Source organism: Diadema antillarum, unplaced genomic scaffold, assembly GCF_040938485.1.
Source record: "Diadema antillarum isolate AM-2024a unplaced genomic scaffold, OU_Dant_1.0 seq00001128_RagTag, whole genome shotgun sequence".
Classification (NCBI taxonomy): domain Eukaryota; kingdom Metazoa; phylum Echinodermata; class Echinoidea; order Diadematoida; family Diadematidae; genus Diadema; species Diadema antillarum.
The window spans coordinates 378,848-523,026 of NW_027271941.1; the positions used below are offsets into that span (position 1 = coordinate 378,848).

General features: G+C 37.9%; 3 protein-coding genes across 3 annotated transcripts in view; 1 reads left to right on the forward strand and 2 right to left on the reverse strand.

The window, feature by feature from the left end:
- Positions 1 to 34,035: 34,035 nt before the first annotated feature.
- LOC139744003 (uncharacterized) lies at positions 34,036 to 52,981 on the reverse strand. The gene is made up of 10 exons (XM_071654470.1): positions 52,820 to 52,981; positions 48,365 to 48,434; positions 45,987 to 46,089; positions 44,864 to 44,942; positions 43,098 to 43,150; positions 41,433 to 41,486; positions 40,431 to 40,533; positions 37,957 to 38,040; positions 36,297 to 36,400; positions 34,036 to 35,262 (listed from the first exon to the last, which is right to left on the reverse strand). The coding sequence occupies exons 1-10, from the start codon at positions 52,938 to 52,940 to the stop codon at positions 34,036 to 34,038; spliced, it is 1,998 nt and encodes a 665-aa protein (XP_071510571.1). The 5' UTR covers positions 52,941 to 52,981.
- A 9,824-nt stretch (positions 52,982 to 62,805) lies between these two features.
- On the forward strand, positions 62,806 to 117,009 carry LOC139744009 (N-acetylated-alpha-linked acidic dipeptidase 2-like). Its single transcript, XM_071654475.1, has 18 exons — positions 62,806 to 63,232; positions 86,737 to 87,128; positions 88,024 to 88,164; positions 89,017 to 89,152; positions 95,898 to 96,023; positions 99,269 to 99,455; positions 103,408 to 103,470; positions 105,425 to 105,506; positions 106,351 to 106,526; positions 109,027 to 109,146; positions 109,744 to 109,826; positions 110,356 to 110,487; positions 111,212 to 111,294; positions 112,420 to 112,510; positions 113,325 to 113,580; positions 114,209 to 114,293; positions 116,172 to 116,264; positions 116,650 to 117,009. The coding sequence occupies exons 2-18, from the start codon at positions 86,764 to 86,766 to the stop codon at positions 116,846 to 116,848; spliced, it is 2,418 nt and encodes an 805-aa protein (XP_071510576.1). The 5' UTR covers positions 62,806 to 63,232; positions 86,737 to 86,763; the 3' UTR covers positions 116,849 to 117,009.
- A 12,109-nt stretch (positions 117,010 to 129,118) lies between these two features.
- The window catches only part of LOC139744004 (uncharacterized oxidoreductase YrbE-like), a 17,885-nt gene continuing 2,824 nt past the window's right edge, over positions 129,119 to 144,179 (reverse strand). Inside the window, exons 3-7 of the mRNA XM_071654471.1 lie at positions 137,261 to 137,369; positions 132,783 to 132,910; positions 131,515 to 131,738; positions 129,867 to 130,032; positions 129,119 to 129,231 (exon numbers count right to left, since the gene is read on the reverse strand). Coding sequence (XP_071510572.1) covers positions 129,119 to 129,231; positions 129,867 to 130,032; positions 131,515 to 131,738; positions 132,783 to 132,910; positions 137,261 to 137,369 — 740 coding nt within the window. The remainder of the gene's footprint in view (positions 129,232 to 129,866; positions 130,033 to 131,514; positions 131,739 to 132,782; positions 132,911 to 137,260; positions 137,370 to 144,179) is intronic.

Sequence of the window (144,179 nt, forward strand, 5' to 3'; positions counted from 1 at the left end):
TTTACCACGATGTTTGTTTTTTATGTTTCTTTCTCTCTACAAATGTCTTCACTTTCTCCCCATTCACCTATATGAGCTTATTAGATATAAAGTATAGGTTTCTCCCACTGAAATAGATACCATTTCTTGCTATTTGCATTGGATAGACACTTAAATCTTTGTTCTCTTCCTCATTATCTGTCATGCCATAATGAGTGTCATGAATCTTTATGGTTACACGTTTACTTATTCTAAACTGGCAATCTATACTAATTACTAATTGCCTCGTTTACACATTTTGTCATTATTGAACAGACACATTTAAGACTTCACTGTGTGCAACACGTTTATATTCATACGCGAAAGGATTTGATCAACATGTATTTTTGCAATAGGTGGACTTCTTTGTATAGTTACAAAGGTGTCACGATAACTATAAGGACTCATTCTCCTGAGGAAAAAAAACCCTAAAAATGTCTTTCTTTGTTAAATGAGTAATAAATAATACGCAAAATATAGATCTCTCGTTTCAATCCAGTAATACATTCAAGAGGGACACATGAAAGGGAAAATACAGCATGAGGGTCATTGAGATCATCTCGAGGGTGGTGGAGAAAAAAACAAACCGGTAATACAATTTTTACATTGCCCTGGATACAGTTTGGTTACTGTTCGTTGTTCCGAAGGTTTTGCTACACCGGAGGTATTTTAATCTTAAGGTTCTTTCTTATTATCTTTTTTTTTTTCGATGGTTTGTTAATCCGAAAATGCGAAAGGGTTTGTTCATCGGAAAATGAATAAAGTTCGTTATTCCGAAGGGCCCCTACTCTGAGAATGAAAAGAAGAAGAAAGAAAGGTTTATCATTCCGAAGGTTAGTTAATGAAAAAAAAAGGTGCGAAAAGGGACTGGTTATACTGACATACTACGGTATTGTAAAAAAAAATGTAAAAATGGTAGATTATGCCCTTTAAAAAATATGTTATTATATGATATCATCTGAGGCAATTGTGAGGAGAGGATGACACAAGTATATATTCCCGTGCAAGGTACGTATTGCGTCAAAAACATGGCGAGATCAAGAATTTTGATTATGAATATTCATACGAGCCGTGTTGCCGCCTGAAAGAGTGGATTTAATATAGTAGGCCTATTTGAGACTGTTTGTAGGTTATTGTGAACTCCCTTCAAGCAAGAGGGCCTAGAGAGTTTGTGTGTTTGTTTGTTTGTTTGTTTGCTTGCTTTTTGTTTGTTTGGTTTGTTGGTTAGTTGGTCGGTTGGTGTTTTTTTTTTCCGAGGGGGCATTATTTCTCTACAAAAGCTGCTGCTGATAAGAATAACGGCATTATTAGCAACAATTCAATATTCATTTCAATTTAACTCAATTAAATTCAGTTTGATTCAATTCAATTGTTATTTCCATCCAACAAAGAGTAAAACAGAATATAAAGCATGCGTTAAGGAAATCAAAGAAAAAGAAAATATAGTATAATGTGAATCGCAAGGCATAATGTATTGTGATAACCAAGAACACCTATGCAAAAATGCAACAACAAAAAAGGCTTGCAATACATGGATCACTCAAAAACACAATAAATAAGTATGATATACATTGTCATTATAAACCATAATCATTTTAAAGTAAAGAAGAAACAAATTCAGGCAAATCTAACAATGTTCAACTTGCAGGCACTATTAAATGAGCCCTGTGTACCCAACAGAAGAATGATGAAAAAACTCATAATAGGCAGATAGGAGATACGTAGGCCTACACGCACTTCAAATAAAAAAGAAAAGAAAAAGCAGATTAATACATTCTTAAAAGACGCCACATGGTATAGGGAAGAGAAAACATTGACGTTACAAACAACGAAGTACAAGAAGAGAGAGGACAGAAAAGAAAGGGGAGTAGAAAAAATATAAAGAAGTCTGCATATTTTACAACAGGGCACTGCGTCGTCAGGGTAGGTATTAAAAAACACGTATTTTTTTTTATAAACATAGAAATTCTCTATTATCAGTCAGTATGTCGATATCAAATACTTTCCTATCAAGTTGATATCTTAATGTAAGTTTACAAGATTCTTTAAAACTGCGGCCAAGGTTGTCCCAAAGTTTTGGTCCTGTATATTTGAATGTGTTTTTGGTATTGTCGCATGGGAAATTTATGGACATGACTATTTCGATGAAATGAATCGTGATTTTTTTTTTTTTTTTTTTTTGGGGGGGGGGGGGGTAGATGACTTTCATTAAACCTAAGCTGACCAAGCTTTATTTTTAAGTGTCAATCATTTCTTTTCAACATTTTCATTAACGAAAACAAAGCATCAGTGTGGGTGTGTGGGTGAATGTTAAAAGCAATTCTGAGGAACTTCTTTTGTAATAATAAAAGTTCATCTAGTAATGTCTGGTAAGTATTACCCCAAGTTGATATTCCAGAAGTCAGATACGATACTATCGACCTGGAATACATATATAGTAGGTCTATAACATAATTTATGAAAGATAAAGATGAAACTAGTCGGCATTTTAACCAGTTCATTTCACCCGTAATATCACTTGAAATAGCTTTAAAAATAGTGAAATTTCTGTGAACATTTGCCGTCAACACAAACACCTAAAAAATGATGGAAGAAACTAATTCTAAGGGAGTACTATACCAAATGTCATAATGAGGGTTACCTGATGAGTTCTATACTAAAAGACATAAATTTTGCCTTTGGTACTATGTTCAATGATAATTTATTCACGAAATCCATTGCATAACCTTTATTCATTCATTATTTATTTGTTCTTATCAAAATATCAGGGTCTGGGTGAGAAGAAACAAACCAAAAGTCATCTGCAGGTACAAGAAATGAAAATTTCTCCAATCCGGACAATGTAACTTTTAGATAAAAATGGACCATTAACAAGCTTCTTTTTGGGACACATTGTTTTCATAAATTATGGGATTCAAAGCCACTTACGCGTAAACCCCATTTGAGATTTGCAGTGTGAGTAATTTGTGAACCACTGAAATGCTTTTCTGTAATAAGTTAATTCGGCCAGAAGCATTTCATGGTTAATCTTATCAAACGCTCTTGAAAAATTAGAAAAAAAAACTATTAAAAAGAAATATGTGTGAATAATCGGTATAGCTCTATATCGGTTGCATGTGTGACTTTCTCAACTAAGGGAGTATAGTGCATGCGTAGTTCAGTAATTTTTTTTTCTGAATTACGAATTGAAAATTAAACATCACTGATTTAAGAGAAAATGCAGTTCAAATGTAAATTATTATTTTAAAAATCTTTGAAATTGAAGCTAACAAGGATATCGGTCTGTACTGACATCATCTTTTTTCTCTTTTCTAGTGAATTGGAGTAACTTTTGCGATCTTCATATTATTATTTGGTATTATTTTGTTTTCTACATAAAGCAAGGTGGGGGCGTAGGGGTGCTGTGGCGAAGTGGATAAGGCTCCCGACTCCTAATCGGAGGACCCGAGTTCGATTCCCGCCTAGTGCTTACGTCCTTGGACAAGATGTTTTTACCCACTATGTCCCTCTTGACCCAGGTGTATAAATGGGTACCTGGCAACGCTGCTGGGGTAATAATAATAGCAGGGCCCTCTGGTAGAGCAGTGGCAACCCTGAAGAGGCTACCCTGGATAAATAAGACCTTATTATTATTATTATTATCATTATCATTATTATTATTATTATTATTATTATTATTATTATTATTATTATTATTATCAAGGTGTGATAAAATAATAAAGTACTATATAAAATCAAGTCCACTTGCAGTAAAACGTCATCAAATGGAATGGCTTCGCCTCCACCTCGTTGAATGAGTCAATTTGAAAGATGTTGAGCATAACTTAGGAATGGAGGACGTTATTAGAGCAATGGCTACGGCACCAAGGGACCTATTTAGGATAGTATACAATAATTCACTCGGCATAATCAGAAATAATGATTTTAAATCATTCACGCAATAGTTATTTTTTCCCTGTATAAACTGGTGTACTTCCAAATATGAACAGGTAAAGAAAATAGTTGCCCTAAACTTTGACAGTCCGAAACGAAGTGGCACAGGCAGTAGTTACCTGATGGGGAAGCATACGTCGTGTCATAAAAGGAATGAAATGAACAAAGTAATCTGCAGTGCATCAGCCAATAACAAGAAAGGATTTATGTAGTATACAGCGCCCCCTTGTGATTAAGGTGTGGACATGTAACGTACTTGCGATTCCTACATTGTCTGTCCCGCTGACGTATTCTTAGTATTATGCTCTTTCTTATATGCCCTTAAGGAGGAAATCCAGTCCAAATATAAGTTAGTCTTATTAAAAAAAAAAGGAGTAAAATCTTACGAGTTGTTCAAAGGTAAACATTTAACTGCAATCGGATGAAAACTAAGGAAGTTATGATATTTTGAAGTTTTTTTTGTGCTAATGTCTGCAAAACAGTTCTTGTACAGTGTATATGAATATGCAAATGAGAGAGCTAACTACGACATACCCTCACAATTTTCTTTTGATCGTGTACAAAAAAATGAATATTCATGATGACTGTTCAAGAACTGTTTCCCCCAAAGTAGCGAAATTTAAAAATGTCGTAACTTCCTTATTTTTCATCCGATATCGATCAAAATTATACCGTTGAACTCGTAGTATTTTATTCTTTCTTATCAGACTAACTTATATTTGGACTGGATTTGCCCTTGAAGCCCACTGGCTATGGATAGACAAATTGCCCCTCCTCATACGAGAAGTATGTTAAAAATTAGGAAAAGAATAAAACATGAAAACAAGAGATTTAATCTAAAATTGACATTCAACTTTCTAGATTTCTATAAAACAATTTTTGAAGAAAGCGAGGAAAGGCAGTGAATTGCCCTAGCAATTCATTTAATTAATTCAATGGACTTTGTCAATGTAAAATAGAAACCATCCGACAAAGCAAAAAAAAAAAAAAAATCGAAGCCATTTGACAAAGGGCAGGGCGCCCGAAAATTTGTGCTTTGAAAATTATCTGTTGGTGTTTACACCATGGTTAATTTCTGGAATCCGTATCTCCTACTATTGGTAGTCGTTATAAACACACACACACACACACACACACACACACACACATATATATATATATATATATATATATATATATATATATATATCAGTGAGAGTACAAGTGTGGATGCCTGATTATTAAACATTAATTAGTGTTGAATTAAAGAAAGAATGATTTTTTTGTACCTAATTATTGATTGAAACAAACTCATACAATGGTAATATATGAATAAATTTCATACAGAAATTTGCTCTGAATGTAGTATCGGTTCATTTTGTTCTGATATTTTGTACTTTAAGTATATTTTTAGAATATGATTTGGAAGGTTTCATTCTTTTTCAATTTTTTATTATTTTTGGTTAAGTATATTGATGAAGGATGTGTGTAATATTCATACTTCTGTATTTTGGGTAAAAATGTGGTAATGTTTTTGTGCAATATATTCATATCTAATTTTGATTTTTTATGTGAATGTTATTATATATGACAACTAAATGCATTCCATTTAATTTGGAGATGCAAGTATTCATATGTCATTGCAGTGTATTTTAGCCTTCGGGCTACAATTTTGCAAGTTTTTACGAAATAAACCATCCTAAAAATAATAAAGAATATATAATATTATATATATATACCTTACATATTATGTTTATCAATAATAATAATAAACACATAGATATAACTATATATATTTATATTATGTACATGTCTGTGTACAAACATATATAAATATATGTATGTAGGCATGTATGTATGTAGATATCCATACATGTATATATATATATATATATATATATATAGCAATATGAATACATACAGAGAATAGAAAAACAGAATTTATTATCTAAACTCACGCTCCTCTTTCTATCAGCTTGCTATTCAACAAACACCACTACTGCATCAACAGCAAATCCAGGTAAGCAAGAAAAAATATTCATTATTTTATGATACTGTTATTTAAATATAATGTGACGCTTTATTACAAGAAAACATAGGTGGAAATATTTAAGATAAGATTAAGGGCGGTGAAATGATATTGTACCGTATCTATCATATTTTGTTTCTCTCATTAGTTATTTCACACATTTGAATTTAATATGTGGAGAGGAGGAATAACAATCTATGTTGCCAACAGATATCTATCATTTTTTTCTGAAGTATGAATCAAAATATGACACGCTGTTCACGATCACAAGCATGAACAGCAGATCAAACATCCTGAACTACATATCGTTTTTATTGTACTTCCATATTCCTAACATTTGTTTCCTGAGTGTAAACCAAAGTGTTCTGCTAGATTCCTTTCGAGATGCATTTCGTAGCATGATGTTTTTGAGAGCGTTTGTCCTTTTCAGAACTTGTGCTTTCGTTGTTTGAACCTGGTCATGGAAGCTCTCTCTTTTCTGTAGCTTGCTTAAGATCTTCCATATAAGTTTGTAATGAATGTAAGTAGATTTCACTGTCACTTACTTTGATATGAAGTAAGACGCCTGAAATTGGAAGAACGAATGTCATTGGCTGCATTGCATGAGCCATTATAGTTTCATAAAATCACCATACGACTATGCTAAGGGTAATTTAGATCAAGGTTTTTGATGATGATTTTAATCCCCAGTATCACAAAATCACCATAATGCTAAGGGTAATTTAGATCAAGATTCTAATGGTTATTCGTTATTCCCTTCACCTTTAAGTCTGTACTACTCGTTTCATGACAAAGTATATGTTTTTTTTTTTGTTTTTTTTTTGTAAGTCAAACTTAATTCTGTTGTCATTATTCATTCTTTACTTCTTAAAACAACAAAACTTATCACCAACTATTGTCATGTCAGAGTACACATGCATGATAATGATTATATCCATCTATAGTTTATGCGTCTGCATGATTTTAACAGCTCTCGGTCCAGATGACAGGCCGGAAGTCGTCATTAATATCGTTGGCTGTCACTCAGGGGTCTTAGTTGTCATGGTTACGTGCCCCTTCGTAGGCTTCCAGCATGGTGTTTACAGCTTTCGCTTCAAATTCCTCGTCCTCATCTGCAATATAGAGTGTATATATCATAACATTCACTGGGTCTAATTTGGAGGAACGGTCTTTGGACACTGATTATTGGCTACATTGGAATAACGTGATAATCTTGGAAGTACTATACCGATAAGTCGAATGTAAGGCCAGGGAAACAAAAAGTTATATCTACGTAAAGCAACCGACTTAAAAAATATTTTTTTTTTACCCTTGGGATTAAAAAAATAAAAAAATAAATAAAAAATAAATATATATACCGGGTGTCCCAAAAAAGCGGAACGGTAGATTTTCAGTACCTTGCGTTCTAAAAGTGATATATTTTTTACATCATTAGTAAGAGCATCTTCCGCAGAAGACTATGATACCAAAATCATTAAATTTGGTTCAGTACTTTTTATTCTACGCCAATTTCTGTAAATGCAGTCATTTTCAATTTTTTGCGACTAATGAGATAATAATTTGGGTGCGACACGCGTTCCATACGGTGAATTGTGTACGCTCGTTGATCCATGTCAACAAAAGATAACGCTTTCATATTGGGCGCGTACACACACACACACACACACACACACAGAGACACAGACACACACACTGGTTTTTTTTTTTTCTGGCCCGTGCCCAATGTGAAAGCTGTATCTTTTGTTGACATGGATCACTGAGCTTACACAATATTCACCGTATAGATCGCCTGTCGCACTCAAATTATTATCTCATAAATCGCAAAAATCCGGCGAAATTTGAAAAAGACTGCATTTTCAGGAATTGGCGTAGAATAAAAAGTACTGAACCAAATTTTATGATTTTGGTATCATTGTCTTTTGCGGAAGATACTCTTTCTAATGATGTCAACAAATATATCACTTTTAGAACGCAAGGTACTGAAAATCCACCGTTACGCTTTTTTTGGGACACCCGGTGTATATATATATATATATCCGCTATCGCGTTCGCGATAGCACAATATTTTGATATCGATAGTGCAATTGATATCGCTTCGACGCAGTCGCCATCTTTTCCAATTTGAGTTTTACAACTTTCATTCCTTTTTCATTTGCGATTCACTCACTTATTTTTATCAAATCCGCGTGTATAGTAGTATATTTTTTCTTAGAACATTCTGTTGTTCTCAGTTTTACTTTGTGTGTGGGTTTTTTTTTTTTTTTTTTGCACTTCGCCATATTATGGAGACGTAGAGTGTCCGCTTCAATGCAAAGTGCTGAGGTAGAAAGTGGATGAATAAATAAATAAATAAATAAATAAATAAATAAATAAATAAATGAATAAATACATAAATACGTAAGGATAAAAAAAATCGAACAACCAACCCTATTTTCACATGGCCCGTTACGCCAAAACAACATTTCCCCCCCCCCCCCGGGGGGGGGGGGGTCTAAGGAATAGGCTCCATTTAACACGTTTTGTTGAATAATGTATGTATACTCACCACGTGGGCGAAAATTTCTCCTTAGGCTACGGCGGCGTGTGGTACTCGCACCTGTGGAGAGACATCAAAATATTGTTTGAGTTTATGCATTGTGTTCTTCCTTGTGTGTGTGTGTGTGTGTGTGTGTGTGTGTGTGTTTGTGTGTATACAGTAGGTGTTATTTTGTTTTTTATTTTTTCCAAAATAAATTGATGCGTGTTGCCCCACAGTAAAATTCCGCAGTTCAAATACGGTAAAATAAAACTGGAGTAGAGCATAGCTAATGTGGAAGTTCGTAAAAAAGAATACGTCAGGCTATTATCCTATTACACCTATTTTTCGTGAGTATTTGTATTGTTTTTGTTCATGTTAACCCAGAATGTGTTCATTCACAAAAGATTTGAATGAAATCAATAAATACCAAGGAAAAACCAAAAAAAAAAGTTATTGATTCGTTGTTACATAGCTTCTAGTACAATCACGTATTACTCATTTTATGCTCTCCGTTAAGCCTATATTGATGACATATTTGTTAGATAGTGTTCAAGAGAGTGCTGCTGATATTATGGAATTACTACACGTGATGCTATAATGACAAAGAAGTTTAATAGCCCCGATTTTCTCGAATAATAAGGAACAATGGAGTAATGCATCTGTCACCATCTTGTGTGTATGCTATGTTCTTGTGTTTGTATGTTTCTGTATTTTACTTTTCGTGTTTTCTTTTGTCTATCACTATTTCCCTCCCTGCCTATTGGCGTATAAATGCTTATTAGCTTTTCAGTGCAGGTTAAATTTACTTAAGTGAAGATCTAGACAATTTTATATAGACATTCAAATTTGTGTTCTCTTCCTCATTACTATGTCAAAGTGAGCGACATGAACTCATGATTGCATGTATATGCACTAAACGTCTTACTCTAAACAGGTTATCTGCGTCTTTTTACACATTGCTATTATCTAATTATATCATTTGTTATTCCTTCACAGACATATTATTTAAAACATCATTGTGTTCAATGCGTTTTTATGTAAATACATGTTAGGATTTTATCAAAGTGTATTTCACCATTGGTGGATGTTACATAGTTGCAAAAGTGTCATGAGAACTAAAGATTTACAGATGAAACTAGCTTGCCTGAAAACATCAGGAGATATAAATCTGTTCTAAGTGCTCTTTCGTGGGTGCTATCCATGTAAGTCGCTTTGTTAAGGTGTGATTTCACGGAGCACGCGAACGATTTGCGAAGGACGCGAATGGCAAAATCCAGCATTCGTATTTTAGTCTGCAAAAGATCGCCAAACGAACATGGGGGTTCGGAAGCGTCGTCAATTGTTCGCGAATGTCGTTTTTACTTCGGCGAGAATTTCAAAAAAGTTTGACATTTTTTGCGAACCTTTTCCGCACACTTGGTCGTGATTTGCTCTTGAATTGTTCTCGAAAGTGTCTTTAAAGCCTCGTCTATGCGCAAGACCTGCGCAAGACCTTCGCAAGACACGCGCGATGTTCGCAAAATGTTCGTGAAACCCCAAACAGACTCCGAATCTTTGGAGAATGTCTCGCGTATGTTACGCGAAATCTGCGAAGTTTTTCCGATCATTTTACGACGTAATCGAAAACTGTTTAGCGCACCTTTTGAGACACTCTCGCGAAAGTTTAGCGCACGTTTGGGGGATGTATGACCTATACGTTTTCTACAAATAAAAATCGTAGCATACATCTAATTACATGCGTTTAGCGCACCTTTTGAGACACTCTCGCGAACGTTTAGCGCACGTTTGGGGGATGTATGACCTATACGTTTTCTACAAATAAAAATCGTAGCATACATCTAAACATCAAACAAATATTAACAAATATTAAAGACTAGCAAAGAGAAAGAAGTGTTTGAAATAAAAAAATCGCAGAATACACTTAGAATTAATCTAAAGTATGTAAAATTTCATTTGATCTATCATTGAGATTATGTGCAAAAAAATTAAGAGCTTTACTAGTGGAGATAGGTCCTAGGAAAAAAAGATATAGGAAAGCACACGATAGAGAAATGAGAGAAAAAGAGAGGAGAAATAGAGGAAAGAAAAAAACAATTTAACTCAAGACAGCTTCCATCTCTCCTTGGGTACATTTTCTCTCATGATTATTGATTCGATGGGTATTCTTCCTCTGAAAGCTGCTGCTGATAAGAAACACGATTATACCAGTAACAATAATACAGTAACAACAAAAAGGTGTTTTATACCCTCGCTCCAGCAGCTCAGACTCATATGAAAAAGCATTACCAGGGTCTGATAAAAGGTTCTGTGTGTGTGTGTGTGTGTGTGTGTGTGTGTGTGTGTGTGTGCGTGTGTGTGTGCGTGCGTGTGTAGTACCGTGTGAGTACAAATACCTTGTGAGTTTGATCAAGGAGGTACTAGGCGAGCCCAAGTACCTTCTTGGTTTGATCAGGTTTGCCGTGCTCTTTCTTGTACATTCCAAGTTTATGGAGACATCCCTAAAGTCACAAGGTTTTGGTAAAGTTGTGGCTACAATGGCAACGCTTTGTCTGGCAAGCACAAAAATCAGGTCTGCCACGTCTATGCCTCAATGGTTTCATGATGTCCACCAAATTTGGTTTCAATTGCTTCAATGATATGGAAGTAGTTCACTTCATAAGATTTTCAAGAAAATATGCAGTTATTATGGAAACGCCTACAGTCGGTTATAGACACAAAGAGTGTCTTGCATAACTACACCAATAGATCATTATTCACACAAAATTTAAAATAAATTGCTTAAATACCGTGGAACCAGTTCGCTCCACAAGGCTTTGGGGAAATTGTGGTTACCATGGCAACGCTTTCTCCGACAAATACAAAAGCAGGTCCTGCACATCTACACCTCAATGTCATCGTGTACCCTAGATTTTATCTAAATTGCTTCGAAACAGTAGAAGGAGTTCGCAAGCAGGCGCGCCGGAAGCAGTTTTGGATTGGGGGGGGGGGGGGGCAAACATTGGAGGGGGCTCAAGATTAGACCATGCATATGTTACACAATATACACATACACACACACACACACACACACACGAACACACATCTATTATATATATATATATATAAATATATATATATATATATATATATGTAAAGTGGCGTACGGTGGGTCGAAACATGGGGGAACCATAAAGTAATTTTGACGGTCTGTATATGCTTGTGCGTGTGTGCGTAAGCAATAATGGGACTACAATACATTACTGAATGTGATACATTCAACAACGCAGTCATTGAGGAACATTGTAAGTTTTCCTTACATGGATTATGGAATGACGGTGTGAAACGATCGACAAATTATATACTGTCAGCAACATAAGGTGAATGGCATAACAATAAAATGCGAGCGAGCGAAGCGAGCGAGCTTGAAAATTTTGATATTCTACAGTTCCAAAACTGGAGTTTTAATTGTAGCTATAATATATTTCGCTTTGGAAATAAATGGGGGCCCATCGGGCGCAACTGCTGGCAATTATTGGCAGCAACATTAGGAGAATTGCATAACGATTCAATGAGAGCGAGCGAAGCGAGCAAGCTTGAAAATTTTGACATTCTACAGTCCCAAAACTGCGGTTTGTAGCTACATCTTTCACTTTGGAAATTAATGGGGCGGCGCATCGGGCGCAACTGCTGGCAATTACTGGCAGCAACATTAGGAGAATGGCATAACGATTCAATGCGAGTGAGCAAAGCGAGCGAGCTTGAGAATTTTGACATTTTACAGTCCCAAAACTCCCGTTTGTAGCTATATCTTTCGCTTTGGAAATTAAGGGGGGGGGGGCATCGGGCGCAACTGCTAGCAATTACTGGCAGCAACGTTAGGAGAGTGGCATAACGATTCAATGCGAGCGAGCGAAGCGAGCGAGCTTGAAAATTTTGACATGTTACAGTCCAAAAACTCCCGTTTGTAGCTATATCTTTCGCTTTGGAAATTAAGGGAGGCATCGGGCGCAACTGCTGGCAATTACTGGCAGCAACATTAGGAGAGTGGCATAAGGATTCAATGCGAGCGAGCGAAGCGAGTGAGCTTGAAAATTTTGACATTTTACAGTCCCCAAACTCCCGTTTGTAGCTATATTTATCTTTCGCTTTGGAAATTAAGGGGTGGGGGCATCGGGCGCAACTACTGGCAATTACTTTCAGCAACATTAGGAGAATGGCATAACGATTCAATGCGAGCGAGCGAAGCGAGCGAGCTTGAAAATTTTGACATTCTAGAGTCCAACAACTGCCGTCGTAGCTATATTTTTCGCTTTAGAAATTAAGGGGTAATCGCACCGGGCTCAACTGCTGGATGCGAGCGAGCGAAGCGAGCGAGCTTGGAAATTTTGACATTTTACAGTCCAAAAGCTGCCGTTTGTAGCCATATTATTCCCCTTTTATTCATATATATACATATTTATTTTATTTTCTTTGTTTATTCATTTATTTTTATTATTATCATTTTTTTTTTTTTTTGGGGGGGGGGGCTTTTTGGGGGGGCAAAAATGCGTTTTGCCCCCCACTTTTTGGATTGGGGGGGCGGCCGCCCCCCCCCCCCCCCCCCCCCCCCCACTTCCGGCGCCTATGTTCGCAAGGCAATTAAGATTTGCAACGGACCGCCCGACCGACCACACGCTGATTCCCCGTTAAAGACTTCGCTTATGCGGGGGTATGATATAATAATTATGATGTCACAACGGCAATAAATATATGGATATCAATAATTGAAGTTACCTTGACAACAGTATTACTGGATTCATAGTGCTTATTATCATTATCATTATTTCATTATCATGATAACCATTGGGATGTGGAAAGGTAGGCCTACTGCATTTCAATACATTATCGTGAAAGAGGATCCAGTTTTAACTTTCTGTGAGTACAATGCTTAATCATAGGACAGTATTATGATATTGATATGACATATACCTTTTTACCTAATTACGAAGAAAAAAAATACTACCGATTTGCATGATTAGTATTATTGTTAGGAATACAAATCATTAAATAAAGCATGCCTACCTGGTCTAGTCCGAATGTTTTTACGATTCGTTCTACTATAGCCGGGAGATCCAATCCGCGGGCGGCGGCGCCGGCGGCGACGACTGGTGGCATAAGCCTCTGTTTGGGAGACACACAAAATTAAATGCAGAAATATTTGAGTTTTGAGTTTCGAGTTTTTCTTTTCCCTTCCTGTGTGTGTCACTGATGACGGTTGCCACATAACTTCGAGCATGACTCTCAGGTGTCTTTGTTTGTTTGTTTGTTTGTTTGTTTGTTTGTTTGTTTGTTTTTGTTTGCTTGTTCGTTTGTTTTATTTGAATACGGTCAAACACAAACCCTATCAGCATTAGCCTCAGGGCTATTTTTCATAGTGAGTCCGTAAAATCAGTTACAGCACAATAAAAACAATCAATAATTTATGATACAGAACAAAGATATAATTCACAACACGAGAAAGAACGTAATGATATTGCCCTCTCCCCCCTCAAAAAAATCAACAACAACAACAAAGTTTGACTAAAGTAATGAAACAAAGTCGTCTTGGTAGGGGAACAAAAAAGGGTAACAGCTCGTTATCCCGAAGGTTCGTTATTTCGAAGGCTCTTTAGTCCGAAGATTCGTTATTCCGAAGGTTCATTGTTCCGAATGTCATTTTCGGATTAACGAATCTTCGGAATAACGAACCTTCGGATTAACGAACCCTTTTTCATTTTCGGATCAACGAACCTCTAGGTATAGGGAATTCGTGTGTTTCTGATTGACGACCCTTCGGAATAACGAAACTTCGGAATAGCGAACCTTCGGAAAAACGAACAGCACCCGAAAAATAGAGGATAAAAGAAGGAACATGATTGCAATCATTGGTAGTATCATAAATTATCATAAATTATTATAAGTTATCATAAATTAAGGGACAGAGCGGAACGAAATAAAAATGAATCTGGACTATTTGAATAAGGGAAAAAATATCATTTATTAATCGGCATTGATTGGATTTGAAATAATCTGACTAAAAAGGAGTTTGGAAGATGATTATGTTCTTGGGTGTTTCCCTACATAGGTCCCCCTCCAGGCCCCTTCCCCTCCATATTATTTATAATTATAAAAAAACACACACACACACACAAACCAAAAACACACACACAAACCAAAAAAACACAATCGCACAAACAAACAATTATATATAACATTCAACATCACAATTAAAATATTTATTCACTTGTATAGCGCAGCAAGATTTCTTTTTTTTTTTGTCCCAAGATATTTTCAAATTCTGAAATTCAGACCGGCAATAATCATGTACTGTATATCAATCAATAATTATTCTAACCATGGACCTAAGGTCCATGTTCTAACATTTTCGAGTTTAACACATACAGGGGTAACAATGAAGATAATGGCTATAATTATCGCGTTAAAATGATTTGTTTTTTGTTATGAAGTTTACAATTGCATTATATTATATATACACAATTATTTTCTGCGACTCGCTCACTTTACTTTCAAGAGAACAATCAAATGGCGCATTCAGATATACCAAAAGAGATGAAATGGAAACTATTTCTGCTGTCACAAAGTAAGCTAGGAAAAAAAAAAATCCGGAATCAACAAGGAGCAATTAATGTTTGAATGGAAGGGAATATTTACCGCCGTCATCAATAAAGAGGGAACAAATGACCAGAATGACCAAGCACAGAATCAGAAGTTTCTTCATATTCAGGTCAGTCAGTCACCAGATATACGTGAAAAAGCAACGCTTCCGACTATAATGATGATAAGTCAGCGTCCGGCACTGTCCGGTGGATTTATGAGTTGCTATTCAGCTAATACACTGTACTCTTTAAGGCCAACTTTCTACCGATCGGGAAAGGGCCACTGTGCCCAGTAGATTTAACGCTCTACTGCATTACGTTGGTTTCATGAAATGATTCATGACATCACTGAAGAAGGTATTATGCAAATACGTGGGTAAAATCGAAATGTGTCAATGAAAAATTACTTGAAATGAAATGAAATTAAATGAAATGAAATTTATTTACCAAACAAACATCGTCAACATAGTCACAACAGTCAATAGTTGAAGTGCAGTTTTGGCAAAAAAAGAAAAGAAAGAAAAAGAACCGACAATACCGTGCAGGCTAGTCGAGGCCAGTCCTTTCAATGCTATAGATTGTAATATAAAGCATTTTCGATATTCACAGAAGCAAAGTTATAATTATGTACATATTTAGTTTTCATAGGTGATCATATTTTATATATTATTTGATGAAAAATATACTTTCGTAAGGATTTTCGAAAAGCGTTACAGACGTTTATCTTTTTACATCCTATGGAAATCCTCTCCAAATTATACTGCCCGCATAATTATGACATGGAGTGTTTACCAGTTTCAGATCTAATTTTTATGGCTTATAATTCATATTATTTTTTAACATTGTATCATAGTCATGTTCAATTTTAAGACCATAATCGGAGACATCGCGCGGCAAAGTATGATGGATTAGGTCAAACATTACAGTTCCACTCACAAATTGGTATAGTCTATCTATACATCTATAGCATTTGTAAACTATATGAAATAAAGGGCCAGTATGCTCCCTAGGTCCTTTGAAACAGATTGCACGCACTAATTTCTTTTATAACAAAATTACAGATTGAAGATATGAGTGGTATGTACATCCCCAAACTTCTAGTCCATAAGACATACGCGGAAGGATGAGGGTGTTATATAATAATTGCAAGATTTGTCTGGGCACAAGTTATCTAATTGTAAATATGATTCCAATGTTTTCCTCCTTTCTGTGTATGTGTGTGCGCATTTATGTGTGTAGTACAAATTTCGAGAAAAAAATATCAAACTACTCATTTCACGTTAATTCATTAATTCCTTTTGTAAGTTTCCCGACATTTCAATATTTGAGACTTTCTCAGAGTGTTACCAAGGAGGTTCGAGAAATGGAGTCACAACAGTCTTATTCGCTTTGATCCCATGCTCGAAGCCGCCACTCTAAAATATTTGAAGTATGTTTCAAACTGGATCTGCCGCTCAGATGCGAAGACAATTGACTTGTGTCTCATTGTATAATCACCATTCACTTTCCAAGGAAGATATGTCTTTGTGACGGTAATTACTTTTCGCTATCCCTACTTACAAACGATGGGCGGTATATAGACAATGGTAAAGGCACGGGGGTGCGCGAATAGAAATCGCTCAAATATTGCTGAAATAGATATCAAAATTACTCGACTGTGTGTCTATACGCTAATCTGACATAACAATTTATAAAGAACTACATTTGAAGATGAAACCATATTAGTTTCATTTGGCGGAAATAAGGAGAAAAGTGTTAAAACCGGCTTTCCATGAGGGTAAAATTGCAAATACTTTCACAAAATACAGCTCACATTTACACTTTTGCACATATTTTCGAACGGAATTGACTTTGGTTTTATATGCTTTATCATTAGGTGAAACTTCATTGCATTTGATATATGAACGAGCAGCATATACCCAATATTATGTTAACGTTAAAAATGAATCTTCAGATTATTCAGAAAGATGGTGGCTTCAAGCATCGAACATCAAAGGCACACATGGACCTGTGGAATTCTTTTGTCCATCCATAGAAAACTGACAGCTGATTGAATAATTATAGTCAGTTGTAACTCCATCTCTCGAACCTCCTTGGTATTACGAGGACGGCCCGGGGTCCTACGCACACACGTGCACGGCACAGCGCGCGAGCACACCGAACACAAACACACACACACACACACACACACACACACACACACACACACCTGTTTTTGCTGTATTTTCTTGCGCAGACTGTGACAGAAGTTCCAACAATCTATGACGGTTTTAATGCAACAGTAATTGTATAACAATCAAATTTCTATTACTATATATAATGTGTGACTCTGCACCTCAAAACAAACAAAAGGTCGCCAGACATGAATTTTTAGTTAAGACCATATTCTGAAAGAGCAGACTTTAAGCTTTAAAATGATGTATAACTCAAATCAAATGGACTCTCCTAACCTATCTAAACATTGGAAAGCCAAGCACAAACTCAGGAAAAGTGTGAACTGAGAAAAGAGGCTCTGAAGTACAGTGTCTATTCAAGCGCTTAATCTTTACCAAACCGTGCTGGCTGTGCGATGAATGGGACAAAAAAAAGGAAGTAAACCACCTGAGTAACAAGGGAAGGGATTATTAGATTAAACTGAAATTAAGCATGCCTCATTAACACATTCTGTCCATAACTAATGCCAACTTTCAAAGCAGTAGCACTCTCCTTTCAAAAGTTTTTAGAGTTGAAAGTGAAGAGTGTGGACTAGGTTTTTCAGAAATGAAAAATGGATTCTAAAGACACACCTAATCACACTATTCTACCAGAAATGTTCGAGATAAACTGCTAAGAAAACACACTTTTCTGCCCGTTTTATGATACCAAATTTTAGCATAATGTAAAAGAAGACCTGCTGTTTCAGAAAATATGAAAACGTCAAGTTCGGCTAGGTTGACCCATTTCACTTATTTTTAGTCCTCACGCAAAATCAGTGTGTGCGACTTTATGTTCGTTTTAAGGTGCACGGTCACGAGGAAACGTAAGACATGAAAGTTCGTCAGTTAAAAAAAAAAAAACTTTAAAGGGGAAATCCAGTCCAAATATAAGTTAGTCTGAAAAGAAAGAGTACAATATTACGACTTCAGCGGTATAATTTTGATCGAAAACGGATGAAAAATAAGGACGTTATGACATTTTGAAGTTTTCATATTTTTTTTGGGGGGGGGGGGGGGAAACAGTTCTTGAACAGTCAATATGAATATGCAAATGGCAAAGTGAGCATGTCAATCCCTCACAACTTACCATATAGTTTGTACATAAAATTTTGAAATTTCCAGTTTTTCATTCAAACGCAATTATGCCCAAGGCTCAAATCCTCATATATTCAGACTTCAGTGACAGAAACTTTGAATTTCCATCATTTTTTTTTGTACACGATCAATGGAAAATTGTGAGGGTATCATGACATGGTTAGCTCACTCATTTGCATATTCATATCCACTGTACAAGAACTGTTTTGCAGAAATTAGCAAAACTTCAAAATGTCATAACTTCTTTATTTTTCATCCGATTTCAGTCAAATTTTTACCTTTGAACTCGTAAGATTTTACTCTTTTTTATCAGACTAACTTATGTTTGGACTGGATTTCCTCTTTAAGAGAGAAAAATAATCACTTGTTTCGGAAGTATCATGAAAGCCAGAACTAAAATGGAGGACAAAGTGATATTCCTCTTCGAATGGGTTCGACGGAAAGCGTTGTAACTGTCAGAATAACCAGCGAAAGACCATCTTGTCGATACCGAAGATAATCTGAGACTATCAATGACAACAACTGAGAACAAAGTCTACTGCATTGCTTTCATTGGTATTTTATGCAGAAGTAACGTTTCCTCCTGTACCTAAAGCTTATAACATTGTACGTACGTATAAGTGGGTTCTAAAACATTCTTTACACTTCCCCTGAATAATCATCTTAGGTTTTCCACTATACTTTCTACCCAAACAGCGCATGGAAATGTGTTCACCTGTCCTGCTTAAAGTTAACGTATCGCGTCATATTGTATATACACTTCAATTATTATTATAATCAAGAATAGAATGTGCTCAAGGATGGCGCCGAATTGTAGGGTCAGAAAGCAATTCCCTTTTTAGCTTTTTATCATTATTTTGGTCCCGCAAGTAATAATAAGAAGGCCTTCAAGATACGCAGGCAAACACTTTTCTCAGATATACATTTTTGTGGTGGAAGGTTTTGTTTTTCATTTCGGCTGAGGAACATTCCATCATGATGAATTATTTAGCAACCAAAGGCTGAAAAACTCTTCTAACAATAAATATTTTTTGTTATTGATTAAAAACTGTGAATTCCGTCTTGTGCGGCGACCTATTCAAGGTCTGTTGCTCTTTATCTTCTGTTTAGATAAGGTTATTATGTTACCCTCCAAGATTAGAAAAATAATCGTGAGTCAAAGGATCTCGATTAAGCATTATGATTTTGAAGGTGAATCATTTAAAAGGTTATTATAAAGTAATGCCCCTTTTCTTCAAGCAATAGCAATTGAATCTCAAAATAGGATTTTCTCCCATTTCTGACGTCGTATTCACCTTGTTATTTTTCCTTAAAAAATAATTGAAGGGGTCGGTGCATTATAGTGCTAACCCACACAATGTTCATTTTGAGATAATCGCTTTTGAAAGTTTGAAAAAATCCATAAATCAGGTTAATGACCCGAGAAGGCCAATTTTTTCGTATATGAACCTTTACATACTCAAAATTGAATAGTGTCTTGGGGAAATTTACTACACTGATATTTTGGTGGATTGAAGAGGATTTTTCAAGTCACATTTTGAATTTGTGGCTTAGCACTTTATTGCAGCCAAATCCGTCGTGTATACAAATACTCTTTATTTTTTGAAAACTCACAAAATATCAATATCTCTTCGCTACAAATGGAAAATTAATGTAATATTTGAGTTTCCCTCCTTTGTGACGTGAAATTAAAATAAGATATACTTGTTTTTAACTGTCTGTATTGTATAATCTGTGTGAATTATGAAGACAAACTTTGCATATATTTCAGACGCACACACGCGCACAGAATCAATCATATACGCATAAAGACATCTTGAAATGTGGATATTAAACAATTTCAACAATTCAAGTTTGAAAAGACAAAGCATTCAGTGTCATACAAAATAATAATATGATTTGTTGGGGGGGGGGGGGAAGGGGTTATATCTCATTGAGGATTTTACATTTTCCGTGTACCTAAAAGCAGGGAAAGAGTCCCTTCTTCAGCATTATGCATATAACGCATTTTAAATTTAGAGTATCTAAATCAGAGAAAATAAAGTAAAATGGTACATATCAACATTATTCCAGAGATTATCATGTCTTTTGTTAAGGGGAATAAAATACCATAGAGTAGACATTAAGGCCTTGTTTAGCTATATTGGTTTTCTTGTTTAGGGTATCAAAATCACCAATAGTACTCTAAAATCCTTCTTTGTATGACAACGAATTTACCCCCCCCCCCCCAAAAAAAAAAATAGTGTTGCATGAGAATTATGACTGTACATGCCTCAATTAATCCTCCTCATGTTCGCTGGTAAATGCAGGCTGTGTGAAATTATGCAGGAAAGTTCTTATCACAAAATGAATGACTAACTCTTAATGGCCAAAAATCTATGAAAAGAACATTTTTAAAAATTGGGGAAAAATCTCTTTGGAAGCCTGAACACTTATAGATTTCGCATATTCGGACAGACCATACATGCTGAAATACAATGTGCCGAATAAGACCAAAATAGTCTACGTATTATACCAAGTTGGTGTGTTTATACACATACATTTTACCCCATATGCAGACTACATTTGGATCATGAAGATCATTTAGGAACAAGAAAAAAAATGTTCTCATGTCAAAGCTGTTACGGTGACAAAAACATACACGAAAAAGTGAAAAATCTATATCCTTTCAATAATTTTATCAATCACAAATCTCCAAATTAACTTGAAGGAAACTTTCATTTTTGTAAATTAATCTTGAAAACAACCCTGTAAAAAAAAAATAATTCTGACATTTGTAACAGAATACAGCAAATACATTTTCTTTCCAACATGGAGACTTCTTCATAAAAGTGCATGATGAATACCGAGTTTAAAGGGTAAATTCAGTAGTGGAAAAAAGGGAGCTATTGACTCACAATTAAATTACGTTAAAAAAACACTATACTATCAGCATTGATGCTTTAAATTCCGCTTTGATTGCTTTCAACGTTTATTGATTTAATTTGAGAAACCGTATAGAGGTATCAACTGTGAATTTTATACGACAGCGTTAGATTTGAAAAATAATGTTTGCAGTTATATCATAAATGTAACATCCTTTCAAAGGATGTTAAACATGTAAGTATCTTGTCTCGGTTATGTAAGAAACTACAGGGAAGCACAGCTGTATTGACAGCGGCAGGAATTTTTTTTTGAAAATTTGAGGTAATTTAATCGATATTAAAGATGCATTTTGTTTTCATCCATTTTCTACTGTCTATAGCTAATCCCCCTAAATATGGCTGTGAAAGCATAGCAAAATTGCACTTTATTCAAAAGAAGTTACAAATTAATCAATGACAATTTCAAATGTTGTTTCACTAGTGATCTAACTCTGTAAGAATTACTAACAGATAGGGCACATGTCCAAACATCCAGCTACACAATCGTGTATCCGTACATTTTTTTTTACCCATATGAACGTTTTCAGATCACACTTGCATCGGGAAAGAAATCATAAATTTAGAGACAATACACTTATTACAATAAGCCATTTCGATGAAAAAAACACACATAACAAATGAAGACTTATATTTTGAATATATTTCATCAGTTATCTAACTACTGATTAATTTTGAGGAAGCTTTCCTTTTGAAGTGAAATGTCAGCATGAATAAAGTGCTAACCCACTAATGAAACTTTGAGGTGCTGGGACAGACCATGAATGTTGATTAATTTTCTTATAGGTCATAATGCACAATGCTAAAATACTCCTAAAACCAGTGATTGTGGTATTTTCCTGATAAGTTCAAAAGATAAAAAAAAAACTGGGGAAAAATGTCATGATCAGTAGAATTAGCATGAAAATAGTGCTAACCCCAACAGTACAACAAGAGACCCGCGGGTCTAGCGCTCACCTGAGTATCGCAAGTTTACCTTTCACGCAGTCACTAATCTAAATTATTCACAGCTCTACTAAAATTTGACCAGGCATTTTCAAGTAGAAGATGAAAATGTACAATAAGGGCCCAAATCTTAAAGATTCCTTAATTTGGGGGGATTGGGGGCCCCTGGGGCCCTCTGGGTGGGGCATGGTGCCCATTTTGATAAATTGAGATCCTGACCAGCTAGGGATGCTACCTGCCAAGTTTGACGAAAATCCATCAAGAGGTTTTCAGGAAGAAGATGAAAATGAACAATTCAGGCCCCTATTTGGACCTTCCCAATCTCCCCCCCCCCCCACCGCCCCCAAGAGGGGCACCCCTGGATCTGCTATGAACAAACTTGAAACTACAGTCATTAATGTACTCACTCATAGTATTATCTTAGCTCTATAACTTTTGATTCTAGAGAAGATTTAAAAAGATTCCTTCATTTTGGGGGTTTAGGCCCCCTGGGGGCCCCCTGGGTGGGGCATGGTGCCCATTTTAACAAATTGAGTTCCTAACCCCCTAAGGATGCTACCTGCCAAGTTTGGTGAAAATGGGTCATGGGGTTCTCAAGAAGAAGATGAAAATGTACAATTTAAGCCTCATTAGGACCCCTCCCCACCCCCCTCCCCTGGGTCCCAAGGGGGGCACCCCTGATTCTGCCATGAACAAACTTGAAACTACAGTCATCAATGTACCAACTTATAGTATTAACTTAGCTCTATCACTTCTGGTTCTAGAGAAGAAGATTTTTAAAGATTCCTTAATTTTGGGGGTTTAGGCCCCCTGGGGGCCCCCTGGGTGGGGCATGGTGCCCATTTTAACAAATTGAGTTCCTAACCCCCTAGGGATGCTACCTGCCAAGTTTGATGAAAATCGGTCCTGGGGTTTTCAAGAAGATGAAAATGTAAAAAGTTTACGCACGACGCACGACGCACGACGGACGCCGGACGAAGGGCGATCGCAATAGCTCACTTGAGCCTTTGGCTCAGGTGAGCTAAAAATTAACCAAAAATACTCATTAAATGCTTAAAATTTCATTAATATTTATCTCATCTCCATTTTCATAACTGGCAGAAGAGTACAAGTTATGTTATGAATCAGAATCACTCATTTTTGTAGATGAAAAAGTTTCCTCACTGTTCAGCTTTAGATATTTTTATGACACCCTTCTGTCTGCTACCATGGAGGTCGCCATCTTGAAAAGTGTGGCTTAGCATTATATTCCTGCCTATAAGATGTGATTAATTTTCGGGGCAAAAAGACGCCTGCATTAAAAACCCATTTATTGCTTAAATTTCAAGATGACATTTTTAGGGATTATAGAGCAGTGATTCAGGATGGTGTAAATGCATGTAACTCATTTTTCACCAAAGTGTGGGTTAACACTATAATGCACCGACCCCTTCAATTCATGGCTCAACAATTCCCCGATTAAAAAAGAAAAAACGAGTGTTAAATAGGAATGGCGGGAACTGATCACCAGTATTAGTGGTAGATAAAAGAAGGGAGTAAGTTTTACACTGCAATGTACACGGACGTCGACGAAACGAGCTATACTTCATCTGATAAGGCGTATTGTATGACCATGGACCTACTACACATGGACTAGAAACGAAGGTCTTTCTTTGATCCCATCATCACCGCCGCCACCCGATTCTATACCATAATATTATGTGCATCTTAATGAGTACATCCAGGTGCTTTGGATAATGACGATTGTGCAATCGTGCATCGTCACTGACAAAAGAACCATTGGTCTTATTTTGCTGAGGTGCATGCCTTTTCAGACTCAACTGCCTTTGAATTAACACCGATGAAAGGGAGCAGCAAACCCGAAAACATGACAGTTTACCACGAAATTAAAAATTACTGTGAAGTGGACACTTGTGGACAAGCATGTAACATGGCTTAAAGATAGGACATACATGCCATCTACGGTTACTGTCCCACGTTTACTCTGGAACAATGTGCGAAAATGGGGAAAATTAGATTACAAATCACAGCCAACCTGTCAAAATAATTGCTTTCTCTTGTAAAGTACGCGCATTTTGCACATGAAATTACTTGAGCGATAATTTCCCATTGTACACTACAACTGCACATGCATTTTTCTAATTCAAGAGAATTACTATCTTCTGCGCATGTAAGCTCTTAGATTTCTCAAAGCGTCGTCTCGTTTTTATCCAGGCTGGTTGTCGGCGGTTATGGCGGTGATGATAAGATCAAAGCAGGAAAGCACGCTTAAAATGCTTTTGTGATGCTTTTGACAGAAACGGGTGCATGAATTAATTGACGAACGATGATTGTCCATGTGTAGTCGGTCCATGGTATAAGGAAGTCAAACAATGACAAGACTGGAAGTTGAAGTTGCGCTTTAATAGTGGAGATGGGAGAAAATGGAACAGAGAGAGTGGGGAGAATAATATAGTGTAAAAATAAAGTCAAATTTTCGAACATCGCTGGGAGGAGCGTATCCGGGCAATTACCCCCACAGGACAATTATCCCCCCCCCCCCCCCCCCCCGTCTAAATACTGGTTAGTGCACATGGTAAGGTTAGAGTAAAGATTAAGGTAAGGATTAGGTTTACGGTTAGGATTAGGATTAGGATTAGGGACAGGGGAAAGGTGCGGGGTAATTGCCCAGGGGGTAATTGCCCTAGACCCGTGAGGAGAGGGATGAAGTGGAAGGGAGGGGGAAGAGGCAGAAGTTGAAGTTTGAAAAATCATGGAGATCGGAGAGAGAAGTGGAGACTCAGGAAACCAATCGGGATCGAGAAACAAAGTCCGTGAAAGATGTGGACTACGGAACGCGAAATCAAAAAAAAAAAAAAAAAACGATGAATGGAGAAATAAAGCAGGTAGGAAAGGAAGGAATGAAGGCTAGGTCTAAGTATTAAGTGAAGGGCAGGTGGTTGAGTGGATCCTGGAACTGGAATGCGGTGGAACGAGTTAGTTAGAGCAGGGAGGTGAGAGGAAAACCCACCTCCCTGGTTAGAGTTATGTCCTGAAATGTTTCTGTTGAAGAAAGGAAAAGGGAGAGAATAGTTACGGTGTAGTACTGAGGGAGAGGAACAACCAGGGGCGGATCCAGGGATTCCGTAAAGAGGGGGCGCGTTTACAAAATTAAAGGGGGGTGCACGCACCCCCCCCCCATTTTTTCTTTTTATTTCTATTGTTTCAACAACAAATAAGGGGGGGGCGTGCGCCGGTTGCAGTCCTCCCTGGATTCGCCACTGACAACGAGGTATTAAGTGTCTGTGAAGAAACTGTAAAATAGTCAGGTGGTTCTGAAAAGGACCGTTGGGTTGTAAGGAAGCAAGAAATAAAGAAGAAGGAAAAAGATAGGTGAGTGAGGAGAACGAACTATAGTGAAAGAGAGAGAAGAAAGTGCAGTGAAATTAATTGAGTACAAGAGCTAGATGGATCCTTAATTCATTAGCTCGCCTCCTCACAGGTTACGCCTCACTTTCAGACGAAGGACCGTCAATCTGCCCAAAACGTCAAGTTATCCGAGGATCACAGTTAAATTCTTATATCTAGATCTCTCTCCCCATCTTAACTTTAGCTCTCGCGCTCAGTTACTTTCACTCCACTTTCTTCTCTTTCACGATAGTCTGTTCTCCTCGCCCACTTATTTTTTCCTTACTTTATTCATTTCTTGTTTCCTTACAACCTAACGGTCCTTTTCAGGACCATCTGGAATGACTATATATCACAGGTTAATACCTCGTTCTTCTTCTCCTATAGGATTACATCTTAACTTGATATTCTCCTCCTTTTCCTGTCTCCGACGGAAACATTTTCAGGACATAATCTCTTACTATTAATTTCTAATTTTCTTCCACAGCATCCCAGTTCCAGGATCCACTCTACCACCTGCCCTTCACTAACTTAGCTTTCATTCCTCCCTCCCCCTCTCTTTATTTTTTTTTCTTTTACCCTAAGTCTTATCCCCCTTGACTTACACATTCTCTCCTTCCCTATTCATTTCTCCATTCGTTGTGTTTGATTTCACCTTCCAGAGTCCATATCGCTTACAGGGCTCACATGGGTAAATAATTCCCCACAGAGACGTGTGCTAAAATTCAAAATTCAAAGCATTCTCATGTAAAACACTAGCTGGGAGAAATGAGGTATTTCATCTTCACTAACCTGCATAAGTGACATTATACCCTTTCATCCATCAAATTTCCAATGCGGGTTCAACAGCTCAGATTCTGTCCAAGGGTCCGCAAAGCCAGACTACAAGCTCTTTTCACTCAAAAAGTCACCTATTTTCTGTACATGCACCCCATGGAATATAGTCCCTTCAAATTCCATGAGAAAAGCTTTCATCTTCTAACTAAAATGCAGTTTGTAGAGGAATTCATACTCAATATCTGCAGCTATTCAGTTTCTTGCCAAACTGCATTGTTGATTCTTAATTAATTTTTCCTTTCATCTATTTAGGTATCTTTGGCACGATTTAAGTGAAGGGGTCTGGGACATTTAACTTTGGGACATAGACTTTGTTTCTCTTGCTTGTTCTTTTCATGAATCTCCACTTCTCTTTCCTATCTCCATGATTTTCCAACTTTCAACTTCTCTCTCTCCCCCCCTCCCTTCCATTTCATCTCTCCAAGCCAAGTCCGAATCTTTTATTTAATTTTTACTATATTCTCCCTTACCACTCTCTCTGTCCCCCCTTTCTTCCGTCTCCACAACTAAATACATTTGTAGTGCGACTTCAACTTCAAGCTCTCTGCTGCCTTTAACTTGTCACTATTTGCCTTCCTTATACATTCTCCCTATGTCGCTATGTCGCTTCCCTCCTCAACTCCTCAATTGGCACCATTTACAACATCAAAATGCAAAAAGTTCTCATGGTGGGAGGGGGAACATCCCCTTCCACATCCTCCCCCTCCCCCTCGCTCGTTTCCTCGCATAATAACCGCCCCCACCCCCCACCCCACCCCCTCCCCTCATCCCCCTACATGAAATCCTGGCTACGCAGGTGAATTCGTATGTACGTATGTATAATTGGGTTCTTAACATTCTCTACCCTACTCCTAAATAATCACCCTAGGTTTCCCACTACATGTACATGTACTTTCAACCCAATCAGTGCATGGCAATGTGTTTACCTGTCCTGCTTATAAATTAAACCATCATACTGTCCTATTTTACATACATTTCAATAATGATAGACATGGATAGAATGTGCTCAAGGATGGCGCCGAATTGCAGGGTCAGAAAACAATTTCCTTTTTAGCTTTTTATCATTATTTTGGTCTTACAAGTAAAAAGAAAAAGACCTTCAAACACGTTGCAAATCGCCGAAAACACCTTTACTCAGATCTATGTGGTTGGAAGTTTTATCTTTTTATTTCAGCTTGGGAGCATTCAATTATGATGAATTATTTAGCGACCAAAGGCTGAAAAACTCTTCTTACAATTAAAAGAAAAAATGGATTAAAAACTGTGAATTCTGTCTTGTGTGACGAAATTTCCAAGGTCTGTTTTCTCTATGTCTTCTGTTTAGATAAGTTATTCTACCAACGTTAGAAAAAAAAAATCGTGACATCAAGGATCTTGAATCAGCATCACCTTATTATGAAGGTGAGCTATACAATTTGCTGTTACACTAAAAAAACGGGGGTAAGTAACTTAGCTTCTGTTCAAACTGTATAGCAATTGAATCTCAAAATAGGATTTTCTCCCCTTTCTCACGTCGTATTTACCTTGTTATTTTTTCTTTTCTCTTCAAAACTAACTCATGGCTGAACAATCCTGCAACTAAAAACAAACAAACAAACGAGTGTTGAATAGGAATAGCGGGTACTGGTCGCCAGTATTAGTGGTAGATAAAACAAGTGAGTTAAAGTTTTATACTGCAATGTACACGGACGTTGACAAAATGATATTATTATAGTTCACCTGATTATATATAGTTCATCTAATTATAGTTCATCTGCACATGATAAGGCACATTGTTGGACACTGTGTTCACACTGCTAAAATTTCACAATTTGACACCATGTTCACACTGTGATCTTTCAAGCAGGGGTTACCTTTCTCTGTGGTCATCTGTTAGTTTGGAATTAAGCTGCCATATTTCAGGGGGAATATTGTTAATGTTGTCCCTACAACACCATTACACGTTTATCCATAAACGCAGGAGAATGAGAATGCAGATAAGAAAGTTAATATTTCTTTTTATTCATAGCTATAGGCAAAAAGAGTGATGATTCTATAACAAGACTGCTTTATATGCTGCTTGAAGGTTTTCATGGTGAAGGTTCCAGGATCCTCTCTACCACCTGCCCTTCAGCTTTCTTCCCCCCCCCCCCCGCCTCCCATTGTTTTTTTTTTTACCCATAGTCTCATACCCCCCCCCCCCCCGACTTACCATTTCTTTCCCTTCCCTATTCTCCATTCGTCGTCTTTTATTTCGCGTTCCATTATAGTCCATATCGCTTACAGACTTCGCTTCTCCTGATTGGTTTCATGAATCTCCACTTCTCTCTCCGATCTCCATGATTTTCCAACCTTAAACTTCTCCCTCTCCCCCTCCCTTCCATGTCATCTCTCTCCTCCAAGCCATGTCCGAATATTTTACTTAAATTTTCACTATATTCTCCCTTACCACTCTCTCTGTCCCCCTTTTCTTCCGTCTCCATAGTGCGACTTCAACTTCAAGCTCTCTGCAGCCTTTAACATGTCACTATTTGCCTTCCTTACATTTTCCCTATGTCGCTATGTCGCTTCCCTCCTCAACTCCTCAAATGGCACCATTTACAACATCAAAATGCAGAAAAGTTATCATGGTGGGAGGGGACCACGTACCCCCTCCTAGTCTCGTTCATTTTTTATCGACTATACGCGTTAGGCCGAGTGAGGGCGCGATCCCAAGAACTGCGCAAACGAGTCCTCGGTTGCCCTGCACGGGGAGAAGCTTGGTGCCCCCCGCACACACACACACACTTTAGAGGGATCGAATGTTTGTATCCCCCACTCTTTTGCATGAAATAATAAAAGTGGGACGGAAGTGGCATGCAAAAATATGAAGACTGTTTGTTCTTGTTTTTGTTTGTTTTTTGCTTGTCAGCCGACTTTCGGCGGAAAATCAGACTCTACAAGTATTAAGACTTTTCTGTTCTTGTCTTTTGAAACAGTCCCACTTTTTATGGTAGCAGTATATCTTGATGTAGATTACATTGAACAATTTTGCTCTAAAATGGTATTATTTAAATAAACTTCTTGTAGGCTCTATTAATTCTTACACTGACTATCATGAACGCGACCGAACCCGACCGAGCGGAGCGAGTGGGTGATGGGGGAGGGTGTGGGAGGGGGTGTCCCCCTCCCACGATGAGAACTTTTTGCATTTTGATGTTGTACATGGTGCAATTTGAAGCATGTTTTTGCGTGTTTATCTACTTGACAGAGTCCCACTTGTTAAAGTTAGCAATACATTTTGATGTCGATTATCATTAAACAATTTGCCTATAAAATTGTATCACTTAAATAAACTTCTTGTATTTATTCTTACACTGAATATCATGAAGGCAACCAAACCCAAGTGAGAGGAAAGAGTGGGGGGGGGGGGGGAGGGGATATCCCCCTTGTACACGAAGGAATTTTCGAGTTTTCAGAATTTAAGTGATAAGTCTTGTGCACTCAGAAGAATTCAGAATTTTGTGTAAATCTGAAAAGTGTACTAAGGCTAGGGAAAGGGGCACGGAGGGGGAGGGCTTCCCATTTAGCACTAGGGAGGACAGCATTGCAGTGGCGGATCCAGACAAGGGCACAACTGGCACAAGCCCCCCCCCCCCCCCTTTATTTTAACAAAAGAAATAAAAAGAAAAAAAAATGAAATGGAACCCAGAAGTGGCACCAAAAATATACGCTGCGCCCCCCTTTACAGAATTCCTGGATCCTCCCCTGCATCGTGATGAACAATCGTATCCTAGCAATCCTATTTACCAACTTACTGCATAATGCTTGATGCTGCCTTGAATCCAGGGATACTGCTGTGCCCCAGTTCGTTGATATTAAATCAAAAAAAAAAAAAAAAAAAAAAAAAACTAATGCAGCAGCCATGACCAGACATGCTCTGACATTGTAGTATTTCTGACAATTGCTTTGGCTAATATTTCACATTTTCATCATTACCTGAATAAAATTAAATCATTACAAGCTTTATTTCACACATTTTTCATGCATATGTGTACATTTCAGACGAAAAAAAAAACAACCTTCACATTTCTGCAGGTATAATATGAGAATTGTTTCACCATGAAGGTGGTTGACTTTCTACCTTTACCCTTCACATCATCCAGCATTGTATTTGTGTAAGTGTCTCTAAGATAAAAGATGAAATGTCCCAATTTGCTCTCACAAGAAGGGATTGCAAGAGTGCCCTCTTGTGGCTGAATGTGGATGTAGCAGTATCAGTCTGCACCAATGATTTCTATAGGAAACATCTGGATATCTCATAGGTCAATATTGTTTTGAAGCCACTGCGTGTCCATCTTACCATGCACATTACCCACACGTTTGTACAGAGCTCATAAAATCATGCAGTCTTTATGACAGCCTCTGTTCAAAAATGCGTGCAAATCCAAGTAGAGTGCACTCCCGTTAAAATGAACAGGCATATAATGACATTCCGCTAACTACGAAGTAAAAACTCAGGCCACAACATTATCCACTCTATGTATTTTTATTGTTTATTTGTTCGTTTATAATAAAATTTCGATATAATGAAAGAAAACTGCCAATCCCCAAGGACCTTATTTTAATGGGAGTCAACTGCAGAGGGAGTGTGGTAAGATGGCAGGGTGGCGGATTCACTCGTTTGTAAGGCATGAATGGGCCAATGAGATATTTGGAAATAGAGATCACTGGTCTGCACACTCCAATGGTGTCTGCCCTGGAGCCCATTGCTGGACAGCTTCCCCCCCCCCCCCCCCACACACACACACACTGAAAAAAAAAGGGGTGGGACGGGGAAGAATTTAAATTATTGTAGTTCCACCTGCATAATCTCTTCATGATGAAGTGGTGATCTATCACTTGGTCTACTCACGCTTTGTCCAATAGCCATTTAGTCTCAACCCACATGATCTAATCCTATTTTGTCTACGACCAACTTGTTTAATGACCATTTAGTCCAATTGCCACTTAGCCTTATTACCAGTTGGTCTACCTTGAGAAGGGCTATGCCCATTTCATCTAATACCCACAGTTTATAAAACAAAATGGGAAAAATCCAAGGAGACAAAATTGCAATCAGACCATCTGGTCATTAAACAAAACAATATAATAGCCAAACTGGGCATTAGACCAAGGATTAGACCAAACGGGCAATAGACGAAATTGATAGTACACAAGTGGGTCTAGCCGTAGTGGCGTTTGACGAACTGGGAAGTAGACCATCTGATAGTAGACCAAGTGGCAATAAACCAACAAAGCTGTACGGAGCAAGATAAAGGAGACATTGGTTTCACGGCACAAGAGTAAGCGTTTGTTGTTTCGTTGGCACCTCTGTCATTTCCATGACTGAAAATGGCATTTTATTATCTCCAACAGTAAATCGTAAATTGTAGCATATTTGCATGTAAGCAAACCAACAAGGTCATGACATTGCCCAGATATCAGATGACTCGTGACAGTGAGCAGGGAGATTATATAGCAATCGGATCAAATTCCAGATGAATTCTTAACAGGAATGGTAACTGTGGTAGCAACATAACATACTGGATTAGAGTACTGTAAAAGGGAAAATCTTTCATGGTGCAGAGATTTTTCATATTTTGCCCAACAAGAAGCTAGTGCAAAGCAAAAAATACAAGCACAAAAACTTCCATTATTACATGAAACACAGTTTGATGTTTAAATTCCACAGAATTGAAAACATGAAAAATTCATCTGACTTGGCCGAGCATGAAAAATCACTTGTGCAATAACTTCCACTTTTACAGTAATTTTATCATTACTCATTCAGACAACTATAGACCCATATCTGTTCCCACTGGGCTATTACGATTAGGATCACATCAATTCTTCAAATGCAATTTTCTCGCACTCTACAAGTGGGATAATCATGAACAGAGAAAAAAAGAATAAAAATCTGCATGTAAAGCGTATCCCGTAACCCTCTATTTGTAAAAAACTGAGATTTCATTCATCTCCAGCACTTCATTTAATGACAGCTATTTGTTAAATTATGAACAAAAGGTTGGATAAACTTGAAGAGTTTGTTCGCAAAAACCGATAAGTCCATTTTTGAAGATTTTGAAGTATGGTCTCTGTCATAAAGTACAAAATAATACCTTTTAAATGATATATTGGTCACTACACATAAAGGTACATTTTTGGAAGTTATGGTCAAAAGAAGCAAAAAATTTCTTATTACTCTCTTTATTTTTCTTGACCTTTAATCGCAAATATCTCCATTTGGCAAATATGGACATCGGTTTTTGCAAACAAACTCTTCACTTTCTTCTCTGTGCACAAAAAGACTAAATGAGAATAGCTGGCCTGTATGGAAAATGAGTGTCCCTTCTATGTGCTGAAAAGTAATGCCTAGCATGACCCTTGGTGCCTATTAAAGCCTTACAATCATGGCGAGTGGTTTGTGCTGCACGGAGACGAACGCAACACGCTGCCTCCCCCATTCTGTATCAAATGTCATGACACTGAATGAGAATAGCGCTGGCTCAATATTGGTCAGCGAACACACTGCAGCTCAAAATCATGTGACCCAAAATGGCTGTCCGAGCCATGCGAGCTTCCAAATGGAAGCACACTCACAGTGCGCATGCGCATGAAGAGAGGCCAAAAGAGCCACGCGTCTTCTGGCCTCTCTCCTCCAATCATCGCAGGTCGCAGTCACAATGTTTGTGTATGATGCGTACACACACACACACACGTCTCAGTGACAGCATTGTCCCGCACGTTTATGGATATAGCACTGCAGTGTGGTATTGCATGTATACACAAATTTCGTTCGGAGGAGGAGTTTACAAAACAACGTACCATTAGGGGTTAGGATTGTCCGACTTTAAGAGTACTTGTAGCATCAGGCCCTGAATCACTGGCAAATCATTCACTTTGACATGTGAACATACATATTCTTATTTGCTATAATCTGTATCTATTTGACATGATCAATGAAATAAAATAAAACAATAAAAGCAAAAATCTAGGCAACTTTAATACAGATGCTTGTATACCACCATGATAGAGGGTGACTGGAAAATTGATCACACTTTAACACTGTCAGGCTAAGTCTAATGTCCATGGATTGCACAAGTTCCAGAAATTTTCACAACTTTTAACAAAAAAGCTGAAAACATCAAAATTAGCATGGTTCCTTGCAATAGATATAAAGGAAAGCAAAACATCTGAAATAAGTTGTGATTTGAACAATATCCCACTGAGGCACAGGGGTCATGAACACTTTCATCTTTTTATTCTATTTCTTCTCCTTTTTTTTTTTCACAATGCCAACATCTTCACCAGAGTTGAGGAAGATGTAATGATTGTGTGTGGTACGTAAAGATGGATGAGAGTTAAGACCTAAGTCAGCTTTTTACATACCAGTGAATATCCCTGAACTATACATGATGTTTTTACGATACATACATTACGTATTGGGAATCTAACAAATTGTATGCATGTGACAATGGAGCACTACATAATTATTGAAACTATCCATAGGTAGTTTTCTGAAATGCAAAAAAGGAACATGAATGTACCATGGAATACCACATCACTACACCCAATCCTCTCCTGTGTCCTCTTCCTCTTCTTGTACATGCAAACTATCGAGTCTTCCAACAATGCCTGATTCGATACCAGCCACATCAGGAGGGGGCGCCCTTCGACTAGCTCCTGCGAGTGTCCTTGTGTTGGAAAAGGGAGCTTCGTCTGAGGGGACACCCTGTGCACTCCCGGTTCCGTGATTCACAGGGCTGGTGGGCGAATTCGAGCCAACTCCCCCAGCAAACTCAACGACGTCGAGCCCCATTTGCTGGGCCCCTTGCTGTCCAACATCCCCCGCTGGCCGACACTGCGGATCAGTCCCTCTGGGAACCAAGACGTCTGCATTGCTGAGGCCGCCTATGCCACCCAGTACATCAAGTGGGTACGCATCACCTCGAGCAGTCGGCTGGACAACATCCACTGGTACTCCGGTGTCAACACCACCCATGGCACCTTCCACAGCTTCAATCTGCACCCGTCCAATATTAGCCCCATCCATCATCACCTGTCCTCCTGCACCCACGAGTCTCCTACCGGTTTCACCATCATCACCTCTTGCTGCCGGTTGCATCACAACCTCTTCCACCTCTCCCTCTCCCCTGTCCTCCTGCTCCATGCCAATGCCCCCTACTGCTCCTACCAATCCTCCCACAGCCCCTTCCAAACCATTCTCCTCCTCCTCCTCCTCCTCCAGCACCTCAACGTCTCGTTGACTCCCTTGCTCTCCTCCACCATCGATGTTGCCCTCCTGCGCTGCCCCGCCTATTAAATCGGGAGGAAACATTCCTCGGACCTCAAGCACTGTATGTTGGCCCTCTTCCTCCCCACTCTCAACGTTCCTTGTGGGCACGCCCCTCCTTATGTCCAGCACGTCTGGGGCCCGCTCCCCGTGCGCCATCTCCCCTCCAGACAGCGATCCTGGAAGCATGCCACCCCTTGAGCCACAGGCACCCAGAAGATCCAATCGCTGCTGCTTTGCACCTGCTCGGAGCACATCATCAAACTCACTTGAAGGCCTTCCACCAGACGCTCCGGGACCCCCAGTGGCCCCGGCATCCGCTGCCCTACTTGCCTCTTCTCCCATCCTGCTCACCCACGAAGGCTCTCGTATCCTGGCACTGGAAGACACTGGCTTGGCAAGCTGATCTCTCTTTTTCATGGCGCAAGCAACCTGGTAGGGAGGGTTGATGGGTCCCTGAGTTGGTGGGTGGTACGTGTATCCTTCTCCAGGCTTGAGCTGTGGTGAGAAGAAGAAAAAAGCAAACAAACAGGGATGAGCAATATGGAGGCTACCAAAAAAAAAAAAAAAATTAGGAAAATGGGAGAAGACAAAGGTTTTCAGATGGAAGAAAAATGATTTCACTGCAAATGTCAATGCGCCTAGGCATTTCTACTGTCCCTTATATCACTTTCAGAATCTGTGTTGCTTACTCAATTTAATCACTTTCTTTGGTGCTGTACTCTACCATACTGTTCCTCATCTGCAAAGGTGACAGTAACATATGGCATCAACAGATCAGGTCTGAAGTATCCTTTAACTCGGCACATTGGACATCACAGCAACAATGATTATCAGATCATTAGTCCTTCATCCCTTGCTCTAGAGTGTATGATTTACCTCATCTCCCTCAAAAAAAAACTTAATTTCTCTTTTACTAGCTGCAAGCTAATGGTGAAAAGCATGTCACTTACTTCGCTTCCTATGTTTTTCTTTGAACTTGAGCTTTACATCGACAATTCATAAGAAACCAGTCTGTGGTATATTCCACTGTCATTGCATGTCCTTTATCAGGGATTGATTGAATTTCATCCATGTATCTGGCATCTTGTCATAGAAGTTGTAATGTCAGATTAATTCCAATTGTCAATACATGAAACACTGGCATATACAGGATTATGAGGGGACAGAAGGAAAATCATCCTGGCATCATATCACTGTAACTGATTGGCAAATTTCTCTTCATCAGCCTAATATACACACCAATTAGGAGGAGCCATGATAAAAAATCATTAGCACACACTGGCTATCAGGCAGAAGATTGTTACTCTAGTGAATATGACACTTTTCCAGCAATGAGGAGGTTGCTGGTTCAAGTCCGACCCGAGTATGTATGCCCACAATTTCTATCTTGGCTATTACGAAAACGCTGAATAACAGGTGCTGATTTACGTCGATGAAGGGCAATGCGGTGGTAATGGAGGTAATCAATTTCAATCACATAACTCTTTTGTCGCTTGCGACGTGGCGACATCGCAAGTTGGCATCCTCACCTCCAAGGGGTAGGTCCTGTCCGAGTCATACGCACTGAGGTCACCGCAGGCCAAGAAAGGAACGATGACTCGGTTGGGCCCTTCCAGGCTGTTGAAATCGGTATCTGAAGCACGGGCAACAATTCAATTCAAAAGACAAAATGTTCAAAACAATCACCACGGTACAATGCTTGATGTGTACTGTAATTTTAAAGGCATTGTTTACCATTTGCAGATGAAACAAAATGCTTCAAAATAGTTCTAGAATGTGAGTTATGGATAGATACAACCAATGTAAAGAGGTCAATCAGTATAATCAATTTTAAAGGTGCATAGTCCCGGTAGTGCAGAGGGCCCTGTTGATGAAACTGCCGATCACTGTTGGCATTGATACGAACATTGCCGACGTTGAGCTGTCATCAAGAGTAAAGCGAGTAGGTGTTGCTAAGTAACGTTGCCTCCGTTGTATTCTCTACGCATCATGCAGTCTGTAGTAATGCCAGGGTGCGAGCATATGTGCTTCTTATTATGACATCACAAAAGACATTTGCTAAAGCTGTCATCCCCACTCAGCCGAATCATGAGCCAAACTCTGATCGGACCACTGACTACAGTGGATCGGACTTCTTCGGACTCAGGGAAGTGGGCCACAGCGTAAGCACTAAAGAGGAGTCGATAGCATACACATACACGCACTTGTGCCGTGCGCCCGCATACACATTTGACTAAATCTCTGGGACCACATGCGTTTAAAGGGATAGAATACTGTTGGTGGAGATGAGGATTGGGCTTTTAACTTTTTGCAAGATACCAAGACACCACTTATGAAATAGTCTGTATAGAGCACACCATTCAAAGAGGAATTCAAAGTTTATTTGATGACAATCGGCTTTGGAATAGCTGAGACATTAAAAAACAGAGTAAAACAAAGAGATCATAATAAAATCTCTTTTGGATATCTCAGCCATTTCAAAACAAATTTTCATCAAATAAACATTTAATTCCTCTTGGAATTACATGTTCTTTCATATTTCACAAGACTTTTTTCACATTATATCACCAAAATATGTAAGAAAATAGAAGTTAAGTCTCAACCAAAACTATACAATCCCTTTAAGTATTGTTAAATATACAATATGTGAACAGTAGTTATAATAAAAAAATTTCTAGACTTAACTGTCTACAGTTATGGTGTAGTGAGAGAAAAATAGTGATATGACCTCATATTTTAGGCTTTACTGCAAAATTTTGTGTATGGTAGAATGTTTTGTGATACAACTGGCCTACACATACGCATCAAATTTGATAACTCCCAACAGTTTGAAATCACTGCTACCAATGGTAAACAGTACCTTTAACATAATATGATCCCATAAATCAGCAATATAAAAAGGTAGTCAAAAACAATATTGACCAGACCCATCCACAATTTCTACAACTTGCTTGACATAAATATCTGAAAACCTGCATCTCTTTTTTTTTTTCATTCGCAAAATCTGAATTTCGGAACAACATTCATGAACTAGTTTTGATTTCCAGGAAGGATATTTTGACAATGTTTGATCCTGAGTACTTTGACAATGGTAAAATGTTCATGCTGATCATTTTGGAAACAGCCTTCTTTCAAGACACAGTCATAAAAGCTTGAAGAAAAATTTCCATGATATATTTCCACACTTACCATATTTCTGATCCAGGAGAGGGTTTGACATGTTGGGTATGTAGCCAACAGGTGGTGCGTAGTTCTGGCACACGACAAAGGCCTCTGCATTTCACACAAGAGATGCTCAGTGTAACTCCTTTTCAAATTTCTGGGTAAATTTTCCTCTTATTACAAGACTAATAATATGGATTATGATACATTATTCTAAATCAATGGTTTTTGTAATGAGCACTCATTTATGATTCTACTCATTAGAGTATCTGTATGATAAAGATCAATTACAATATAGTGTGTTCATCAACACAGCTGCAAAAGATTGAAGGTACATGAACGGTTTGGTTTGGTTTGGTTTAGTTTGGTTTGGCTGCTTTTGAACGCTCAAACACAGCTGGAGAGGGAGAAAGAGATGGAAATATATATAATGTAAACACATGCTCACATACAGTCATACACACCAAAATACAAACATCATGCACACAGACGCACACCTAACTTAACAACAATAATAATAATAATAATAATAATAATAATAATAATAATAATAATAATAATAATAATAATAAAAACAATAATATTGATAATAATAACCATCATCATAATCAGTTCTTAGAAATGCATAATACCATCAAATATTAACTTTGCGTGTATAATTATAAACCAAATATTACACTAGAAATGTCGCTATGGCGACTGGTATGCCTCCGCCATAATGCATAATTCTCCTAATAGGTATAGATAGTACATGTGGACAACGTGTGATTACATTTTCACAAAATTGGCAATATATTAAAATGACAAGTTGGGCACAAATGTGTTGAATGTTCACCTTCCTTGACCTATAGAGTTGTAGGTTTAATTGGATGAATAGGAGAGCATGTATTTGGGATTTAAAGGACAAGTTCACCTTCATAAACATAAGGATTGAGAGAATGTAGCAATATTAGTAGAACACATCATTGAAAGTTTGAGGAAAATCAGACAATCCGTTCAAAAGTTATGAATTTTTGAAGTTTTTGTGCAGTACCCGCTGGATGAGAAGACTACTGCAGTGTATGAATAACTTAGATGTCACATGCGTACAACAATATAAGGAAAATATAAAGAGAATTTCACAAAATTCCATCTTTTGAAAAAAGTACACATTCCCCTGAATCGTTACCGACAAATGTTATGGGTAATATTATTCCCCCTGCCTTTAGAAAGAGGCAAGTCAAGTGCACTTTTATTATGCCAAAAAAGTGAAAATATGTTTGAATTTTCTTTTACATTTTCTTTATACTGTTGTACGCATATGACTCACAAGCTGTAGTAGTCTCCTCATCCAGCGGTTCCAACACAAAAATTTAAAAAATTCATAACTTTTGCATCGACTGTGCAATTTTCCTCAAACTTTCACTGATGTGTTCTACTAATATTGTTGCATTTTCTCAATCCTTATGTTTATGAAGGTGAACTTGTCCTTTAAGGATTTTAACTTGACTTTGACCCATTCACACGTTTATGCATTGAGTAATTTTCAAGGTATGGAGAAAAATTGCAATTTCTGTATCAAATAGTAAATTGTTACGATTTTCATCTGGCCTTTGACCCTAAAATTCATAAGAATTCATAAGAACATGCATAAATATGTAGCACGTTTCAAGATAACTTGAGCCACTTCCGAGATATGGAGGAAAAAATTAGTTCAGCACTTTCACTTGAGATTTGACCTTTTGACCTTTGAGGCAAAACAAAAGAAAAAAAAAACTTTCCAGAGAATCTCTGTTCGGTTATACATGCATACATCAAGTGTAAAAAAAAAAAAATCCTGCTGGCATTGCATAAACATGAGGGAAATAGTAAAATTTTGAAGCATTGCCCTTGACCTTTGACCCCTGACCTTTGACCCCATGAACCCTAGATTCTCTAGATAATCACTGCCAGGCAGTACTGTATATATGCTTTGTTCCGTGAAGATACCATGAACAATTTCCAAGGTACAGAGAAAAAAAAGGTGAAGTTTTGATATTTTTACTTGACCTTTTGACCTTTGACCTCATAACCCAAACTTTCACCAGAGAATCTTAATTGGGTAATACATATATACACTAAGTTTCAAGAAAATATCTTCAGGCATTGCATAGATATGGTGGAAATAGTGAAATTTTATGTATTTGACCTTGACCTTTTGACCTTTGACCTTGAGCATGTGCACCCTAAAGTTGATAGGCACAACTTCACCCCTTGATACACATACATGCCAAGTTTCATTAGGATACCTCAAAAGGTTTTGATAGTTACCCTGTCCACAAAATTCATTACGGACGGAAGGACGGACGGACGGACGGACAACCCGAAAACATAATGCCTCCGGCACCACTTCGTGGCGGAGGCATAAAAACTCAATGTTCATGTAACAGTAATGTAATCAACATTACCAAACAGACATAGATGTACACAGACATGAGGACAGAGAGAGAGCGACAGACTAAATCGAGGTGCTGGCCACTTACCTATGCTAGAATTTCGACTGCTGCGAGGCTTTGAGATGGTGACTTGGGGGAAGAAAATCTTGAGTTGAGCATACAGTAAGGTCACATCTTTTCCTCGAAATATCTGCACAAAAGATACATGAGCAGAGTCAGAATCACTGCTAAACAACCGTTACTTTTGGACAACATTTTGTTTGTCAACGGCAAGATATGATACAGGCGACTCCCATTAGAACAAAACTCTCTGGACCAGCAGTTTTCTTTCACTATCAATACAACATATTTTATTATAGTCCAACAAAAAGTATACATGTGTATACAGACATGTACATTGTAGATAATAATTTGGGGATCTGAATTTCCACTTTTTTGTAATAAGAGTTTCGGTCTAACTGCTTTCATTGTAATGGGAGTAGACTATACATCTGAGAAATATACTCTTTCACACTAGAGTCAAATTTCTGCTGATGACATGCAAGGTTTACCGTACATTTAAAAAAAAAAAGCACCAGGTACTTTCAGTAAGAAACATATAAAACAGATTTATGCAGATGCATCATGCTTACAGAAGATGTTGCTTGTTGTAAATGATATACTGAGTTTCCAATGGATGATACAGTAGTCTGAGCTCATTTTCGTATTAGGAGCAAAGCCAAATCTGCTTGATACATAAAATCTTTCATCTCATTGTTCACACTGTTTATAGAAGCATCTACCAATGTCAGGATGTAACTAATCATATGCAAGCACTTTGCAGAAAGCAATGAAAGTGACCCTTGCAAATATTGATATTATGCTGCATTATGCCCCTGCCATGTTTTGTTGCATTATGAATACAGAGAATGATATGGGCTTTGGACAAATTAGATTGCGTTGAACTGCATTACCGGTATACTATGCTTCACTAGATTGGTAAGCCTGAAGACATGCTTACTCCTCCTAAACAGCAATTCTTCAACATTAATTGATTTTGTGAAGTCAGGGCATTGCTTTGGTTATAGTTCATGAAATGATGGACATTACCTTGGCAACAAATGTCCCACCGGGCTTCAATACATGTGTGGTGATGTTTAGCGCCTGAAAATATCGAAAGACACAGGAGACAAAAATGGTACTTGGATAAATACGATGTTTGTGTTCAACCGCATCTGTCCCACAAATCTTTGCTCACTACACTACATTTCCATTCACATCATGTAAAAAAAACAACAACACACACAGAAATGCAAAAAGAAAAGAAAAGAAAACAAAACATGCAATGCAACAGGCTGCCTGATATCTGGGACTCAAGACAAATCTAACCTTTACGGGGAATAAAAGCCAAATGTACATGTGGACTGAGTGAAAGCAGCAATATTGGTAGAACACATCAGCAAAGTTTGAGGAAAATTGAATAATTCATTCAGAAGTTACGAATTCTATTTGGTATAACCATCACTGGAGAAGGAGATGACAATAGTTTGTAATGTCAAAGGAGGAAAATGATACACACCAAACAACAAAACAAAAAAACCACAAAATTTATGTTTTTTTGGAAAGTACATATTTCCTGGACTTGTTAAATACTAACATATGTTTAGAGGCAATGCTATGAGTATTCCTCCTGTTTTCTGAACAAAGGTATCTATGAGTGAAGTTCTCTCTCATTATGCTAGAAAAACAAAAATATGCTGACTTTTTTCATATTTTCTTTATATCATTGTAGTAATTTTGCAGTCTTCTCATCCAGCGATGGTGGCAACAATAACTTTTGAACAAACGATTCTCTTTTCATCAAAACTTTGCTGATGTATTCTATGAAAAATGCTGCATGTGTGAACAATATACTAGTAAGGAAAATATAAAGGGAATTCTACAAGGGTAGCAATTATTCCCCCTGCTTTCTGAAAGCCGGTAGTCAAGTGCTCTTTCATTATGCTAGAAAAGTGAATTTTTGTGGAATTCCCAAAGTTACATTTTCTTTATATTGTTCTCCACACATGACATCATAACCTCTAGTAGTCTCCTCATCCAGCAGGTTCAAACACCAAAACTTTAAAAATTCATAACTTTTGCATTGATTGCCTGATTTTCCTCAAACTTTCACTGATGCGTTCTACTAATGTTGCTGCTCTCACTCAATCCACATTTCTGTTTGGGTTTTGGTTTCCTTTAATTGATGACATGGTAGCACAATTCATGGTACCATTCCTGACTGGAGGTCAGTCTCAGAGTTGAATGATGGGGCTGTGACTACCCTTACACAACTATGCACACAACATGAACTGAGAGGTTGCAAGCTTGCTCTCACTTGTCAATACAGTGGACTCCTGATCTAACAAAGTCCTTGGGCCCCAGCAGTTTTCTTTCCTTATATCAAAATTTTGTTATAACCAAACAAAGCAAACAACTAAAAAACATGGAGCGGATAATGTTGTGGTCTTAATTTCACCTCGTTATAACCAGAAATTTGTTATAACTGTGTTTGTTATAATGGTGCACTGCATCTTCGGAATATTTTGTTACGATTTTAATAGCACACACTAACAGCTTTGTTGATACTTTGTAAATCCTACATGGCATAAAATATACAAAAACACGCTCTAATAAAGATGGAAATACTTCTACTGAAAGAAGCATTGGATCCACATTATGATGGGGGGGGGGGGGGAGGGGGGGGGGTATTCAGTATCTACTAGGAAGACTTACAGCAAGGAGAAGCTGAGCTTGGATGTACTCATCAATGTCATGCAGACCAGTCACTAGGATGAAGAAAAGATATACAGGTGAATTCCATTTTATAATCCTGTCACTATCATCAGCCACAATATTTCTTTATAATTTTGCTTTATAACAGAATATAACCTTATTGATTTCAAGTGTACAGTAAACCTCAAGGTGAGTGACAAGGTATATCTATTGTACATACAGTACTTACTCCAAGATGTTAATACAACAAATGATGGTTTACCAAGAAATGATTTGATTGTACATAAGAGTTATAACATCACCATATGCGATCTGGATGAATGAAATGATTATCAAATCCTCAAAGGTTCTTTTATATGAAAGCCATAAAGGATCACTTGATACTAGTTACACAAACGTTTGGCAACTAACAGACAATTCTCGCTATAGCCAATGACGTGAAAAACTGCACACGCTAAAGAACTCTGTGGGATTCCTCGGTCCATTGTTCGCTTCCGGTTGTCAAACGTGAGTCGCAGTTCCCATATGATTCAATGGAGTTCTTTCTCTGCTGTTCCGTTGTTAGCCCTTTTTTTCTTGGCTATAATTCAGCTTAAAGGAGTTGAAAGTGTCTATCAAGCTTTACTGATTTGCAGTCACTAGAGTCATGGTTCACTACTACAAGGCTTCAATGTGCTGGTCACATGATGGAAAGCGAAGAAATATTCAACAAAAAATACCTCTTTATAAAGACACAGCGTGTTGTAAGTGCATGTGCAGCCAAAACCGGGGCTAGTTTGCCACCCGAGCTACTCCATAATGCATCTAAATGCTGCTCTGCGCACGGCACCTACGTATGGGCGATACCCTCAATTACAAGCTCTTGCTCATTTTTGCCAACTTTTGATCACCTTTGCATTGTATGCACTGTGTACTTCTTTGGAAAAAATAAAAAACAAACATGATTTCCATTCATGGCTTACAGCACTCTAAATCCTTATCAATACTGTACAGTTGTGTAATCATGCCATCTCAAAGAGAGAAATTGAAAAGTAATCCAATCAATGGTCTAAACACACTGTAGAAAGACTGTTTGGTTGTCATTGTTTCCAATCAATGGTTAATCTTTTATGAGGATATATGTACATTTTGTATATCTATATTTTTTTCTTGAAGTTTCTGGACAGCCACCTCTTCATATTCTTAAAGGGATGGTACAGTATTGGTGGGGATGAGAATTGGGCTTTAAACTTTTTGCGAGATACCAAAAAAAACACTTATGAAATAGTACAGAGCACACCATTTTATGAGGAATTCAAAGTCTATTAGACGAAAATCGGGTTTGGAATGACTGAAACATCCAAAAACAAAGTAAAACAAAGCAATTGTGATAAAAGGTGGGTCCCACACTTTATTAGAATCACTCGGTTTTGGATATCTCAGCCATTTCAAAACCAATTTTCATTAAATAAATGTTAAATTCCTAATGGAATTACTTGCTCTTTTATATTTCATAAGAGGTTTTTCATTATCTCACCAAAAACTATTAGAAATCTGAAATTAGGTCTCAATCAAAACTATACAATCCCTTTGATCAATGAAATTTCAATACAATTATATGGGATGACTTTCCATCATTTTTCTCTTGATTGTGTTTTCACAACTGATCATGCTCCCCTTATCTGACAAGAGGCATTCATCTAGTTCTGCTAATTTCTTTGTTGTGTATTTTTGCTAATCTGTCAGCCAACCATATTAATCCCCTGCTAATCCCTTGTTAATCTCACCATCTGGAGCTCCATCACAGACTACCAAGTCTGCCTTTTCTCCTTCAAAGTGGGTGATGATCTCACGTGCAGTGGATTCCTGAAATCAGGAGAAAAGGAAATGTTCTCATTGAAAAATCTACTTTTTAAACTCACAAAACACAGGACAGTGAAAAAAAAGGCCCCTGACACATATGACACAGCTGCTGCAACCATTATAGTGAACTCCAATGCACAACAGTTGAAATTGGAAGAATTATTTTGACAGTGATGGCTGGTGGTCACCTACATTGTGAGTACGGTCAGGCGGGGACAGAGTACAGGCAACTCCCACTATACCAAAATCCTCTAGATTGGCAAATTTCTTTTGTTACATCAAAATTTCATTATAGCACAAAAAATAAAGTATGCAAATATATATATATATATATATATACATATATATATATATATATATATATATATATATATATATATATATATATAATAGATAATTCTTGAACCAGAATTTGTACTTTGTTGTAACAAAATTTCACTGTAACAGGAGTGCACTGTATTGCACAATCTTTGAGGTCTTGAACAAATAGCCCATTAACCTGATTTCTCATTTCAAACGTACACGACAGTGTGGTGTTTTTTATTTCCTTTCTTTTTTGACATTTTACAAAAAGATAGATTACTGAGAACACCTCGTTTAACATGGGACAAACACAGAAAAGAAAAAGAAAAATACTTTAGAGTATACTGAAGCTAACATACTTACAGCAAATACAACCATGCTCTTTTAGGCTTTTTGGTCATCAAAGAATGAGGAAAGAAGGCACCCCAATGATTATTTCTTTTTTTTTTTTCAAAACACTTACACAAAATATGACGTAGAAATGTTATTACCTTCACAATTTTCTTACAGGCCAAACTCCTTTCTTTCCTATCTTTCAAATTTTAACTCTTGTGGTGCTCAATCATATTACATTCCCCAATATGAATTTCATTTGCACAAGTTGGTTTGAAGCATCTTGCTACATCTAGCATCAGAAATGACACTGCAGCTTTGCGATCAAAGAAAACCCCATTGAGGTCCAAAAATGGAACACACTGAAGAAGCAGATCTAGAGAAGGCTAGCTTGTCGGTTGCCATAGATACCTTTGTGATATCTCCTTGAATCTGGATAACTCCAGGAAGTGGGGCCATTGCTTGCAGGTCAACTGCTACTATCTTGGTTCCATCGAATGACCCATCTTTTCCTCTGCAGAAATATGAAGAAAAAAAAAATAAAACAAACTAGAATTATCACTGAAGGAGATTAATACCCCCGCCCCTAGTGTTGCTTAATAATATGTGATGTCATGAGGGCAATGACGTTAATACCAAGTTTGTGCACTTGTCGAATTGAAAACAGAATAATTTTAGTTTACTGTACAATTACAGAGTTGACACTGAGTATAAAACTTACAGCAAATGGAAACTTGCTTTCCACCAGCATCACTACACTTGTACTGTAAAGACCATCATACACACCAAATTTGACCTTCACAGCTTGAATGGTTTATTTTGATACAAAAATGAGTCATTACCATGGCAACACATTTTCCTTCAACTAACACATTGGTGTCTTGCAAAACTACACTTCTAGATCATGATACATACTAAATTTGACTTTAATTGCTTGAATGATGGAAAAGTTATTCGATCTGCAAGGTTTTGGCAAAATTGTGGTTACCATGGCAATGGTTTGTGTGACAAACACAAAAATTATGTGTTCCACATCTATACCTCAGGGCCATAATGCCTACCAAATTTGGTTTCAATTGCTTGAAAACTGAGGATTTAAAAAAAGCAAACATGCGGTTACCATGGCAACGCATTGTCCGATACAAATACAAAGGACATTTTGGAAAACTACACTTAAAGAGCATCATACACACCAAATTTCAATTTCATAGATTAAGTGGTTCAATTTGATACAAAAATGAGTGGGTACCATGGCAACACATTTTTCTTATATTAACACATTGGTGTCTTGCATAACTACACCTCCCGATCATCATACATACTAAATTTGACCTTAAAGGACAAGTTCACCTTCATTGACTTGCCTCTTTCTAAAGGCAGGGGGAATAATATTACCCATAACATTTGTCGGTAACGAGTCAGGGGAATGTGTACTTTTTTCAAAAGATGGAATTTTGTGAAATTCTCTTTATATTTTCCTTATATTGTTGTACGCATGTGACATCTAAGTTATTCATACACTGCAGTAGTCTTCTCATCCAGCGGGTACTGCACAAAAACTTCAAAAATTCATAACTTTTGAACGGATCGTCTGATTTTCCTCAAACTTTCAATGATGTGTTCTACTAATATTGCTACATTCTCTCAATCCTTATGTTTATGAAGGTGAACTTGTCCTTTAATTGCTTGAATGATGTGGAAGTTATTCAATCCACAAGGTTTTGGTAAAATTATGGTTACCATGGCAACGCTCTGTCTGACAAACACAAAAATTATGTGTTCCACATTTATGCCTCAAGGCCATAATGCCTACCAAATTTGATTTCAATTGCTTCAAAACTGTGGAAGTTGTTCACTCCACAAGATTTTGAAGAAAACATGCGGTTACCATGGCAACGCTTTGTCAAGTACAAACACAACGAGTGTCTTGCATAACTAAACCTATAGATCATCATAGATACCAATTTTGAAATTGATTGCTTAAATACTATGGAAGTTATTCAATCCACAAGGTTTTGGTAAAATTATGGTTACTATGGCAACGCATTGTCCGGCAAACACAAAAAACATGTCTTGCACATCTATACCTCAATATCATCATTTACCCTAAGTTTCATTCAAATTGCTTCAAAACTGTAGGAGGAATTCGCGATGCAAGATTTTGCAACAGACCGACCGACCGACCGACCGACCGCCCGCCCACCCGACTGCCCGACCAACATCACGGTGATTCCTATATACCCCTTCACACTATGTGTGGCGGGGGTATAATAAAACACAGTTAAACAAAAACAGCAATGACACCGAGTCCTTATTGATGCTCAAGGCTCTCTAGATATAATTAAACAATTGACAATGCAGTATCATGTCTAACACTGGTAACATGATCACACACATTTTTTCAATACCTCAAAACTTCCTTGTCCAGGAACCTCACTACACTCACTGAATAAAATTTGTATTCTTTTCCACCAAGATGTGTTAAATCCTGATTTCCCATGATGAAGGATTTCATAAAAGGCTCAACAACTACAGATCAAGTACATTTCAAAACTGTCTAGTTTATATGTTTATAATGCATGTTAATAATTCCGCGTATGTTTATAATTCTGCGGAATCAGGACAATTAATCACTGGAACATACAGCATGCAAAAAAAAAATATTCGTGTGCTTCTATTTTCACACTAGCTTCTGGCTGGACGAAATGCACAAAAATGTCTACACCATGAAAATTGCCACTTTTACAGTACCGTGTCATTCTACCTTTTGAATGAGACACTGTACATACCTCATCTTCCTACTAAGAACTTGGCTCCAGCTTCCAGGTGCTGCGCAAAGGTCAACAACCTTTGTTACTCCTGTAAAAGAAAAAAATGCACTTGAGTGAAGAAGAATGGGAGCGAGAGATACACAAAACTAGATTTAGTGAGAGGGAGGTAGTAAGGAGGAGAGATGAAGACAAGAGAATTTTATCATTTCATATGATATCACAGCCTTTACACAAGACCAGTGCATCAAAGATGGGCATACTCGTGAAATGGGCCCCACCACTGCCTGTCTGTACAAATACTATAGCACTTTAGCAGCTTTCCTATTATACTTGTGAGTTCATCCCCACTGTGTGGCTCTACAAAACGGCATAATTGATGCATGATTGATACAGCGGAGAGCCCATTTCAACAGATAGAATCTTCACTTCTTCCTTCCTTTTTATTCCTGTGTTTTTTCTTTTCTTTCTCTCTTTTATTCTTGGAAAAACTTCCTTAGTGTACCTCAAATAATTCAACCATAAATACAACCCTAAACCAACCTCAACCCTAAACCTAACCTAATCTTGCTTGCTAATGCATGGATCATGCATGCGCACTGCAGTGGGGCCTACTTCCAGATTTTGCCCAAAGAAGAACACAAAGTTTTATAAATCTTGAAATCACAGTTCACTGGCAACTCTCTGATAATCTCCAGACATGTTCCTGGGTTCTTCATGGTGACATGCAGCATCAAATATGACCTTGGCTTTATGATGTCATAGATTTACTTCCATTTCAAGAAGTGCCCATCTCAATATTCATACACCTCATAATCATGGCACTTTTGAAGTCATGTGTGGATAAAACATTACATAGACCAATTAATAGTTCATATTTCCCTGTCACACCATGGACCTACAATGGTCACACACACTAGCTCTGCCTTAATACCATGCAGCAGATGCCAGTGATATAGAATGCCTCCTTTAACCCGTTCCTCCCGCAATTCTCTGAGCACCTTCAATGCCCCCAAATTACATTCTTTTTGCAGGTCAACAGAGAACAGACAGGTTGGTAATCCACCTGTCTGAAAGCAGTGAAGCGAGCGGTACATGTAACCCCTTTCCAAGGTCAACTACATGTGCCATCAAACAATGATTTTTTTACGCAAAAAAAAAAGATGCACCTGAATGGGGTCAGCGAATTGAATAGTCTAGAGATCAACCTTGATCACTTAGTGTACATCTTTATACGATTTTTAAAAGTAGGTTTTCTAGATCTAGATCTAGTTTTTCTAGGCCTACAGCAATACAAGCTCACACTAGAAGTAAATTAAAGTTACATATTGGAGAAAGGGCAAATAATACTGTGAATGTGATACATGCAGTTTTCATACAAAAAGAAAACAGATATTGATAGAATAAACTCTATTCCATAAATCTTTCTATCAATTTTAAAAAAAAAAATCTGAGCAGCATATCTATTAAAACACAAATTAACAATTAGCTCCACTCATGTTAATATGAATCTACAATGTAAGCCACGAAGGCACTCCTGGTAAATTTAGATCTAGGATATGGGAACCTATTTACTAGATTCCTGTAAAGAACAGCTAAAAAGGCTTTTAATAGTTAATGGCCACACACTGAACCATTGCATCTAGTCAGCGGAATTGCACAGTTGCACTGTCTGCATGGTTAGTCTTTGCAAGATTTAGAATCTAGTTCCTAGATCTTTTGAGGCAGAGCTGGTCATGGTCGGGTTATATATCAGATCTAGACTCTAGTCTCTAGATACTCTAGACCTAGGGTAGAGCCCCCAGTATTCGGTCATTTAAGCTTTTCTGAAATATTTTTCAAACTTACATCATATCTACAGCTATGCACAATGTATGTGAAAATACATCAAATTTCTTTAATCTCAATTTTCATTTTGTTAAATATCACACAGAATTTCACAAAATCCCAAAATATATCACCTTGAAAATTCCCCAGAATACGGTCACCGCGCAGTATATATTCGGTCAAGCGGTATGCGCGTTCAAAGTCAATGCGTGTTCAAGACAGCTGAAAAACGCGCCGCGCATTACCTTGTTGGTGCCAAATTGCATATGAGACGTTGCGGTGCCCTTTGGGGTTGGTGACCGAATACTGGGGAATCGGCACTTGCATTCAACCCTTGTACATTGAGACGCTGCATCAGACATATGGAAATTTTTTATTTCTGTTGCGTTTTTTAGGACACCATCACACTCGACGCTAGGGATAAGCAAAAAATCCCGCAAGAAAACGGCATATTTCTCAATTTCTAGCGCTTTTCGGCAAACCATACTCTTATTAGTGGGCTCAATCCGTGTACGCTTTTGCAAAGTCTCGCCGAGTCTGCACTTTTGACAGTGAAATTTGGGATTTTGGATGGATTTTTGGAGGGGGCTAATAGATAATTAAGGCCAAGGGAGTTTCCTGTCGGGAATGAGTGTAGGGTTGGACCTACTACTCATCGAGCCTAATGTTTATATGCTTGATAAGAATATTTAACACTGAAATTCACGTAAAAAACCTGACCTACGTGATTGAGAAAATCCAGCTCTATCAAATGCCGTTGTTCCCTTTTCGATTCGAAGTTTCAGTGCAAAAATATCGCCGACGAACTTGCGTGGCCTCATTTCAGCTCCCCGCAGTAAATCGCGTTATTAGGATCAACCACTGTTTTTGCATTGACAACGCACGCAAACCGAGTTGTATTGAACACCGTGTTGTACAAAGCTTTTTAGAAGCCTTTTAGAAACTTCCATAGACATTACATTGTGCTGTCATTACGATTTGGTGAAAATATTCATTCGAAATTTTGTCCTTGATTAAAATCATTAATGAACAGTGAATTATCGCGTTTTCCCACACCATCCTCATCTACATTCAAAGCCAATCCATTTTTATGTGCTTTGCGCGAGGAGAAGTGCGTACTAAGTGTTCAGTGCGCGAATTATATGTGGTCAGTTTAAAAGGAGGTGGTCGATATGTAGTAGGGCTACCATACAACTACAGGTACTTGGTTCTCTATAGACATATTCTCTCTCCAATGGACTGTGATATTCTTCAACAAGACATCTCAGCACTGTGTGATTGGCAGTCACAATGGCAGATGAAGTTCAATAGTTCAAAATGTCATATTATGAGAATAACACACAAGAGAAGCCCTCACCACCACAAGTATGTCATGAAAGACTCCGTCCTACAGGAAGTGAAACATCATCCTTACCTGGGCATTGAACTGACAGATAACCTTACCTGGTCAAGACACATCAATCAGACAATCTCTGGCGCAAACAAGATCTTAGGTCTCCTGCGCCGTAACCTCTGGAGCTGCACTAAATCTACCAAAGAAATAGCTTATAAAACCCTTGTACGCCCTAAACTAGAGTATTGTTGTGCTATCTGGGACCCTCATCAAGTCACCCACACCACCAACTTAGAGAAAGTCCAAAGAAGATCTGCTAGGTTTGTCACCAACGACTTCAGGAAAACCAGCAGTGTTACAGACATGCTCCAAGATCTAAAGTGGGACTCTCTTCAAAGACGACGCACAATTGCCAGGCTTTCACTGATCTATCTATAAAGAAACTCATTGTTTAATCCCGTCAAACATAAATCATCTTAAAAGGAATGTCAGAAGTGGACCAGCAACCAGGTTAAATCAACCCTTGAATTACAATACTATTCAGACCAACAAAGATTGTTACCACCAGTCACTTTATCCAAAGACAATCCCAATTTGGAACACACTGCCAGCTGAAATAAAATCTGCAACCAATATTGATATCTTTAAATCTCGTTTGTCCAAAATGAGATTTTAAAGTGCTGCAACTGTATGCATGAGGGACTGCACGTTTATAGCCCAGCAGCGGCGGTTGGTGCAGTACTGACAAGACAAGACAAGACAAGACAAGACAAGACAAGTAGATGTCTACCGGTATGTGAATTGGTGTGATTTGCGTGTGTTGTGACAGTAGAACTTACTGGTTGGTGATTAGTGATATTATTAAAGTGACGGAATACCGGTAGGTGACCGAATAATTTACTGGAACTCTTACCCTATCTGTTAAAATATACCTTAGTAGGTTTCCATCTTGTCCATGCCATACCCACCACTATTCCATAGTTTCACCTGGTGTTCACGACTAACGCTAACGTTACGTTTTACGACTTCACACAGATCTAATTTAGAAATAGAATAAACACGATCAGCTACGGAACTGCCATTGCAATATAATATCATAGCATTTGTTAAGTCATGAATACGGTAAACACCCCTCCTAGAAAGCTAACTAGTTAGGTCGAATTTAATCTGAACTCAATCACGCATTGCATTGACATGTGGCGCTTAATTTAGTCTAATACGTTTTGTAGCTATCGACTTACCACACACAAAACTCAGCACGCGGGACTTCGACATAACACTTGTCGTATATCTAGACACATTTCTACAAAACTTGCCTTTAAATATATCAAACTCCTCGTTGATTTGCAGCAATTTGAAAGCACTCCGAGCTCGCCATCCTTCTTCTTTGGCCAAGCGATAATAAATATCTCTTTTGTCCTTTGAAGAACGTCCCATGTCAACTTTACATTTGAGAGTACAATATTAGGGGTGTGTTGGTTGTGTGATGTGGTGTGCGGCGCGCGCGGCGTAACACCACCACCAAAGATCGTAACACACGTACACTTTATTTTGTAGAGAGAAATGTTCACAAATATTTATGCTTTGTTGAGGATGGCGAAAGGATCCTATTAAAAGCTATTGATTGCAGAATTGATTGATCTTATTTCTGCATTTCTTTTTTTTAATACATAAATGTAACAAAAAGTCACTTGAACAAAGTTATTCGAATACAATATTGTTTGAATCAAAGAGTTGAAACAGGTAGGTAAAGCAAAATGCGAGACATTGTTCCATTTTTCAATTTCATTTTTTTTTCCATGAAACCTCTTTATACAAAATGAAGATGAGCAGGCGTTATTTTATATCTTTTTTATATGAAAACTTAAAAATCACATGAACATGCCGTTTAAGACACAAATAAGATAAGTGTATACCATGATGTGTAACATTTATTTTCATTCATTCATTTTTTTTTTGATTTCCAACAGAAACATATAAATACTTTACAGAAATTGAATACATAGATTTTATCATGATACATAATAAAGGATACGTTTACAAAATATTGATACAAAGACGGATAACTAACCTAACTAACCCGAAACAGACACCCTGAACAAATTCCTACACTGTAAGTCGCTGTCATGCAGGAATTTCCGAGAGAGAGAGAGTGTGTGTGTGTGTGTGTGTGTGTGACAGAAACTTATTACGCGGAGTGAAGATAAAAGACAAAAAAAAAAACAAGACTATAACAAGACGAAATGGATGCATGGAGCCGCTGATGAGCCATGATTTTGTAAGGATATAAAGTTGGATTTTCCCATGCATTGCAACCATTGGAGGATCAGCACAATTTTATGATTTCTTAATGTTAATATACAAAATATCAATTTTCATGATGAGATTTACATAAGTTCTTGTAACTGTTCAGATTTTTTTCCCGTCATAAGTATTCTTAAAAGAACCTAAACTTGGGGACGTCTTTATATTGTTACCGAGGTTATTCCAATATTTAGGTCCAGCAAATATAAATATAGATTGTGTAAAAATAGCCCCAGTTATAAAAGACAGATGGAATTCATCAGAGCGATAAGTCGGATATTTATGGAAGGAGCGGTTTCTCGCAAACATGCTACTGAAAACTGACGGATATTAATTATTACTGAGTTTGTACATAAATTGGCCAAGATAATACTAATAAAGGTCGGTTATCTTTACAACAATGTTTTCGGAAATAAAACGTCGGTGTGAGCACTCCAAGATACATGGCAAATTATTCGAAGGGTTTCTGGAGACGGAAAAAGAAATGCAGGAAATCATGATCATCATCATGAAGCAAACTCATGACGAGGATATTCGGCCTTAAAAATATTGTTTGTTGTTTTTTTTACAGTATAATACGACAAATTATTAAGGAGATGCTCGATTCTCCACTCTCCCCCTCCCCCCCCCCCCCAAAAAAAAAATGAAGGAAAAAAAAAACAGTGCAGAAGTTCATTTTGCAAAAATGTGAAGAATTTATGGGAAGATGAGATAGATAACGAATTTGTCTTTGTATAGTCACATTGGTTTGTGCGTTCAGTTCTGGCCCTTTCTTGAATGAAAGAAGTTAGTTTATAGAGAAGGATGAACAGATACAATCCTGGTTTGCACATTAACAAAATGCTCTTGATGACCAAACATCTCATTGATTTGACATCATAATTATCTTCGAGATAATTTTGGAACATGCAAGGGGATCTAGGCCCTATCTTGTTTAAGGTTGTCGGGTAAAAGATTCCAGACATTGGAGCCATGATGTTTGAGAGATTTTTCTTTTCTGGTTCACTATAAACGGTTCAATTAGATCAAGTTCAAGTCTTTTCAAGGTGATGATTTTATTTAGATGAACTGCACATTGGGTATAAGACAGAATATTGGAAATATAGGGATTAAAAAGTCATTGAACACAGAAAGAAGTTGTTTGAACATTAATTGTGTGTGTGTGTGTGTGTGTGTGTGTGTGTGTGTGTGTGTATGTGTGTGTGTGTGTGTGTGTGTCGGGTGTGTTGGGGTGTTGGGGTGTATATGTGTGTATGTCATGGTGTATGTGTGGGTGTTTGTGGGTTGGTGGGGATGGGGATTTGATTTGAAGAAGGATAGTTATAAATTGTATGAAAGATATTGGTAGAATTTATTATTTATGATAGATGTAGATTTGTTTTGGTTGGTAGGGGAATTTTTAGAGTTGGTTAGGTTTTTTAATGAAATGATTTTATTCTAGATTTGTATAACGTATTTTTTGTTGCTTTTTATGGATGATACCCTTGTGAGTGTGAGTTACATGATTCAGTATAGTCAAAGAATATAGGTTTTGGTATACATGTCAATACTTTCGTCATCTTTCGTAATTAGCATGTTGTACTAAACGCTTATATTATTTCTTTGGAACCTACATCCTACAAGCATTGCTTTTTAGTAGATTCCTCATATTTACACATCATTTTATTACATGTCCCTATACATTTGTGAAATTATGTCTAAAATTGAATGTTGTGTTATACATATCTTACTCCAAAGCCAAATGGAATATGAAACCTGAATATGGAATGTGGAATATGGAACTTGATAAAAAAAAAACAATACTTTCTCGTGAAGAAATTGTCAATAGGGTTGATTTATTATCGAGTTGTTTATGTTGAGAGATGATTTGCAATATAAGTTGACAAAATAATGGATCTATTTGTGTTTTGAATGGCATTCGTATCGCTTATGTTCACGTTATACCCAAAATGGGTTGATTTATGAATGATTTGAATTAAATCAATAAAATATCAAGGAAAAACAAAAAAGTGTGTGTGTGTGTGTGTGTGTGTATACGAAAAATGTTGTTATTAAAGTGTGAATATAAAGGGGGTAGGAGGGAAATGAATAGTACGAGTTCGAAATAATTGCACTGCTCATTTTTGTAGAAGTATAAGTGAGTTTGTTTTGTAGAACCACATTTTTCCCACACAATGGTACAGTATATAATACAGGGCTGCAGGGATGATTAGGGCATTATGGATGGTAACCGAGCTCTTGAAGCCAAGTAAACTCCAAAATAAAGTTGCTGTTCCTCAGGAGTTTTTACTCTTCGCTATTATTATTATTCTTTATTATACATATTTATCATCATCACGTCACCATAACTATTATCATCATTATCAAGTCGGAATTAGTGCGGAAGGGTTATGGATGATAATAACTGACGAAGTTGATAAATGAAAGAGTATAGGCCCCTATACTCTGAAGACATCAAAACAACAAATTATTTTGATTGAATGTATATATAGGCTATACTGACACAATAATAGGCAATCATTAATTGTTTATGATAATGCCCTCATTCGAGATTAATTGAACACACAATTTTCTTTCCTTGCTAAGTAAAATAACTTAGGCCCCTAATGACAATAATAATGATGATGATAATAATAATAATAATAATAATAATAATACTGATAATAATAATAATGATTATAGTAATAATTATAATAATTATCATAATAATAGTTATGATGATGATAATAACAATAATAATAATAATAATAACAACAATAATAATAATAATGATAATAATAGTGCTAATGATTTGCTATGACATTTCTTTGTGATTACATCGCCTGTAATAGATCATGGACGTAACACTTCATTATAATATTTACGCTAAAGGATTTTAATACGACATCATACATTCTTCACAATCTGAAAAACGACCTTTTGTATTTAGTAGGGGCTGCGCGGCTTCTTGTTTCGTACTCCATTGAAGTAGGTTTCCTATTGTACTCACCAATTTTTTTTAAAGGACGCGCAAGCCTATCAATATTCATGACCCTATTTTACATATGAATTAGAAAGCATAATACACAGTATTCGCAAGTGCATACTGTTTAGACTCGATCTGTGTAATGGCCTTGGTTCACACTTTCTCCTTTTCTTCCAGTAAGAACTCATAGTACAATGTATGCTTTGAACAGAAAACCAACAACTTTAAAAAGACACAAACTGTAGGCATATAGAAGTTCATAATCCAGAAAAAACGATCCGACGCTTCGGCGGCGGCGCCACGACTCCAATGCTAGTCTGGCTTCCAGACCCTCTGCCCATACTATTTCGCTATCCATGATATTGACGCCCTCAACGTCGAAAACTAGTATAGTTTAAGTTGATTTTCTCGCGCAGAGGGTCTGGAAGCATTCGTCTTGGAGTTAATGGATTCCGCCCGATTTTGGGCGGAATCCATAAATCTGTCAGCGCTCCCGTCCTCTGAAGCGCGAAATTCGAATTATCCTGCTCAGCGTGTTATCAGAGCCGGGTGGTGGGAGGACTCTCCCTACTACCTGTGTGTTGGCATTGCGGCGTGTGTGTACCAATGGTGTGGATGGTGTATACTGTAGTATGCAGGATGAGGGTGATGGTATACAGGTACATTCAGGGAGGCGTATACCTCTCTGCACACGAACATTCGGACTTTTCTAAGATCTAAAGTAAGGTCGGATGGAAGAATCGGCAATCGTAGACAGTGTGTACTCCATGATGTGTATTCCTAAAAGTTTTCGATGTTTTTGATTGTTACTCACGTTTTTTCCTGTTTACTACTACAGATGCGCACAATGGTCAAGTGAACTATGTTTCCAATAAAATTAAAGCAGACCATTTTGTGTCATTGTGTCTATCGACGAAATCAAAAATCACATATCCTTGTTACTTATGTTATAAGCTCAATGAGGAATAGGTGTCCAAGGAAGATTTTTTTTTTTTGTTTCTTCATTTGTGCTGGGGGTTTTTTTCAACTAATGTAGGGCCTATAGTGCAATACAATCAGTAAATGCGAACCACATTTCCCTTCCTTCCTTTACAAAGTATCTCAATCACAGTATTTTAATGCATAACCATCTGGGTCGTTTTCTCGTTTCCACTATGTTGTCTAATGGATTTCTTTTGTAGGCTCGACTTGGGGAAAACCAGCAACATTTTTTTTTACCTTTTTTTTTTTTTAGTAGGCCTTTATGAGTATGAATGTAAAAACCGGTCTAATTTGACTACTAGTATACTGAATCCTTCAAATAAAGCAAAATTCACGGATCTTTGACCAATGAAAAAATACAAAATGGATGCATATTTTGATAGAAACTGGCAATTTCAGATACACATTTTTTTTCTATATGTGATATTGAGTTCACTTCAATGATTTAATCTTAAAGGGTGTGTACAGTTCAGGTCGTGGTGAGGATATAGCTTTTAACGTTTTGCGAGATATTCAGAAACCTTCTAAGTTCTATAAGGGGTATCAAAAGTTTATTCGATGAAAATCGGTTTTGAAATGGCCGAGATAACCAAAAACAAGGTGAAACAAAGAGATCCTAATAAAGTTGTGGCATGTCGCCTTTTATTATTAGCACTTTTTTTGATATCTCAGCCATTTGAAAACCAATTTTCATCAAATAAACATTGAATCCTTCTTAAAATGACATGCTCTTTCATATTTCATAAGAGGCTTTTCATTATCTCGCTTAGGAATGTTCAAAAGATGAATGCCCACCTCAACCAGTACTGTACAGTCCCTTTATAGGTGCTATAGACGTGGAATGCAATCATCAGCTCAATGTAAATGAACATTATCTGAGGTCCCAAATCTTTCCGACATTCATCAAAGTGCGAATTGGTGCTCAAATATCCAAATAAACAGCATCAACAGTGAAGTATTTTAATTTGTTGCTTTTTTTGGGGGGGGGGGGGGGGAAGGGGGGATGTATTGGGTTTCTTCAGAGAGAAACAAGTTAACAATTCATGTATACATTATTGTTGTTGTTGTTGTTGTTTTAAAGAACGAAAGAAGAGAAAGAGAAAATGGGGCCCTATAGGGCCTACAAATAATTTGCCCCAGACAGCACTTAACAAAAAGCAAGCATTATAAATCTTAGAGAGATATAATTACTGTTCTCATGATATCAATGATCATTTTCGACGAATAATGAAAACTCTAAAGAGGTTTCCCAAATCAGGTATCCGGAATTGTGAGTTTCAAAATCAGGCATCTTTGTGGATGAAAAAATTGACTAGGCCCTCTAAAAAAACAAAACAACAACAACAACAACAACAAAACCCTGCAAGTATAATAGACTTGATTGTGGCGATATTGATTGATGCACAACGCCTTCCGCTGTATTTGTTCGTATAACGTTAAACTCATACTTAAGAGTCAGAACGATGAGATACATTACAAAAACACACAATTTCTCCATCTGAAAAGCATAGTGCTTCCACATGCTCTGTAAAATATGTTGATGACAAGCTATTATTATTGCATAAGGCAGGCTAATATTCTGAGAAAAGCTATGATTCAATATGACCTGTGCACGGGAAAAATATAAAAAAATTTTATTCAAGCTAAAAGTACAGTCAAACCTGCCTTAGCGGCCACCTGTCTATAGCGGCCACCTGTCTATAGCGGCCACTGCAAAATCCCCCCGAGAGAAAAGCCCTGTTAAAGACCCTGTGTATAGCGGCCACCTCTCTAACGCGGCCAGCGGCCACAAATTTTGTTTCCCGCGGGAGATATTAACCTGTCTATAGCGGCCAAAAACCCAATGGAGCCGTAGCCAAGCCGATAATTCAGCGTATTTTTCTGTTTAGCCGTGCGAGCAACGTTCAGTGATCGCCACCGCTGCATTCATCCCTCATTCAGTCCTAATAATGCACGATTCTTCACGACAATAAACATGCTACTGTGCAAGAATTTCATATATGGCGGTTCTACACCGCCATGGTTAAATGCATGAAACGAACGGTGTATGCATACGTACACACATACACTGTACATGTACATGTAAGGATACAATGATGAAACATGTACATGTAAGCAATGCACACAAAGTTGGATTACCTGTCTATAGCGGCCACCTGTCTATAACGGCCACTTTTTCCGTCTCCCTTGGGTGGCCGCTATAGACAGGTTTGACTGTATCTGAGTTGGACATATTATATTCTTTAAATTTTTGTCAATGCTTTCATACGTATAATTCTCATTGTTATAATTCGTTACGTTCCGAACAAAGTTCGCTAATGCGAATGATTAAGTTCATTATTCCGAAAGTTTGTCAGTGCTAAAATGTAATAAGTTTCGTGAATCAAAAATTTATGATTAATCCCAAAATGAATGCAGAGTCGTAATTCTTCAGAAGGTTTGTTGATCAGATCATGTTTTTCGGAATGACGAACATTATTCAATATCATCAGATGATATTGAATAATGTTCCTTATTCCGAAAAACTTAATTGGGTTCTTTATTCCAAAGTTTCGTTCATCCCAAAATGAATGAAGGGTCGTTATTCCAAAGGCGCGTCAATCTGGTGATGAAATAGGATTCGTAATTCCGAAAATAAAATATGTTTTATTTTTCAGCGAAATGCGGTGTTGTTATTGTTAAGATACTATATAGAATATTACGCAATGAAATTTAAGGGAAGAGCGCTGGAATACAATTGGAATTTTGGACTGCATTATTGATAGAAAACGAATATTTCCTCTTCTTCCTCCGTATTCCACCTTTCCCATATACTCTATAGCCAACATCGTCATCGGGATGAACCATTCTTTGCCACATTCACCATTCAATTATCGGAATCAGGAATGTAACACCATCAATATTTACAAAAGGTCACACAAGTGCTCGGTTTTCCCACCTCCCTGGTTATACCACCTATATGGCCTACATGCTTACATCCTATAAGGTCCAAGGAGCATATTAATATCAACTAAAGACATGCATATGGTGAAATGGAGAAGTTTGTCGTCGAGGGATTAAAAAGCAAAAATTGTGACAGGATGGAGACCAAAATTAATAATTGGTTGTGGTGTGCCATATAGTACCGAACTTATTTCTGTTCTCTACTTATCTACACTCAATTTTCATTTTGCATTGAATGAGGTAATAAAAGCAGCCAACTTGCGTTGCTTCTTATATAGAAATAAAAAAAAAAACAATTAATAGTCTTACGATGGGGTGATAATTGTCTCTAAACATATCATTTGTCATAAACTTGGCTCCTGTTTCTTTTATAGAAAGTTTATTATGATTAACTAATATGGACGGGTCTCTGAGCATATGAAAAACAATGAAAAAAAGTACATGAGCATCTTTTGAGAATTTGAATTGAGGCAAAATATTCCACAAAACTGATACTTCCTTATATATGGATATACAAGTGATAAATCTGCAATAAGCTGAAAAAATATATGAGTTACATGGACAAATCTATATCAAATGCTAGAGCTTGTCATATCTTAATTATGTGAATACAAAAACTGTAAGTCAGAGTCTATTATTGTTTGTAACGTTTGGCCGTTAATTTTTTTTTGCATGATGACCTTGGGAAATGAAGTCTTTCAGCTGAAAATATCCAAAACCAAGCTGCAATGATAATTCATTATGATTGCACTGTATACGTCCACTTGATATATGCCAGCAATGAACCATGTTAATTGCGACTTAAACTAAATAATTAGTATTCTTTCTTGCATATATACCCATGGATGTTCTTAGCAAAACAAGGCTTTTTAAGGGGGGGGGGGCATAATTGCCCCGAAGCGCATCATGCTTCAAACAATGGCCTTCTGTCAAAGAAATAGTTTTTTGATTATTTGTTTCATTATACATAACCAAGCGCTTCAGACAAGGTTTTTATCATCAAGTGACTTTATGAAAAATAAATTGGAAATGAATAGATGTGGCTCTTATCGCGCGTTCTTTTAAAAACTGGTCCCCCTATAGATGCTATAATTGCTAAATGAATGGATGTTGGAGCATATAGTGGTAAGAAGTGACCTTGTACGGCTATCAAGCGGGCTATTTCAAGGGATAGAAGATGGTGTATGAAGACATCTTATATTGAGGGGCCACAATACCCCAGCTCACCTATACATGCAAGTGTACTTCATTTTTCTTGTGTGGGTTCATACATATCCCGATGTTATTATCTTGGTGATTATCATATGTGTGAGATGAAGAAATAAACAATATCGTAGAATATTTTTAAGTTTAGTCAGTTGCCGCAATGTTTCCACGAGAGGGACACGATATTATGAAGACAAGAACTGATCGGAAGAGCACGTTGCTAATCATCTGTTTCTTTTTTATTCACTAGCTGAAAGAAGGGTCTCAACTGAACGTATTCATCAGCAAACACGAACATAAAAAGTACATGTACATAGAATAATACATTATATATCACATGGGCCGGCCACCCACAACTCATCTCCACATACAAAGTTTTTACAAAAAATTTTGCACAATACTCCGCTGCACTTTCTTTTTTCGATTTCATTTTTCGCTCTTTGGATGCCATGTGTCTTGGGCATGGTGTATTGACAGTAGCTCCGTGCATAGTGTGGATATAGTGACTAAATAGGCCCTATCAGAAACAGGATTATCGCACCAGATAACCTTTCCATGCAGTAACTCCACGGACAGTGGATGCATGCATGTAATGTATATGGAGAGTGTCCTTGGGACCTCTGGGTGAGGATGCAGGGGTCACTAACGTGACCTCTTCCTTATTACGTAATGACAGAATGATCGCCCTCGCTCACTGGGGGTAAATTTAGGCTCCTCCCACTTGAAGCGAATGTGCCCAGACCCTTTGCCTTCGGTAAAGGCGGCGACTTCGTCGCGGGGCGGCGACTTCGTCGCCGCGGAGTCCAGTTGACAAAGGGTCTGGAAACCAGACTACTCCAATGCAGGCCTACTGGTTCAGTATGACAGACGTACCGATCATTACGTCACACACACGTCTCACTAGACTGTCGCCTACTTTATTTTTATACTACTATGCCTACTACGATCATCATAGCGAAAACATAGCTGCTCGTGAGAATACTAGTAGCTGACAGTGAGAATTTATACACGTACAGTAGGGTGAGACTGAGAGGGGAGGGGTTGTTGCTTCCAATACTACCAGACAGCAGGTGCAAACTTATCAAGTGCGGTACATGCTTTGATGGTCTCATGAGAAAGCACCCATCAAATCCGTCGCCACGCTAGATACGACGCGTCAGTGGTGGATAATAAGGCGAGGCTGCTGCGTGTACGTGTGGATGTGTGCTCCACTCGTTTGACTCCTGCATGCGGATCGTGAGCTCTCCACGAACAATGGTTACAGTAGAAGAGATGATCTTGTCATAACGGGTGTCCCACATCAAAAAGGACGACTGATCACTTATTGCTTGTAAGTTATGGCATCGTGATGTATTTTGTGTGTATGTGGAATTGTGATGTATCAGCTTAATTGAGAGTGTGATGCGATGATTACATGGTTTCATAATGCGTTGATTTTGTGAGCGGGCCCGGGTGAGCAAGCAGTCTGCTTGTAAACGTGTACCTCCTCGGCAAGGCTCGGGCACGCAGCAGGTGTGCGGCTGGCGCTGAACTCATAACCGCAGGCCCTCGACAATCCACGCAGGATACCTAGGTGTGCCCTGAGCTGCGGCTGCGCTGCTGTAGCTCTTTAATATCACTGTAGTCACAGTCATCCCTTTCCACCACAGGCCTTTCAGTTCTTTATTATTCAACAAGAAGTCGAGTTCAAGATATTTGTACTCATATTTGATGCATTTTGAGATACCCCATGGCCAGTAAGTATGCCCATAAAAAATAATGTGCCTGAGCCAAAGCTGCAGCATGAATTACCAGGTACCTTATTTATCCTACCATAAATGTTTCAGTGACTAATTGTATCCCCCCCCCCCCCCCCCCGAACAGAGTTCGGAGGATACTATGGATTTGGCCTTGTATATTCATTAGAATTAGATTTAGACATTCAAACATGTTTTGTTAATGACCCTGAGTCCAAGATTAGATAAGCATTCAGCGACATCATCATTTTCAGGGCATGAGAGTTTTAGAGATAAATCTGATTTCAGACCTTTAGTACTCTGCCCAAAACCTATAGGAGCCTTTTCAGACTTTTTTTCAGACATTTATTTTGCTGTTCGAATGCATAATACATTCACAGGTGTATGCACTGAACATTATTTTTTTCTGGCATAAGTTTCAGACTTTTTAGACTTTCTTCATCTCACAACCCTGCTAAATATCCCTATCTCATTATTACTGTAAAAACTTGAACAGCAGTGGCGCTGTGTAAGTTCAGAAACATATGTGCAGGTGCAGAGTACAAGCTCTATTTTATTGTTGTCCTCTATGAAAAAGATGGAGCATTATCTCCGTCACCAAATTACCGTGTAAATTAATTTTGCAAATTTTCTCAGCAATTAACAGGGTGGGAAAAGAAATGTGAAGTTACGAGCTCTGAAAGTGCATTGATTTCTATTGTGAAGTGACAATGTTTTAGTTAGTGATAGAATGTGAAAAATTAGATTTGATTACTGCATACAGTGTGATGTACATTCTGCCTGTGCATGCTGCTCATTGATATCGCATTACAGGAAGTTCACAAGTTAACACAGAAAGTGTGACCCCGCTTGACCTCCACGTGTTGGGATTTGGTGCTGGAGATCAACTAATTAATTATACAATCACTTTTTTGATCTTGTGATATGGAATTCAAATGTTGCTTTTTCTTTTGTTCTATCAATCTTTCATACTTGATTATTCCTTCTCTCTACTTTCACTAATTCATAATCCATCAACCTGTGTAAGTGCAAGATGAGCCAACTAACAATACATCATTTTACTTTTCACTTGATTCAAAATGTATGAGATCTACAAATGTTTGTTTGTGTGTTTGTTTTTATCAAGCTCCTGTTAAAGAGTGTAAATGCTGAGTGACTAGCTGCTGATGATTTTGGACACCAGAATGAGTGTTAAACACCTTTTGTTTAAATGGCAACGATATTTTAGACATGTGTACATAACGTAGAACTGTATTTTAGAGTTTGTGGATAAAATGGATAATCCATGGTTTCTTCATCAAAACGGCTTGCTTTTATTTATTTTGTTGGGGGTCTTTTTCTCTTTCATTTGATATCTTTCCCCATTTGGTTTAAAGACTATGCCATTTGCCAATTACAGAGAGAAATTGAAGATCAAGAAGAATTGCAATGAGTAGTGCGACATTATGAGATCAAGAAATAAACACCACACATCAGTGAAACTGAACACATTTTGGAAAATATATAAAGCTGTATGAAAGAAGTTTACAATTTTCATGCCAACAAATCCTACAATATACTTAGTAGTTTCCATCAGACATTTGTTATCATTGTCACTATCTTAATATTACAACCCTGAAACACATCGTTTCTGTGTACATGAATGCTAATAATATAGAGTGGTTTCCAAAGACTCATGTTTGTAAGTTGTATTCAACTACTGCAGTCCTTGATGTTTGACTAAAGTTGTATTAAACCATGGACCCTAAGGGTCCATGATTAAACATTTGTCCACTTCTTACTAGCATTTCAATTGGCTAATTCTATGTGTATGTCTGTAAAGTTATGTGTGCAAAATATTCAGCAGTGGGTATACAATCATGTGAGACAAAGCACATACTGTACGTACAGTTTGTAGCTTTGAGTTATCAAAGTGCTCTCTCTCTCTCCCTCTCTGTGTCTTTCTCTCACTTTCCCTTCTCCAGAGAAAGATATCAGTTTGGGATCTTTTACCTTAAATTCGGATTATCTGGCAGGGGTTAAACCTCGGTCAGTAGCCCTTGACCCTTTTGTTGAAAGTAGTTCAGACGCTGGTTTTGTGTGTGTGGTTCCCTTTTTTTTTTTTCATTCACTTGAATAGCCTCAAGTTTTTATGGCAGTAATGGTCATTCAGAATGGCCATCTATAGAGAAGATAATTGCCAGTCATGGAGTCTTATTGCCTCGTTCTCTTTACAAAGTGAGGAAATAATGGATAGAGCATGAGCAAGAGCAAGCCTCTATCACACCACATGCAGTTAACCCATTGAGGACGAACTTAATACTTTGCTATTACTCGTATAATACGCTTTTCCCATAGACACACTACCGGAGTATACTCGGGATAGTCTTCTGTGGGTTAAAGATGTGGTTTAAACATGTGGATTCTATGAAGTGGGAAGCCTGGCCTGGCTCGGATATATTCCATATTTTCCCCATGTAATGAATCATGTACAGTACACCTTTATCACTGATCTCCATGTACTGTAAAGTATACACACAGCCAAAGAATCTTGACAGGAGTCCAGTGTTACCAGAGACTCCAACTCTCCCGTTTTCGACGGGAGATCTCCCGCCGAAAACCCATTTTTGCAAAATCTCCCGTTCTCCCGTTTAAGATTTAATTTCTCCCGCCCTGGCTCTTTGTCTCCCGTTGGAAAGGATTTCTTACATATTTCTATCGTATGTTGACAAAATAAGCCTTATAGATAGCACCAGAGAGCATCTAGAACCCTGGGAATTTCGCGCTTTGCACACATCAACTTTGAGTCTCCTGTTTGCTAGGGGTTTCAGGCGGGAGAATCTCCAGATCAGAAGGTACTTTGGGTTGGAGTTTCTGTGTTACCGATGAGTATACGTACGCTTCGATGCACATCATTTTCCCTGACCAGTGCTGTTCACAGCCTTTATACATTGTATGTACCCTGATGAGCAGTGAATGAATTTGGCCACCCATGCTACTGGGTCTTTGAATACCCTTGCCTGTGAAGATGAGATAACCACTACTACAGAGCTGTACAATATGCAGAGCTACCAAGTCTCACGCATTCTGCGTGAGACTCAAGCATTTAGGGGCCATCTCACGATCTCACGCATGGCACCCATTTTTCTCACGCATCGGGTGAAGTCTGCAACTTGGGCCTATAATAATGAGCATAGCTCAAAAAATTAAAGTGATAGGTGCAAATGAAGGTATATTTCCCTTTTGTCTTTCAATGTAAAAAATAGTCACTTAAGTATGCACCTGATCGCACCATTAAGAGCTAAAAATTGAAAAAGCTCCCTACCGTGGGAGGCCACAGGGGTGAAAAACCCCTCCCACACCCTCGCTCGCGCGCACATTCGCATGCCGTAATGCCGAGTCATGAAAATCTCACTCATAAAATTTTGTTGAACTTGGCATCCCTGAATATGTATAGTACTTCAAATACTATTACTTCAATTTCTGCTACTGCTGCTGCTACTACTACTACAAATGATACCGTTGTACTACTGTATACGCTATATATTTCGCGTGGGTTTTATTTTCGCGAATTTCGCGAGTCGGGAGCTATTCGCGAAATTAACAACACGCGAAAATATTACCTTCCAAAATGAATCCCTTGCCTTGATGATACGAACATTTCAGTACTAGTATACCATGTCACGGCTTACCGAACAGACCATACTGGCTAAGCTTGTTTACGCACGTCCACGTCTACTTACGAATACTGTAGAGAGCCAATCCATTATCGCAACGGGACCACTCGTCAGAAATCTAGCGCGATGGACTTAACCACTTCAAAAATGTTGAATTCTGACTTACTAGTTCGCAGAGTTTGGTAAGTTTTTTTCATGCAGTGTATAACTAGTATCATTCTTATTTGCTAGTAAGTTGAAAATTCACACTTTCTTTGCCACTTCATATTTTCTCTGGTCCCCCAATCGCGAATTTAACCACTCGCGAAAATGTGTGACAGCGGCAATTCGCGAAAATTTATGTACGCGAAAATTATAGCGTATACAGTACTTGTACTTCATTTCTCTACTACTTCTACTACTACTGCTGCTGTTTTGTACATCTTGTACATTGTATTTCTACTGCATTAAAAACATCATCTACTGTACAGTGACTACCGGTAGGTGTAACAGCCTCCAGTTTGTTTTAGTCCCATTTTATCTTTATGATATTGTGTCTAGCAACATTTCTATATGAAAATGTTTGAAATTAATGACCAGTAAAATTGTCAATTGTAGAATAATTACATCATCTGGCACTCCATGGGTGTTGGAAACTAGATCTTAAATGCCACCCACCAATAATATGAGACTCACCTAACAAGTTCTCTTTTCATATCCCTTTTGTTTGGTCAGAGCTGCTCAGACTGATAGCTGTGATTGCCAAGCTTTAAAATTGTCAAATTCACACTGCTTCAACTGAGGGACATTGTGTCATTTCAGAATGAAGTTTCAGCTAGATGTTGTGCAATGTTTGGATTTGCGAGTAGTTTGAAGTTTTGGAAAATAAGGACTTACACTTTTAAATGTGCATCTACCAGAAAGTGACTTGCTCATAAAAACAAGCTCGAGGCTGATGCATATGTGCTTTAACATTATCTTCAAATTGAGCGCAACTTTTGATTTTGTGTCGTCTCTGTGTTATTTGAAATTTACACAATATTCATGGGCATGAGATGGGATTGAGATAATGTATTTAGTTTTTGTATAATGCAAAATGGAGCATAAAATGTTTGAGAAAAGATCTGTCCAATCTAAAAGCAGGTTACAATACATGTACATCATCACCGCACAAACAGCATGCTACTCCAATATCCAAAGTGAAGAACACTGTGATCCTTCTGTCTGACGGAAACCTGTCCAATTAAGAGTCAATACTGTGGCCTTTACAAAGAAGAAAGAAAAGTCGGCATGCAAACATTTATTTTGGGTACCCGTACGCTACAAATACAGTGTATAATGGGGCTATCACTTCACAGTATAAGTACCCAGATAAGCAATTTAAAGAATCTACAGTGTAAGTACTCTTTGTGTCTTTATCATACACCACTGTTTAAAGCTTGACTGTTTACTCAGCAATAACACTGTTGACATAGCCCACATCTCCTGTTGTATCATTACATACAATGTGCATTGAATAGAAAACAAAACAAAACATACAAATTAGATTCTTTAAATAATGTAAAGACTGGATCATAGTGCTCAGATTTTAAGCCAATTTGTATGATTTGTAGTACTGTTGTCACAGACAAAACAAAAACATAGTGTGTTATAGTATAGTGATGATCAATGCATAATGTTGCTGCGCTAAATAGCACAATTTGCCCAGTAGAACTACAATGTATCAATATTTAAACTATTCATCATACATATTTTAGTACTGGTACAAATTCATGTCTGTTTGAGTTTCTCTTATGGTTAAAGGACAAGTTCACCTTCATAAACATAAGGATTGAGAAAATGCAACAATATTAGTAGAACACATCAGTGAAAGTTTGAGGAAAATTGGACAATCGATGCAGAAGTTATGAATTTTTTAAATTTTTATGTTGGAACCGCTGGATGAGGAGACTACTACAGATTGTGAGTCATATGCATACAACAGTATAAAGAAAATGTAAAAGAAAATTCAACATATTTCCACTTTTTTCGCATAATAAAAGAGCACTTGACTTGCCTCTTTCTAAAGGCAGGGGGAATAATATTACCCATAACATTTGTCGGTAACAAGTCAGGGGAATGTGTACTTTTTTTCAAAAGATGGAATTTTGTGAAATTCTCTTTATGTTTTCCTTATATTGTTGTACGCATGTGACATCTAAGTTATTCATACATTGCAGTAGTCTTCTCATCCAGCGGGTACTGCACAAAAACTTCAAAAATTCATAACTTTTGAACGGATTGTCTGATTTTCCTCAAACTGTCAATGATGTGTTCTACTAATATTGCTACATTCTCTCAATCCTTATGTTTATGAAGGTGAACTTGTCCTTTAAATCCTTGAAATCTAATATACGCTGTTGTATGAGATTGTGGACTATATGGGCATGTACACATATATTCTACATGATCAATTTGATACACTTGACATGCAGTAAATGTTAGAAGCCATCATCCTTGAGATGGTTGGCTTGTGTCATTTGTGGATTCTATTGCGTAATACTCGTGAGATATTACGTCAGGAGAGAGCCCGCCATGTGTGCATGCGCAGTAGAACCAATACGTCATCGTGCATGCTGAGATTCGGACGGAGGATTTTATCCCTCCGTTTTTTCTGGCATTTTTCTTCGGATTTTGCCTATCTAGTGAATGTGTTTTGGGGTAAAATTGCTCCAAGACACTAGAACTGTACCCTGCTATTGGGCAGACAAAACAGTTTTCGAGCATCGAAAGCAGTTTCGAGTATCAAATCATGGATTCATCGGTTTCGCCGATCTCGGTGAAAGAGAAATTTCGCGCTGCCGCTCCACGTGAGCCCACGGCAGCTTCACACGCCGCCACGGGCGGACAACCAGCCGCCGCACAGGGGAAGCTCACAGAGCTGTGTGCCCCTATGGCTACACAAGATGGCGGGAAATCGAAACCTGCTCAGCGCACAGCGCAAGTAAAGAAGAGCAAACCTACAAATCCGGCAAAAACCCAGTCATCGACAAGCTCCGATGTGAACACTAGACTGAGTAAATTGGAAGACTTGCTGGAGTCAGTTATTCAGCGATTACCGACGGAAAATCGTACTGCAAACTCTACAGGAGTATTGCATACGTCTGCAGTTACACCGCAGCCACGGGCTGCACACACTACCGATGATACGTATTCACATACGAGTACACAGCAGCCATACAGTGGCGAGCATTGTGAATACACGGGCGCCGGTATGGGGCAAACGCATTCAATCGCGGATGACGAGGAATGCTACCCAATCATGCCAGACGAAGTTCCACATATTGCGGCGAAGTTCGCAGTGAACGCAGATATCGGGGAACCGATAGAGGAAGAAATTGCTCAGTCAGCTACATATTTGCTCACACATCAACTGGAAAACAAAGCACTAGAGGAGACAGCAGCTAAATATGCTCTGCCCAGTAACTGCCAAGCTATGGATTCCCCAAAAGTGAACCCCTTCATTTGGGACAATCTTCCGACACATACAAAGTCAAGAGACTTGAAACTACAAAAAATTCAGAAATCAATGACAAAAGGCATTAATGCCTTTGTCCGTTCACTTCCATCGGGCAACATCACGGACCCACAACAAGATGCGCTGGCCCTACTTTGCAGTTCTTCTTTTGAGTTGAATTGCTTACGACGTGAGCTAATCAAACCAGACCTAGACTCAAGATGTGCCAGGCTGTGCAAGCCAGAGAATATGGTTGGTACTACCAACAAACTACTGTTTGGCGACAACCTCAGCAAGAAGGTTAAGGACCTTATGGAAGAACAGAAAGTTACGGCAGGGGTGATGAAGGGACAAAGAAAGAGCTACTCAAGCCCACATCCCTACAGGGGATTTAGGCCCTCGCCGGGGTTCGCTAGTGCTACCCACCGAAGCTACAAGGAAGCAGGCTGGTCCAGATCTCGTGCCCCTGCCACTGCGACTCGGCCTTTTTCTGGTACTGGTGACCGGCCTTTTTTAGAGCGGAACCCGAGGCAGTACCGCCAGAGCCAAGCACAAGGCAACAAGAAGCCACTGCCTCCAGCGCCTCACACACAACGGAAACGCTAAGCCTTACAGAGGTGAGAGATGAAATAACTCTAGAAACCCCACATGATTCTCCCAAAGTTGGAGGTCGACTGTATGCCTTTCAGGATAATTGGCGAGCTGTTACATCTGACCCATCTATTTTAGAGGTCATAAATGGTTACAAACTAGAATTTGCGGCCACGTTGCCACCATCCAGAAACAAACCCCCAAGAAGCTACAGGCTTTCTGAAACTGATAGAAGAGCTCTATCTATTGAGATTAATAAACTGTCTGAAAAGGGGGTCATTGAAAAATGCTCCAGAGAAACAGGAGACTTTGTCTCTAATATTTTCTCAAGACCTAAGAAAAATGGAGGTACACGCCTCATACTAGATTTAACAGATCTGAATAAGTATTTACCTTACCAACATTTCAAAATGGAAAATATCCATACTGCCTCACAGCTCTTGTCAAGAAATGCCTACATGGCATCAGTCGACCTCCAGGATGCATATTATGCAGTCCCAATCCACCCATCTCACAGAAAATTCTTCAAATTTATTTGGGAAGGCCAGTATTGGCAATATAAGGCCCTGCCTAATGGCTTGAGCACTGCTCCTCGATTATTCACGAAATTGTTGAAACCTCTCTTGGCAATGTTAAGGCAGCAAGGCCACACTGTGGTTTGTTATCTAGATGATACACTCATTATTGGGGACACAGTAGAACAGACAAAGAACTCTGTTAAAGCAGTCACTCAGGGCTTCGAAAGCCTAGGATTTCTAGTACACCCAGACAAGTCTGTACTACAGCCACAAAAAGTGATCCAATTTTTGGGCTTTATCTTGAACTCGGAAGACATGACTCTTCGATTGCCAGAGGCAAAAATGCATGAAATTAAGACGCTCTGCTCAGAGCTCAGATTATCCTCGAGCACTACAATTAGGCAAGTTGCCAAAGTGATCGGAAAGCTGGTGGCAGCCTCGCCAGCAGTCCAGTATGGGCCTTTGTTTTATAGGGCCACAGAGAAAGAGAAAGTTGTTGCCTTAAGATTGCACAGAGGTCACTTTGACAGGAGAATGTCGTTATCACATGAATCTAAACAAGAACTCAATTGGTGGGTTTCCAATGTCCAGTCGGCATTCATGCCACTAAGAAGACCCAATCCGTCTGTTGAAATTCGTACAGACGCAAGTGGTAGTGGTTGGGGTGCCACTGACCTACACAATTCCACAGGGGGTAGGTGGAATGAAGAAGAGTTAAGATATGTCAAAGACAGTAAGATAAATTATCTTGAACTACTAGCCGTAAAATTTGGGCTGCAATCACTATGTAGTAGAGCTAACGATGAGCACATTCTCATCCGCACGGATAACACCACTGCAGTTTCCTACATAAACAACATGGGAGGAATGAAATCAGTGGAATGTAATAACATTACGAGAGACATTTGGATGTGGTGTATTGATCACAATGTGTGGATAACGGCATCACATTTACCAGGCAAACTAAACGAAGAAGCAGATCGCTTGTCTAGAAAGTTTGATGACAGGACAGAATGGATGCTTGACAGGGACATTTTTCAATCCATCACTGCTAGATTTGGAGAACCTGAAATTGATTTATTCGCATCTAGACTGAATAAGCAAGTACAGAATTATGTTTCATGGTTACCTGACCCAGAAGCAGTGTCAGTCGATGCATTCACTCTCAATTGGAATGGATTGAAATTCTACGCATTTCCCCCATTTTGTCTGATTGCAAAATGCCTGCAAAAAATAAGGGAGGATAATGCAGATGGAATAATCATTGTACCCAACTGGCCCAGTCAAGCATGGTTTCCCCTCTTGCGAGAAATGACAATTGGGAAACCTATGTTGCTTCACAGGAGCAAGACACTCCTAACACTCCCAAATTTGAACACACCACATCCCTTACATGCAACTCTTGATCTTATTTGTTGCAGGCTATGTGCACACCACTAGAGCACCAAGGAATTTCGAGGGACATCATTAACATCATGGCTGCTTCTTGGAGAGATTCCACCAAGGCGCAATACAATATCTACATTAAAAAATGGTACCAGTTTTGCCGTGAGAACAATATCGACTGCTACTATGCAGATGTTACGGATGTCCTCAAATTCCTCAGTAAACTCTATCATGTGGAACATGCAGCTTACAGCACCATAAACCAAGCTCGCAGTGCTTTATCATCTTTCTTGACACTAACTGACGCTTCGTGTACAGTTGGTACACATCCCTTAGTCTGTCGGTTCCTGAAAGGAGTTTTTCACCTACGGACTCCCTTGCCCAGATACAAAGAAATCTGGGATGTTGGTCCTGTTTTTAGATTGTTGCGTATTATGTCACCAGCAAAGTCGCTGTCTCTGAAGAAATTAACATTAAAACTGTGCATGATCATTGCTTTGACTTCAGCGCAAAGGATTCAGTCTCTGAAATTCATGGATCTTGATCATTTACAATTGAGAAACAGTTCAATTACTTTTCACTTTGAAAAACTGATCAAACAGAACCGACCAGGGAATGTTGGGTTTTCGGTTACCCTGGAATCTTATCCTCCAGACAGACGCCTGTGCGTAGTAAGGTACCTCAGAGAGTATATCGAGAGAACAAGTATGCTCAGGGGGGATGAACGACAGCTATTCATCAGCTACAAGAAACCCCACAAAAGGGTATCATCACAAACTATTGCTCGTTGGCTGAAGGAAGTGCTTACATCAGCAGGTATCAACACTGATAAGTACAAAGCGCATAGCACTCGAGCAGCATCAACTTCAGCCGCGACCAGGGGTGATGTACCAGTGACTGCAGTACTTGAACAGGCTGGATGGTCAAACGAACGAACGTTTCGACGTTTCTACAATAAGCCAAAAGACGCCAAAATGAGCTTTTCGCAGGCTGTCACTCGTGTAGCAGAAAACTAATGACCTCTTGGTAGGTGCTTCAGTTATTCACATAACTTATGTTATGTCTGGGGGAAAAATGTATCGTCACGGGCTTTAAAGTCTCCTGACGTAATATCTCACGAGTATTACGCAATAGAATAGAAAGATTAAACGAGAACTTACCTGTTCGAAGCTTTAATCTCGATTCTATTAAGTAATAGGAGGGTGATATTACGTCCCCTCCACACCCACCCTGCTGTTCTAACAGGAGTGTAAGTCGGCATTGTTTCGAACAGGATTGCAAGTTCCCGTTATCTTTCATCTAGTGACAATCCATTTTTCACTCTTCGAAAATTGGTTCTACTGCGCATGCACACATGGCGGGCTCTCTCCTGACGTAATATCACCCTCCTATTACTTAATAGAATCGAGATTAAAGCTTCGAACAGGTAAGTTCTCGTTTAATCTTTCTATTCTGTTGAGTGGTTTGCGGAGAAAATCTCGGCTGTACAAATAGACAAATTTCGTTTCCTCATTCCTGGAGCATATTTTTGGTTTCTGAGTGATGCCGTACAATGTTTTTTTTTCTCGTCTGTACAGTGTACAATTTGTACCTCTCATGTTACATCAGAATTCCCGTAGAGTACCATGGAGTTTGGATTGTAGGTGGAATGTCCATACAATGTGGAATTCATTATACAAATGATGCACAGGATAGAGTGCGTTAGTGTAGGCGTAGTGCACTCTCGGGTATTTACAATGTAGTGCAACATGCACTCGGCTTCGCCTCGTGCATGTTTCACAATTGTAAATACCCTCGAGTGCACTACGCCTACACTAACGCCACGAAATAATCCTGTGCATCATTTGTTTTATAAAATGGGTCGAAAATTCGAAAACTAACATCATTTTTCAGCGTTTTTCACGTACCTTTGTGGGTCAAGACATCCGAAGATGTTCGTCCCAAACTTTTACGCACGTCGCACTCGCGGAAGTCCTGCACATACAGTATAAGTATAATGGGGGGTTGGGTTTCCGGACACCCGCATGAAAACTTACTTATTTTACATAGAATATGCACCCTTTACCTTAAAGACTTGATATAGACTCCTCATATAGGCCTACTAGACAACATATTCTGAAAACGGCGTGAGAATTAACCTGCTAAATCGTTGGATTTGCTCTTCAAAGTGACTCCATGTACGCGTCCGGTCCCATAACGCTTGGTCTACTGTACTGTACAAAGTGTACGTATAGTACAGTATACGTACGTACGCCACATATGTTATGCACAAGGGAAGACAGGCCGGCCGGCCGGCAGCCCGAACTAGAAGTTGTTTACAGGATTGACAGCGCGTACACGTATGCATGCAATTCATCAAAGGAGCCGCCGCGCGCACAGACGATCGGCAATCTACCATAGGATTACAGGCAGTGCAGTTGTACTGAAGTAAAGGAAGGAGGTGTGTCTCATTTCAGCGCTTCCTATTGGCTACGTTCTTGAACCCATTTTATGACATATGATAACTGCATTGCAAGGACATCTTAATCCATTGAGGATGGGCTGATTTCGCATCTGAACACACATTTCCCATAGACACTCGCCGAGTATGCTTAGGACTTGTCTGCAACGGGTTAATTGATAAATTCAGAATCATTGTGGTGTTGAACGCTGATGTGGGTGGTGCGTGCATGTACCATATTGTGGGTTTATACAAATAGCAGAGCTCCTAAACTGGACTATGTTCATACAATGTAGTGTATGTGATCGAGTGGAATTCCCCAGGAACCTATAGAATGTGTCAGTTTTATGGAGGCTTGCATGTCTCTTGAAAACAACAATGCAGGCACTACATTAATATGATGCACTCAAATGTACAATGAATTTGATTCTGCAGCATGTTGAATTTATGGTTTGGAGTGTATTTTTACTCTACTGGCATTGCCATGTAAATATGTACCTGGTACATGCATACTGTAGATTGGTTTATTGATGATGAGGTTCTGTGTGACCGTAAACATTTAGCCAGAATATTAGAAACATCATCACTGAATACCAATCCAGTTGGTCAGTTTTCAAATTCATTGTATTTTTCCTTAAGCTACAAATTGTTACAAGCTAGAAATCTATTCAATGATGTTCAGTTGTACCTACACTGTAGTACAGATGTAAGTGTCATTCCGTAGAATAGGAATGTACTTTGCATGTAATGATTGGTGATAATATCAGGGGACCACATTTCAAACATGAGGTAATTAAAACTTTCTGGTTTGCCAGGAAAAGGCTGTTATAAAGGTAAGCAAAACATCTGATTTGAGAGCAAAGAGCCAGTCTGAAAATGTACTCCTAAAGCCCCTTTAATCCAGTGTAGTAGGACCACGTCTCCATTCAGGGGTACATTATACACGTTTACAAGCTTGTTGCACATACAGTAATTCATGATGCAACAATGGCTGCAATGCACATTGTACATTCCAGCACAAAAATTCCAACAATTGTTACACTGTCATTGAACAGAGTATGTTGCGAACGCTGTTTTGAATTCAGCCATCAACAGTCTCTGAGCTTAAACAAAATACAGCGTAGTGTCTGTCTGATTTTTGGGTCCTCTGTTTGTTCACATTTTAATCCATAAATTGATATGATAAGTGTAGTACTTCCAAGCTTACACCTGTGTACAGACTCTCTCTAGTGCTTTGAAATAGTCAACTCTGGAGCAAAATGGACCCCCCTCTCATCCTAACCCCCCCCCCCCCCCAAAAAAAAAAAAAAAAATATATATATATATATATACATATCTTGATTGTTGAATATTAGTGTACAAAGTGTACTTGAGGCTTTGGGTATACATGTATTATATGATAGACATTCTTTTGCCCCCACACAGTCTGAGTGGGATACGGATGATCAGGACTACACAAGTGTATTTAAGGAAGTGCACACCTTTCCAAGTGCAAAGTAATTTGTGATGTACACTGTATTGTGTGAGAAATAATAATTGGTGTGCACGCTGAATGAACTTTGAACTGTGGTTGATTTTGATGAAAGTTCAGAATATCTGCACCATATCTTGTAAATTGAGCCATCAGATTATGTTGCAGTTGAGTAAACCTTAGTATCATGTTGGGTTCTTTTTTTTGTTTTTTGTTTTTTTGTTTTCTGTTTTGCATTTGTTTTCTGTTTACCCACGCCGATGAAAATCGGCAGGGGGTTATGTAAAGGGTTCCGTATGTTTGTTTGTTTGTTTGTTTGTTTGTTTGTCTGTTTGTTTGTGTACAAGATAACAAGAGAACGGGTAAACGGATTTGCACGAAATGTTCAGGGGATGTTTGGATAATGGTAGGAAAGAATCAATTAGATTTTGGTGATAATCGGTTGACCCTTGCAAATTCTGTGTGACCTTTAAGTTTTGACCCCACTAGTAGTGACCACTCCGAAAATTTTCCGTTTCTCACTTTGCGATTTTCTGCTACCATACGAAAACATAAACTCCCAAACGATCCGACTTCGCTGCTCAAATGTCCGTAAGAATTCCGAAATTTACGTTTAGGCCTATTTGAGGGACTATGTCCTTCTAGATTTATGAAAGTTCGTTCTCCGTCGCCACAAACTGGCCCGTATTTTGATGATTTTTCAAATTAACATTGATTGTTCTTTTCGTTGGAGGAGCATTTGCTCGGTCGCAGTCACACTGCACGATATGCGCGCTCAATGTCAATGCGTGTGCAAGGCCGCTGACAATGCATCGCGCTCTACACTGTTGGTGCAAAATTGCATCGGGGACGTTGCGGCGCTCGTTGGTGACCGAATACTGGTGCAGTAGACATTTGCATTCAACCCTTGCATTGAATAATTCCCGTAGACACTAATCATAGGGGTAATTGCTTGAGGGGGTACGTAAATTTTGTTTTTCTTTTGCGCTTTTGTGGATACCATCAAAGATCGTACACTCATACGACCTTTGATATCATCACACTCTCGGCTTGCTATAATCAAAATATCCCGCAAGAAAACGGCGTATTTCTCGATTTTTAGCGCTTTTTCGGCGACCCGTCGCGTAGACAATACTCTTAAAACTGGACTTAATTCGCGCGCGCTTGGAAAAGTTCCGATTCTGCACTTTTGACGGTGGAATTTGGGATATTTGATGGATTTTTGGAGGAGACTAAAGGACTTTCCTGTTGTGAATGAGTGTTACCGTATGTGAAATGATGTGACTTTGCGTGTGATGTGACTGTAGAACCAAAGATCGTACACCTCAGTCAACAATGTCAGTGTACGATCTTTGGTAGAACTCACTGGCTGGTGATAAAGCACACTGGCAATTAAGTGACCGAATTCTGGTAGATGACCGAATGCACATTATGTTTACCCCGACTTTGTACTTCGGGCGTGGGTCTGCCGCCTTTGACGGCCCCTCTCTAGTTTTTTTTTTTTTTTTTTTTTTCGGGGGGGGGGGGGGGTTTAACCATGCAAGTTTAGTGGTATACTGTATACCGGTACATGTATAATTCCCTGCTTTTTTGGCCTTTAACCAAATACAGTTTGGTTTAATTTTTTGTGTTTTCTTACATATGTACATGCCATCTTTATCAAAGTTTCACAAATTTTGTAGAAATTTTATCCAAGTTTGATTCACTAGTAGAATTACTTGTTGAAACACACAAGTGTAGGGTACTTGAATAAAGTATGAGGGAAGGTAAAGGTGTATAAAAAGGAAAGCATTAGGAGAGATGGAAAACAGGATAAACAAAAAACAAGGAGGTTTCTCCATAATGATTATTCTTGATATTAGCTGCACTACATAGTTTCTGTAGGAACAAGTAGCATCAAGGAACTCTAATTATCTTTTGATATGAAGTGTCAATTACTCGTAAGTTTCCTTTTATGCTGTTTGCTATTTCAAGCCTTTTTCTTCTCATGTCTTGGCATATATATGCCAACATTATTTGCATTATCTCTCCTGTTTGGAAAAAAAAAAATCAGAGCCAAATCTATTCATACTTTATATTCATCTGATCTTTTGTTCTTGCTTGAACTCAACCTCTTTATATGTTATACTTTATGCAGTCCAGAGTATTCCTCCACAAAAGGGTGAAAGATCTGAGTAGTGAAGTTTGTTTGTTTTCAGGCGGTATCCCCGAAGTATTTTTGTATACAATGTCCAGAGGAATTGAGGTCAAAATTCTGCTGTACTGTCTTCAAGAAATTGTTTCTCGTAGCGGGATTATCTTCAAGTTGAGAGCACATGCTTGAATTACCACCAGGGGCCTCCAGTGCATGGTAAAATGAAGATGATGAGCATTGGTGCATTATATCCAATCCTTTCAGTGGCCATGTAGAACCACTTCTTGGATTAGAAATTTTCAGTGTGTAACCAAGGATAGAATGGATGATCGGTCAGTGTGACTGTTGTTTGAGAGAGGGTGAGGATTGTTAAAAGCAGAATTATCTTTCCATGGTGTCGTCTGTTTTCCTTTTTTTTTTCTTTATACTGTGCAAGAAGGTAAATGGTTAAGAAGGTTAGTATGCAGCCCCTCAAATATTAAAGGTCCAATTTACCTTTGGGAGAAGTGATTTCAAAAATGTTCAAGATATCACATTTGATGCATATGTGTTGGTCTGTTGTATCACAAAACATCCTACCATATACGATTTTCGCAATAAAGCCTGAAATACAAGGAGATATCAGTGTTTTTCTCAATAAACCGTAACTGTATACGGTTTAGTCTGGAAACATTTTTATTATAACTATTGTTCACATTTTGTGTATTCAACAATACTTAACATCGATTATACGGATTCAAATTTTTACAGTGGTTGTTTCTATCCCTAACTCACATTCTAGAATTATTTTAAAGCACTAATGCTGGGTTTTTGTTTCATCTGCAAATGGTAAATTATGCCTTTAAAGCAGAGTTGTGAAAGTGTGGTTTGAGGGGAGTACCTGTTTGCACCAACCAAAACACAACAGACAATAGGTGTTTCAGGGCCATGAGAACAATAACATGTGGGAAGAGATTAAGGCTACCGCCAATAGGATTTGAAGTTACCTGTAACCTGTAAATGGCACCTTCACTAACTCCGCATTCTCATAAGAATGTCCGTCCATTACGCGGTATACAGTCGACTCCCATTAATTATAAAATCCCCAGGACTGGCAGTTTTCTTTCATTGTATCAAAACTTTGTTATAAGCAAACAAATAAAAACAGTTCAAAAACAAAGAGCGATGATGTTGGGGCCTGAATTTTTACTTCGTTGAATGAACAGGAATTTGGTTATAATGGGTTACAATGTTCATTATATGAGAGTGCACTGTATAATATGTTTTGAACAGTATAGTCGTGCTGACTCTCAAAAGAATTGCTAATTCAAAATAACATGTGCATCTCATTATTATGCAGTTGGTGATGGTGGTTAAGGATTGAAATTAAAAGAGAAATTCCGTGCTGATATAATGTTGCTTTGTATGAAAACAGAAGAATCATAGGAGTACACTGTACATGTAGCTCAGTGAAAATCTCGGTGAACAAAAAATAGACACACACAAAACAAAGTTCTCAATTTTAAAAGTGTAAGGAAGTATGAGACAAATGGGCAACTGTGTGATACATACAGTGTAGGTGTTGAGCAGCTTTCCATTTGTTTTGTATAAAAACAGTAATTTATTATTATTATTATTATTATTATTATTATTATTATTATTATTATTATTATTATTGTTATTATTATTTATTCGGCAATTCAATATACAATACAAGCTGACATAAAATACAAACAAAAAATCGTATTACATGATATAAAAATTGTGGTGGTTCCAGGTGCATGCTGCTGGTTGCCAGGGGAGGAAAAGGCAAACTTAATCACCGATTTTCATTCTTCAAAATATTTGGGCAGAGACAGAAGTTATCCACTGAGGAGGACACACAAACATATATTGCTCTCATGTAATGAACAATTCTGAATAAAAAAGGCAAATTGAAAATTGGTGACTTTCTGCCTGCAAACAGAATGGATCGAGTGCTGAAAAGCTCAACACCCACAGTGTACACCATAGAGAGTTGCCAAATTTCCTGAGAACTTCAAATCTTTGAGCCAAATACCTTTTTGGGATGTCTGTTTCCCCCCCCCCCCCCCCCCAAAAAAAAAAAAAAAAAAAAAAAAAATACTGGTTTACTTCTCTGATATCTTTTTTTAATTCAAAGCAATGTAATATCAAGGAAGACATACCAGGTACCCTTTTGCCATGGCATTGAGCTATCATGTCGAGACAACTGCTTTGATTTATGTACCGGTACATGTAGTGAGCTATCACAGATCATGATAATTATGCAAACACTTGACCTTCAAGTGGATATAAAAAAGAGACAGTGCATAAAAACACTACAGTGTGACGGCACTTTATGAAAATTACGGGTGAATGCCACCTTAACAGATATTTTCAGACTGGCTATGCAGTCTCCGTGTAATTACATGATTTGTAAGCAATCGTTTTTGTAGAGCTGCTTTATACCATCGTACTTGACACTAGGCTGTGGAGAGTTTGTTAGCCCAAGGTTAACTGTTATGGGCCTGACAGTTAAGGGGTACTGTAAAAGGTGACATTTTTGTGATGTGGGCATTTTCGTGCATTTTTGGGGTGACATGGAATTAGCATGAAATCAAAAGTGCCCGAATAGGATTGCCTATAGATAGTGTAATTGGTAGTTATGATACATGTATGTAATTATTTTCGATCTGTGATAGATCTCAAGGTACATTGTACATGTACACTCTGTTAGTATTGTAGGGAATTATGTTATGTGTCATTTGTATGAAAATTTCTTCATGTTTACTTGTCCTGTAGCATGAGTAAAGTTGAGGTCATGATACGGACCAGTTACCATTTTACCATATGTGATGCCAAAGCCATTTAGGTCTCCGGTATTATGTATGATTTATTACTGTGGCAGCAGTGAGTTGAATGAAGGGTGCATGCTCAGTTGGTGCATCTGTCTGTGAAATTACAAACACGTACATGAAGCTCATTTTACCCGGCCGAGTGTGAAAAATTACCTTCCGACATGCACAAAATTTTCTGCTTTTACAGCAGCTGGCATAATTGGCTGATGCAAACCACTCCAGACCATGTGAATCCCTGTGTATGGGCATTGTGCTAAAACCATTACACAGATAGTGTACCAATTATCCATGACAACACATAATAGCATGTTCTATGACACCCAGAGACAAAGTGGCAATCAAAAATGACATTGTGCAGTAGTCTCAATGTGTAGTTTGGGTAATTAATGCACTACTGTAACAAACCTTTGTTCATTTGCACTGAAGTGCATGTACAGATGTATACATGTAGTAGGTATAAAGCTGACAGTGTTGTGTGTACAAAATGACAAAATAACCAGGACAATAATGCATCCCTTTTGCATATCATAGACCCACAAACTACAAAACATTGTATTATTGATGCCCAATAGCAAATGTTAAAACTGTGCAACAGCAGAATATATCTGGCATTGAGTAGATGAAAATAAGAATTCTGTATATTAAGGAAATAGAATACTGGTGATTATTTCATGTCTTTGTGTAGTTCATAATATTCTAAGGACATTAATGAGAGACAGTGTAAAAAGTGTTTGTATGCCAAAATATAGATAGTTTGGATTATTTTGTGTTAAAAACAACACCTCGTAACCCAATCCAGCAGAGCATGCCTTCAAGCCAACTACACTGTATGTGCATCCAGATTCTCGGCCATTTGAAAGCGTGTTCAGTCGAATTTCCATACTGTCAGTCAATCATTGTGCTGTCCGTGATGGAATGCATTCTTTGAGGTGTGTTGAAAAGTTGCAGTCAAATGAATGGCTCATGATACCAGTAGGTTTAAAATTGCTTTTGCCTTTTATACAACCGTATTTTATAGTGTATTATGTGTGTGATGTATCACTTGTTGAGTTAGGGCGTCATACAGTGGTATTTTTCCTGTCTGTCTGTTCAGTCAATTGTACAGTTGTACTTCTTCATGCTAGAATACAACTCACAATGGAGCTGGGTCTCTACACACTATTCTACAATGTGCACCATACAGTGCTGAAGAATTGCAGTTTTATTGAATGAGAAGCAACAAAATGGCAAATTTTCCATTTCCGGAGACTCATTTTCAAGGTTATATTTCTGTTTTATTATTGTTCTAAAATCATTCGAACAGGAAGAGAAGTGCTGTTAAAACCAATATCTGTGCTGCCTTACATGTATGAGGACTGTGTTATGGTGCATTTTCAATCTGTTTTAACTTTTCTCTGTCATAACCAGGCTTTCGAAGTGTGTGTACACATAGTTCAAAATGCAGTTGCCTCTAAACTCATTTTGAAACAGCATTTCAAAACAGTGATTCAAAACACGCAAAAAAGTGTGTTGGTGGCTCAGTTTTCCACCAGCTTTCATGGTCATTTTGTACATTTCTGTCACATTGTTTCACTGTCAGTATGAAATGCTCTCTTGCATTCATCAGAGTTGAAGTTTCACGCTTGTTTGTGCAGATCAATATCATCATGATATGATTTATACTTACCGAAAATCAGAAAGTTGTTATGCCAGGCAATCTTGTAACTGTCACTGTGTATTTCTGCCAGAAACAGAGGTTTCATGAATTTGGGCATTGCCAGCTCTGGTGTAAAAGGGGCCCCTTAATGCTACATGCCAGGAACTGTTAATTAATTTCTAATGCTGAAATGACCTTGAGACAAGAAATCATGTGACACGCCATGACAGAGACTGCATTCAAGGACGCACAGAGGTATCTTACCATTACAGTCCACCCCGAGTATGATGCATCTAAAACATGCTTGAGCATCAGTGATGTTATGGAAAGACATGTTATTAATCATTTCCCAGGTAGGCTGTGTTGTACAATATATTATGTGTGTTCAACATCACATACAACATTTACAATTGTAGTTCTGTACATGTATCAATAATGAATTGTACCAATATCTGTCTTCTTTGATTTACAGCAGATAGTATAAAATTTGTAAGGTAAGGGCTTAATTGTATGTCATAATGTTACATTTTTTTCCTGTATTTCTTTTATTAGCCATGTTCAGACGTATTTCTAGTTTGAGTAAAAATTTATGGCACGGCAATTAAACTTCAAATTAATGCATATCTTACCATGACCCTTGTGTCCACACGACGGTCTTGGGAAGAAACTCTGACCAATTTATGTGCGAGGGTCGGTGTAACTTCCGGAAGTGGTACAATTGTAGCGCCGCGCACGTCGACCATGCGATTGTTTTTTTTACCAGTGGCATTTGTCTTCTCCATTCTTGAGGGAAATTTCTGCATGATTGCTAGCTTCTTCATCGCGATCAACTAGGTTAGAATTGCACTGTACAAGTACACGCGCACGTATAGTCGCAAAATGTCAACATTGCGATTTGACCCAGGAAGTTTTACCTAGGTCGTAAGGTATGTAAGTTCATAGTTAATACTCCGAGGGCTTGTCCGCACGGGCAATTTACTGCGACCGGCTAGTTGTGGTAGCGAGATACTCCTGAGAAAACTCAGGAGTATCTCGTTCGGAGGAAGAGGTCGTGGTAAGTTCCTCCGATCGGAGGAAGTTACCACGACCTTGTTCAGACGGGCACTACTCCGACCCTTCCTCCGAAGTTACTCCGACCAAAACTGCCTCCGTCTGAACACAGCTTATGTTTAGTGAGAATGAATGCTGTAAATATTTCAAGAAGAAATATTGGAGGTATTGCTTTTATGCAATGATATGACATGACTGTACAACATGAGAGAATCTTTCCCCATCCTGTCTGTAATGGTTGTATGCCCGGTGTGAAAAGGCAGCCATAAGGTCCAATTCGTGACCAACGTGATCAAGTGGAAAGCATCTTTAAAATGTTATTGTGATCGACGCTTTTCACAGAAACAGGTGTTTGAATTAATAAACCAGCAATGTACATGTATATGTATGTCCATTTTTGTGGTAGGAGTAGGACCATAGGTAGAGACACTATGGATCCCAAATTACTCTTTTACAAGTTTGGGAGGGGGATCTAAGTGGGATTTTAAGAAAATGCCAGAAATACAGCAAAGGAAGAAAGGAAGAGAGTGAAGGTGTTTAACAGGTTAAGCTACAGGTCAATCTACGTGTATTTAGTATTGAAGGAAGTAGGAAGTATTGAAATCGTGTGTGTGTGTTGTTGTTGTTTTTTTTGGGGGGGTTGGCAAAGAAATTGAACTTGGAACAATTACTTTCTGGAAGGAAGTAGAAATTATCTCATATTTTAGGTGAAAAGGAAATGGTATGGCTCAGATTTCTTTCAACTTTCATTAGGGTGGACGTTGAGATGCAAATGTTTCTTATCAGGAGTTTACAATTGAGAGTTCTCCGTTCTGTTCAGGACTTTCATTTGGGGGAACAAATCATGTGGGCATAATCGAGAGTTATATAAAATCTTATTTTTTTATTTTAACATCTAGCTGTGCACTTTTTGCTATTTCCATGTATCAAAATCACAGACAGTTAGACCCCGTTTACAGTGCGAGGCTCGGCCGCGGCCGAGCCCACCTTTATTTCAGTGTAAACGCACAAAAGGCCAAATGCGAGGCCAAAATTGGCCACGCATTTGGCCATGCTCTGCAGGTGGTCTCAGCCGCGGCCGAGCCTGGCCTTTTCTCAGTGTAAACGCAAACTTGGCCAAATGCGCGGCCAATTTTAGTCTGGCTTCCAAACCCTCTGCTGTACTATTTCGCTATTCAGGATATTAACCCTGTCAATGTAGAAAACTAGTATAGTTTAAGGTGGTTTTGTCCTGCAAAGGATTTTTCCTTCGACAAAGGCCTTTGCCCGAACAGCGACTTTGTCGCCACGGAATGCAGTTGGCAAAGGGTCTGAAAACTAGACAATACCAAATTGCGTTTGTTTACAAGCAGAGCGCCACTACGACAAAATATTGAAAGGTTTGAATCAAAAGCGCGGCCCAGCCCCGCACTGTAAACGGGGTCTATGAGGCTGGCATTCTAGAATACATTCAGATTAGGCCTACCTTCTAATCTGAGTGGCATGCACAGGTGAGAATGCGAGCTTTCCTTCCCCATTCCGGTTGTCGTTTGGGAATGCTCGGCTTCAGGGCATAGAGACATGACAGGCATTTCGGAATGAAGCTGAGAATACTTCAACCATGCTGGGCCGACCTTGTTTAATTCCTCTATGGTCTGGCAAAACCAAACAGTACAAAACAGGCTTAATTCACAAGGGTTCACAACCTTTGTCTTCTACAATGCATCCGATCAGCCAAGGGAGAGCCAAGATTCATGAAATTAAAATATGCGTGAAAGTTCTCGTCTCTATACTCTTCGTGAGAATTTGACGCTGAAAAATGGCCATCGGCTCCATAATTTGTAAAGATTTCATGCCATGAAAGTATTGTGTTTTACAGTAGAAAATGCGTATTTCCTATTCCTCTCACTTAAAAAATTATGCAGGTACAGTAGGCATCACATTGAATCACCATGACGATGGATGGAGGCGTGGCGGCATACTCCCGCTTCGCAGAGGAAATGGACATGGACTCGTTGGACCTGAAAGTCCGGGACAATTACGGTTATGGCCGCTGGGCTGCCACCAAGCGCTGGTGTGACTTCCACCGCAAGGCCGTCGGCCTGGTGGCCCTGGTCGTCACCGTGTTTGTCGTCGGGCTGGTCATTGGACACTTCCTGCATTTCTCGATAGTCCAGCACTGTGACCTCAAGAAGCCCAACAATGCAACGGCCAATGAGTCACTGTCGGAGCCCACAGAGGCACCCACTCCTACCAACCAGTACAGTGCCATGTTGGACAGCATCATCAGCGTTAACTCCCTTGATGCATACCTCAAGTGAGTTATACCCCAGTGTCTCTTTCGCCTGTCTTGTAAGCCTAGGATTAATTTTGGTCTGTTTTTAAAGCAGCCACTCTAATAGAGAGGATAGTCATATTTCATATGGATTTCTCATGACTCTTTTTCGTGTAGGAAGCAGCAAAACTCAAATCTTTAAGTGAAAGCATTATGAATTCGTACAAGTGTAATTGATAAGCGTGAGTAACTGAGCTAGTGCAGGGTTCGAAATTGGCGATGGTCCGCTGGCCATTGGCCACCCAAAATCACGTTGGACTAGCTAAAAATCATAAAATTCTGAAGTTACTAGTCCGTCTGGCTAGCCAAAATATTGCTTCAGTGTCAAAATTGATTCTAAGTAGTCCGCCTGGCTAGTTAAAAAAAAAGTTAAGTGCGACCCCTGTAGTGTAATGATTTGTCTTCAGCTCAATGCTGAATATTCAGTTGGAATAGATTCTCATAGTGAAACTACCAGTACTCACAGGAATTTATTTTCAACCTGATCCTTTACTATGAACACTGTATGTGGCTGGCTAGTGGTACTGTGGAAAAATGTAACTGCACTTTCAAATGTTAGTCGAAATCAGCAATTGTTTAACAGAAACATAAACACAAGATAATGTTTGTTAGTTACTCTTCATTCAAAGGGAACATGGTTCTGGAATTGAAAAAAAACACACACCACATAACTCCATTATTATGTGTGATTAACTTATAATGGTTAGTGTAAAGGTGTCAGTCGCAATTAAATTTGATGTAATTCCTACTTTGTTTGATAGATTATTCATTAGATAATTGGTATTGCCTAGCAGATCAGAAAATTGATTTTATTATTGTTTGATATTCTGGCAAAAAGAAAAATGTTTGTATATATTTTTTGTCTTACATTTTTCAGGTTATTTACCCAGAAACCTCACTACGCAGGATCACCAAACAGCGAGAACATTGTCAATCGTATCAAGAACATATGGCTAGGCTGGGATGGTTTTAAGGTGTACACCAAACAGTATAGTGTACAACTGTCCAGGCCCAACATGTGAGTATATAATTTGAAACACAAAGTGCAAAGCATATGGGACTATGAAGAGAGACAGAGCGAGAGAGAGAGAGAGAGAGAGAGGGGGAGAGGTCAAAATTGCAAAATCTTACAAATGATGCTTATGCATTTCCATTTTGAATTAGCCTTTGTTCTGTTGTTACAATCCATGTTTGTCAGTAAATTGCATCTGATTCAGTGTGCATGCACCATACACTATGAAATAAAAACCAAAACAATATATTTTCATGAAAGAAAATGTTTACTTATCAAAAGTAGATAGATGTATAGGCAATGATCCAAATATTGGGTAAAATACTGCCCTTGTGGTTTTGATTTTTAACATTTTACTGATGAATAAGACACAATTAAAGACCACTTGACTTTCTCTCATCCAGAAAGCAGGGCAAATGATATACCCTTTAACATAATGAATGTCATTAACAAGTCTAGAGAAGAAAAAAATCATTTTGTAAAAAAAAAAAATTAATTGTGAATTTCTCTTGATATTTTCTTGATATTGTTGTCCTGTTATGACATGACAAAGTGTCAATCTCCTATTCCGTTGAATAGCAGTGAAGCTTAATTTTTAAACTTTTCAACAGATTGTCCAATTTTCTACAAACTTGCTGATCCATCCAAAAGACTGATAATGCAGCGTTCACTCAATCCACATATATATGTTTGGGTGTTATTCCCCTTTTAATTCGTTAAGGACAAGCTGATTTTGCCATAACATGCATTTGCCAGATGAGACACCTGCCTGAGTATACTCGGGACAAGTCTTCAATGGGTCAAAGATGCGCGATGTTGCCGCCACAACTTTCTCTTTGTCCGCTCTCCCATGCCCAGGACAAACCCAAGTCGGCTGGATGTGGTCGTGAGCCCTCCGGGCACATTTGGGAGCTCGACGTACTATCCTACGGACACCTTGGTTAACGGCACCCTTCCGGGATTTAACCCATACAGTCCAAATGCAGAGATAACTGTAAGTGCGAGACCTTCGCAAAAAAAAAAAAAAAAGGGCTTCCTGATTATTCCTTTTCTTTCTCCCTCATTCCTCTGTCTTCCTCTCTCTCTCTTTATCTATTATTGATAATTCTATGCATGGCTTATATTTGCCTTGCCTCAGAAAATTTTGACAGATTCAAAATTTTGACAGATCCACCGATTCGTTGAACTTGTTTGTAGCAATGGAATGAATGGTTATGATTCATTTTATGGGGTTGGAAAGCATAATTACAAGATTGCCTTTTATGCTGTTCTTACAAATATATAATATTGCAATTTTCAAATTTGTGGCTACTCTAGCAGCAGCTACAATTGTAACTTAAAGGAGGCCAGTTTATTTTCAGATTTTTCCATTTGAACAAAGATAAATAACTTTATACAGAGTACAGAGTTTCAGAATGTATAGTAATCAGGATGAGGAATGAGAATGTTTTCAAAATTTATTACAAATTGCAATGAGCAAGGATGATGACATAGCAGCCTCACCATAAGAATGCATGACTTGGGGCTCAAGGAAACAGAACAAAAGAAGAAGGTATGCATACATTCTACACAGGTGAACATGTCAATCAAATGGTGTTGTAATGGAATTTGCTACACTTCTACATTTCTGAAATATGTGAGGCTCCTATGTCATCAGCACTCTTCACTGTTTGTAATTTGTATAAGATTTTTCAGAGTATTGGTTTCTCTGCTCAAGGACCACAATAAATTCCACAAATCTCTACACGAAGCTGTCGATTTATGTACTACATGATATGAAATTATGAATCGTCTCGAATACCCCTTTAAAGATGTGGCTGCTTAGAGTTTTGATACCAGATTTTATACTTTCATCTGCTCCGGAGCAGAAAATATGCCGGAAATCCTCAGTATTGATAGAAAGATATTGCGGTATTGTTCCGCAGGAATCATTGTGTTAAACCACCTCCAGTGTGCCTTTTGTGAAAGGGGTCAGAGTTCGTGGATGTGTAAACACTCCTTTTGAAAGACCCCAGCATGCATGTCCTCTAGCACCAATTGCAGACTGGCATGTACAATGTAATACCCTAATGTAACACTTCATGGTGTTCGATTTCAGTCTTTCATGGACTTTGTATTAAACTATAGGATTGCTTCAACCCCACAACAAAAATGCTATTGCCTCTGATACTAAATGGAAGGGAAGCAATTAATGGAGTTTTTCAATACCAGACTTCTCTCAGATTACGGGTTTCATTTTGACCACACTCCAACTTCTTGTGATGGCGGATGATGCTTTCATGTGCTACAATTGTAGCTAATATTAAATGTAATCTGTCATTTGTAGTGTTGCAGTGAGACCATGTATCAGAGAAGAGAACAACATGATTTTAAGCAGTCGGGTGTTGTCTTGGTTGTTCTACAATAGAAGTGAATAGCCAGGAATACTTGCTAATCACATGATAATGTACCTGTATTACTGTACAAGCTGTTATATTTGTGAATTTCATGAATCACAGTTGGATATCTAATTTAACGACACGCAAAAATGTCACCAGATGCTAGAGTTTATATAATGATAGTACATTTGAATTAGCATTAGTGTTAATTCGTAATAATGATAGTAATGATAATAGTACATTTGATAATAAATAGTAATAGTAGCTGAATAGTACAGTTAAATTAGCATCGGTGTTAATTCGCGAAAATAACATCTCATGGAAATGGCTGTGGCCTCCTCATTCGCGAAAATATCTGTACGCAAATATAACAGGGAAACACAGTATGTGTAGTGTAGTGCTGACAGCATAATATGTTGTGTTTGACAGTAATGCAGTGAACAGATTATTCAACCCCTGGAGATATGAAATTTATGGTTTTTCAGTCTATGTGTTTGTTAGAACAGTCAATACTGCTTTTATTGAACACAGAAATGTGATTTACAAAAAAATGTATATACAGTAGACCTCGCTTAAGTCGACATCGCATAAGTCGACAACTCGCTTAAGTCGACACGATAAAAAAGTCCCGATTTTTGCCTTTGTTATTCCTTGAAAATTTCTTCGTCTTAGTCGACATTTATAAGTCGACAACTCGTGTAAGTCGACCAGATTTTTGAGTGCCAACTTAGCTAAATACGTGTTAATTCCCTCGTCTAAGTCAACATATTTTTTTTTGCTCAAAATATTATCGCCATTCTCTTAAAAAGAATTATTTTTCCGCTCCGATTCGCAGCATTTCTACTCGGTAATTCGCTAGTGTACGGCGTGGTAGCGTTCGCGCCATGTGTCCATTGTCTTGTACGCCAGAATAGAAAGGACATTACACTCATTTACTAGTACATTGGAGAATTACATGTGGTACCCAAAGTAGTTCACTCTCCCCCTTTTCTCCTCGTTATTCTCAAAACGCACAAATTTTGTAAACCTATAGGTCCTAGTAGAGAATCATTATCAGAACATAAAATAGGTGTTTCCGTTTATCCGAATATTCATACGTTGATTATTCCGAAGCGGTATTAGAAACCTGGGCCCATTTTTAGAAAATTAATTAACATGCAACTACATGTAATTAAATGCAACTAAAAATCAAATGCAGGTGTATCAAATCACGTGCAACATTAAATATTGCACGTAAACGCAAGTGCTTTGCAGAGAAGGCTTGCGTTTGATAATCATAAATATGACACTAGAAAATAGTTGTACGAACCTGAAACTCAATTGCGTTTAAACGCAACTCTAAAAATCAAATGAAGTCCATCAAATCACGCGCAACGCTGTATTCAAATGCAAGAGCGTTGCAGAGAAGACTTGCGGTTTTCGTAAGAAACTAGAAACTGCGTCTAAAAGCTTCTTTTAACATCTACGGAGATGCGTTATTGTTGAAAAGTCTTGCATTATTTTTTATTTTGTACGCAAAATTAAAAATTAAACGCAACTCTGAAAATCAAATACAATTGCAAGTCCATCATATCACACGGAACGCTGAAAAGACTTGCGTTTAATAGTCATACGAGACTAGAAAATTTTAGGGAACTTTTTTTAAAAAACTCAATTGCGTTTAAACGCTATTCTAAAAATCAAATGCAAGTCCATCAAATCACACGCAACGCTGTGTCTTAACGCAAGAGCGTTGCAGAGAAGACTTGCAGTTTTTGTACGAAACTATAAGAAACTGCGTTTAAACGCATCTCTAAACATCTACGGAAGTGCGTTATTGTTGAAAAGACTTGCATCATTTTTTTATTTCGTACGCAAAATTAAAAATTAAAGGCAACCCCGGAAATCAAATGCAAGTCCATCAATTCACACGGAACGCTGAAAAGACTTGCGTTTGATAATCGTAAATATGAAACTAGAAAATAGTTGTAAGAAACTTAAACTCAATTGCGTTTCAACGCAATTCTAAAAATCAAATGCAAGTCCATCAAATCACAAGCAACGCTGTACAGTGTATTCAAAACGCAAGAACGTTGCAGAAAAGACTTGCGGTTTTTGTACGAAACTAGAAACTGCGTTTAAACGCATAAAAATCTATACGGAAGTGCGTTATTGTTGAAAAGACTTGCGTTATTTTTTATTTCGTGACCGAACTTTCGCCATGATTGAACTTAGTCTGCACTAGCAGGGGAAAGACATCGCAACATTTACACGTTTCAAACTACCGAAACGCATGCTGCTTCACGAAATGTCAATGAAAATATAGTAGCAAATTATTGTTACAGTTCGCTCTGCCGAAGGTTTAAATCTCAGACCAAAGTTAAATTAGTCCGATGTTGGAAAGAGATTTGTTTTTATGAAGGTTAGTAATCCGAAAGATGTCGTTTTCGGATTAACAAACTTTTTCTTCTTCTTTTTATTTATGACTGGCCCGCGCCGTACAGAGCGGTAATGTTGCGAATCGGAGCGCGAGAACAATTCATTTTCAGAGTATGGCAATAGAAATTTAAGCAAAACAAATACGGCGACTTTTTGGGAAGGAAAATCACACATCATATTTCAACTCAGTCGGCACTGAAAAGTTATCTCTACAGAATCATACGAATTCACATGCATATCTTCGCAGCAACACATTTGAATTTAAATCGCAAAGTTGCATGCAATTTGGGGAATATGCGTTTGATTTTTCAAATCAAATTTAAAACGTACAGTGTCTAGAAACGGGCCCAGGTTTCCGATCCCGCTCTCTGAAAATCTCTCTAAAGATTTGGGAATTGTGCGTTGATGTTACTAATCCGCGCGAGATTTATGCATGAACTAAAACATAATTGTTGTTAATGTCAGTAGGTATGTTTTGGCGGCAAAAGGAGTAAGATTTGGGTAGCGTTCCGCATCGTGATCTCACTCTGTATAGGGGAAATTAGTTTTCATTTATAAGTCGACAAAATGTCGACTTACGCGTAAGTCGACTTTCGCGTAAGTCGATGTGTTTTTCTCAGTCCCGATTATGTCGACTTACGCGAGGTTGACTGTATATGAACATTTAAAAGCCAAACAAACAAGATCTGGACCTCAGCCCAGGCATAGCTTCCTGTACACCTTATGAAGATTAACCACTTTAAATAATTTGGACATGACAGCAGAAAAATTACCAGTCACAGTCATTTTTCACTTTGACTTTGCACCTTTCATGTGACCCAACTTCTGTCACAGCAAGTATAGGAAAACTGAGTGAATTGGAGAGACAAAATACTCTATTAAAAGGCAATGATATTTCTTGTTTCGTTTTCTATGTTTGCATTTCTGAAAATGCTGATCAAATACGACATGCAGACAAGTCTCAATCTCCAGTCTTCTCCAAACATGTGCATTTTGAAAATCAGTGAATGCACAAAGACTACCAAAAAAAAAAAAAAAATCATCATTCAGAAAAACATGAGGCATATTGATGGATGGAGTCTGGGCTCATATTGTACAGATATTTGCTGGTCGTGAAATCAGAGTATAATATGATAATCTGTCTGTATGAAAAGAACGGCTTCTGCATGGGCAGCGAAGCATGCCGGAATTGTAGACGATGTGCAAATTGATGCTTTGTTGCACACGAATGCACACACACACACACACACACACACACACACACACACAGATACACACACAGTAACAATAAGGGCTCAGTGTGCATTATATAGCCACATCGTGCACATGTGAATTCTTCCAGCTCACAACGGCAGCTTCAGTTGTTTCTTTTTCTTGTTTGTTACATTTTGTCTCTTAACCATCATTTTTGGTTTGTTTGTTTTTTTCTTCTTTCTGTACTGATATAAATTCAAGTCTGGTTGTCTGTTTTTGTTGTTGTTGCTAGGTAAAATGTGTAATGTAAATGCATGATTAGAATTTATGTTGTGAGCAAGAATAAAAGTTAACCCTAACTTCTAGTTTGCAGTCACCCATGAGAATAAAATAAGAAATGGTGGCACACTCATTTTTTAAGGTAACCTTTAGATTAAGACTTACACCGTAATTGCAAGTATTAGGGTATCAGTGAAAAGAAGGCAGCTCTGTCAGTAAAATGGCTTGAAACTCCATGACTTATACCAGGACTTATACCATGGACAGTCACCAGTAACATATTGCAGTGTTATGTAATAAAACAGGGAGGTGGAAGGTCTCTTCCACCTCCCCCCCCCCCCCCCCCCCCTGATCAATAGAACCTGTGACAATTTTCAGCTCAGATAAGCCTTCAAAAGAGCAGGAGGAGTATTTTTTTTCCTGTAGTATTGTAAAACTGTCCTTTCTTTTCTGTTTGCTGACAGTATCTTACAGGCATTGAGAGAGAGGGATTTTTGTGACTAATTTTTTTTTTTTTTTTTTTTTTTTTTTGCTGATAAGTGGAGTTGTTAGAATGTGATGATAGCGTGTTAAAGCCGCAGGGAGCTACATTGCTCAATTGTAATCCACTTACATGTAGGAAGGGAGTATTGCACTCCCATGTAATTTGATCTATGGGATAACTTTACCAAATCCAGTGCCTGCTGATTACTTTAGAATGGAGCAAAGTGGAAGCAATTGAGTCATAAAGTTTTAATGCTTTCAAAACACAGTAATGAAATATGTAGGTCATAATTTGAATTTAATCAGATAAGATTAGATGATGTCAGATGCCATCCCTAGACAGATCTCCTTACAATCTGCACATTGGTCCTTAGTGTATTTCATATTATTGTATTTTGTGTAATATTTGAAGTCATAGGGAAGTTTTGCAATTATCACAGTACTGCTTCATCATCAAGACACACATATTTGCATGTCAAGACTCCATTTGGTGTCATTTTCATTAAATTCATCATGAAGTTGTGTGGTTTCCTTTTGTTGCATAGCTCTGTTGTGCTTGTTTTGTTTGTTTTGTTCTATTTTTTTACTTGGTGTGTTAGGTGTTAAGTCATGTTTATTTTGTTTTGTATGTGTTTACTTGTTTTGTTTTGTTTGTTTGTTTATGATTGTTTTTCTGCTTGGTGTGTTTGCTGTTTAGTCATGTTTGTTTGTTTTGTTTTGTATGCGTTCCTTTTGGTTCTTTTTTTTTTTCAAAAAGAGTCAATACTGCTAGTAAAAGCAAAGTGATCAGCCAAGTTTGACATACGATCTCCACACTTGCGGAGGCACATTCCATCAGACCCGTCTGAAAATTCACCTCTCACCAGCCGTTGCTAATGCTGACCTTTGCACTTTGTGTCAGCAAAATTTCTGCAGTCATAATTTCATCACCAAGGAATTCATGTCTTTTCACACTGGAAACTCCTTCTCCTCTTTCACACTTCACAGGCGGATCTGGTCTATATCAATTACGGGCGAGCGGAAGACTTCCACAAGCTGAAGAATGTGGGAAACATTCCCATCGATGGACACATCTGTTTGGTCAGAATGGGCAAGCTTTCCATCAGAAATATTGTAAGTTCAGTCTCCTCCGTACTTGTGTGCATCTGTATGTATACATATATTTATATTGAATATGTCGAAAAAGATATAAGCAGGGCTGAACATTAGCAGTGGCCTGATGACCTGGTGGCCCAGGGCCACTAGAAATTTAAGCATGGCCACCGTATTTACAGACTGTAAAAAGAAGGTTGTCTTTCTATGGCCAGAATGTGCCACCGGAGGGGAAAAAAAAAGTTAGTGTTGAGGTGTTGAGCCCTGTTTTATAGCCATACCTGGTATATGATGTGCGGCTATGTTATCCAAAGAAAGTCACAAACATAAACCCAAAAATCTTCATAGAAACATGATTCTAATGAAAAATATGACAGTTTGAATGTGTAATGTGTTCAAAACTCAGTGTTTACTTTTTGTTTACTACAAAAGTCTCAAAATGTACCAGCAAAAACACTGTTTTTTTTTTTTTGTTCCACTTGTCAGGAGTTTGACCTAATGTTGAAATAAATTCAGATGATATATTTTAGGAAAACTGCTGAAAGCTGTCACAAAAGCAGTGCAGAGGTATTTTGCCTCAAATTTTCTTGCTCTCTCCGTGAACAGATTTTTGTTTTTACATTGTCGTTCACATGGTTGACAGCACAAATGTCAAAGCCAGTTTATCTAAAATCTTTAGCATCTGATGGTTAGCTACTTGTATCTCCATCTCTATTTCGCACCACGATTCCGCAACGCGCAAAGATTTTGCCGCGCCGCGTCATTTCATGACTTTTTTCATTGAAGTCTCCCGCATATTTTGAGACCAAATTTGCGACCAAATTTGCGACGTCCAGGTACACTGTTCTGAAGTTACGTAATGTTTTGCATATATGCATGTCAACCCAGAAACGGCTCAAATTCATGATATCGTGTGCGAATCCAATGCTAATTGTTTTGTTTCTTTTTAAATTGATATCAATTAGATTATTTCAACTTAAAACCATTGAAATTAATCAATTCTAATGTAGATAAGCTTGGAAAAGTGCCTGAAACAAATTCTGGCAAAAAAACAATAGAAAACAAAAGGTCGAAAAAACAATAAAATACATAAGAAATTAACAAAACAGTAAAAATCAAAAGAAATTGATTTTGATTTCGCTAATTTTTTACAAGAAAATTGTTTGATGTGTCTTGACGAACTCTGACACAAAAATTTAGGGATCCTTCAGTCATTTTAATGGAATTATAGATGAAAATATGATTTCATGTGTAAATTTGCATAATTAATTTACTAAAAATAGAAAGCCAATATTTTTCTTTTGTATGACCATGTAATCTTGTAGTTGACATCCGGCTCTATCTTCAGGCAAAATTTTGCGGCGATCGGCGGCCGAGATCTGAAGGTGGGGGGGGGGGGGGGGGGGGTCAAAAGAATAGGGTTAACATCATTGCAAGACTAACTTTCAAGAATATTGTTTTAAAAAAGTCCATATCAGGAAATAAAAGCAAGACCAAGTGACATAGAATGTTTAATACAATGGAATATGTTTGCACATTCATGCTTGGAAGCTTCACATCATGTATAGATGACGTAGATGTTGATGTTTTAACCATTATAGCTTTTTCCCAGTTTGCCCTTGTGGGTCAATATAAATTTTTATTTGTCAACCAGTGTAGCATTGTTACATGTACAGGGCATGTAATTATTAGGTGATGTGACAAAGCCCCCCCTGCATAATTATGCCTGAAGAAGACAAAAGGCGTTTTCACATCAGCCCGATAAAAATCCAAGCTCGAAATATTTTCCGCGATTGCGAATTAGAGCTCTATTTCATTTCTTATTCACCTCAGCCCAAAGAGGGGGTAGCCCGAATAGTTAAGAATTTTAAAATAGCTAATTCGACAGCTGAGTATGTGCAAACAGCATCAGTAATGTGTGTGCCCTCTCAAAAATTCCTCATGATTTGTGTGCAGTTTGCCTCAATCGATCGGGTCACACACGCTAGGCATGATGGGATTCATCGCTCTAATTTCTCGAGTCATTTTCACATTATCAAATAGCGCGCTACAAGCCCGCTATTTCAGAAATTTCCCGAGTTGGAGTCGAGAAATTTTCTCGATCAGAGCAATACAATTAGCGCGCTAATTTGTGTTCACATTATCAAATAGCGTGTTATTTCGCTATCGGGAGAATTTCCCAAGTCAGAAAATAGCGCGCTATTTCGAAACATCGGGCTGATGTGAAAACGCCTAAAATGATAAGTGTTTATGTCACTGCCTAGTCAGCATTATATTCATAGTCATTCAGTCATGCCACATACTGCAATCAGCATTCAGCAAGTGCTCAGAGATCAGTCCAGCCAGACAAAATCTCTTTTACTGTGTGAGAATAATGACATTCAACAAGGAAACATCAACAAGATCCTACAGGCTGTTTCAGTAGGTCCTATGCAGCACAGGAATGCACTTTGCACAAGAGTTTAAACCCATCAGTCATCTTGTTTCAAAGTATTTCCTGTTAGGCTCTCTTCTTTCTTTGTGTTTTCGTGCCTCTACCCCAAGGGGTGCCAGAGGCATTATCTTTTTTGTGTGTTTGTGTGCGGTTTGTCAGTCCAGTAGTCCATCTGATCTCAGTTGTTTTGGATGTGATTAAAGAGAAAGCCTTTGATGAATATCTAAGGTATTCAGCAAAGATGGGTTGCTTGAGGTAGAAATGTGCTAATTTGTTTGGTTTTTTTTTTTTGGGGGTGGGGGATGCTCGAGGTCAAAGGTTGAAGGTTACTGAACTGTGGCCAAAGACAATCATTTCTATGAATGACAGGTGAAAGGTCATGATCAAAGGCCACTATGCCTTAATCTAAACTGTTCAGTGATAATGTGGCCCCTTTGGTATGATGGATAGAAATAAAATGTTAAAGATTTCCCCTGAACAAACAAAGTTAAAAGTTAGTCCTCGTCATGTTCAGTGGTGAAAATCAATGAACTTGAAGGATTGTCCTCAAGTACAGTCAAACTTGTCTTTAATGCGATCACTTGTCTACTAAAGATAATTTCCTCTGAGAGAAAAAAGCATGTTAGATATTAACTTGTCTATAGTGGCAACCTGTCTATAACAGCCACTTTTTTGGGCTCCCTAATAGGTTACGGCTATAGACAGGTTTTGACTGTAGTAGAATTATTGATTGTGTCAAAGTCAACAGCATTCCATACACCTGACACACACTGCAGTCAAGTTGCTCTGGTCATATTTTCTTTATTTCGATGTTTTAATTTATCGCTGCCAGATCCAAGGCTGTCGTGAGCACGGTGGCGTTGGGCTTGTCGTGTTCCCGGGTGCGCTCCACTATTTGCCGAACGCCACCAAGGACTCCGGCCCCGCATCATCATGGTGGTTGCCGCTTAATGCCACTATCCGTGAATCGGTGCGGACAGCGTTTGGTGATCCCCTCACTCCTCTGCTGCCCTCTCTTGGTGAGTTCTATTCTCAAGGGTTTACTGTTAGAGCAATTTTTTTTTTTTTTTGTGCCCGGGGTGGTAAAATGAATTTCATTTATGACACAGCTAGCGAAAGAGATGAAATCTCATACATGTATTACAAGCAAAATATTTGCACGCTTTTATTTTGCACTAATTTTGCATTGTGCCAAATGCACAAAGATTTCAACACCACAAATGAAAATTTGTTGTTTTAAACCATTAAAATTGGTTGTTTTAACCTGTTGAGGACGGGCTGATTTTGCTACAACATGCATTTCCCATAGATACAATGTATCTGTCCGAATGTATGCAGGAGTAGTCTTCAACGGTTTAAGAAGAGATTCATTTGTTATGTTTTGTAAATTTTCATTTTGCACGATATCTTTTGGACATTCATACAGTGTACCCAGTATAGCGATTTGCAAGCTATTTGGGTCGACTGACTGACATGTCAACCCTTTTTTCTTTTTTTTTTTGGCTGTGCTTTTTCTGTGCTTGCAAAATGTAGTAGTTAACCTATAGAATTGATTAGTTTAATGCAGTTCTATGACAGATACACTGATTTTATCTTCATAGACCTGCATTCAAGCATTGATAAATGCACCCTGTCTTATCTCCTTTTTGATACAGTTATGATTGGTGTAGAATGTTCGTAACATATTTTTGAAAGAGATTAAGTGTCAGTGTACATTGTAATTGTCTGCATTTTGTATGTCATCAGCTGAAAACTAGAAGGACACTATTGCATTCTGAGATTTGAGTATGATTGAATATTAAACAGTCAATTTTCATGAAATAAGCTTACGTTTGTATATTTAATCAAAAGTGGATAGATTTATATTCAAACCATTGTTCCAAATATTAGCTAAAATAGCACCCTGGTGGTTTAAATTTTTAAATTTTGCTGAAAATGAAACTAATTTGAAATTGACACTGTATCAGATCAAGCTCTACAACATGATACCGATAAACTCATTATCTCCCCAAATTGTGATAATGCCCACTTCTCAGCTGACGATATGATTTGGCACATTGTAAGCTGAGGTTACCATCATAACTGGTTTGGGCCCGATATAGCGTCATCTTGTGTTCTTAAGATGTACAGTTACACACTGCTGTCATGGTGGCCAAATTTTAGCTATTGGCAGTAATGTTCTCCATGTCAAATCATTCCTGTTGTGACATGTGTTTGATGTCATTACCATAGTGATAACACATTCTTATGTTTATTGTAGAATAAGAAATATCATACTAGTAATTTTTGACAGTGATATTCGAAAAGAAACCATTTTGATCCACAAACTGGGCTCATGATTACTTATTTTCATCTGTAGGTTGATAATGCGTAGTATAGTGGCACTGGTGGTGCTGCCTACACCACTACTGTAGCGGCAGCTAGGGCATCTGCGTCGCGCTGTTTTGTATCTTGCCATTATTAGAGAGGAAGAAAGAAAATAATGAGATGATTGAATTTATTTATTAAATGTATAAGCAGTCATTAATTGTCTTTTTCTTTAAAGATTACTAATACAGCAAAATCATCTTGCATAATTTGCCAATAATTACTTTCAACTGTTTTTTGGTAGCCCAGGGCACAGCACAAGAAACAGACACAAATGATTCAGCAACATGGCAGTTTGTTAGCTAGTACTGCTTTATTTGCTCATGCAAGCACTCTCTGCTACTTGCATGCTGCCCAATTTCTTTTAAGGTGTGCCTTCATCGCATTTCCAGCTGTCATATTTGTACATACTGTATCATTGACAGGAGTCGAAATTGATTTTGCTGCAAACATGAGCAGTTCGTTTGGAATTGCCATGATTCATTTTGTGATTGTTATGTAATTTTTACTTGTTAACTGTGGATCTGCAGTTTAGTCTCAAAATTTACATACATATTTTTCCTTTAAAATTAAAGATAATGTCTAGTGCAATTCAGTTACAATAGATTAAGGCAATGTAAGAGTTACTCCAAAAACAACAACACAATCTTACCAACTTGGTATGGTTTCCCAACTTTCCATATTTTGCTCAAACGCATTTCTAACCCTAGTCATACTGATAAGCATGTCACAGCACATTGAAAGCGTGGTAAGCCATAAAATTTGTATCTAACAGCAAAGCAAGCAATTTTCTCTCCAACTTGGCTGCACTGCATTTCCAGCCATAAACGCTCCTATTAAATTATACATGGCTTTGAAATCCAGCATGTCTTCCACAGCACTCATGCTTTGAGGTCTCAAAATAATAAAGTACAGGCACCATGGGGATTACTCCATGGCACAAAGAATCTAGTGCGATTTCATGTAGGGCCTGCAGGTTAATTCTTCATGAGCAGGGTGGAATATTAAAGCTGAACTACTGGGAAAAGGTTTTGTTAAATTAGAATTTTAAAATTTCATGAGTTACCTTTGAGTAATGATTTTGGTAGCACCAGACAAATTAAATTGAAGTGAAAATGTAATCAGTCAAAGTTCTCCCATTTCTAAACACACGAAAGTGCACAAAAGTAATCATTTTTTGTCAATACGACCCCATCTCCAATTTAAGCTGTTGTCACTAACTAATTGACACTCAACCAACACTTTGATGTGAAGTACAGTATTGTGATGTTTCTATTTTTAATGCATTTCAAAAAGAGAAATCTAGCGAAGATTTGTAGAAAGTTACTGTAAAAGTGTTAGTTTTGGGCGAGTAAGATTTTTCACCCTCGGCCAGGTACAATGAATTTTGTGTGCTTTTAATTCTGCATAATGAAAACTTTTGACAGCGTTACATATCACGAGCAAAAATATTTCTGTGCTTTTATTTAAATAATAGTAATAGTGTATATGACTGATATTGCATCAGATCCACTCTGTAGAGTGCTCAAGGCACATACATAGAGTATACTATTTTAGCACTAGTTTCTGGTCCAGGGAAATGTGCAAAAATTTCCACAGTGTGAAAATATCCACTTTTTCAGTACGGAGTTGCTGACTTTTGAGGCAATAATTTTATCAGTGAGTGTCAATTCCTATGTGTTTGCTATTGCATCACTGCATTGTATTTGAATTCATAACAACATGCAAAATTTTAGTATTCATGGAATCTTTTGTAATATAGGTCTGATGTTTATGAAATTTTTGCCATAATGTCTGATGTAGTTTTACTCTGCTTAATACTAAAGCAAACTTGAGGATGGTGCGAAAGTTTTTTGTTTTTCTTTTTAAAGATACGACTTTGGTAATGCATGTCTACACAAGTCAAGTTCAGAAATGTTTTAAAGAACCTTCTAAGGAAAGGAGCTTATCAACTGCTGTTCTATCACTATAATGTACATTACTGCAGCTGGTGAAAGGTCATGTTGAAACTTGGTAGAGAATGCTTATTTCACTGTATTGTTATGTAAGTAACCCTTTCGTCCAGGATTGAACGAAATCAATTTCTGTAGATTTCCTTTTCATTGTCATGTGTTCAGTTGCACGTTTAAGACCTGGTAGCGTGGGCTATCGTGGAGTGGGAAGGCTTGTGCAGTTCAGATATACATGTATTCGAGAGTTCCTTTAATGAATTGTGTACAACTTTATCACTAATCTCTATGTAAGACCACACACAGCTGAAGAATCTCAGCTTGAGTTTCCAATAAGCTTACACTTTGATGCATTTATTCGCTGACCAGTGCTATTCCTGGTTTTCAAATGCATCCCGGTGGTCAGCGAAATTAATTGTACCACCCACAAAACCCCACACTACCTGGTCTTTATTATGAAACACAAGAATGTGAAAGGGCAGCTCATCTTTTGTTTTCCGTGCAATTTAATGTATTGCTGTTTGCACTGTTCCCAAAGAATGATTTGTTTTTGTTGGTATTGTCTTTAGCATGATTGGAATTAGCTATTAAACTCCTGTGTTTGTTGTTATGCTGTTCCATTTGTTGTTTCCACTCCCTCCCCTCGGTATGACAGACTATGGAAAGCTGAATGACTCATTCTTGTCCGTGTCAGAGAATGTAACTAGACCACCACCAGGTAAGGAGACAGATATGCTAATAATGCTCACCTCAACACTTTAACCTCCTTTCATAACTCTCCTACTTGCACCATCTGCATGGATTTTAAAGATGCATTTCACAGCTCTGTAAACCCCGTCACGTTTGTCAATGAATTGCGTTCACATGGGGCATGTGAAATTTGCAGCTCACAAATCTGTCCCGTGTGATTTCATGTTTTTGTCTTATATTTGCTTTTGCTGTTAATTAACGCATGGGTTATTCATTGACAGTATGTCATTGTTTGCTGATTCGCTTTAACAAATTCCTTTTTTTTAAGCATTCCACAGTTAACTTACGTATCCTGTGACACAGATCCACTCACAGTTTTTGCTTCATATCACTTTTCTGTGGCAAGTCTGCAGTACGTAGCGTTTCGTGCTGCTGCATACAATGTACTGTAAAACGAGGAATGTTCGCGTGCATTTTAATTTCGTGAATTTCGCGAGCGGTAAGATTCGCGAAATTTAAATGCACGCGAAAGTTTGTGTCTACACTACATGTATGTGCATTGAATGACAGTGGCAGTTCACGAAAATTTCATGCTGCAAAAGATGCCGTCGGCTCCAATTCGCGAAAAATTCATGCCGCGAATATATCATGTTTTACAGTACTTCGGCATACAATAAAACAAGGAATGTTTGCGTGCATTTTGATTTCGCGAATTTCACGAGAGCCAAGATTCACGAAATTAAAATGCATGTGAAAGTTCTTGTTTACACTATATGCATTGAATGTTAGATGCAACTCGCGAAAATTTCATGCTGTGAAAATATCGTGTTTTACAGTACTCCTTGCAGAAGACTTTAGTCTGCAGCAGATCTGCAATAGACCTGCCACAGATTTGCCACAGATTTTTTACTTTTCTTTGGGAATAGTAGTAATAATGTGCAACAAATTCATATTGACTTCAAAGTGACTATGCTAGTTATCTATTTTATAGTTGCCACCTTTTTTGTCTCCTCTATAAAGCCACAATAGACCACTTTAAAACCCACAAAAAGTTTAAATGTTTACCTTTCTACGTTAAAAAAATAAAGCTCTAAGCCTTAATGTGATTGATAACTTTTTAGAACTGGACCATCCTAACCCATTCAAAAAGTGATTAAAACAAGAGAGAGTTTCATAGAGTTTTTAGAAAAGGGGGAAAAGAGCACTTTAAGATCAGGGCTCTTTAAAGGCATGTTGTACAGAAGTATTTGATTTCCCACTGGAAGCAACACCTGTCAAAAAAAATGGTCCTGAAAAACTGCTAATATCTCATATTTGGGTATAATAAAAGGCATGATTTACCATCTGCAGAAAAAAAAAACAGCGTTAGTGCTTCAAAATAGTTCTAAAATGTGAGTTAGGGATAGAAACAACCAGTGGAAAAATTTGAACCAGTATAATCAATGTTAAGTATTCTTGAATATACTAAATGTGAACAATTGTTTACTAAAAAAAGATTGTTTCCGGACTAAACCATTTATAGTTATGGTTTAATGAGGCAAATGGTGGTATCTCCTTATATTTTTTGGCTTTATTGCAAAAATGTTATATGGTAGGATGTTTTGTGATGCATCAAAAGTGATATCGTAAACATTTTCTAAATCACTGCTGCCAAAGGTAAACAGGACCTTTCAGCTGCCAAATTTTGACAGTAGGTAGAGAAAAGATTATTGTCCCATGAGGTATGAGACAAACATAAAACATCTGAGTCAGTCCACCCAAATGACATATAATGTATTTTGGTCAACCAGGGAGAATCCTCATATGCAAGCTTTTGTGGGTTCTGAGCTAGCCAGTCACATTTGTATGTTGGAAGAAGTTAATAGCCTGACTACTAGACTGAAACAGTGACAAAGTTACAAAGTTCTCAAAGCATACTGCCTGCTATTGAGATAGAAAATTTTGATATTGACTCTTTTTCTCCTGTTTTACCTGCTGCATAGAGAGTATTCCAGCAGACGTGGATATAACCCATGACTTTCCCGTCCAGACGATTGGATATGAGCAAGCAAGAAGATACTTGCAGTGAGTATGACTCATAGAGATGTGATTGATACATTTTTTACATGCAACTATGATTATCTTGTATAATGTCTCTCACCATGCGATATGGCAGAGCATGGAGCTATAGCTCTATGGGCAGAGGCATACCAGTCGCCATGGTGATATCTACTTTTCCTATATTAATCAGCTTAAAAATGGACTAGAGTTTCGCTTTTAAATGCACGGGTGCATAAAGTATATGAAAACGGGTAAAGGGCAGTGAAATGAGTATGTAGGCACAGTATACAAGATTTAAACTTCCCTTGTGAATTTGTGCCCATGTGTGCTGAATTGGACATCTTTCTCCAAATAGACAGCAAGTGGGGATTAGCACTTTCTGCAGCAGTAGAGAGAAAATGATATTTAAGAAAAACAAAATGAAATTCACTGTAACAGACAGATTGTCTCTTTGTTTTGTTTTGCTTTACCTTGGCTGATGCTGCATTTCTAAATGGGAGGGGGGTAGTTTGGTTTTTTTTTTGTTTTTTTTTGTGCCACTTCCACGTCTAATCAGCTGACAAGCAAAAAATTAAAAAAAAAAATATCCATAATTTTTTTATGCCACTTCTAGGGTAGATAAGTTGGGGGCCCCAACTGGTTGGACCCTTTTTATTTCTATGCAACGTGCAAAAAAAAAAAAAAAAAAGAGGGCCCTGAGCCATTCCCCCCCCCCCTTTGCGCCGACCCTGTATACTACCACTTATTCATTCATGTATGGACTGCTTGTGTGATGAACAGTTGATAAAACAACATGTTGTATGAAATTAGTTATTTCACTTTAATTTCTGCTGTAACATTTTAATGTCTGATCTGGTTTTGCCTATAGGACCCTGAGTCTACCAAGGGCCCCGCCAGATTGGCAGGGTTTGGAGGATAATGCCTTTGAGGTTGGGCCTGGGTTCGCCAACCATGCCCGTCAGTTCAAGATGACCATCAACAACGTGCGAAAGGTCACTCCCATCACCAACGTGTTCGGCATGATCCCCGGAAAGGAGGAGCCAGGTTGGTACCGAACATTTTCCGGGATTCTCGCCATTTCAGTTGGATGCCGAGTAACCTCTATGGCCCGAATTCACGAAGGTGGTACAAATGAAACCATGGTTTAAACCGTGGACAAAAACCATGGAGCGCCAAGTGTCGCACGGAATATTTCGTTACGAAATTGGTCATTTCGTCGTCAAAATGACTGTTTCGTTAACGAAATTATCATTTCTGTGGACGAAATGTTCATTAAGTTACAAAATGTTGTCATTTCGTTGCAAAAGAATCATTTCATCGACGAAATGGGGTCTATGGGTTCTAAAGGACAAGTTCACCTCAATATACATGTGGATTGAGATAATGCAACGATATTAATAATAGAACACATCTGTAGAAGTTTAAAGAAAGTCTGACAATCCTTTCAAAAGTTATGAATTTTTGAAGTTTCAGTGCCACCAATGCTAAATGAGAAGACTACTACAGCTTGTGATGTCACATGCATACAACATATTTTCACTTTTCTCTCATGATACCTGAGCACTTGACTTGCCTCTTTCAGTAGGCAGGGGGAATGATATTACCCGTAACATACAACAGTAACAATTAAGTCAAGGGAATGTGTACTCTATTCAAAAAAGAAATTTTGTGGAATTCTCTTTGTATTTCCTTATATTGTTCTATGCATGTGACATCACAAACTGTACTTGTCTTCTCATCCAGCAGTGATTGCGCAGAAATGTTGAAACTTCACAAATTTTGAACAGATTGTCTGCTTTTCCTCAAACTTTCACTGATATACTATTGATGCTGCTACATTCACTTCAATACACATGTTTGTTAAGGTAAACCTGTCCTTTAAATTATTGACAGTTCCTCACAAAATATTCCCAAGCATGAGCAGTGCATTGCACACTTTTCGCTCATCTCTGCCTGTCTGTGCAGGATCGTTCGGTAAGCAGTGACTATTCTCAGTCGACAGACCGTCAGAAAATCTGGTGGAAGCCTAGCTGATGCTGTGGATGAGAAATATTTGCAATGTGCATATTAGATTTAAAATTTCATAGTGAAGGAGCAGTAAAATGCTCCCAGGGTTGTTCTTTTCTCCCTTTTTCATAAGGGGGAGGGGGGATGGAAGATGGCAATGATATGCATTGTTGATACCAGTAAGTATTATTTTTTTTTACTTTTCTCCCCTCAGTTTGAGCTCTTAACCCTTCTCTACAAGAGTATGAGATTCAATTCAATTCAATTCAATTTATTGATTTCATAAAAGCAATACAGCCAATATTTTGTACGATATTCAAATGTCGAGGAAACCACGAAAAAGCCAGTGGCTTGAAGATTGTGATTCCCTAAACAGAAGTACATTAAAAAACAGATTCCCCTATGTTATGAACAGGGTTTATTCAATGTTTTCATTTTGGATGTAAAGCTGATGTGGTATATTTGGAACCTCTTTAACCCTATTTTTACTGGGCTATTTGAGACCATGTTTTTTAAAAAGGCTGAAGGATTGCTCAAGTTTTGTGTCAGAATTCCTCAAGGCATATCAAACAATTTTCTTGAAAAAAAATTGCACAATCAAAATCAATTTCTTTTGTATTTGTTGTTTTGTTAATTTCTTATGTATTTCATTGTTTTTCAACCTTTTATTTTCTATTGTTTTTTGACCAAAATTTTTTGCAGGGACTTTTTCAAGCTTATCTACATTAGAATTGATTGATTTCTATGATTAAAAGTTGAAATAATCTTATTTATATCAATTTAACAAAAAAACCCAACACAATTTGCATTGGATTTGCACGGATATCATGAATTTGAGCTGTTTTCAGGTTGACATGCATATGCAAAACATTACGTAACTTCAGAATGGTGTACCCGGACGTCGCAAATTTGGTCTCAAAATGTGCGGGAGACTTCATTGAAAAAAGTCAAGAAACGACGTAGCAAAATCTCAGCGCGTTGCGGAATCGTGGCGCGAAATGTCAAGGGGGGGGTCAATTTGACCCCCTCCCCCAATTAATATAGGGCTAAAGACTGAGACAAAATGGCAAGTGGCGTGTGGAAGATTATGCCTTCCATTTTTCACAAGGTTCCATTCCCTTTTTATGCAACATCTAGATGATTTTTATATTTTATAGGTTCTGTTTACTAATGGGAGCTGTGATTTTTAAAAAAAAATGTTCGAGGTTATCACATTTGATGCATATGTGTAGGTCGGTTGTATCACAAAACATCCTACCATATAAACATTTTGCAATAAAGCCAAAATATAAGGAGATATCAGTATCATTCTCAATAAACCATAACTATAGGGTTTATTCGAGAAACAATTTCATTACAACTATTGTTCACATTTTGTATATTCAACAATATTAAACATCAATTATACTGACTGACATTTTTTCATAGTCGTTTCTATCCCTAACTCACATTTTAGAACTATTTTGATGCACTAAAGTTGGGCTTTTGTTTCATCTGCAAATGGTAATAATGCCTTTAATTCTCTTGAACCTTTCAGATCGTTACATCATCGTTGGTAATCATCGGGACTCTCTGACTTACGGCGGGGTCGAGCCAGGAACTGGAACGGCATGCTTCATGGAGCTCTCACGTGTGCTCGGCTCTCTCTACCATCAAGGTTAGTCGACTGAATGTATTTGAGACACCAAAGGGATATGGACACTTGTCTTTGTCAACTGTTATGGCTGGATCATGCAGCTACTACCAGTATCTAATTTGTGACCGCCTGGCTCAAAGCCCACATAAAGTCACAGATATGGATTATCTGTAACAGACCATAATATGTCAGTTGGGCTGACTGAATCAATTCGTTCAGGTATGTCTTAGTTGTGAGAGTATTGTTTGTTCTCTACCTACCATCCAAGATTTGGCAACTTAAAACAAACTCGAAGTTGAGATATTGCTGTTTTTCAGGATCATATTTTTTTCTGACAGGTATTGCTTTCACTGGGAAATTCATTATACTTTGCACAGCAAGCATGCATGGCCCTAGTTTTAAAATCCTCTTTTTTCCCTTTTCCATAAAATCGTACCACATAACTCTCTCTTATTTCAATCACTTTTTGAATGGGTTAGGATGGTTCAATTTTTGAAGTCATATATAATTTTGAAGCCTAGAGATTACTCTTGTATGTAGAGAACAGATGCTTTTTGTGGGTTTTAAGTTGGCTGATCGAATTTGATCTGTATCCATCGTCAATTTCTGTTACTGCAGGATGGCGACCCAGGCGGACTGTGATCCTGGCCAGTTGGGATGCAGGTGACGACGGCAACATCGGGTCAGCGGAGTGGGTTGAGGTAAGCCGGCAATGTTCCTCCCGTTGTATCTTAGTACAAACCATCTCACATTTAAGCCCTCTCTATTCCAGGCACTTTGGACAGTGTGTACAAATGCTATGGAGTTTCCCATCCTAAGCAGCACTCAAAGCATGCAGAGGGTTAAAGTGCACTTCCACATCATTTTAAACTTGTCTTGATTTGACAGAGTAAATCAGATATGTGGAATAGGAGAGGTTTCATTGAAATAGAAGGAGAAATGATAGAGTTTTCACACGTTTCACACGTTAGTCATGAGGGGACCAATACCATAATAATTACAAAAATAATGATCATAATATATTCAGTTCTTAAAAATGCTTATAAGCGTAAGTCTCTATGCGTGTATATGAAAGCAAAAATCATACTAAAGTTGCAATGTTTGTATGACAATAACATACAATTGTCAAAAAGATGAGTGTTCAGCACAAATTTTAATTTTTCAAAATCTGTAATATAAGGTTGGCATCCCTGACATTCTATTCATGTGTGTTTCCAATGTCATTCACAGGACAACGCTGAGGCTCTACGGGAAAGGGCAGTGGCGTACATCAACTTGAACGGAGCCGTTCAAGGGAATTACACTTTCGCGGCTGCCGGCAGCCCTCTTCTCACACAAATCATCTACAATGCGACGCAGAGGGTGAGGCCCCAGCCTCCATAGCTTGTAACACTCACAAGAGTCTCCAGCAAGATAGAGAAAAAGTGTGATATTAACAGAAAGTTGAGGATACGGTCCAGATGGAATGCAATTGAACTGTGTGTAGCACAGAATCTCAATAAAGGTTTACAAATTTAACAGACACCCCCGATGGACACAGTTCCAATCAATTTGAAATACGTCAGCGTGTGCCATGCAAATATTGCAGTTCTTATTGTGGAAAGTCACGGTATATGTAATCTAAATGTTTGAACTTAGTTATTTACTTTAGATCATAGATTTTTTTTTTCTGTATAACTAGTTATTGACCAGGACTCATAATAATTCCAGTGCATTTTCAACTGTACAGTTGAAAATAAATCATGTAGTGTCATGTTGTGTGTAATCTGGATGTTTGAAGTTGTGTTCAATAATAGAATTTTTAATGTAACTAGCCATTTACCAGAACCCACACAAACGAATTGATATTGGTGAAATTTATCTCTATACATGCAAAAACTGGAATTTTACCCCAAGTTTGTATTGATTTCTGGATAATATCTCTGTAGTAGGCCCTACATGATATTGCTCATGTTTGTCTTCAATTTTGCATGTATCATTACCAACATGTAGATATGATATGTTGTGCTGACAATACAATGTGTACCATGTAACCTTTGACCTCAATCCTCTCCCTTTTCTTACCCACCCCACCCCTCAACTTCAGGTAAAATGTCCAGACCGTGCCCATAGAAAAATGAGTGTGTACCAAAACTGGGCTGCCAAAAGAAGTAGCAGTGTTGGGGCCAGGTAAGTATGTGATACCCATTGTCTAAATTGTTTCAAGTCTTGTGACAACACAAAGATATATATGTGACCCGCTACAACAAAAGGATCCTAAAGTCGCTGACGGGTGAGCCGAGAAAATCGAGTTTGAAGTCAGATCGCCAAAATCTGTCGAACGTTCGGATTTCTGTTTTTAACATAATTTTGTAGTCTAATTAATGTATCTTCTATCATCTGCCGAAATTTCGAAGCTAAATGATCAAAGGAAAGGCCTGAAAATAACATTTTTCTGGGCCATGCTTGGCTCACCCGCCAGCGACTTTAGGATCCTTTTGTTGTAGCAGGTCACATATGATTGTTTAGGCCTACAGACCTGGTGGCAAGTCACACTAGTACTTTTTTGTTTGTTTGGTTTTTGCTGATGTAATGTGCATAGGCCATTAAATTGGCTTAATCCGTTGAGGAAGGGCTGATTTTGCTACAACACGCATTTTCCATAGGCACTTGCACGAGTATACTGGGGACTCGCTGTCCACTGCACACAACTTAACTGTGACTTGAACAATGGCCTAGCATGCTCTAGCTGTGATTCATGATTGGCCCCTGCAACAAGAGATGTAAGACACATTATGAAAATCATGATTTTTTTTTTTTTTTTTTTACTTGTCCCTACAAAGCCATGAAACAAAAAAGTCAGAATAATTCTTGTCTTCTGTAGTTATGTACTAACAATCATCCATTGTTTCCAGAGTGGCCATGTAAACCATATTTTTTATTCTTTTTAAGCTGAATATCATTTCAAAAACTGAATTGTACTCCAGCAGTGATTTTTATTGTGTTTTTCTCTTCTTTTTATTATTATTTTTTTTTTTTTTGGGGGGGGGGGAGGGGTAGGGTGGGGGGGGGGCTAGCAGTGTAATGGTTAGCTTTTGGCAGTGTTGCATAAAAACTCTCACTGAACAGTGCACATACAACTTGTACATCCAGTTATCCAACTATATACACATTTCACATTTCAGGCCTTTATCATGGATATCACTTTTAGTCAAATGTAATGCGAAGTATTCTGGATTCAACCATACAGAGATTGTGGATCATCAACCTTCTCCCATCTTATCCTGTTTGGGTACCTCCCTTAACCCCTTACAGGATCGACCCGCTTGGGATGGGGAACGATGCGGCACCGTTTCTTCACGTGGCAGGTGTGCCCAGTCTGGATCTGAAATACACCTATGACAAGGTATATGCCTCTTTGTGCCAAATCATCTTTCAATTTATAGCTTTTCCTGTGGTGCAATGAGCTTCTCTTTTTGTACGATCAATACTCTCCCTTAAAGCACATAGAGACACTACAGTAATGATATGCGCTATATAAGCACTGTATTATTTATCATTTATTTACATGGTAGTTATTATTGGAAATGCTATGGATTTTTCTCTTTTTTTAAATTGATGTTATTCTTTCCAGTCCTTTCAATCATTTATTTGATCTTTTACATCTCTCTAGATGTGAGATGCTAATTCAGACTTGCATTCATTAGAAATAATGCAGCTGTCACTGCAAAATTGTTTTCCACAAAAATTGTGTTATTTCCCACACAAAATGATAAATTATGCACGCAAGAGTTGTAGGTGATCTAGGTTTTGTGAGTATCAAGAAATCTGTTGCCAGGGCAACAGTATCTTTTGATATGAAACATACAAAATCATGTGGATGGAAGAACTCCCTCAGTTTTTTAGCCATTGAGTGGAAATTGTACACATGTTATCGTGATAATGAGTGGCTGTGCAGGATATCTTGTTTTGAAGACAACAATAATGTATGTTGCCGTATCAATGTTAACTGCGCATTAGCTGCAGTTTATTAATTATCTCTGCAGTATACCAATACAGAAGATATAAGCAGGGGTATCAATAGCCGTCATTGGTTTTCTTGTCTGTGCACATGTGAATAAGAGCACTGAAGAACACAGTGTTAGTCAAGACTTGAATCATGCTTTTTCTGCAAGTGTGAATGGGCAAAACTGAAAATTATACCATGCGCTATCTTCCAGGAGTTTTACAATGACCTGCCCACCTACCCTGTGAGACACACCATCTTCGACACCTACGACTATGTCCGGCGCTTCATCGATCCGGATATGTCCATTCACGCGGCCGTGACCAAGGTCGTGGCCGAGGCGGTGCTCCTGCTGGCAGACGACAAACTCCTGAAGACGGAGTTTGTGAACTACGCCGACGCCCTGACGGAATATTTCCGAGACGTTCTCCAGCAGGACGAGGCCAGCTTGGCACCCAAGAGTACTATGGGTGAGTTGGATTTCGGACGTGAAGTGCAAAAGTACTTGTATGTGTATACATGTAAGCCAGTTCACACTTCCACTTTGTGCATTGGCAGATAAAGGTAATTTGCACAATTATGCATGTTTATTTTTAAATTCACTGAAATAAACAGCTGTGATGTGATGATTATATTCATGTAGTCCATATAAATGGTGCTTGCTAGAATATCCACCTAACAGCAAGCCTGCTATGCGGAAGACAGGGTTATTTACCATTTGCAGATGAAACAAAAACCCAGCTTTAATGCCTCGAAATGGTCCTAAAATGTGAGTTAGGGATAAAAACGGCCAATGTAAAAATTTCAATCATTATAGTCAATGTTAAGAATTGTTACATTTACAAAATGTGAACGATAGTTATGAGAAAATTGTTTCTAGACTAAACCATCGACAGTTATGGTTTAGTGAGAAAAATAGTGATATCTCCTTAAATTTCAGGCTTTATTGCAAAATTGTTATATCTTAGGATGTTTTGTGATGCAACTGACCGACACATATGCATCAAATTTGATAACTCGAACATTTTTTAAAATCACTGCTCCCAAATGCTCAACTATACCTTTAATAATTGATTCCCTGTCTTTCTCATGTCAAAGGTCATCTGAGAGACGCCCTTCAACGTTTCAATGCAGCAGCCCAGAGATTCCATCAAGATAATTACATTCCTCCTGACATGGAAAAGTGAGTACCGTAATTCGCGAGTCTGTATCCAGGCATTTTTTATTTTATCTCTTTACACCTGGTCATACAATTTCCCGAAAAGAGCTAAAATGAAAGGATTAAACCAGCAAGTATATGCATGTATGAACCTTAAGTTGTGAATTTTGGTCGTCATTTATGAGGCCATGGAATGGAGAAATAAAGTGTGAAACCTGTTGAGTTTGTGCACCATAAACTTGAAAGTGAGGGCAATTGTCATCCTTCCATAAATAGCTTCCTAGTTCTGTCAGCCGCTTCACATTTTGTGAAGTTAAGGTCTGTGGCTTTCTCGTACATGTGTGGGTTGTTCCACCAGCCAACCCAGGGGGCTCACTGTGGTTATAGCAGTAGTAGCAGAAGCTCTAGCTTTCTCTGGTGCTGATTTTGAATAGTCACCTTTGACTTGGGATTTACATTGCTTTTCTTTCCTAACCCCACAGGGTTAAGTGCATTGTGTTTTTTTCACCAGAGCCTTTTAGGGCCCTGCAATATTAGACTTATCTTTTATATGAGGACCAGTACCTTGATGTATAAATTTTCAGGCATACTCTTGTTGTTGTTGTTTTTTCCACAGAAATTTAACCCTAACTAGGCGGGGGGGGGGGGGGCCCTCCAAGGCCCCCCCCCCCTCGACGTTCCGCGCGATGTATCGCAATCGCCAAAAGCTATCGCCGCGACGTTTCATGACTTTTTTCTTTCGAGTCTCCCGCATCTTTTGACACCAAATTTGCGACGCCCGGGCGTGTGGTTCCGAAGTTACGCATAAATATGTACATGCATGTCAGACCAAAAATTGCTCAAAAACGTGAATTCGTGTACAATTTCAATGCAAACTGTGCTTACAGGCAAATTTCATAAAAGCATGATTATTTTGGTGTTTTATCGATTAAAATCAATGAATAACATATTTTCTTGTTCGGAGCGATGTTGCGGACAAATTTCCTCGAAAAAACAATGAAAAACATAAAGTCGAAAAAACAACGAAATACATAAGAAACTCAAAAAAACAATAATATACTTAAGAATTTTTTCTGATGTCACAATTTTTTTTATTACATTTGCTAAGGACACTAAAAAGAATATTTACCCAAAAAATGTGCCTGTTTTGAGCTTTATTTTGTGATTTATACCAAATAGTCTGATTTCATGCATCATTATGCATAAATTAGCATAATTTAGCATAAATGATAATTTTTTGAAAAATTAACTTCAAGGTATTTTAGATTACATCATAGGCAATGTGTGTGCCAATTTTCGTCACGATCGCGCGGTCGACGGCCGAGATCTGGAGGGGGGGGTCTATCAACTACCTAAATAGCCCGGCCTAGTTAGGGTTAATTCATCTTTGAGACTTCCAGATTTGGCAAATGAAACTGGTGCACATGAATTGAATAGCTTTCTCACTTTGTTTTCACTGGAAAATATTGATGTTTACAGTATGGGATTATAGGGACAAAAAGGGACTCTACATAATATGCTATGTGTTTTCCATAGCTCATGCAGAAAAAAAAAATGCTGGAAACTGTTTTATGTTGTTTTTATTCATCTATTACACATACTTTTTTTTTTTAATTCGTAGCAATTGAGATAGGATTCCAGTAGAGTAGATGTGTCCTGTACTTTGCTAAGCTGTTTCTGTGTTTATTGTGTGTGTGTGTGTGTGTGTGTGTGTGTGTGTATGTACAGCAAGTGTATTTATGTAAAGAGTATGTGTCTAACTATGTATTTGTCTGTTGTTACATGATAATAATTATGCAGTTTTGCTCTCATTCTCAACATTTTACTTGAGTTTACTTATTTTCAATTTAAAGCTACTTTTCTGCTACTTACTAATATTTTCTCCTGTCTTCATACCATCAGCCCAAATCTCTTGCGAGAGATAAATGACAGAGCAATGTCTATAGACAGAGCTTTCACGGGAGATGCAGGAAAATTCTACCTCCCCCAGCTTAGGTAAGTTTCTTTGAGTTCCATAATATGCTCTATCCCTGCAATCAAGGCATCGCAGTTCATTGAACATTTCTGATGCCATCCTCTGTCAGTTGATAAAGCATATGTCTTGTGTTTTGTTTTGTTTTTCCTGTTTTTACCATAACAGTTTTCTCGATAAATTTGAAAAATCTTGAAGAATCTAAGATTCCCCTTCAGTGATGGGGTCAGTAAGAATAACAGGGGTCAGTATGGGAAGTTTTGTGTTGTTGGATCCAAATAAGTAGAAGAGGATTCTTATTACAAACTTTATTGTCGGCAATGTGAAATTTTTAGAGAATTCTTTTTTGTCTGAACTCATCCACCTGTCGGTATCTTCATCTCTTCCCCCTTCTCTACAATGCACCAGACACGTCGTCTTCGGGCCGTCCAGGAGCGGCTACGAGGGGGAGGGCTTCGCCCCTCTCCGACGAGCGATGGAGAACGCCCGTCTCAGCGGCGACCTCACCCAGCTGGAGGATGCGCTGTCCACCACCATCGCGAGGATAGAGGCGGCCACTCGCCTCCTGACGGACAACATCCTGGCAAATAACGACGCCCACTCGTGATTGTGGGCGAGGTCTGTTTGTTCAGCAAACAGATTGACAGTGACTATTGAAAATGGCTAAAATTTTTAGCTACATGCCATGATAGGCCCTCTTTACCATGTGGAGTTTCCACAAAAAAAAAAAATTAATAAATTCCTAAGGTGAGGGACAGTCATAGACATAAAAACACACACACTTACATCAAGGCTCGAACTAGCTTATTCTTTATAGTTGCCCAACCATGAAATTTGATGGTCCCAGGCCATCGGGCCACTGCTAATATTGAGCCTTGCATACTTAGACAAACAGTCATAGACATAAAGACACACATACATACCTTTTGGTACACACAGACACATTAATTTATACACACACATGCACAAACTTGATATAGCATGCATTCCAGAATATGTGCCAGTGAAATTTGCTCTGCAGAGAGCTGCCATCATTGTCTGCCAAAATGGATGTTCATGTTACCATGGTGATGATGAAGCTTGTGTGCATCTGCATGGGACCCTGTGTCAAGCTTACCCTCAGATGCTGTGTAAAAAGACATTTTGTTCATCGCCTGTTGTCTGGTGTGTCTTTCAGGGCAGGTTCCTATAACTCTTTGGAATGCACATGGACTAACATTTTAACATCACCTCTCCACGTGACAAGAATAGCAACGGAGCATCAACAAATGAATAATATGGCATCGTAAGAAAGAAGAGGCTGTGAATATTTGTGATGTACACTTTGAACAATTTCATTCCATTTTGTAAGAGTACTTGTACAGTTTCTTTCTTTCATGGTGTATTTGGCACAGAGTCTGTCACCTCCATCCATCTATGATGGCAGAATCATCAAAAATTTGAATATTTTGTTCTGTGAAACAGAAAGAAAAAACTCTGTAGTTTGTTATGTTCAGGTTTTCTTGGTACAGTACTCTCCGCATAATCGGGTAGGCTCTAGCAGAGCGTTTCTTACCCAATTAAGCGGAGTACCCGATTAACAGAAGAACACGTCTCATTCACAATTGATATTGACACACATAATGTGTACTTACATAATGCATTGTACACTGCACCAAACATCCACATAATGTATGCTTAAGCTTGCACGGCACATTATACTTATACCTCACATTTGCTCAGTCTCGAGCAAAAATTTACCCTCTTTTTATGGGCAAAATAATGTTTTCAGAAAACTTTGTCGTTTGAATATGGACTCCTCGCTAACAAGCAGGCGTGATCCCAAATAAACACTTCTCTCACGTAGAACGTCGGGTTACTTTTCGATAAGTGAATGCATGGAAAAAGCAAAATCATGAAGCTGGTGCATGACCTGATTTTCGTTGCAAACTTCTCGTATCATGAAATGTTGTTGCGGAGCGAGGGAGGAGCGCAAGTGTGTTCAACTCCTGACTGACTATGCAATTGGAATGAATGCCAGCTACATGTGTAAGGTTCGTTTACATGTGGCTCTACTGGTACGTGTGTAATTTTCATGTTTAGGCTAATCACTCGCAAAATGATTGGTCTTCTTAGCAAATTAAGCAGAGAATGCGATTAGCCGTGGACATTTTTGACATTCATGGTTTCTTAAAGTATTATATCTGCGATAAAATGTGGGTAGAAATTAGATTAGACGAAAATTATTTACCCGTTTATGCGGAGAGGCAACCCGATTATCAGGTAATTTTAATGTGCATTGGAACTGATTTTGACATTTCTACCCAATTAAACGGAGTACCCGTTTAAGCGATACCCGATTACGCGGAGAGTACTGTATAAACATGTTGATGTATCTCTAATGCATCTGTTCTATTCAATAAGTGCATGCATGTCTCATGCCTTTAAGAATGATGATGTGAGGCTTATAATGTGGATCACCGCATTGTTCCCTAGCTGAGTTTACATGGCAGGCTCATCTTAATTCCCATTCTTTTCTAATTATGTATATCATTTTAATAGATATTAACCTTGATATTATTTGTAACAAATCATAGGCACTTTATCGATCAGCTGTTCACACAAGTGTGTACTACTAACATTAGAGTTAAACCTTTCTATTAGCCCATATTTTGATCCAGTGTTCAGTAATGCCACAAGGTTTTAACCCAATTGTATCATTTTGTGTACAAGGGATAGGATATATTTTTCCTTATTGAGGATTGCTTTTTTTTTCTCAATTAAAAATTTAAAAAAAAAACAGTGGTAATTCTGACAAAATCAGACCATTAATTTGGCAATTTTTAGCCTTCTCTGTCTGCCAAACATCTCTAGCCCTGTCTGTGCCAGGGAATTTGGACAGTGTGTACAGCGCTATGGGCTTTCTCTGCCAATTAGAAAGATACTTTGGCAGAGGAGCCAATGTGAGTCTACCAGATGGTGCTACATGTAGCTACAAAGTGAATGTTTAATAATGTTTCATAACAGGCATTTTTCAATCACAATCAAAGGATCTTGGCTGTGTGCCAAGTGTGTTGTATGTGTTAATTTTATCTTCTCTCGTTTGAGAGAAGACGATTATCCCTCCTAATGGGCGGAAAGACGGTACCCCAAGTTTGGCGTGAATGATGTGTAGATGGGATTAGGATTTGTATTTAGATGTAACAGCTGTGATAGGGAAAATAGGATGCCAGATATGGCTTCATTTATTTTGATTTCAACATTAATTCAAATTTATGATCATGTAAATGATTCATCTGTAATGGTCAAAGCCAGTTAAGATAAGATACATATTGGATACAAATATCAGTAGAGTACTATGACTTAATTTCTTATAATGCAATGAAGAGAACCTCAGCAAATTGTAATAGGAACAATGTCATTACAGCTATGACTCTGTGTAATTGCCTTCCTGAAAAATGAATATTTGATTTTTTCTTAATGGTAAATTATTACTTTATATGAAGGTAATGTACAAGGAACAAAAAGAAATAATCAGATGGCTGCATTCTAAGGGCTGCTGTCTGTGTTGATTGTCAGAGAGAACTCTATCAGTGTATTATATTCTACTTGTCAATTGAACATTTGTGTATACATTTTGTTATAAAGGTGTGATATATTCCTGGTATCGAATATTTAAGAAAGGCCTAAATGATGATTACAATTCATCATCTTGTGCATTGCTTTCCTGTAAAAGGATATTGAAATACATTATGTACTACAATGTAGCTGACTAGGTTATGTGGTGGATCCACTGTAACATTGGCTGCATTTGTGCATCAAAGTTATATATTATAACTGGCAGTACATCTGTAGATTTGTCATGAAAATCATTGCAGTGTGTATATTTGAAGTGCTGATTATCAATCGAGTGTTGGCGTCATACCCTGTTTTACAAACTTGGTGGTGGAATTTCTCTGTATTACTTCATACAGTTCTTCTCTTTTAGTCCCATTTTAGGGGCTTGGGGTTGGGTTGATAAGTTTGGATGCGAACCAAATTAATACTAGAACTATTGCAACCTGCCATCCAAAAACCATCAGCACTTTCAATAGTGTTTTCTCAAAAGTGTAAATATTTTCCATGGTCGACATTTCTATATAGTTCTCCTACTCTCACCATCAAACAATGAAAACAACAAAAAAAGTCTTTATGACCTAATTTTATCTAAGGCTGCAATTACAAATCCTGCAGGGGAAACATGTCTTGGCTAGAGATTGATGTTTTCAGCAACTGTAACATAGCTGACAGAAGTGGAGGGGCTAAATAAGTTGTGGCTTGATATACCTTCACATTTGGATTGTTCAAAAGTAATTCTTTTTCTTGTTATACTTTATTTCATTATTAGTTTTGATATTATTGTTTAGGCTGGGTATACAATGTATCTTTACATTTGGATCGTTCAAAAGTAATTCTTTTTCCTGTCCTTTATTATTTCATTAGTAGTTTTGATGTTATTGTTGTTGATATACAAGCAACCTTACGACGAATATCTTCCAGTACTTAATAAGTATTTTCTTTTTCTGTTGTGTGGTGCGAGTAGTACTTGAAATGGGTCATATTATCAGCATGCTGCAGCTTTTCCATGAACTTTGTGCATTACCTTCTTACTAGTAACCTCATCCATGTTTTCCTAGATCATGTGTATGTGGGTCGATTGAAAGATTTCACATGTAGAGGTGAGGTTCTTTGTGTGATAAACTGTAATTTTTTTTAATCAATTCTCTTTCGCTCCCATTATATGTTTCCTGTCCAGTTTGGAATACTTGAAAGTGATGAATGTGTGACTGACATCTTAATGATGTGGTACTGATTTGTATCTGTTTTAGTGGACTTTGAAAACATTGTCAAGGTCTAAATGTTTCTCCCCCCCCCCCCCCCAATGTATAATCTGCATTATTCCAGCTTAATTTAATGTGATAATTAGTAAGGCTCTGATCGGTTAGATTATTATTCTGTCAGGGCCCTCTGTTTTTGCATGACTGAGGTCAAAGGTCAATTTTATAGTTCCACGTGCCTGCCTTCATTTTCATCTTATCTGCGATTGTGTATATATGCATTCCGCTAATGATACACTTTTTGTTTCATTCTTTGTAGGGATTGTAGTGGTGTACTGAGTTTTTCATTAGCACAAGTTTATATTCTCTACCTCTTCTTCACTATTCCTCAAAACAGGTAATTAAGAAATAGTTGTACAGGCATCATTAATATACAGTCAATCTTGCTTAAATCGACTTGTATAAGTTGAATAATCACCAAAGTCGAAGGTCGCAAGTCCTCTTCTCTTTATGTTCTAGTGATCTTAATACCTCTGAAGTCCCATTTTCTTTAACAGTTGAAGCTATTTTTTCAGTCCAAATAGATTCGATTTAGGCAAGGTTGACTGTACTGTAGATACTTTTTGGTAGACAGTTATGAGAGGTACACAAGTGTTGCAGATGTCTTTTGTATTCAGGCTGACGTTTCCAGCTGATCTCATTTACAGCCAAAGTGTGTGAAACTTTTGATCTTATTTATTATCCACTGTTCCTGTAGAAGTGAATGTGGTGTTCTCTGTGGTCTGAAATAGCATCTTCGAAGTATTCTCGTTTTGTGCCGCCTTAATGGCGATTGCTTTTCACCTGCATTGCGTGTGAATGCATACATACAAAAGTTGTACATGTATTACTAAATGTTTCAGCGTTAGTTGCCTTTCGTCATTTCGATTTACAAGCAAGGCCGTACTACTAGTATCTGTCAAGTCATTGTAGGCCTTTGATGTATAACAAAAGTACAAGGATCATTCCATTGCACTGTAATCAAAATGAGTTTCGAGTCAGAATCGTACAATTGTTCATTTGGACCATAATTTGCCTCGTTGCAATACATGTATCTTGGACTGCTTTTAGAGAAAGCAAAGGAATACTTCAGTACTGATTGCCTACACTGAAAGAATTTTATACTGTTTGGTTGTTATAATTGTTTTTTGCATATGTCTTTATTTGAAATGTTCTCCTCTTTCTTACATGTATGTATCAATTCAGAAATATACCATGCTGTATATCCTTACTGAGATCAAGATATGTGAAATAATGTTGTACCTGACCAAAAAGAAAATACATAAAAAAAATGAAAAAACAAGTGTTACTATTTTACTGTAATTATGTTTCAAAGTGCACCATAAGTAATGTGCCAGTGCATTCGTTTGTTGCATGAAAATTGTTTGTGAAGCTTTCTTAGTGCTGTTTTGCTTTTACATTGTAGGTATTGGGGTTTTTCATGTCCTCTTTTACTTTCCCTGTGTATGTTATGATGCCAATATCAGGACAATTTAAGGAAATCGTTCCATTGTCAATACATTTGTTGTCTGAGCAAACAATGATGCGATGAGCTCAGGGCAAATACTGTTGGCTGATTTTGTTGTAGGACTGATTTGTGTATTGAAAATCTATTCTCAAGATATTGTGGCATGCTCCTTCCCCTTTTAGTGCAGAAAACTGCAGAAAATATGATTTTTACCTTTCCCTGTTTTTTAAATCTTTCCGTACAATGAAGCGATAAGGGAAACGCGTTATGTGACACCTTGTACACTTTTTTTTGTGAGACTTAAATGTGTTGGTATTGTATTTTGCAGTCAGTTTGAAATACAATGTATGCTGATTGGAGTCACATTGTCAACAGATTGTGAAAGTTTCCAAAGCTCAGTGTGACGTTATGGCATTTGGTAGGCTCCATCATTTTAAGTAAATGCATCAGCGATGGAGTTTGTTCTGTCAAACTTGATACATGATGTGTATCACGAAACCATTCAAGAGAAATGACAGGGTACTGGAGAAGATTAGATCAGGGCCAGGAGTCATAAGGGAATACAGTCACTAGAGAGATATTAACAATTATTATACACATCATTAGAAGGAATTGTATAGAAAAGACTCTTATTTATGGGAAAGTGGCAGACAGAAAGAAGCAAGAAAGACCAATGAAAACCTTAGGCTGAAAAAAAAAATTAGGAAATATGCAGAGTATTGTAGTTGCTCAGCTGATTCCATCGGGCAACAGATAAGGAAGGCTGCCAAGAGCTCATCCACCTCACTGCAGTGTATATTTGTGCCAAATGAAATACATAAGTGATGGTGGTCGAGTAGAATTATATCCACCTTACTAATACAGTAGTCTTTCTTTGCCTGTGCTTTCCACTTTTCTATTCTCTTATCCCAGCGCATCAATCGAGACCTTGCCAAAAACATGATGCACTATGACATGAACAGTTCTTTCATTACTGTTTGTTCTTTGGCTATCAAAATTTTGAAATGAATCGGGTTTTTCACTGAAAATTACAAATCACCTCCAGGAAATTGTGTGGGTAATTGAATACATGTACCAACATTGTAAGTTTTGTTTTGTTTTGATTTGTTTTATTTTGTACATGTGGAAAATTAATGTGGCAATGCACCCGCCACTGTTTTGAAGGGTTGATACATGTAAGGATGAATATTTTGGCAATGCACAATTAATGTAGATGTCTCTACATTATGAAGATAATTATGATAATTGCACATGATAAAAGTCAAATCATCATCGTACAAAATTAATTAAAGAAGGGGGTGGATTGCAGACCAAGATATACATGTACATGAATGAATGTGGGGAAACTTATATTTCATTGCCTATTACATTACCAGGAAGGTTTACTAAACTAATTTTGTAATAAAAGTGTACAATAACAAGTCCAGATGGAAAATAGTTTGGTTGTGTTGGGGGTTTCTTACCTTCTCACACTGTTATCTAGAGTAAAGAGCAAATTTGTATTTTCTTTGTTTTCTTCTACAAAATGAAGACATAGAGTATAGTTTAGATTATTCACGATTATTCAGTTACATGCAGACTTTAGAGTTGAATAATGTTGAAAAAATGTTGGGAACACATCAGTACTACTGCAGATACAACCAATCTAAGATGTGCGAACGCCAGTCCATGAGGCCGATTTGTTTTCTCAAAGTATGGTGTACTTTTATCAGACAATGATGTAACCGTGGTCTCTGTGATTACACAGCATTTTGAGAACATTACATGGGCTAGTCACGAACCAGCCAGTGAGTGGATAGTAGGCCTATATACAAATGTAGTATGAAGTGGAGGGGGTAGATATTTCGTCATGATCTGGGAGAACATTTACCAATGAACAAGTGGCATACGACCTAAAAAGATAAAATGGAGATGTGTCATAGTGCTACATATCTTTGTGGTGTTTAACACTTTAAAAAAAAGTAAGAAAGAAAGTAAGAAAGAAACGGGTGACAGATGATATTGGGACTTTACACCCCGACAGATGACTGATAAGTAGAGGTCATGGGTCGTGACTGCACTTAATTTGACTAACCCATGCGATAATAAAAACATAATACTACAGGGTTTTGTGTTGTGGGCAATAAACAGAGAATGTTATGGATCTCAGGGTGGATCTGTAGGGTGTGAAAATATTATATGCCTGTCAACCACAGCTTTCACCTCATTCCTCCATAGCAATTCAATCTCCTAGCTTGAACATTTGCATTGAATGACCCATGCGATATATAACATAATCTATGGGGTTTGTGTTGTGGGCAATAAACAGAGAATGTTATGGATCTCAGGGTGGATCTGTAGGGTGTGAAAATATTATATGCCTGTCAACCACAGCTTTCACCTCATTCCTCCATAGCAATTCAATCTCCTAGCTTGAACATTTGCATTGAATGACCCATGCGATATATAACATAATCTATGGGGTTTGTGTTGTGGGCAATATACAGGGAATGTTGTGACTCTATGGTTTGAAAATGTTATACTCCCTTCGACCTCAACTTTGACCTCATTCCTCCATAGCATTTCAAAATGCTAGCTTGAACTTTTTTGTATTTTCACCATTCAAGCAATTCTTCACCCATTAAATGTCATCAGAGGTAGGACGCTATAGCAATGAATGTCTTTTTTCACTAGCTTGTTGACTATGTAATATAAGTAACTGTAATGTGCCTATATATAAGAAGGGAATATTGTTCCCTCGTGACAGCGAGTCTTCATTCATGCATATCATGATATAATGACGGGGTCATCCCACGAGCTCCACACCCATGAGTCACATGGCCCACGAGCCATACACCTAGTAAATCAGGCCTACTGGCTAGACACTACGTAAAACGGGCCCATGAGCTAGACACTAGGTAAAATTCACTTAGTGTCTATAGCTCTTTATGAGCTGTATAATTCGTGGAAAGTAAGACTCTGTGGCTGTATAATTAGTGGGAAGTCAGACTCCGTGGCTGTGTTACTCGTGGGTTTCAAACTCGTGACGCGCGCCTGATAATGGCGGGATTCTCTTGTTGTGTAATATAAGTACTTTTGAAACTTTAATGTGCCTACAGGAAGGAAATATCAATTTCTTCTCACATTCTTGTCTGTAGTGCTCGTACTATGAAGGAAAGATCAAATTGTTGGTTTCATTTTATTCACGTGTTATGTCAGAATTTGACTTTTGTTTCTTCTTTCATGATGGTTCTGTCAGTACGTAATTGTTGTCAGTATAGGCTGAAACTGTATAGGCTGGAACAAAAAAGAAAGGGTGTATGCCTGTAAAACTGATGATCAACTTTGTGCAACTGTTATTCTGTTTTTGTTTTTGTTTTTTCCATTGTAAATAAAATCTCCCATGATTTGGGTTTTACTGGAACGAGTCATGAAAATGTTCGTGTATAGTCACGTTTACCTTTTTTACTTTCTTTTTTTTTAATCTGATAAATACACACGGCTGCATGCTCACATACAAAATCAACATAAACGACCTGATAAATTACATGTATGTTCATTTTTTTTTTAAAGCAAAAAATGCTAAAAGCAATCTAGATGGGTATAATATTAAAATTACAACAGCATATTGTTTATATCTTTACACCCGTAAACTACACTTCATTTTCTACAACTGGATGAAATTTTATGAGATGTGGTCCAATAATAAAAAAAGATATGATCATTTTTGTCGAGCCCACCGGAGGTGCAGGGAGACTAAGGGATCGCCTGCGGCATCTGTCCGTCCGTCGTCCGTCCATGACGCTACAAAAACTTGAATAACTCTCTACTGAGGACTTTAATTTCAATCAAACTTGGTGGGAAGAGTAGGTTATACAAAGTAACACATTTTGTTAAACATGAAGGTCCCTCAAGGTGAAAGGTCACAGACAGGGGTCAACAAACTTTTAGGGCCCAATGTTAAGTTTTTACAGCACGTTTCGATTATGGCTCATAACTTTTGATCCCCATGTCCGTTTGTGACCATACTTGGATGGTAGATGTCCCTCGGGGAGATGAAGTTCATCACAAAGTCAAAGGTCATAGGCGGGGTAAATGAACTTTCGGGATTTAGAAAAACATCAATTTCTTCTACACGAATGGGCGAGACACATTTTGACACTTGCCATGTTTCATTACACATCAGGAAACCTCTCCATCCAATAAGTAGTATGTGTAGTCGGGTTCAGCTAACAAGATTTGTTATCTATTCAAGTGGTGCAAATATCTATTCACGTTCAGTCACGGGCATAAATCTGAAAGGATTTTCTTTTGTTCAGGACTTGGGGATGACCAATTCATTCATCCCTCTCTCGAGTAGAAATTCTTGCATAATTATTTACCCCCGTGCGTTCGGCAGCGAAACATGACGAAATCTGATCAAAATGTAAACAGGGTACAAGATGAGTTCGAGGCAGAATTCAATCAACCAGCACCATGCAAGGCGACAATACTCAGAAATGTGCTCAAATACAGGGAAATGGGTACAAGCAAAAACCTTAACAAGGGCAGAACGGGGAGAAGAGTAACAGTTCGAACACAAGGAAACATTGACATGGACCAAAGCCTCATTCAAGAACCCCGACAAAGTTGCAAGAGAAACAACGTTCCACACGTAATTGGTCTACGTACTTTATTCAACGTAATAACGAGACTTGGATCGAGAGGTTTTCTGAAGAGTGGTGAAAGAAGGCTCATATCTCTGCATTTAATGGACCATATCGCATAAAATTTAAGCCAGTTGTATAAAATAAATGCTAGTTTACAATTGTACAATTATATACAATATGATTTGGTAATTTTGAAATTATACTCGTTTAATGCCACTCGCATTTTTTCTTTTGTGGGACACGCTGTATACATAATTTATACAATTCACAGGTGGTAGGCCTATACCTTGTAATATAGTATATTTCAGCTGCTATAGTGATAGATGGTAATGCCAATCTTTGATTATCAAACGTACTAACATAATTATGGCAAATTGTAACAACTACTGACAGCTATAGCTGCCCGCTGTCACTCGATGAAACTTTCTTGCCCATCATTCGCGACAGGTGTCGCAATTTGCCCTCGAATGTAGTCTTTACATCAAGTTAATTTCATATATTATATGATATATATATATATATATAACGAGAGTAAAGAAGAGGCGGTAGACGTAGCTTTTGAATCCTCACAATTTGATTTTCTCGAGCTTTCGGGCCCTGCCCTTTATCAAGACTGAGGACAAATCGGACAAAAAGGCAGGGCCCGAAAGCTCGAGAAGTAAGATCAAATTGTGAGGATTCAAAAGCTACGTCTAACCGCCTCTTCTTTACTCTCGTTATACACACTACTAAGATGAGTTATGTGTTAACAAAAAAAAGAATAATGGTGATACATCAAACGAGTCCATAATTGTGATATCGCGATTGCCGACAACAGAACATATGCTTCATGCCAATTTAGATTTTCGTACTTTATTGAAAATATAGAATGACAATATTCATATAGATACATATCCGTTTACCTGATCGTATACAATATTATAGAGTTTGAAGTGAAATCTAGAATGATCAATGGAATATTGATGACAATGTAGTCCTATGGTGACTTTGAATAACAAATCATGTTCATACAATTCTGTTTTTCGGAGTCCTATCAAATGTCATACTTAACACAAAAGTGAATTTTGAAACCTCACATAAATCATAGATCGATAATAGGTGTTACTTTTTATCTGTAAAGTTACATGAGAGTCTCCTTTGCAATAGGATACTCTTCGGGTCCACAAAGAAATGTGGTCAAGTTAAGACTCTTACATTTCAGATATGCATACACAAAACGATTTAAGTCCATGACTATCTCTCTTTTTTCTTTCTTTTTTTTTCTTATTTTTCCCATTTTTAGCAAGAGCTTATTTCACCCATTTCCTTGTCAAATGACGTTTCCATTGTTTGACACACCCTAAAATATTTAGAAACAGTGTGACACTGTGGAAACATTATGTTGTTGTCGTTTTTTAACATTATGTGTAAATCTGAATGAGCTCATGAGCTCACTGTAAGACTCGCCGTACATTCACGACGCGTTTCCCGAATGACCTTTATTTTTCCTCAGTTGGTTTAGACCCGTCGCTAGCTCGTTTTCAAAGCTACATGATTTCACGCATAAGCTTGCCGCAATAAGTAATATTATGGAATTCGTGTTCAAACAAAGAATAAACTTCCGTAGTGACCAGAATGGCCCGTCAAGTAACGCTTTGGGGAAGCATTTGGGGGGAGCTACCACATATACACGCACGGTACACCTATATGACACATGACACTAAAAAAAAAAACAACTAACTGACTAACTAACTAACTAACTAACAAAAAACATGCAAAGTTAAGTGAAATGAAATGGAAGCAGTCCGTAATTCAAATTAGAATGAATCAGAAACGCCGTGCCGGAGGATGAGACGGGAGAGCTCGACATCGGTCTGAAAGCGGACCTGGTCTCAGCGACGCCTAGCTGATCGGTGATGCCGCGTGGGTTCCAGGTTCAATATACTTCCTATAGCTGTAGACCTAGGCTAGGGCGAAAATGTAACCAATTTGCCTTCTTTGTCCGACAGCCTACAGAGGTCGCAAACTCTGGTCGCCAGGACAGTGTCCGCCTTGTTGACATCCAGAGCGTCTGTGTTTCCTGGGGCAAAGGCAATGATTTTTAATTTCTTTAAAAAGCTCCCACTGTGAGTTAAAATTATATCTACAAGTCTCACTGTTACCATGGCTATGTTTTGTGGATATCATATTGTAATCATTCTCATTCTGAGACTACTCACGATAATCATACTATAATCAGAGCCCACAGTGAAGATTTTCATATTTGTTCTTTCTTCAGCTCAGATCTCACCAGCACTGTAAAATATATCTGCGTTAATGTGACGATCTGAAATTTTGCACCAAAATTACTACAGTTCGCCAAAGACACAATGTCACTCCTTAATATCAATAAATGACTAAATTGACGCAAAGGCCTAAGTTTTTAAGAAACTCAAGAGTGTGATTTTATTATCTACTCTATACTCTGCCGTCCATAAGGCGACACTCGACGATCTTTCCGTAACTTAAAACGTTCCCCATTTATATCAATTCATAGCATGTGTTCTGATTATAACACTAGCTCTTAACAAAGACGTAATAATGCTTAATGAGGACTGATGGTCCTTTGTCATGGTTGGCTTGTTGGCTCGCGTGCTTGTGAGTGTGTTAGCTGTTTTATAAATACACCTTACCTTCTACCACGTCTAAAAAGTGGGTCATCTGTTTTATAAATACCTTCTACCACACCTAGGAAGTGGGTCATCTCAAGCCTGTACGATTCCTCGTATCTTTTTAGCATCTCAGAATGGATGGGGTCGTAGGTCACACTTCCGGCGCAATGGTGTGCGCTCGGTCCCGATCTGACGTTCTTCATCTGGAGCAAGCCTTTGGTTCCCTTCACCTATTCAAAAAGAAATGAATAGAATTAACGAAAAATAAAATCAGGAACAGGGCCCTATTTCCTAAAGCGCCTGTTTGTAAAGTTACGCATGACTTTACGAACGACTGAAATATGGAGTGCCAATGTATGCCCATTTTTTTCTCCCTACGTCTTATATAACAAAGTGCGACTGTATTTCAATATTTCATCTAGGCCTACATTGGGGCAAAAGCACACTTTAAGTCTTGGGTAACTTTACAAACAGCTTTATGAAACAAGGTCCTGGTCCTTTTTAGGAGCTGCAGAACTCCGTTCTATTCAATCAATTCATGTTATCCTACCTTTAAAGGTAGCAGCCATAGTACGAAAGCTTAAAGGGATAGTACAGTATTGGTGGAGATGAGAATTGGGCTTTTAACTTTTTGCGAGATACCAAGAAAACACTTATGATATAGTACAGAGCATACCATTTTAATAGGAATTCAAAGTTTATTTGATGAAAATCGGGTGTAGAATGAATGAAACATCCAAAAACAAAGTAAAACAAAGCTATCGTAATAAAGTGTGGGTCCCACACTTCATTAGAATCGCTCTTTTTTGGATATCTCAGCCATTTCAAAACCAATTTTCATCAAATAAACGTTGAATTCCTCATAGAATTACATGCTCTTTCATATTTCATAAGAGGTTTCTCATTATCTCACCAAAAATTGTTAGAAACCTGAAATTAGGTCTCAACGAAAACTGTACGATCCCTTTAAAGCGTTTAAGAATTGCGTGCGAGATGTTGACATTGTGGTATCGGACGAGTGCGTATCAGAAGTTAAGCTAAAACCAGCGCCAAATCGAGCAGCAAGAAATGACAGCATTTCTTTTTTGTCGTCTGGTCTGAATGTGTCCTATTATTTCAGCTGACCACCAATACGCCACAGACACGTACAATCACTGACATAGGCTGCTTGATTTGAGGTTCTTGATCATGAATTAGGCCCTACATGGTGAGCACCTTTAACAATAATGACCAGTCGTTATAGGAACGAGTGTACATGTATATTTTTTCATGCTGGGGTTCAAACATTACAATTATACCTAATAAGCATTAACCCAATAAATAGTCCTATTTTTTTTTTTCATTTCCTATAAGACCGTCTAATCTCGTATACAGAATTCATAGGCATCCCTTCATACTGAAACCGTATTATAAAAACTCTTCATCTAACACGAAACGAACGTTATCCGTCGTCGATGAGACGTTGCAACGATGATTCAAATCAGACAAAGACAAACAGATGGTATAGAAGAATAAACAGAAATAATCTTCATACATAACACCTACAGATAGACTTACATAGTATATACATAACAACATACACACACAAACACAGAGAGAAAGAAAGAAAGAAAGAAAGAAAGGAAGGAAGGAAGGAAGGAAGAAAGGAAGGAAGGAAAAGGAGAGACGGAAAAGTAGACGAGTAACATCAAGTTTCGCCTCCTCATCGATACCTCCAATCGCTGGTCGAATCCGTAGATGGCCTCGCGACTCTTCTGGATGGTGGCCAGGACGCCACTGGGAAACTTCAGCACGATGATGGCTTCGTCGACGTCGTTGATGTCCGCTATCCGAGGGTCGGTGGCGAGACCCTGAGCGAAGACGGTTTCCGGCGCCTCTCCGACAATCCAACATACGATATCCACTTCGTGAATGCCACTATCTAAGTATATGCCACCTGCAAGAAAAGAGTATCCAAAAAGGGCCAGTTAGTCTCGTGGCTCTAGCTGATGGTTTCAAGATTGGGAGGCAGGCCTAAATCAGTGTACACCTGTAGTTTGACGGAGAGTTTGGTGTCGGAATAACACGTGACAATAGTCTTGCTGGCTCAATCTGGTCATGCGCATAGAACGGAGGAACACCCCTGTTCAGTTTTCTTCCGTCTCCTATTTGTCCGGTTTATTCGTCTTCCCGTCATGCTTTAGAGACTATGTTCCACCATAATTATGTACTGGATGTCTTTGATACTTAAAACATGAAATGGTAATGCTTGGCGACGTAGTAAAAAATTACCGCATTACATATTGACACTCTGTACACACTCCATAATGATATCTGCACTGTAGAGGAGATCGATACAACTATTGGATGAACAACCCCCCATCACGAACGGATTTTACGGTCTTATGCCGAAATGCGAGGTTAGTCAGTAACCCATGTTTAAGAGCAGACAATGACGTGACAAGACTCGCAGCTTTCTTCATGACTTTAAATGAACCCCTGTAGTGCCGATTGACACGGAAACTCCACAGCGATATATACACTGTCCAAAGTGCCGAGGCACTGAATGCGTTAAAAAAAGTTACACTTTGGTGACCGCTCGAACTTCTGAAAAGCATACACTTTGAATGACCAGACGAGAACACTATCAACACCAAAAGCTGCTCCGAACGGAGTCAAACAGGGGATTTGAAATTCGAGAGTTATTGTTTGTTTGTTTGTTTGTTTGTTTTGCTGTTATTTTTTACTAGACCATTAAAGCTCCTCTGAGCGTTCCTTGAAGAAGGAAGAGGAGAGGGAGGAGGAGGAAGAGGAGGAGGGGTAGATTGGGAAGAGAAGGTGTAAGAGGGGAAGAATGCGAATGAGCGCAGGAGCGGTAGAAGAGGAATAGCGGAAGGAGGAGGTGATTATGGGAAGAGAGGGTAAAGGTAAAATTGAAAGATGTGGAGGGGATGACACAAGGGGAAAAGTATGAATTTCGACCCACCGCCTTTAAACTCACCTGAAATCTTGAGGTAGTCGATTGACGGGAACTGGAGATCGTTGGCCACGAAGTGAATGCGGCGCACCACGCCAACGCTGCCGGCCACCACTTGATCCCTCACTGCACGAATATGGGGATCAAAACGCCTGACGAACACACTCACAAATTATCTCGATGCCAAACGCACAACACTAAATCTGAATTGGAATTGCTTGAATGTGATCGCGCATTAATGATTAATTGATTATGATGATAATAACGATGCAATACAATGGAATACAATGTCAATCAGCACCAGACGAAAGAAGATATTGAACCAATGAATACTCATATCATTTTCATCATCACACTTGTTGTTATTATCATCACTACTAGTAAACTTCATACTCTCCCTTGTAATTTTTGTCATCTTCTATATAGGTCTATCCCGCATTCGTGAAAACACAAAACGACTCGACCAGCTTATATTGCACACTCGGGAAACTACAAATGGAGAAGGATGCATGAGTGGAGAGAATGAATTGCTTAAAGGGATGGGTACAGTATTGGTGGAGATGAGAATTAGGCTTTTTACTTTTTGCGAGATATCAATGAAACACTTATGAAATAGTACAGAGCATACCATTTTATGAGGAATTCAAAGTTTATTTGATGAAAATCGGGTTTGGAATGACTGAAACATCCAAAAACAAGGCAAAAACAAAGCGATCGTAATAAAGTGTGGGTCCCACACTTATTAGAATTGCTCTGTTTTGGATATCTCAGCCATTTCAAAACCATTTTTCATCAAATAAATGCTGAATTCCTCATGGAATTACATGCTCTTTCATATTTCATAAGAGGTTTCTCATTATCTCACCAAAAAATGTTAGAAACCTGAAATTAGGTCTCCACCAAAACTATATAATCCCTTTAAACAGTGATCATCATGGCGTCTGTTACCCCTTCGTCATGTTTGTTCGTTTGTTTGTTATATTTCTTCCCACTGGGATGTTTATTATTCTACATCAAACATATATCTATCTAAAACGCATAATACATCATAATATTTCAAACAAAGCACTTTGAAAAACAGCAATGAAATATCGTGACTCAGATCATTATACTTCTATTATCATACATATCAAGAGAACTCGACACCATTTCTTTGCAGTAAATGTTTCCTTGTTATGATATTCCCTTATGCTATCTTTACACAAATTAAAACAAAGTATTATTTTCATTTTACAAGCATAAAAATCTCACAAGCATAGTAATATAATTCAATGCCGAATCGTTAATACCCCAAAACCAAATAATTCATTTTCCGTCGCATATGTTATTTCTAAATCAGCATGATCAGCACTATAACACTAATCCATTCTCTTTTACTTCAACCCATAATCTATCAACATACTGGCACTCACTCAAAAGAAGTATTTAAGTTTCATTAAGTTGTTAAAGTTTATATCATTTTACTTTCAAACGCACTTTGCTGATGAACTAATTAAGGCCACAAACCACCTGTCAAATTAACGCGATTAATGCAGTATGCACTTCATATTTCTATTTTCACATTGTCAATTAGAAAATGGTTAAATTAGAGTGACGATGTTATGGCTTCACAATTCTCCTTTTGGTCAGTGCGCATAAATACCTCACTCTCCTATTTCGAAGGCATGGTTTTCTAACCTTTTCACAAATCCACAAACGTTTGAAGCGAAGGCTAGGGGTCATCCCACTAGACCGACACCCACGAGTCATACAGCCCACGAGTTCGACATTGAAAACAGGTCCATGAGTCATACAGCTCACGAGTCATACAGCCCATGAGTTCGACACTAGGCAAATAAAGCCCATGAGTTCGACACTAGGTGAAAACAGCCCACGTCGAGTTCAACAGATACAACACGGGGCTTAATGTGTCGGCCTCGTGGGTCTTGTTAGCTTAGTATCGAACAAATGGGCTTTATGACTCGTGAGCTGTATAACTCATGGGCTGTATGACTTGTGAGCTGTATGACTTGTGGGCTGTATGACTCGTGGGTGTCGGTCTCGTGACGTGCACCCGAAGGATACCACATTTTTGTTATAATTGAAACTACAGGAGATTCGTGAGGAAAACTATGGAAAAGTGCGTGATGATGAAAAAAAATAAATTCGTGAAACGGAAAATTCCATGGTTGATTTCATTCTGATTTGAGCAGGATTACTCTTGCGTGCGTTGTCTGACTTTATTGTATTGAAGTCTTTACGCCCCCTCAAACGCTCTATTGTGAATTGCAGAAAGGAGATGAACAAATTAAACAAACACATTTTAAAGACCACAGAAACAGTCTGGATAGTTCGCAAGTTTTATATAATGGCATGAGGTTACTATGCTAGAAACTATCGTGGCTTCGATCACGAGGTCAAAGCATGATCATAATTCATAATCTGCCCTCCTCTTATTTCTTCTTCTCTGTACAATCTTGCTTACATGATGTCATCTCTTGTTTTTAACGCTTATTTTTACCTTATCCTTCTACCTCCTGCTGTTAACTCTTATCTATACTTTATCCGTTACCTTCCTTAACTCTTAACTTTACCTTACCATTCCTCTCCTATTTGTAACCCTTATCTTTACCTTTCCATTTACCTCCTGTTTTAACTCTTGTCTTTCCCTTGCCATTTACCTCGTTTTTAATTCTTATATTTTCCTCACCCTTTTCTTCCGTTTTAATCTCCTATCACACCTTATTTTCTATTTCTTGCTTTTAACTCTTATCTTTACCTTATCCTTATTTCCCATATATTTCTATTACCTTTTACCTTACTCTTTTCTCCTGATTTGAACTCCTATCTTTACCTTACCCTTTGTCTCCTGTTTTTAAGTCTTATCTTTACCTTACCCTTTACCACATGTTATCTCTTATCCTTACCTTAACCTTTACCACCTAAACTTATCTTTTCCTTACCCTTTCTCTCCTATTCCATTACAATCTCTTGTTAACTATTATCTTTACCCTTCCCTTTTACTCGTTTTTAATTCTTGTCTTTTCTCTATCCTTTACATCCTGTTAACTCTTTTATTTACCTTTTCCTTTACCACCTAAACTTATCTTTTCCTTACCCTTTCTCTCCTATTCTAACACTTATCTTTACGTTACTATACAATCTCTTAACTATTATCTTTACCTTCCCTTTACCTCCTGTTTTTAATTCTTGTCTTTTCTCTATCCTTTACATCCTGTTGTTAACTCTTTTATTTACCTTATCCTTTACCACCTAAACTTATCTTTACCTTACCCTTTCTCTCCTATTCTAACTCTTATCTTTACGTTACCATTACAATCTCTTGTTAACTATTATCTCTACCCTTCCCTTTACCTCCTGTTTTTAATTCTTGTCTTTTCTCTATCCTTTACATCCTGTTAACTCTTTTATTTACCTTATCCTTTACCACCCAAACATATCTTTTCCTTACCCTTTCTCTCCTATTCTAACTCTTATCTTTACGTTACCATTACAATCTCTCGTTAACTATTATCTTTACCCTTCCCTTTACCTCCTGTTTTTAATTCTTGTCTCTTTCCCTATCCTTTACATCCATGTTGATAATTCTTTACCTCACCCTTTATCTTTACCTCATCCTTTATCACCGTTTATCTCTTGTTTCCTTACCTTTAACCTTTATCTTATGTGTTTGATCCTTATCCTTACCCTATCCTTTACCACCTAGCTGTTGTTATCTATTATCTTTACTTTATCCTTTATCTCCTATATTAACTCTAGTATCCTTACCTTACCCTTTATTTCCTGTTGTAACCCTTATCTTATTTGTACCTTACCCTTGATCTCCTGTTATAACTCTTACCTTATCCTTTCTCCGCCGTTTTGAATCCTATACTTATCGTTTATTTCTTGTTTTTAACCCTTATCTTTACTTTACCCTTATCTCCTGTTTGTAACTAAGTTCTATCTTTACATTACCCTTTATCCGGCACTATCATAATTATATTTTTCTCATGCCTATATAGCTCTTATATTGGCCAAGTTTACAACCATTACTGTCCGGGGAAGACTACGGCCGTAATGGCAATGTTCTGATTTGTTTGTACATGTACTATCAAAACGTTTAAAGAGCGATACTATCCCTCTCTGGTTTCGAACATGAAACTTTCATATTTGACTTCTATGTATACTGTACTTTTGTAAATGAAAATGAAAGTTATATTGATAAAGATAATGTAAATGATTCTTCTCCCTCTCTTTTTTTGGTGTTGTCAAGTTGTTCCTAAAAACCAGAACTATACAAACCGATTCCATGTATTGATATGCTCTGATGTGTACGTATAATGGAATACAAATTGTGGACTGGAATGCTAGTGAAATACCGTCCTGTAATCTAGTTACTATTGGTTCTAAGAGAACTGAATTTTTGTATACATATATTTGAACAGACTAGCAAACCGGTCCATTGCGAAAGCATCCACCATTAAGAAAGAAAGAAAGAAAGAAAGAAAGTGCTCACTGACCTGTTAAAGGCACAAAATAGGGGTAGTCCACATTCCTCGGCCAGCGTGTATAAAGCCTTGACTCCATTTAGCGTCATAGAGAGCGGCTTCTCACAGAACACAGCCTTCCCTATACACGTATTGCATACATAAATATGCGAGAGAAATCACTTATGCGCGAAGACTCCGACAACGATTACTATTAAATAATATTTCGGCACACCGCAGGCATCATATACGCATCCCCTCACAGTGAACTCAGTTCCCAGAAAACTCAATTCGGCTTTAACATGCTTCACGACTTTGATTACACGCCGTATACCCGGCAGTAGTTTTCCATTTGCATTCACTAAAGCTGTTACTGTCTCTTTACACAAGCCTAACAAACACTTACAATTAATTTGATTTGTGAACATAATTCTAGACAGCACCCCGTGCGTACCTGTCTATAGAGTTTATTGTTCTTGTTTGTTCTTTTTTAATGATAAAAAGCACTAACAGTATTTTCGCCATCACCGACCCTACTCTAAAGGTTGTGTGTACTTTTTTTCATTCACTCTATATAAATTCCCTACCCATGGGGATGATTGCTGCTAAACTTTATCACTGACAGAATAATTATGCATATAATTATACAATCTAGATATCTTGAATAGCCAATGTAGCGAATAGTATATAAATATGATGTAAGACGACTTCTAGATCAGTTATTCTATAAAAACTGCCAGGAAAAGAGAGGGGCGGTTGTGAAATTCACCGAGTTGTTAAAAGTTCTGCTCTTGATATCACAGTGAGCACGCACCATAGGAGACAATTCTATATACCAAGGGAAATTCAAGTAACTTTGAGATTCTTGGGTCATTGGTATACAAATTGAACAACATTGTACCCCTGCCCTTACCACTGCTTGCGATCATATTGCATGGTTAAAATCTGATCTTGCATTTTACCAGACAAACTGGCAAATGCTAAACTATCAATTTTACATTATTATCACCATTTCCAAATGCATTAGTTATTTTATATTTCCAACAACAGCCACTTTTCTTCCACTTTTACCAGCACCTACTACACTAGTACCAAACTAAATATAAGTCATCTTATGATTCACTACTAGTATAGCCTACTATACACCCTTGGAGTACTACGACTACTACAGTACTACCACTACTACTACTACTACTGCTACTACTGCTACTACTACTACTACTACTACTATTACTACTATTACTACTACTGCTACTACTACTACTACTACTGCTACTACTACAACTACTACTATTACTACTACTACTACTACTACTATATAATTTCTCCTATATAATACTGATACCACTTCCACTTCTAATACTACTACTACTACTACTTACTGTTACTACTACTGTTGCTATAATACTGCTACTTTTCGAGTGTCGTTGCTGCTTCATTATAAGACCACAAAGCAGAAATAATACTGCCAGTTCTATTACTAAACCACATCACAACTACTACTATTACTACTACTATTACTATAATAATGCTACTTTTCGAGTATCGTTGCTGCTTCGACCATATAGCAGAAATAATACTACCAGTACTATATTACTAAACCACACCAGAACTTCTCTACAAGTAATATAGTATACTTGCGCTGCACTGAAAATTGTTTCACTGTTATACTGCAATTATATTTTACCTTAATTACTATAAAATCATACTGCCACTACCTTTTTAATAGTATCGCAACAACTGCCCCTTTAAGTACATGTACTTCCTTTACGTCAGTTTCTACAGTCCAACAAGGACATGCGCACAAAATGATCCTGTTGAAGTGACTAAAGAAAAAAGAGAGAAGAACAAAAAATATTTGTATATACTAACCTTTTATACTGATTGTGAATATTGTATATCAGTGCTGCCTATACACAGCAATGACTTTATACTTCTCCGTGTATATCCTTTCTTCATTGATTAGATAAGTTAAGCCTTCACAGACCCACTCTTAATTGCACAAAAAAAAAAAAAAAGCAATGAGGAGAAGGAGGAGATGAAGGTAAATTGGATTTAGCTTTTACCTTACCTGTTATACTTACAATTGCATCATGAAATAGGTCTATAGTGAAAGTAAACTTAAAGCAGGTTATTTGCTGCGTGACATCATTTCACACCTTTTCTTCTTTGAATTATTTCTATTTTGTAATAAACAAGGAAGAGGAGAATGAAGAAAGAAAAATCCTTTTATTTGTTAAAATGACTGAAACCTGTGTTAAAGCTGACTTCAAAGTTTAATACATTTTGTTTTTGTATGTGTGTGAAAATTCTCCAAGCATAATACGCATAATATGAAGTTTTTTTTTTCTTTTTCCCTTTTCATTTCCATTTTCTAGTCAAGACAAAGTAATACATACAGTACGCATTTATTCATAATATCTATGCCACAATGTATGTCCATGTTGACATCAAGTTCTTTATTTTTCGTGTGGAATGCTGATTCTCATGTATGACCTTCAGATCAAACCCAGTATTGAAAAAAAATAATCAGATGATAAGGAAGAAAGGGAATAGGAAAACGATCTACATAAACCCCATTTGTTTGTTTGTGTAATGGATAAAGTTGATCACAAATTAAGATATATATGTATTTGTTGTACGAGCCCCCCTTTTCCAGTACCAACCAGGTTTAAATACATGTTTGTATTTGTAATAGTTTCTCGGTAATCAGAATTATCATTTTATGTTTTGTTTTTGGTAACAGTTCCGGGGAAAGTTAACTCATATAATCATTTTTATATATAATTATACTTAACAAAGATAAAATGTTTGTTAGTATAATGTAATACGATAAGATTGATTTAAAGCTCTGCTACACGAAGCTGTCTCAGTAATTTGTCTTATGTTGTGTTTGTTACTTGTACACCGCCGGAAAATATGCATCCGTTTAACACTAAAGAAGTAATGTTTGACAAAATTTGTTATATTTCTGGAATGTTGTTATTATGAACTTTGCGGTAGCTGGAGGGGGGGGGGGGGGAGGGAGGGACACGGATCACCTGTTTTGGGACACCGTCGCCCAGCAACCTTCGTTGCTGTACTACTTGGGCTTGTTTATAGGTGCTGTTTATACTCATGGATAGTTATGGACAATTTATTGCATCATATCAGGTGATGTTGGCCCCCTTGACTGCCGTTGGTTGTCTTAATGTATTAGTTATTTAAAATTCAAAGCCATAACATATTTAAAATAACTGGAGATTGGGAGGCGTTGGGAGGCGTGTTGTCAGAACGTTATTTTTATGCAAGAGTGTAATGACGTAATAATTGTGCAAACATTTTTCCCAGGCGTGACAACACGCCTTAATTTTTTCATCTATTCTCGGCTTTGCTTTTGCCTTCTTATGCACACACACACACCTGTAGACACATGTATACCCACGAATGTTATAGGTTAATTGCATAGCCGTTTTGTTCAGTTCGTCAAGATTTGTTGTCTAGATTCTCTTTTCATTCCCCCTCTCACTCACTTTTTTCTTCTCTCTCTCCTCTCTCTCTCTCCCTCCCTCCCTCGCTCTTTTATCTAGGGTACTCACTCACTGAGACAGATTGGGCTATTATTTTATGTATTTACACGTTGTGTACTCGTATTTTTGGGCAATTTTGTTTGTATTTGCATATCAGTTTGATGAAAATTTTAACAATAACAATGGAATTGCATTTTTGTGTGTATGTGTTTTTGCATTACTTTGATATAATTGTTCGTACTGATTATAAATCCCAATGGTATAAGAATTAGTTATTTTGGATAGGCGATCCGACTACCAAAAAAAAAAAGCACCCCACAACAATAACTGGTTCCTTATTTTGTCATTAAGTGGTCGAGAAGTTTAATATGCTCGTGGACGCTGCCTAGTACGTGTAGCACACGTCTTTGTTTGTTAAATAAGTTCATGTTAGGTATTGTATACGAGCCCATGGCCTTGTGTACCATCCGCAACGATGTTGATTCTGTGTCATCTGTGTTCATGTTCGTTTCCTTGTTTTGTCTGTGTTTCATGTTTCTCTGTACGCATTTCGGTTTCCTTTCTTCTTTTAGGTCTGCATACCCCCACGTAGCTGCTGAGTTAGGACCAGGCGGGAGGCCAGTTATTAATTCCCGAATGTTTTATGTTCTAACCCATGGCTGACACAATAAATTTTGCTTTTAATTCCTTGAATAATAATGAATTTTATAACACAGTAAGGCACCAGTTTATATGAAGATTACATATCCGATAAATACAATACCTCAGCACAAGAATTTGAATATAACTTTGACTCAAATGATCCAGTCCAGAGTCCATCGTGTGTTTATTTGACCGAAAATCAGTATAAAAATCGGATCACGAATACAGTTGATGAAACATTTTTGTTAGCTCACTTTAACATACGCAGTATCAATAAAATTTTTGATAAGTTGCGCTTACTCTTAGAAAACCCAGATCATAAATCTTGCTCCATCATAGGGCTAACAGAAACATGGTTGAACTCTAATATCAGTCATTTATTTTCTTTATCCGGATTCGAATTTGTATTTAGAAATAGAAATGAGAGAGTTGGTGGAGGAGTTGGTTTGTACATCTCGAAAAAATTTAAATATATTATACATGAGGAGATTAGTGTTATGAGCGATGTACTCGAATCCCTTTTTATTGAATTGATAAATCCACATGGAAAAAACATTATGATTGGTGTAATTTACAGGCCCCCTCGGTCGAATTTGAATGATTTTTTGACAGTTTTGCAGGATTTAGTACAAAATCCCATGATATCTATTAAAGATACATTTCTGATGGGCGATTTTAATATCGATCTCATGAAATGTAACTCCCAAAACAGCTCAAAAGAATTTATAGAAACATTAATGTCTGCTTCGTTTTTACCATTAATTTCCAAGCCTACCCGTGTCACCAGCCAATCGGCTACCCTCATAGACAACATTTTTTGTAATGTTCTTCCACTTCCTGAGTCTGGTATCGTCCTCTCAGACATCACTGACCATTTTCCTATATTTGCTCAGGTTCCAATTAAACTGAATAAACAAAATAATTATTATAAGCGTCGTAAGATTACTGCAGATAATCTTACAAGTCTCCAAAACAATTTAAAAGAACTCGATTGGTCTTCTGTATACAACACTACCGATGTCAATTTGTCTTATGATTATTTCATATCTACTCTTACCTCCGAAATCGATAACCATATTCCCCTGCGTAACATAAAAAATAGATATAAGCAAATTCCAAGACTCCCGTGGATAACCCAGTCTATATTACGATCTATAAATAGGAAAAATAATTTGTTTTATAAATATAGATGTAATCCCACTGAAAAAAATAAGAAAAAATATGTTTCATACAAAAACACACTCACCAAATTATTGCGTACGCAGAAGAAATTTTTTTATGTTAATCAGATAAGCAAATATAAAAATGACATTAAAAACACATGGAAAACATTAAAGAATGCTATGAATACACCTAACAATTCATCTAATATTTTTGAAGTTCGGTGGGGCAATGCCTCCAGCAACACTCCCGCTGGCATGGCTGAAATTTTTAATGACTTCTTTTCTTCAATTGGAAAAAATCTTTCTCAAAATATTCCTCTTTCTAGTAAATCTTTTAGTGATTTTTTAGATACACCTAACTCCAAAACTATATTTTTTGACCCAACATATAAAGAAGAAATAATAAAGATTGTTGCCAATTTGAAAGAAGGTAAAAGTCCTGGCCACGACGGAATTGACAACTATTTGATAAAAAACATAATTCCTCAAATAGTGGATCCCTTAGTACATATTATCAACTCATCGCTTGCAACTGGCCATGTGCCAAATAGCATGAAAATTGCGAAAGTAATTCCTATTTATAAGAAAGGGGAGAAGGATGATGTCAATAACTATAGACCCATATCTTTATTATCTTCTATTTCTAAGATTCTTGAAAGAATAGTCTACATCAGGACAGTACGTTTTCTTAAAACCTGCGACATATTTTCAAACTTTCAATTTGGATTCAGGGAAAATCACAGCACAACACACGCACTACTTGCCCTCATCGACAAAGTCACACACGCACTCGACACACTTTCACACACAATAGGTATCTTCTTGGACTTCTCCAAGGCCTTTGACACGATTAACCACGGAATACTTCTCGCCAAACTGTCTCATTATGGAATACGTGGAAAGGCCTTGGAGTGGTTCACGAGTTACCTATCAGAAAGATCCCAATTTGTACATGTCAACGGCTTTGACTCTCAAAGTAAAACAATTGCATGTGGTGTTCCACAAGGGAGTTTATTAGGCCCATTGTTATTCATTATTTATATTAATGATTTTCATAGATCCTCGGAGAAACTATCATTCATATTATTCGCGGATGACTCTAATCTTTTTTTTTTCCCACCCTGACCCAAATATCTTAATAAGAACAGTCAATGAAGAATTGATAAAGGTCATACAATGGATATACGCAAACAAATTGTCATTAAATATTCAAAAAACAAAAGTTATGCTTTTTAGTAATTCTTTAGATAGCCTCCCAGGCAATATAACATTTGATACTACTCCTTTAGAAGAAGTTTCTTTTTATAAATTTCTTGGTGTTTGCGTTGATAACAAGCTTTCATGGAGGAATCATATTGATAACATATGTAAAATTATTTCACGTAACATTGGCGTAATGGATTAAAATATCATCTTCCTTCATCTGCATTATTAACTCTTTATTCTAGTTTGATACTCCCTTATTTAAACTACGGGATTCTTGCTTGGGGTAATACATATCAGATGTTACTTGATAAACTTCTTTTATTGCAAAAGAAAGCGCTTAGAATTGTTTTTAATTTACATACCCGAGAACATACAGATGCTTTGTTTTCTGACCATAAAATATTAAAAGTAAATGATTTGTATGTGTTTCAA

Bases quoted from the DNA above. Each gene is read 5' to 3' on its own strand.
- LOC139744003 (XM_071654470.1), bottom strand. From the start codon at position 52,940: ATGGGACGTTCTTCAAAGGACAAAAGAGATATTTATTATCGCTTGGCC. The intron at 43,151-44,863 runs GTGAGATTAACA...TCTTCATCCTAG, and splicing joins CTGTGATGGAGCTCCAGATG to TGACTGGTCTGCATGACATT. The intron at 38,041-40,430 runs GTAAGTGGCCAG...TGTGAAATGCAG, and splicing joins CAGTCGAAATTCTAGCATAG to AGGCCTTTGTCGTGTGCCAG.
- LOC139744009 (XM_071654475.1), top strand. From the start codon at position 86,764: ATGACGATGGATGGAGGCGTGGCGGCATACTCCCGCTTCGCAGAGGAA. The intron at 113,581-114,208 runs GTGAGTTGGATT...CTCATGTCAAAG, and splicing joins GGCACCCAAGAGTACTATGG to GTCATCTGAGAGACGCCCTT. The intron at 116,265-116,649 runs GTAAGTTTCTTT...ACAATGCACCAG, and splicing joins TTCTACCTCCCCCAGCTTAG to ACACGTCGTCTTCGGGCCGT.